Below are 132,251 nucleotides of genomic sequence, written 5' to 3' on the forward strand. Positions count from 1 at the left end.
TGTGAGGATCAAAGCAGGGTTGGAGAGATGTGCTTTGAAAATGGAGAAAGTGGGCACATGCTAAGGAATGCAGGTGGCCTCTAGAAGCTAGAGCAGTTGGAGGAATTCTCCCCTCAGAGCCTCGAGAAGGAACTAGTACTGCTACTCCCTTTTAGCCCCATAAGACTATTTTCAGATTTCCTACCTCCAAAATGGTAAAGGAATAAATTTATGTTGTTTTAAACCAGTAACTTTGCATCCTGTGTTACAATAGCAATGGAAACCAATACAAATGCCATAGCAAATTATGTTGGCTTCATCTTCAAAATGTAGCCAGGATCTGACCACTTTTCCCCAGTGCTGCTGTTAGCATTCAGGGCCGAGCCAGCTACATTCCTTGCCTAGGCTGTTGCAATGGCCTGCATACAGGTCTCCTTGTTTACCCTGACCACCCAGCCTTTTCTGCTCCCTGGATGCAGTATTTGCGTCTCTCGATATGCTGCCTAGGAGGCCCTCTGGCTTTCACATCTGACACTTTCTCCAGTGCTTTAGTAGCTCCCAGGCAATGGCCATCCAATTCCATTGTCTTTATGATGACTACTTGATAGTTCACACAGGCCTGGTACATTCCACCCACCAGGGCATTCCTTCCCTCCATATGCCATCCTAGTTCACCATGCACGACAGCTTTGACAATTGCACTACCTCAGTTTGCTGGGGCTACTTGTACTTTACCTACAATCAGCATTGCTTTCTTGGACCACTGCTGGTACAAGCTGTTGCAGGTCAGGTTCTCTGGATTCTGACTCAGAGATGCAGATTTGCATGCAGGCAGGTTTTTGGGGAGTGCTCATGAGATCAACACCTGTGGGAGAGGGATGGAAGCAGATGGACTCCCGTGGGGGGTGAGGTGGACTGTGGAAATGCCATGCAGCCACAACCAAGGTCACTGCTCGCAATCCCAGAGGGAGCTCTGGAGCTGGAGCAGTGCTTTGGAACTGTCTGCACAGGGTGCAAGAAGGCCAGACTTTTATGCCATACATTAGTGAGTCATTGAATGTGGGTTAATTTTAAGAAAGGAGTGCTACTTTTTTTGTGTTTGTTTGTTTTTGTTTTTTTCTAGAGACGGAGTCTTGCTCTGTCACCTAGGCTGGAGTGCAGTGGCGCAATCTCCACTCAATGCAACCTCCGCTTCCTGGGTTCAATCGATTTTCCTGCCTCAGCCTCCCAAGTAGCTGGGATTACAGGCACACACCACCATGCCTGGCTAATTTTTTGTATATTTAGTAGAGACGGAGTTTCTCCATATTGGCCAGGCTGGTCTCCAACTCTTGACCTCAGGTGATCCGCCCACCTTGGCCTCCCAAAGTGCTTGGATTACAGGCATGAGCCACCACGCCCGACCAGGAGTGCTACTTTGAACAAGGCAGCGCTCTTCAACCATGAGCAACCCTTGGAGAGGGACTCACCTGAGAGCTTTTGGCTGCCAACCTTCAGGATGAGTTCTGAAAGGGGTGGGAGAGTAGCATGTCTGAGTGCCAAACTGTAGCATCTATCACAGTGAACTTTAATAGAAGTTACATTAGATTTTACCACTATCCTCCTTAAATTCCTCCAGTGGCTTAAAATGAAATCTGTGGGTAACAGATGCTACACACTCTGGCCACTGATTACCTTCAGAAGTATCTTACCATTCTCCTCCTGGCTTATGTGCTGCAGCTATAAGCCTTCTCTCTTGCCATTTGCTCAACAAGTGTTTATTGAATATTGACTATGGATCAATGTTCTAGACCATAAGCTAAATTGTGGGACTGCTTTTGTAGATAAAGTTTTATTGGAACACAGCAACACTTATTTGTTTAAGTCTTTTCTATGGCTGCTTTTGTGTTACAACAACAGAGTTGAGTAGAGGCCATACAGCCCCAAAGCCTAAGATATTTACTACTTGATCCTTTACAGAAAAAGTTTACTGACATTTCTTTTAGATCAGTGCTGCCTGATACACACAGACACATACACACACACACATTGCAGATCACAATTTAAGTTTATTAAAAAAGAGAAATACATTTTAGTAATATATTTTATATAACCTAATATCTACCAAATATTTTAACATATAACCAGTATAATAAATTATCAGTGAGTTATTTTACATTTTTCTTTTAATACTAAACCCTTAAAATTCCGTGTATATTTTACACTTATGGTGTATTTTGAGGTGGGACAGCCATTTTTCAAGTGCTCACTACCCACACGTGGCTAGTAGCTACAATATTGGATGGTGTAGTTCTAGAAGTAACACAGCAGTGAGTAAAGCTGACCAAATTCCCTGCCGTCATGAAGCTCACATTCCTATGGGAGAGAGAGGCAATGCACAAATAGGTAAAGTGGATTTTATGCCCGCTGGTGATAAGCGGTGCCCATGACATCACAGAGAACAAATGGAAGCGTTATATTTAGACAGACTCTCCTGGACTCTGCCTTGGCTGATCTCATCCCTCCCCTTGGCAGATTTTAATCTGTATGGCTTCCCTGTAATAAAACACAACTATGAATACAACAGCTTTCTGTGAGTTCTGTGAGCCCTGCTAGCAAGTTATGTAACCTGAGGGTGGTTTTGGGTGGTTGTGCACCCCAAATTGCGGTTGGTGTCAGAAGCGAGGGTGGTCTCTTGTGGGGACTGTTCTCTCTAACTGCACAATTGGCTTAAACTCTTTGCAGAAGGTGATGTGTGAGTAAAGACCAGAAGAAAATGAGGGGACTGGCCAGGGGCTGTGGCCTGGGGCAGAGTGAGCAAAGGGGAGTGGAAGGAGATGCCTTCTTTACTCACTGCCTTAGATAAACCACTTTACGCATAGACCAAATACTCATGCTTTAAAATTCTAGCATCAGGATTAAGGTTTAGGTTAACATTGAGGTTAGGGCAAGGGGCTGAAGATTAAGGTGAGTTTTAGTGTTTTGTTTGGTCTAGGATTAGAGTCGGGATGTGGCCAGGGTTTAGGCTTTATTGTTTAATATTCGGTGTTCAGACGTTTCTAGTTAAGAGCAGTGCGGTGTGTTGGTCTGCAGCTGTGAAAAGAACACTCCACAGACTTGTGCCCGCCGGTGGCCTCCCCTGTGTCCCTGTGACCACAGCAGTAAAGATGGACCCAGGAACGCAAGTTGCTGATGAAGTATGTCACATTTTTCATGACATGAAAGTTCATAAATGCTCCACACCAGAAGAAATCAAGCAAAGAAAGAAGACTGTCATTTTTTGTCTCAGTGCAGACAAAAAGTGCATCATTGTAGAAGAGGGCAAAGAGATCTCAGCTGGAGTAACCATAACCGGTCCTTTCAAGCACTTTGTGGGAATGCTTCCTGAAAAAGATTGCTGCTGTGCTTTATATGATGCAAGCTTTGAAACAAAGAAATTCAGAAGAGTATTGTTTGTTTGTTTGTTTTTGTGGGCACCAGAACTACCACCTCTGAAAAGTAAAATGATCTACACAAACTCTAAGGATGGAATCAAAAAGAAATTTCAAGCAAATGAACCAGAAGATCTCAATTGGGTTTGTGTTAGATGGGTGGGTACTTGATTGCAGCTTTTGAAGGATCCTCTGTGTAGGCCATCATTCAGTGCCACAAATGGAAAGCTTCCATGTTTAATGTTATCCACTTCTAAATAAATAAAGCAACCATATATTTTTAAAGAAGAGAAAACAAGAGTAGTGCTCAGATAGAATGTGTAGCTCATGGAATTCAGTACTGGGGATCATGTTTACTTCCTGGTGTGTGCATTTGCTAAACAGAATTCTACTAAACAGCCAAGGATACATACCCTCTTTTAATTAAATAATAGAAGCCAATTGAGCATTGTCTTAGAGTTTGTGGAGAAAATGTGTAACCCTAGAAATTATGCCCATTCGTGTATTATCAATGTGTACAAGTCACAGAAAGACATTTTGGAAAGTATATTGCCCAGGAACTTTTTCTGGAAAGGGTAATATGGCTGAAAGGATTCAGCCAAAAGAAAACTAAATTCAAATAAAATAAATTAAAAATAAATTAAAATGAAGACAGCTTCTGTAATAAAGAGGCATTTTTATGTGAAGAGGCATTTTTATATGAAGAGGCATTTTATGTAACTATTGATAACAATGAAACCAGTTATAAATAGTTAAATCTAAATATTTCTGATAATACGAAAAAGAAAGAGGTTTGATGTGAAAAATTAGTAAGGAATTACGCTTATATATTTTTCCAACACTTTGAGTCATATGAGGGGAGAAGTTACAGTGTCCAGAATTTTGACGATCTGAGAGGTAAAAAGTGAAGTTATTTAAACAAAAATAGTTGTTAGGCTGGGCGCAGTGGCTCACTCCTGTAATCCCAGCACTTTGGGAGGTTGAGGTGGGAGGATCACTTGAGATCAGGAGTTCGAGACCAGCCTGGCCAACATGGTGAAACCTCGCCTCTACTAAAAACACAAAAATTAGCCAGACTTGGTGGTGCATGTAATCCCAGCTATTTCAGGTGGCTGAGGGATGAGAATCACTTGAATGCGGGAGGTGGAGGTTGCAGTGAGCAGAGATTGCGCCACCGCACTCCAGCCTGGGTGACAGAGCAAGACTCTATTTCAAAAGAAACAGTTGTGAAAGTGATAAATGCACAACGTAAAGACATTTGAACCTGAGGAAAGGCGTGCAACTAAGAGTGATGAAAGGTAAACCTTCATCCTGAGCTTTCCCTTCATTGCTCTTCTGAGATGGATTCACTCTTTCCTGCCCTTGTCTTTCTTTGATTTCCTTATTTTGTTGGAACACATCATAAGTACGATGAAAGGTATGTTTATTCTACCATTTTGCTGTATTGGTGATTGAGCTAGGTCTAGAATTCTAGAATTTTGAAGGCTTGCTTTTTATCTTCTAGCCCCTAGGATTGCTGATGGCATTCTGATACCTTATTATTTTTATTTTTGCAAGTGACAATTTTACTGCTGTTATCATTTTTGTGTGTGTACCTGAAGACTTTAGATTGCCTCTTCATTTTTGGTGTTCTGAAACTTGACCATGACATGTCTAGTTGTAGGTCTTTTTTTCATTCAGCCTATTTAGTAACTGGGGAGGGGAACTTTGAGTGTCTTCAGTCACCTACCTGAATTAACCTAGCCCTTTACTTCAAATATAAATGGGCCACCATGGACCACCAGACATTTCTGCAAAACCAACAGTAAAATTGAGAAGGACTAAGATGAACAAACAGGAAAAAAAAAAGAAACCCAGATAGCATTCAGGGAACTGAAAGTTGTAAAGTGCTGACTAGTCTCTCTCTCTGAATCCATGACCACTGAAACCTCAAGTAGCTCAGAGTGCTGCTCAGCAACTGTCCTTCTTTTCCCCATTCCATCCACTTCCCTAGGTGATGACTTTATAGCTTACCTCTTTCAGACCTCCAGTGCAGCCTCCCCATCCCACCTCAGCTGATTACCTTGCTCCTTACTTTCTTGAGAATTGGAAGTGTCAGAAGAGAATTTTCATGAGCTCCCATTGCCAGATCCAGCCAGTTTCCTGACACAGTACTCACATGCCTTGTCTTCCTTCCTATTAGTGTGCAGTAATTGTCTCTACTCTTAGGTCAGGCTGGCTCCTTCCCTGAAGCCTTAGATCCTATCCTCTCTCTGCCTCTTAAGGACATGGCTTTACCATTCTCTGCCTTCTCTCCTGAATCATCATTTCTCCCCTCTCTACTGTATTATTCCCATCTGCAAATATGCTGTTATTTTTCACAAAGAGCATTTCCACTTCTCCCTCCAGCTACTGCCTTTCATCTCCCATTCTCTTTCTCTTTTTTTTTTTTTTTTTGAGGCCGAGTCTCACTCTGTCACCCACTGTCACCCAGGCTGGAGTGCAGTGGCGTGACCTTGGCTCACTGCAATCTCTGCCCCCCGGGTTCAAGAGATTCTCTTCCCTCAGCCTCCTAAGTAGTTGGGACTACAGGCACGTGCCACCACGCTCAGTTAATTTTTGTATTTTTAGTAGAGACAGAGTTTCGCCATGTTGGCCAGGCTGGTCTTGAACTCCTGACCTCAAGTAATCTGCCCGCCTTGGCCTCCCAGAGTGCTGAGATTACACGCATGAGCCACAGCGCCCACCCCCATTCTCCCTTAATCAAGATTTTGTCCTCACCACTCTACCCAAACAAATCTTGTCAAGTTCAACAATGAGCTCCTTATAACTAAACCCAAAGGTCAATTTGCAGGCCCCAGATTCTACTGGATGCAGGGAATCATGCCACCTACATTGAAGCACCGTCTTTACTTGGCTTCCAGGACCCCTGCACTCTCCTGGTTTGCCTCTGAGCTCACTGGCAGCTCCTTCTCACTCTCTATTGGTGGTTCTCCCACTATTGTCCGCCCTTCTAATATTGGGATCTCCAGGACTCAGTTCTTGAGCTCTTCTCTTCTTTATCTACACTTCACGAATTTCTTTTTAAAGTCCATCTATATATAATATTTACAATCCTGACTTCTTTCCTCTGATCTCAAGGCTCATGTATTTCACTGCCTTGTAACATCTCCTTTTGGATCATAGGCATCTCATGCTTAGAAAGTCCAAAATTGAGCTCTTGACCTACCCCTCACCTCCAACATGGCTTCTTCCACAGTCCCCCTCATCCCTCAGTAAATGCTAATTGAGGTCTCCTAGTGCTCAATCTGAGAACACAGGAATCTTCTCTTTTCCTCACATGACACATCCCATGCATTATGTATTATATAAAACATACCCATTATATATCCAGAATCTGACATCTCATAATCATCTCCATTTAGCTGGTCCAACCTATCATCATTTCACACCAGAACCTTCTGAAATAGTCTCCTAACTAGAGTAGCCAGCTTGTCTCAGTTTGCCTGGTACTTTCACAGTTTTTGCACTGAAAGTCCAGTCTCAGGAAATCCCTCAGCCCTGCACAAACCAGGATTATTTGCCATCCTACTTATAACTGGAATCTTCTCTTCTTCTGTTGCCTCTTACGGTCCATTTTCAATACAGCTAGGGTGATTCTTTTAAAACGCAAATTTTATTATGTCACTTCTCTGTTCAAAACCCTTCAATGGCTCCCTACCCAACTTAGAAAGAAAGCTATTGCTTTCAGTGGCCCACAAGACTATAGGGTCCACAGGCTTGTAGGAAAAGATGGGAAGTTCAATTTTGATCAGGCTGATATTGCAGTACTGTGGAATGTTCAATTGGCAAGGTCCAAAATTGAATGGAGTATCAAGAATATCTTCTGTTTGTGAAACAAAAATAGATTACTATGGAAAAACTTGCAAGAAAGAATTCTAGGAAATTAGAAATATTTGTTAAAATGAAAAAAGTCAATGGTAAGCCTGAAAGACAAAATTATAGAAGCTCTGTCTTGCGATACTAATGATATATTCATAAGTAATGTGCATATGATATAGTTATATATTACATAAGATAAAAATATATAAAATAAAGACATATAAATACATACATTACAAAATACATTTGCAACATGATGCACCAAATTCCCAAAATCTTCAGTGTGCATCTTTCCAAACCAAGGACCCTCTTCTACATAACCACCATACAACTCTTCCAATCAAGAAGTAAAAAATCAGCTCTAACACTAACATCTAATCCAAAGAATGTATTCATATTTTGCCAGCTGTCCTAACAATGTCTCTTTCCTGTCCAGGCCAGGATCACACTTTGCACTTCATACTCAAGTCTCTTTAGTCTCCTTCAATCTGGAATAATTCCTTGGTCTCTCCCTGTTTTTCATGATCTCAATAGTTTGAAAGAGTGCAGACTTTTCAGTCTGCAGGACGAAGCTCAGCCTGGTTCCACCAATGTTTCCTCAGGACTGGATTCACATTTGTGCTCTGGGAGTGCCGAAGCTCAGCCTGGTTCCACCAGTGTTTCCGGGGTTCACACGTATGTTCTGGGAGTGCTATATGGAAGGGAGGTTGTCATCTTCTCACTGCGTCACACGAGGGGGCATACAATGTGGGCTCGTCCCCACACTGGGGATGGCCATCTTTAGCACCTGGTCAATTTGTGTCAGGTTTCTCCACATTAACTCATCATTTTTCTATTTGTAATTGATGAACATTTTGTGGGAAGATATTCTCAAACTATGCCAATATCCAGTATCCCATTAAATCTCCACTAACTCGATTTAGTAGTTATTGATTACTTTTGCCTGAATTAACCACTGTTATGGTGGTTGTAAATGGTGGTTTATCTATTATCATCATTCCTATGATATATATTAGCTGCTGTGCTACTATAAGGAAGACATTTCCCTTTTCCTCCACTTACTTTTTTCCTTTTTAAAAAAATTACTCATAGTCAATCCTCTACTTATTTTTATGGATGTAGGCTCATGGATTCCTATTTGATTCAGCAGATTTAATCCATTATCATCAGTATTTATTTTAATATCAAATCATTCCAGATTTGGCTAGATGATAACCTTTGACATTTGTACCCATGAGCTATAGACATGTCCCATTATTCTTTGAGTAATTCTTTACTTGCTGGCACAAGAAAATGTTTCAGGTTCATCTTGCAATTTCCCTGCCTTGGCCTTGGAATTACTTATTTCTGCAAGAAGTGCTAAAGTTGAGAATGATATTTGGAGACTATAATCTAGGTACTTGGTTGCTTATTGCTTTTGGGCCTTCCTGCCTCGTGTTGGCATAGGATGGGAAAGTCAGGAGCTGGGGACGTTCTCCCTCTCTCAAGAGCAAAGTAATTTCTCAACTTTCATAGGCCACAAGACTTACTCATCACTGCATCCGTCTGCATCTTCCTTCTTTTAATCAGCTTCTTTGCCTGCACATGGGTCTCTGTGCCCATCCGCCTTGAGTCTGACCTGACCGCTGAACTGCCCACCATTATCGGCTACAGAGTCTGAAATGCCCAAACTGTGAGAGCAATAACCTGCTTGTCTCTGTCCAGTCTATAGATTGGTTAATCTTGGGTTTGGGTTCTACCTCTAGTCTAATTACTTTTGGTCAGGGCAGTTAGTGATGTTACAATAGTGGCTGGGACAGCCCTGACAGGGCTGTAGAGAAGATGGTGCAGTTTCTCTAGGGAGGAATGAGTCCTGTGGAGGACCCTGACTCCATCTGCCACATTCTATAGTCGTACATTTGGTTCATATAGAGAAGTTTTTGGATTTTCAGAAGTGAGGACATTTGGTAAAGGTTCTGTGAATCTGAACATTAAGGATAATTTTGGGTTCGTGGATCAGTTACTGGGAAACACTGATCTAACTTCAGCACTTCAATTTCTCAGATGAGTAAACTGAGGCCCAGAGAGAACAAGAGACTTGTCCTCATGTACATGGCCTGTCAACAGCAGATCTGGGATTAGAACCAGGGCTGGCCATCCAGTGAGGCAAGAGAAACATCTAAGATGCAAAATATAAGGAAGCCCTCACCCTCAGGGTCATGCAAGTGCCCTAGGGGTTTCCTTGACTCACCCTAGGCCCAGCCTAGATTAGAACTCTAGGGTCCTGCTTGCCAGGAGGGAGAAATATCACATCTGGCTTGAAGTGTATGGATAAGAGGGACTGATGGGGAGTTTTCCTGTGTTGCCACCTTCAGGGAGAAGGAAGTTCTTGAGGAACGCTGGTTAAGCTAGTGTCCCTAAAGTGAAGGATCCAGTAGCTTGGGATGGCTGCTCACTGGAGAAGCTTGAATTATCCTGCATGCACAGAGCACTGAGGCCCCTTCAGTCTGGGTGCAGAGTTCCTGGCCTGGGATATCTTTAGCTGATTGCTGAGAGTTGCAGCATTTCTCAGCCCTGGTGATGGACACTTCTCTTTTCCCCTGTCTCGTAAAAATAGACCTTCCCTCCAACCAGACCTGCCTTGTTAGATCTGTTGTTACATAGACAGGACATGTAGGGTTTGTGCTTTTCTAGCCTCCAGTCTGGTGCCTGCTTCCTTCATGTGGAACTGCTTACTAAGAATTTAACCACAGGAGGATTTTAAGAAAGTAAATGTTGGCTTTGTTGTTGGTTGAGGTTAAAAACAAAACAAAACAACAACAACAACAAAAAACCATCAAGATAGTAAAAAATAATAAAGGAGAGAAGAACAAAAGAGAAACATCCGAACCGTTTTGTGACCCTTTTTCTGCTGCTGCCCTGGTGCAAGGCGCAATCCGTTCTCACTTGGATTCCTGCTGCACTCTCACCCGGATTTGGTGTATGCTCAACAAGGCAGCTGTTTGCTAATGTACAGATTAGGCAAGAAAATGGAAATGAAATAAAAGGCTTTCATGTTGGAAAGGAAGAAGTAAAACTACCTCTATTTACAGATTATATGATGATGTGTATCCACTAAATCCACTGAGAAACTATCAGAATTCATTAATGCGTTTAACAAGGTTGTAGGACATGCAGTCAATATGTAACAATCAATTTCTATACCTTTGCAATGAACAATCCAGAAATGAAATTAAGGAAACAATATTTATAGTAGCATCAACTAGAATAAAACACTTAGGAATAAGGTTAACAAAAGAAGTGCAAAACTCATACTCTAAAAACTACAAAACAGTCTTGAGAGAAATTAAAGAAAACAAATAAATGGGAAGACATCCCATGTTCATAATCAGAAGAAAATAAATATTGTCTCAAATAGTTAATAAATATTAAGCATTGAAATAGCAATATTCCCCAAATTGATCTATAGATTCAATGCAGTTCTTATCAGTATCCCAGCTGGCTTTTTAATAGAAATTGACAAGCTGATCCTAAAAATTATATGGAAACTCAAGGAACCCTGAAAAGCCAAAAACAATCATAAAAAAGAAGAAAAAATTAGGACTCATACTTCCTAATTGCAAAACAATAATCAAGACAATGTGGTACTTACTTAAGGATAGATACACAGACTAATAAAACAGAATTCAGAGTTCAGAAATAACCCCATTTATCTATAGTTAGGTGAATTTTGACAAGGAAGTCAAGACTATTTGATGGGGAAAAATGAGTCTTTTCAACAAATGGTGTTGGGATAACTGTATAGCCTCATACAAAAGGATGAAATTGGACTCTTACATTGTGTATAAAGATTAAACCAAAGTGCATCAAAAACCAAAATGTAAGAGCCAGAATTATAAATTCTTAAAAGAAAATATTGGTATAAGTTTTCATGACCTTGAATTTGGCAATGGATTCTTAGATATGACACCAAAGGCACAAGCAATAAAAGAAAAAAAAATTGGAGTTCATAAAAATTAAAAACTTTTGTGTTTCAAAGGATACTACCAAGAAAGCAAAAAGACAACTGATAGAATGGGAGAAAAGATTTGTAAATCTAGAAGATATAAAGACCACACACAACTCAATTTTAAAAGGATACACAACCCAATTATTGGGCAAAGGATCTGAATAGCCATTTCTCCTAAGACATGCAAGTGATCCCTAAGCACGTAAAAAGATGCTCAACATCAGTAGTCATCAGGAAAATGTAAACCAAAACCACTGTGAAATAATACTTCACACCCACCATGAGGACTACAGTAAAAATAATCAGATAAGTGTTAGCAAGGATGTGGAGAAAGAACCTTCAAGTACTGCTGGTAGAAGTGTAAAATGGTTTAGCCACTTTGGAAAACAGTGACAGTTCAGCAAAATTTACACATAGTTACTGTTTGATCCACCAATTCACTCCTACGTGTATACACAAGAGAAATGAAAATGTGCTTCCACTCAAAGATTTTTACATAAATGATCATAACAGCATTCATAAAAGCCCAAAAGTCCATTAACTGATACATAGATAGATGTAGTATATTCATACAATGAAATGTTATTTGGCCATAAAAAGGAATGCAGTACTAATACATACTACAACACGGATAAACCTTGAAAACACTATTCCAAGTGAAAGCAGACAGTCGCAGAAGATCACATATTATATGACTCCATTTGTAGGAAATGTCGAGAATAGGCAAATATATAGAAACAAACAGAAAGTAGACTCCTAGTTACTTAGACCTAGCAGGGGGAAGGGGTTGATGAGAATACTGTGAAGTGCTGGCTAAGGGGTAGGGTGTTTCTTTTTGAAGTGACGAAAATATTTAAAAATTCACTGTGATGATGATGCCAAGGCTGTGGAGAAATAGGAATGCTTTTACACTATTGGTGGGAGTATAAATTAATTCAACCATTGTGGAAGACAGTGTGGTGATTCCTCAAGGATCTAGAACCAGAAATACCATTTGACCCAGCAATCCCATTACTGGGTATATACCCAAAGGATTATAAATCGTTCTACTATGAAGATACATGCACACGTATGTTTATTACAGCACTGTTCACAATAGCAAAGACTTGGAACCAATCCAAATGCCTATCAATGATAGACTGGATAAAGCAAATGTGACACATATACACCATGGAATACTATGCAACCATAGAAAAGAATGAGTTCATGTCCTTCGCAAGGACATGGATGAAGCTGGAAACCATCATTATCAGCAAACTAACACAGGAACAGAAAAGGAAACACCCCATATTCCCACTTATAAGTGGGAGCTGAACAATGAGAACACATGGAACAGGGAGGGAAACATCACACACCGGGGCCTGTTGCAGGGGGGATGAGGAGCAAGGGGAGGAGGAGTATTAGGACAAACACCTAATGCAAGCAGGGCCTAAAACCTAGATGACAGGTTGAGAGGTGCAGCAAACCACCATGGCATATGTATACCTATGTAACAAACCTACATGTTCTGCACATACATCCCAGAACCTAAAGTAAAATAATAAAGGAAAAATCACTGTTGTGATGGTGGCACAATTCTGAGAATGTACAATTAAGCATGATATTATACTTTGTAAATGAGTGTATTGTATGGAATATAAATTCTATCTCATTAAAGTTGTCTGTAGCTATACAATTTGGATCATATCTTGCCTCTCCTGAGCATCCTCCAAGAGCTCTCCTTTCCTTTAGAAGAGTAATTTCCAAGTCCTCCTAATGTCCTACAAGGCCCCACAGGATCCAGAACCCTCATCACTACCTCCTGGTCTCATCTCCTATTCCTGTACTCTCTCTCTTTGCTATCCCACTAACTGGACTGCTTTCCTCCCTTATAACTGCATGGCTCATGCCCTTCCTTCTTCCAGCTCTTTATTCAAATGCCACTTTCTCAACTAATTGACTCTGACCATTCTATTTAAAATTGTAGTTCTGACCCTACTGCCTTGTTCCATTTTTCTTTTCCATAGCACTTATCATCTCAGCAGGTGTGATAGTCAAAATACTTAACAGTCCATCCAATAGGGTAGAGAACTATAGGGTGCGAAACAAGGTAGGGATTCTACAGACCCCTGCTGGGCTGAGCATGAAGCCTGTAGTTACTGGATCATAAAGAGATCAGGGTGGTGGTGTTCCTGGAAAGGGGCAAGGAAGCTAGGGGGCACTCAGGCCTTAGGGCAGAGGTACAGAAATATTTCCACTAGACTGGTAGACTGGCACCTGATAAATATCTGATCTACTTGTATTACATTACATAAGTTTCTTCTTATGCTTATTACCAGCTTCCCCTATTAGGACATAAGTGCCACAAAGGCAGGAGCTTTGTCTATTTTGTTTACAGTTATATTCCCAGCCCCAAGAGAAGCACATAGCAGGCTTTAAAAAACGTTTGTTGAGTTTAAGAAATAACAGCATGTGGATTTTGGAAAGAGACACCAAATCTATACAACCTGGACCTTTGATGTTAAGATTTTCCAGCTGCCACACATGTTGAGAAGGTCTGTGTGTTGATGGCCCAAGACAAGCACCCTGGTTTTATCAGTTACTGAAAATGCCATACAAAGAAGAAGGGGACTAAGTTCCTGGACATAGAGGTGGGGAGGGAGTGGATTAGTCAGGATTCTTGGTTGCAAGATACAGAAACTAAATTCATACTGTAAGGACAGGAAGGAGTTAATGGCTCACATAATTGAAAAGTTCAGGGTTTTATCTGGCTTCAGATGCAGCTTGATCCAGAAATTCCAACACTGTCATCAGAAAATTATCTCTTCATTCCTTTGCCCTGCTTTCTTCTAAATCACCTTCATTCACAGACCAGATCTCCCCAAGTTGTAGCAAAAACAATCACAGGCAGCTCTAGATTTAGTTCTAGCAGCTGAGTACATTTCTTTGAGAAGACAGGACCCTTTGCTGCATAGTTGGAACAGAAAACGAAACACCGCATATTCCCACTTATAAGTGGGAGCTGAACAAGGAGAACACATGGAACAGGGAGGGAAACATCACACACCGGGGCCTGTCGAGGGGAATGAGGAGCAAGGGGAGGAGGAGTTGGATGACAGGCAATCCAGAAGAGAATCTGCCTGTGATTCAGACAGACCCATGTCCAGGAGGATGGAAGTCCAGTTACCCACAAGGAGGAAGGAGGCCCACTGGGTTCACACCAAATCCTTTGTGGCTTTCAATTACTCTTGGCTAAGGGTCATGATATAGTATTGGATTCTTGACATATTTTGATGGTAGAGTGGACAAGATTTGCAGATGGATTAAATGTAAGGAGTTGGAGAGGAGTCCAGGATGATCCAAGATTATACATCTGGGCAACTAAATATATCAAAATGCCGTAAGCCAAGAGGGAACACTGAGAAGGAGATGTTTTGGGTGGAAGTCAGTAGGTCAGACTTACATAACTTTCAGACATTTATTAACACACAACTAGAGGAAGATGTTAGGGAAACCACTTGATGTGCAATCTATAGTTCAGGAAGGTGCCCAGGTGGGAAATATAAATTTCAGGGTCATCAGAAATGGATTATATTTAAATCCATGAGCCTGGCTGAGCATGTAGGGAGCAAATATAGACAGAACAATGGAAGGATAAAGAAGTGAGTCTTGAGATGCTAAAACATTAAGAGGTGGGGAGATGAACCAGAAAGGAAGACTGAGAAAGAGATCCAGCAAAGTAAGATGAAAACCAAAAGAGGAGGAAGAGGGAATTGACTAATTGTGCCAAATGTGTAAAATGCTGTTTATAACTCAAGAAAGATGAGAAATAGGATTGACTATACAAGTTAGCAATGTTATAAATGACCTTGGCCAGAGGTGACTTTGGCCAGAGCTATTACGGTGAAACAAAGTGGACAAAAGTTTGATTGGAGCACATTTAAGAAAGACTGGAAGGAGAGGAATTGGAGTCAGTAAGCAGAGAAGAAAACTCATTTTTTAAAGACTTGCTGTGAGGCCGGGCGCGGTGGCTCAAGCCTGTAATCCCAGCACTTTGGGAGGCCGAGACGGGCGGATCACGAGGTCAGGAGATCGAGACCATCCTGGCTGACACAGTGAAACCCCGTCTCTACTAAAAAATACAAAAAAACTAGCCGGGCGAGGTGGCGGGCGCCTGTAGTCCCAGCTACTCGGGAGGCTGAGGCAGGAGAATGGCGTGAACCCGGGAGGCGGAGCTTGCAGTGAGCTGAGATCCGGCCACTGCACTCCAGCCTGGGCGGCAGAGCGAGACTCTGTCTCAAAAAAAAAAAAAAAAAAAAAAAAGACTTGCTGTGTGAAGGAGAACAGAGAAATTGAGCTGTGGTATAAAAGGGGAAGTGGTGTTGAGAGGCATTTTAAAAGTTAATTCTTTATAATTTTTTGTGTAAGTTTTCTTTTTTATTATTTTTAATTAAAGTTTTTATTTGGATTAAAGTGTTTACTTGTGAGTAATAGTGGATTCACATTCAACTGTGAGAAATAACACGAAGACATTCCATGTTCCTTTTACCCTGTTTTCCCAAATTGTAACACCTTGTAAACTATGGCACAATACCACAACCAGGATATTGACATTGACAGTGTCAAAATACAAAACATTTTCACCACTGCAAGGATCTCTCACATTGCCCTTTAAGAGACACACCCCCCTCCCTAATCCCCAACAACTGCTAACCTCTTACTCATGTCTATAATTTTGTCATTTCAAGAATATTATATAAATAGAATCATAGAGTATGTACCATTTGGGATGGCTGTAAAAAAACTCAGCATAGGCCGGGCGCAGTGGCTCAAGCCTGTAATCCCAGCCCTTTGGGAGGCCGAGACGGGCCGATCACGGGGTCAGGAGATGGAGACCATCCTGGCTAACACGGTGAAACCCCGTCTCTACTAAAAAATACAAAAAACTAGCCGGGCGAGGTGGCGGGCGCCTGTAGTCCCAGTTACTGGAGAGGCTGAGGCAGGAGAATGGCGTAAACCCGGGAGGCGGAGCTTGCAGTGAGCCAAGATCCGGCCACTGCACTCCAGGCTGGGCGACAGAGCGAGACTCCGTCTCAAAACAAAACAAAACAAAACAAAAACAAAAACAAAAACAAAAACTCAGCATAATTCTCTGGAGATTCATCCAGGTTGCTCCATGTATCAATAGTTCATTTCTTTTTATTTATGAACAGTATTCCATGGTGCTGACATACCGCAGTTTGACCATTCATTTGTTGAAGAATATCTGAGTCATTTTTAGTTTTGGGTTATTATAAACAAAGCTGCTGTAAGTATTTGTGTACAGGTTTTCTTGTGTGAACACGAGCTTTCATTTCTCTGGGACAAATTTCCTGAAGTACAATTACTGAACCATATGGTAGTTGCAGGTTCAGTTTTAAAGAACCTGCAAACTGTTTTCCAGAGTGTCTGCAGCATCAGTAACGTATCAATGACCTAGTTTCTCTACATCCTCGCCAGCATTGGTGATGTCACTATATTTTTTAAGTTATTGATAGTTTTTTAGTTTATAGTTTAGATAGTTTTAGTTATAGTTTTTTAGTTATTGTGGTACCTCACTATGGTTTTAATTTGCATGTTCCTAATGGCTAACGATGTAGAATATTTTTTCATGTGCTTATTTGCCTTCTATACATCTCTTCGGTGAAATATTTCTTCATGTCTTTTACCCATTTTCTAATTGGATTGTTTGCTTTTTTAACTGTTTAGTTTTGAGAGTTTTAAGAAATATATTCTTGATATTACTCTTTTGCTGGATATATGGTTTGCAAATATTTTCTCGCTCTGTAACTTGTCTTTTTATCCTCCTAAAAGAGTCTTTTGCGTGGAAAACATGTTTTAACTTTGGTAATGTCAAGTTTATCAATTTTTTAATTTTATGGGTTGTAATTTTGATGTCGAGTCTCTTTGCCTAGTTCTAGTCATGAAGATATTTTACTAGGCTTTTTCCTTTTATTTATTTATTTATTTATTTTTATGTTTTTTTTTTCCCTAGAAGTTTTATAGTTTTACATTTTACAATTAGGTTTGTGATCATTTTAAGTTTGTGTAAGGCATGAGATTTAGGTTATATTTAAGGTGAGGTTTTTGTAGAGAGCTTATAATTTGGTTACGTTTTCAAATGTCTTCTGCCAAGCTTTATATTTTAATTCATGTATTTAGACCATCACATTTGAGGCAATTATACATATATCAGGACTTAAGTCTGCTATTTTATCTTCTGTTTTTCTTTTCTTCTTTATCTGTTTTCTTTTGCTGTCTCCTATGGGTTACTTGAACATTTTTCAGAGAGCAGTTTTGATTTATCCATAATGTTTTTGAGCTTATTTTTTGTATAGTATTTTTCAGTGATTGCTTTAGGTGTTACCTTAAATATATCTACCATCACAATCTACTGATGTTGACATTTTACGAGTTTGAATGAAATATAGAGACCTTGCTCCCTTTACATCTTTTTGCCTTCCCTCACTTATAATTTAATTTTCTTAAATATTTATTTTATATACATGTGGAATCACATGAGACAGTGTCATAATTTCGCTTCAATTATCAAACATAGTTTTAAAAACTTGAGAGGATAAGGAAAATGTATTATTTTCACCCATATTTTTCCTGCTATATTCTTTCTTCCATCCGGACATTCCAAAATTCTTCTTTTATTGTTTCTTTTCTGTTTAGAGAACTTCCTTTAGTCATTCTTCAAGGCAAGTCTGTAGGCAGTATATTCCCTTAGGTTACCCTTATTTGAGAATGTCTTGATTTCTCCTTCATTTCTGAAGGATACTTTCAATGGATATAGGATTCTAGATATGAGAGTTTCTGTTTTTCTCTGCACTTGAAAGAACTGAAAAAAGCACTTGAAAAATGCTGAAAGAACTTCCTTCAGGCCTTTCTGGTTTATGATGAGAAATCCACTGTTATTTGGATTATTTTCCCTTGCATGTATATTGTGATTTCTCTTTTGCTGCTTTTGAGATGTTCTCTTCGTTTTAGTTTTCAGAAGTTTTACTATTATATATTCAGGGGTGAATTTTGCTGAAATTTTAGATTTCAGCTTTACTTAGCTTCTTGAATCTGTAGAGTTATGTCTTTTGCAAAATTTGAGAAGTTTTCAACCATTATTTCTTTGAGTACTTTTTCAGGCTTGCCTTTTTTTTCCTTTCCTTCCAGGGTGCCAATGACATTAATGCAGGTTCTCTAATTATAATCCTGATATCCTTGAGATTCTGTTTATTATTTTTTTCTAGTCTATTTTCTCTCTGTTGTTCTATCTTCAAGTTCACTGATTCTTTCCTTTGTCCCCTCCATTCTGCTGTTGAGCCCATCCACTGAGTTTTAAAATTTTGGTTATTACATTTTTTAGTTCTAAAATTTCCCTTTAGTTCTTTTTAATATCTATTATCTATCTGATGAAACTTTGTATTTTCTTACTAAGACCTTCCATTTTTTCATTTGTTTTGAGCATGTTTGTAATTGCTGTTGAAGAATCTTTGTGATGGTTGTTCTGAAATCTTTGTCAGATAATTCTAACATTTTTGACATCTCAGTGCTATCATCTGTTGGTAGTCTTTTAAAATTCAATTCGAGATTTTCCTGGTTCTTGGTATAATGAATGATTTTCTATTGAAATCTGTATATTTTGGCTACTATATTATGAGACTCTGGTCTTATTTCAACTTGCTATTTTAGCTGGCTTTTTTTGACACCAGTCCAGTAGGGGGAGGGGTGCTGCTGCCTCATTACTGCAGGTGAAGGTAGAAGTCCAGGTTCTCCACTTGGCCTTTGTTTACATCTGAGGAGGGAAACTCCTTACTACTGTTGGGTGGGAATGGGAGTTCTGGTCCACTAGGCCTCCACTGATACCTCCTTGGCTGAAAGGGGTAGGGGTGCTTTGTTACTACTCTCCACGTGGCCTTCATTATCACTAAGCAGTGGTAAAAGTCCTGACTCGTCAGCAGGCCTCCTCTAATGTTACCGCAGTGGAGAGTTGGAGGGGTGTCTCATTATTGCCTGGCATGAGTGAAAGTTCAGGGCCTCATGGTGTCTCTACTAACACCATACAGGGTGGGAGTTGGAGGGGAGGGCTTGTTATAGCTGCAGGAAGGTCAAAGTGTGGAGTCCCCACCCTGCATTTGCTGGCATGAGTTGGGGTGAGACCTCTGTGTTTTCTGTGGTATTTGGCTGGAGTAGAGCAGTTGTCTAAAAGTTTTCTGTCTTGCTAGGCTGCCCCTTTACTGTTCCTTTGGCTGGAGACAAAAGTCTTTTATTGGGCTTAAAAATATTTTGTTTTGTCTGTGCCCATAGGTGTTTTTGGATTTTTAGCTTTTTCCACTCTGAGCCAGGATATATGAAGCAAAATGAAAAAGCCAGAGGACTCACTGCCATGTCCTGCCTTGGGTCCTGAGATTTCTAGCCAGTCTGCCTCATTGTCTCCAACTTCCAGAGTTTCTTATGCTTGTTTTATATGTCCAGGATTTACATAAAGATAATGCAAAGATGAAGTTTGCATGCTCATGGGAACAGTAGGAAAAATAATAATATAGGGAAGGAGGAGAGCAATGCTGGTCAGATGTCCTTGAGGAAGAGGCAAGAGGGGTGACATCAAGCACACAGTGTTAGCTATAAGTAGAAGAATGGACAATTCATCTAGTAATGTGTGTGAAGGCAGAGAATGCAATTAATTGAGTTCAGTGAAGAAAAATAAAAGAAGAAAAGAGAATAAAGAATGTGATAGAAGTTATTTTACACAGATGGTTTCTCTGAGCAGATAACCTTTGATCACAAACCTGTATGAAGCAAGGAGTAAACTAGGTAAATATGTGATGGGACTGTCAATTGGAAATGGGTTTATCATGTTCCAGAAACAGAAAGAGGACCTCCTCTTCTGTGCAGCTCTGCTAGACCACTCTGCCCCTCCCCCTACCTAGCCAACCTTCCTATGTGGACCATTCGGCTTACCTCTATTATTTACATTGGTGATTCTGTCTGTATTGCAATCAACTTCTTCCAGCTTTCTAATGTGTCTCCCATTAAGCCTTCTGAGGACAGGGACTACACCTGTTTTATCTTGGTAACTTTAGCACTTTGCACCATGCCTGACAGAGAGGAGGTGTTTTAAAACTGTCTTTCAATGGATTACCACAGAAAAAAGTTGCTCACCTCTAGAAGATGCTAGAACAGGTACAGTGGAAAGAGCATGGATTGGAGGGCAAAGACATGGACTTCATGTTGGACTGCGGGCTTGAGCCAAGGAATGGCAAGGTGTGTTTGGATGGGCTGCTTTCCTGCTTCTGCCAAAAGAATATGCACAGCATTGTGCATTTTTTATTTTGGATTTCCAGAGATGGAATGGAAACCATACAAAGTGGGAATTGTGCTCTTCATTTAATTTCTCCTGATCCCACTTGTCAGACCTTCATGTATTACTGAGACAGGCAGGCTGGTTGGTTCCCTATTTTAAGATGGTTTCAGTGGGGACGAAGAATAAAAGCCCTTCACTTAAGCTCTAGCTTATCTAACGTTTAGCCAATTAGTAACAAAAGACTCAAAAAGTTGTTAGGTGTCATGTTTCTATTTCAGGGGGCTGGCTGCTTCTTCAGAGCCCCATGTGTGCAGTTAGACTTAAACTCCAACCTATAGTTACCCTTCCTCATTTTAATGCTAAAAATCATGCCCAGGGATGGAGATTTAAAATGCTAATGCTACATACGATGTACAAAGAAGCGTGTTGAGCCACTGTGCAAGCACTAGAAAAACCCCTCCTATATGTGCCCTGACGTAAACCTTCCCTATAGAAAGACCCTGTAACACTAACCCACATGTTGCCCTTGGGGAACAGCCTATTCCTTTTCCTTTCTTAGTGCCAGCTCCCTTGTGCACAAGCCAATATAATTTTCTCTTTGCTGCTATACCTGCTAGTCTCTTCTCATGCAGGAGAAAATGAATAAAAATAAATGGAAAAACTGTCAACCTTTAGGAGGTACTGAGAGATAACTCAGTGGTACTACAAGGCAATGCCCTCTGTCTCGAAGTGTCTAGGTTTGCATTTCTTTGAAAAGGAGCTGAGAAAGGGAGTGGTTCTATTTCCTGCTAACGGCAGCAGATCTGCTGAGACCCCAGCAGCAAGTGGGTGTCTCCTTCAGCTTAGAGGTGAGAAGATCACACCCAGAGAGCTGCTGTTTGCCCCTCCCCTCCTGCATTAGTGTGGCGACCTGGGTGAGGCGTCCTTGCTTCTAGATGCAAAGACTCCTAGCTGGAAGTCTAGGAAAAATGACCTAGGAAAAAAGGCTTTAATTGTAACTGATAAATTAGAGAAAGTTGACATTTAAGGATTAGCTCCATAGATGACTTCAGGGCATTAAATTTGGAGCATTAAAAACATCACTTACCCTAGGGAAGAAATTAAGAACTGGCAAGAAGAGAGAGCCGGGGTCATAGTGAACACCAAATGGTGACGTAATTAATGAGCTTGCTATTAGCAATATGGCTGTCAATAGGGAAAGTGGGGCAGACCTTGGAATGGTGAGGAAGTGGCTGAAATGGTCACAGATCCTGGGAGAAAAGATAAGGAAATGTTTACAGAAAATCCATAATCATCTTCAAGGGTTAAGCAAGAGTATGAGGCCAGGAGTGGTGGCCAATGCCTGTGATCCCAGCACTTTGAGTGGCCAAGGGGACAGATCGCTTGAGCCCAGGAGTTTGAGACCAGCCTGGGCAACATAGTGAGACCTCATCTCTATTAATAATTTTTTTAAAAAAGAAAACACATTTTTAAAAAGGAAAAAGTATAAAGAGATTTTATATCAACTTTTGTGTGTTTTCAACAAAAGTGTGTTTTTGTGTGTTTGTGTTTTCGGCAAACATGAAGGAAGATAATAGAGTTACAATTGACATGTAATTAATTAAAATACACTGTGATGATGGTAAATTTTCCAAATGATTTTTAGCATTTCACTTAGAAAGGGTTCAAAAAATAGAGTGTCATTGCTATTAAAAAAGAACCCAGCTGGACACAGTTGCTCACACCCATAATCCCAGCACTTTGGTAGGCCAAGGCAGGAGAATTTCCCCCACCTAGGAGTTCGAGACCAATCTGGGCAACATAGGGAGACCGTGTCTCTTAAAAAAAGAGAAATTTTAAAAAATCAACTGAGTGTTGTGGCACACACCTATAATCCCAGCTACTGGGGAAGCTGAAGCAGGAGAATTGTTTGAGCCTGGGAGGTTGAGGCTGCAGTGAGCTGTGCTGGTGCCATTTGCACTCCAGCCTGGGCAACAGAGTGAGACCCCGTCACACACACACACACACACACACAAATCCTTCTGTTCCCATCTATTTATTTGTATAGTTAAAAAGACAGAAATAGAATTGATGCCAAATTCTGTCTTGTGCTGTCAATAAGTTACATTCACCTATGGAAACACGAACTAATTAGGAAAAAACACAAGTTTCATCTCAATGAGATGCACATTCATTGGAATTTTATTTTTTATGTTTGCTATTTATCAAAATATGTTATTTTGATTCAACGGTCACCAATAAATAATTATAATAATATTCAATCTAGAAGAAACTTTAACACTTAGAGTCCTACTGTTATAGAAAATTTTTTAAACCCCATTTCAAATAAATAGATGGTTTTCTTAATTTGTTTCTTTATTGAAAAGAAAATACATATTCATAATTAAAAATTCCAAAACTACAAAAAGAATCCAGGCTGAAAATTAATCCTCCTCCCCTCCCTGTCCCTAGCCACCCTGTGCTCTTGCCAGAGGTACCCTCTGAAACCAGTTTCTTGGTCGTCTGGCCATAGATTCTACGTGTGAACATTTGAGCAGATAGTTGGCGCTCAGTAGGTCTGTCACTGTTTTATTTTTTGTCTTCTTCATCCAGAAAAAGAACCTTTTATGACTCCACCATGACTCTCTGAGGTGGCTGGGCACAGCCTGAGATTAAGTCCTGCAGTAAAGAGAACCCCTTCCTTCTGCAGGCACCATTGTGGTGGTTTCTGCGTTGGAGAGGCTGGTGGAAATGTTGGGAAGCCCAGAGAGATCCTGCTGAGTGACACCCAGAAGTGTGAGGCCATAGGCCGCCTCTGCCATACTTCACATCACTACCCACTGGCTCTGTTCAGGGCTCTCGCAGCTCAGGAGTGTTGAGGGTTAAATTGTACTCCCCCTCAAAAATATATTCAAGTCCTAGCTCCTGGTACCTGTGAATGTGACTTTAGAAATAGAGTCTTTCCAGATACAATTAAGTTAAAGGAGGTCACACTGGATTAGCCTGGCACTACATCTGATGACTGATGTCCTTATAAAGACACATGTGAAGATACAGAAACACAGGCACACAGTGAGGACACCATGTGACAATGCAGGCAGAGACTGGAGTGACGTGTCTGCCAGCAAAGAAATGCCAAGGGTTGCCAGCATCCGCCAGATGCTAGGAGAGAGCTGTGGAACAGATCCTCTCTCCCTCAGAGCTCCAAGAAGGAACCAATCCTGCAGTTATCTTGATTTCAGATTTCCAGCCTCTGGGACTGTGAGAGAGTAAAGTTCTGTTATGTTAAGCCTACAGTTTGTGGTACTGTGTCACGGCAGCTGTAGGAAACCAATACAGGTGGTCTCAAAGGCCACTCCCGTGCTCATCTCTCAGTACCTGAAGGAGGGTTCCTTCCTGCAGCAGGGGCTACCCTGCCCCAACCCCTGATCTCCGTCTTAGCAGCTAGAGCTGCTGCCAAAGGCTCCTACCAGGGACTTCTCTGGAGGCTTGCTTTCTGGAGGATAGAGCACTGCCCCACCGGTGCCTGGGAGGTGTCCCCCCTGTGCCCATAACCAATGACATTCTGCTTCTAAGGAGCCTGATAAGACCTTTTCCAGGGCCCCACTCCTCTGTTCTTGGGTTTAGGGCTGTCCTGAGGTGCTGTGGTGTGGAATGTCCATGTGGTGAATTTAGACCAGGACTGAGTGAAGCCCTGGGGCTTTGCTGGGCATCAATGCTGTTGGGTGATCTGTAAGGGGCAGACACTAATGAAGTCCTTGTGAAGGCTGGTGGAGGAAACAGCTGGCAGTCCCTAGTGTTGGTGATAGTAGGACCTTCCCCCAATGGAACCCTGAGAGTCACAGAAAGTAACTGAGCACCCCAATAGCATTCCTGTGGCCGTTTGTCAGACTCACCCACCAGCTCATCCTGGATGACAGCTTCTTGGCCCCTTCTCCGAGGCTCTGAAGTCTCTCCTTTCTCAATCTCCTTCTTCCTCTCTCTTGCCTCCCCTCATATATTAATTCATTCAACAAATATTTATTATCAGCTTTGCATCAGGCACTATTCTGGGTGCTGGGGACAGAGCAGAGGATAAGAAAGACCAAGTCTGTCATCTCATGGAGCTCAGAGTCAGATGGGGAGACAGAAACACACGCAGATGTGTCAGATCAGGTCCAACCCTGGGAAGTCTCCTTAGAGGCAACGAAAGCATTTTCTTTGCTTGCCTTTGTCAAGATGCTGCAAGTAATTTCTCCTAAGGATTTAAACTAGAGTCTAATAATGGTAGTATTTATTTTTATTTTAATTTTTTATTATTATACTTTAAGTTCTAGGGTACATGTGCATAACGTGCAGGTTTGTTACATATGTATACTTGTGTCATGTTGCTGTGCTGCACCCATCAACTCGTCATTTAGATCAGGTATAACTCCCAATGCAATCCCTCCCCCCTCCCCCCTCCCCATGATAGGCCCCGGTGTGTGATGTTCCCCTTCCTGAGTCCAAGTGATCTCATTGTTCAGTTCCCACCTATGAGTGAGAACATGCAGTGTTTGGTTTTCTGTTCTTGCGATAGTTTGCTGAGAATGATGGTTTCCAGCTGCATCCATGTTCCTACAAAGGACACAAACTCATCCTTTTTTATGGCTGCATAGTATTCCATGGTGTACTGGATGTACACCATGGAAATGTGCCACATTTTCTTAATCCAGTCTGCCACTGATGGACATTTGGGTTGATTCCAAGTCTTTGCTATTGTGAATAGTGCCGCAATAAACATACGTGTGCATGTGTCTTTATAGCAGCATGATTTATAATCCTTTGGGTATATACCCAGTAATGGGATGGCTGGGTCATATGATACATCTAGTTCTAGATCCTTGAGGAATCGCCATACTGTTTTCCATAATGGTTGAACTAGTTTACAATCCCACCAACAGTGTAAAAGTGTTCCTATTTCTCCACATCCTCTCCAGCACCTGTTGTTTCCTGACTTTTGAATGATCGCCATTCTAACTGGTGTGAGATGGTATCTCATTGTGGTTTTGATTTGCATTTCTCTGATGGCCAGTGATGGTGAGCATTTTTTCATGTGTCTGTTGGCTGTATGAATGTCTTCTTTTGAGAACTGTCTGTTCATATCCTTTGCCCACTTTTTGATGGGGTTGTTTGTTTTTTTCTTGTAAATTTGTTTGAGTTCTTTGTAGGTTCTGGATATTAGCCCTTTGTCAGATGAGTAGATTGCAAAAATTTTCTCCCATTCTGTAGGTTGCCTGTTCACTCTGATGGTAGTTTCTTTTGCTGTGCAGAAGCTCTTTAGTTTAATGAGATCCCATTTGTCAATTTTGGCTTTTGCTGCCATTGCTTTTGGTGTTTTAGACATGAAGTCTTTGCCCATGCCTATGTCCTGAATGGTACTACGTAGGTTTTCCTCTAGGGTTTTTATGGTATTAGGTCTAACATTTAAGTCTCTAATCCATCTTGAATTAATTTTCATATAAGGAGTAAGGAAAGGATCCAGTTTCAGCTTTCTACTTATGGCTAGCCAATTTTCCCAGCACCATTTATTAAATAGGGAATCCTTTCCCCATTTCTTGTTTCTCTCAGGTTTGTCAAAGATCAGATGGCTGTAGATGTGTGGTATTATTTCTGAGGACTCTGTTCTGTTCCATTGGTCTATATCTCTGTTTTGGTACAATAGTAGTATTTATGAATATTATTATAGCAACCAGCCTTCTAGGATATTTCTTTTCTCTCCTGTCCATGCTACCTGCTCATATGGGGAGAGAAGAAGGAGAAAATACAGAAAGAAAGAAGTATACATTAATATCTCAAAATATTAACCTATATTTTGCTTGTTAAATCATATCATTAGGTGTCAGTTCATATATCCCATTAGAAAGGGGAGAGTTGAGGGACTATTTCTGGAACATTCCATCACTATCTTTAGGGGTTGGGGAAGGTTATAGGAAGACCTTGTGTGTGACTTTGGGTGAGTCCCTTAACCTCTCTGGGCCTTATTCTGGCAAAGGTTGTGTGTCACGGGGGTTTGTTATACAGATTATTTCATCACCCGGGTATGAAGCCTAGTACCCATTAGTTATTTTTCTTGATTCTCTCCCTCTTCCTAACTTTCTCCCTCCTAGAGGCCCCAGTGTGTGGGACTCTGATATTACTTTGAGAGTTTATTTATTTATTTTCCTTGGTTTGCTAGGAATAGATATCTCAACAAAGGAACTGCTCACATAAGCTGCTGAAGTTTTAAATGGAGAGCAGAGATAGCTGGAGTCCTGTGGGTACTTTAGGGGAGTTTCATGTATGTCCTCCAGTTCTCAGCTCTCTCTTAACTGCCCAGCTGCTAGGAGCTTTTATGAGTCAAGGGATGAGGGCAGGTGGGGTGCGAGGGGTTTCCAGAGTGGTTTGGGGTAGAAGAGCAGGAGATCTAATGGGGACGGTGAGCAGGTCCCTATTTTTTCTGCCTCTGAGTTTTCCAGAGACGATCATCCTCATATCTTGTACTCAAGGAATAGGCAAATGTAGCAATTCTTGTTTCCCTGATTTTTGGCTGGATTGATCATCTACGTGTCAAGCTAATCATGGAAAGCAGGTTTTATTTTCTCTCAAACATTGGGCAGGATTGTGTGAAAATGTGTGGGTTTTCTTTAGCCCTCATAATATTTTATTTCTTTACTTATTTATTTTTATTTAACTTTTATTTTAAGTTCAGAGGTATATGTGCAAGTTTGTCATATAAGTTCAGGGGTACATGTGTCATGGGGGTTTGTTGTACAGATTATTTCATCACTCAGGTATTAAGCCCAGTATCCATCAGCTATTTTTCCTGATCCTCTCCTTCCTCCCACCCTTCACCCTCAGGTGGCCCCAGTGCGTGTGGTTCCCCTCTGTGTATCCGTGTGTTCTCATCATTTCGCTGCCACTTATAAGTGAGAATGTGTGGTATTTGGTTTTCTGTTCCTGCATTGGTTTGCTAGGGATAATGATCTCCAACTCCATTCATGTTCCTGCAAAGGACATGCTCTCTTTATAGTTGCATAGTATTCCACGGCGTATATGCGCCACATTTTCTTTATCCAGTCTACCTTCGATGGACATTTAGGTTGATTCCATGTCTTTGCTATTGTGAATAGTGCTACCATGAACATATGCATGCATGTGTCTTCATGGTAGAATGATTTATATTCCTTTGGGTATATACCCAGTAATGGGATTGCTGGGTCAAATGGCATTTCTATTTTTAGCTCTGAGGAATCACCACATTGCTTTCCACAATGGTTGAACTAACTTATATTCCCACCAACAGTATATAAGCCTTCCTTTTTCTGTACAACCTTGCCAGCATCTGTTATTTTTTGACTTTATATAATAGCCATTCTGACTGGTGTGAGATGGTATCTCATTGTGGTTTTGATTTGCATTTCTCTAATGATCAGTGATATTGAGATTTTTTTCATACATTTGTGGGCCACATGTATATCTTCTTTTGAAAAGTGTCCATTCATGTCCTTTGCCCACTTTTTAATGGGGTTGTTTGTTTTCTTCTTTTAAATTTGTTTTTTACTTATAGATGCTGGGTATTAGACTAGCCCTCAGAGTATTTTAAGTAACACCTTGAACTGGTTGCCAATTAATATCAGGAGATTTCACTTTTAACATTCCTATTTTCAGAAGTTAAGAGATTCTAAAACACAGGTCCTGAGCCTCCCAAAGCCAGTGTCCCAGAGATGTGCTGCTGCTGCCGTCTTATAATTCAAGACTGCAATGTCAACTCTTCCTTGGATCGCCAGCCTCTCTGCAGATTTTGAACTTGCCATTTCCCATAATCTCATGAGCCAACTCCTTAAAGTCTCTCTGTCTCTCTCTTATACAAAGACACACCACGACCACCACCACCACCACCACCATCACCACCACGACCACCACCACCACCACCATCACCATCACCATCACCACCACGACCACCACCACCACCATCACCACCACCACCACCATCACCACCACCACCACAACCACCACCATCACCATCACCACCACCACCACGACCACCACCATCACCATCACCACCACCACCACCACCACCACCACCACCACCACCACCGCCACCATCACCACCACCACCACTACCACCACCAGTAGAGTATATGTCCTATTGGATCTTAGAGAACTCTGACTAATGTAGGTTCTAAGCTAAAGTATGTTTTTACATAACATAATTTACCTTATTTAATGCTCACTACATTCTTTCAGAAGTAGGTATTGTTGGCTCCGCTGTGCATTTGCTTTTGAGAGTGCTAAACGGACTGAGAGAGATATTCAGAGATTTCTCAGGTGGGAAAAACAGATACCTAAAGGCAGGTGTATCTGGATGGAGAGTCAGCACATTGAGTCAGAAGATGAAATAAGACCAAGGTGTGAATAGGAAAAATGGGCTTCTTCAACTCTTTCGGGTCTTTCTATTCTCCTTTGTCTGGCTATTTTTCTTGATCCCCCTTCAAGTGACAGTCACCAGAGACCTTCAAGGAGCCAAACTGAAGTAGGTATGAGAGTGCCTCAGGCAGGAAAAGGCAAAGCCTCTCTAGTGGGTGGGGGTGTGTGCAATTTAGACAAAGTTACTTCCAGTAAGAGATGTTTAGGGAAGTCCTAGTCTCTAAAATAACTATCTCAGGGTGAGATTCTCTTCCATGTTCTTCGTTGCCCAACACTTTAGGTTGCAAGTGATAAAAACTCAGATTAAATTGAAGTAAGTAAAAAAGGGACTTTACTGGCTTACATAATGAACAGGCCACAGCCTGGGTGTGTTGGGATCCAGGTCCTTGAGCTAGGTCATTGGGATTGCTTCTCTTTCACCATCTTTTTGTTCTGCTTTTGTCTCTAAAGGTAGCAAGATATTTATGAGATTTTATTTTTATCTCACCAGTTGAGGAACTCCAGTAGACAGAGAGAGAGAGAGAGAGAAAGAGAGCGAGCAAGCGAGACTGCTTCCCAACAGTTCCCACAAATGTCCTGAAGTTGAAATTGATTCTCTTTGGGTCATCTCAGGACATGTGCTTACCCATGACCAATCTCTGTGGTCAGAAGTGTGGAATATGATAGGCTCCCCACTGGGATCCATTCAAGCTCTGGACAGTTTAGAGCATATCAAAGTCCCTGATTTTAACATAAAAGAATTCATAAAGGAAGCAGTTAGTAGATTTGTCTAACTGAAAATTAAGAGCATTTAAATGTCAACATCCATCATAAACAATACGAAAGAGAAAACAGAAAATTGGACAGTAGTTTTATGTCTTTATATAAAAATGGCACACACCTTCATTTTAAAAATACTGACTCCATCTATGACTTAGAAAAATGCTCATGCATATGTATGTTCATTGCAGCACTATTCACAATAGCAAAGTCATGAAGTCAACCTAAATGCCCACCAATGATAGACTGGAAAAAGAAAATGTGGTACCCAGACAACACGAAATACTATGCAGTCATAAAAATGAGTGAGATCATGTCCCATGCAGCGACATGGATGGAGCTGGAGGCCATTATCCTCAGTAAACTAACACAGGAACAGAAAACCAAATATTGTGTGTTCTCACTTATAAGTGGGAGCTAAATGATGAGAACACATGGATACATAGAGGGGAACAGCACACCCTGGGGCCTATTGGAGGATGGAGGGTGGGAGGAGGAAAAGGATCAGGAAAAATAATGAATGGATACTAGGCTTAATACCTAGTTGATAAAATTTGTACAACAAATCCCCGTGACACACTTTTACCTATGTGACAAGCCTGCAATGTACCCCATAACCTAAAGTAAAAGTTTAAAAAGAAAAGAAAATGAACATTTGGCAGCACCACTTATATATCCCATAGGTACTTCAAAATCAGCTTGCAAGGTGGACCCCCCTTATTTATATCAGGTAGAATTCTCTCAGAAGTAAGTAACAGAAAATCTGACTCATACCAGCTCTAATCATAAAAACCAGAGGTATATTGGCCTCAGATATAGTTTGATCAGAATTCTAGTTCAATTTCTCTGAAATTTTCTTTCTTCCTTTCCCCCCACATTCAACCTCCTCCTGAGGCTGACTGCTCTCATGGAGATGAAGAGGCTACAGCAACTTCAGATTTCATGGACTCAACACCACACCGTCCAGAATGTGTGTCCCCAAATTCCAATCAATACACTTTACATTGCTTGGGTTATCCTTGAAGCCACACATAGACAGAAAAATGCCATAAGCTGATTGGCTTAGACTTCGTTCTTTAACTAGTCTCTTTGTAAAGAGAAATTATTCTGTTGCCTCTGAGTCTGTCAGAATCTACCCTATGAGCTGGGAGGGGTCAAACCTACCAAACTTCATGGCTACTATAAGATGAGATGGGGGAAGAATCATTGCTGGGGAAATAGTAACAGAGTCCATGATATCACTGTTGTTTCCAAAAATGCCTCTTCTTGCATGTTCCCCATCCTTCTGCATTGCAGTCAGAGAGTTTTCTAAATCTTGCATAACTCTTGCTTAATATCTTTTTAAATTTAACTTTTAAGTTCAGGGGTACTCGTGCAGTTTGTTACACAGGTAAACTTGTGTCATGGGGGTTTGCTGTACAGGTTATTTCATCACCCAGGTATTAAGCCTAGTACCCATTAGTCATTTTTCCTGATCCTCTTCCTCTTCCCACCCTCCATCCTCTGACAGGCCCCAGCATGTATTGCTATCCTCTATGTATTCATGTGTTCTCATCATTTAGCTCTCATTCTTAAGTGAAAACATGCTTTATATCTTTTAATGGTCCCACTCTACATGCACGACGAAGTCCAAATCCTTCACTATGACTTACAAAGTCCTCCAAGAACTGGCTGTTAAGATCCGAGACGTTTCTTTCCAGTCTCTCTAGATTCATCCCTTTTGCCCTGACCTTTCTCACCTCCTACCATCCAGGCACACTCATCTTCTTTTCTTCTTTCTTTTCTCTTTCTTCCAGAACTTTATACATACAGTTTCTTTGGCCAGTAACCCCCTTCTGCCACATCTTCCCCTAAACTAGTTTCTCCTTAACTCTTAATTCCTGGGTTAAGTGTGTCTTCCCCCGGAAAGACTATCCTGACCTCTGTCTACTCCCAGGCTAGGGGAAGGGTCTCTGTATTCTCATGTGTCCTCTTTCTGCCCCTCTCCCTTGTCAGCTCTGTGATGACAGAAATGAGTTTATTTTGTTCAATGCCGTTTCTCTGGTGTCTTCCCCTACTCCATCACACACAGAGTATGTCCAATAAATATTTGTTGAATAAATAAGTGAAATAACAAAGGAAACATAATAATTGAGAAATCTATGTAGAATATTTATCTCTGGGAAGTGAGATAAAGCTAATTTTCAAATAGCTTTCCATAATGTTCCAAATTTTCTTCAACAAGCCTTTATTATTTATGTAACAAACCCTGTGCAGAAGAAAGCAGGTTCTCCCTAATGTCAACTGGAAAATTGATTCCCAGTAACCTCCCGCAGTGATCCTGGCTCCATCCCTGGGCATTTGTGCCTTTTGGCCTGTCTTAAATTCTGTCTTCCCTGTTTTCTAATTCTCTATTTAACTGTATTTATTCTACTACTAAGTCTGTCTTTTGAGCTTTTAGTTCTATCATAATTTTTATTTCTAGGAGTTTTATTTGTTTTTCCTGAAGCTGTTTCCCTTTAACTAATATTTTCAAGCTTCTCTGTTACTTGTTGGAACAAATTAAATATTGTATTATCTTCTATTTCTTTAATTTCCAATATCTGAATTTATTTAGGACTAATTCTGTCAGTTTTTTTCCCTGCTAGCCTTTACTCATGGTGCTTTTTCTCCTTGTATGTTTTATTTATTTATTTTTAACTTTCAATACCTTTGAAATTTGTGGATATTCTTTCAGAATTGGGATAGAGTTTCCTCCAGAGATTTGAATTTACCTTTATCTGGTACTAGGGTTGCTATCTGTTCCAGGACCACCTTAACTTATTAGGTGAGCTTTTCTGACCACTGGGAAAGAGTGAATTGAGGCTTCAAATACATGTGAGGGAATGGCTCATGGTTACAATTGCCAGGGGAGATATTTCCTACTTCTGTTCAGCACAAAGGATCAAGACCTTTACTTCCCTGGGTTAGGATGTAGGCAGTTCATTGTTATCCTTAGCAAACTAACGCAGGAACAGAAAACCAAATACCACATGTTCTCACTTATAAGTGGGAGCTAAACATTGAGCACACATGGACACAAAGAAGGGAACAACAGACACTGGGGCCTACTTGAGGGTGGTGGGTGGCAGAAGGGTGAGTTCATTGTCTAGTTCATTGTTACAGTATGGATGCAGTCCTTTGGGGTTCCAGTTTTGGAGCATTATCCTCTTAGACTCTCTGCCTTGAGCAAGCCAAGAGTTTTTTTCTGTCTCTTTGGCTCCTTGAAGTAGAAAAAGTCATACTCAATTTCACAAAGTTTGTTAAGGTTAAAGCTGGCTTCAGAGCTCTACTTACACACACTAAATTAGTCCCTGCTGGAACATTCCTCTTTTCCCATATTAAATGTGCTTTCAAGAAGGTGGGTTTTGTATTTTTATTTATATATTTATTTATTTATTTGAGACAGAGTCTTGCTCTGTCACCTAGGATGCAGTGCAGTGGCATGATCTCAGCTCACTGCAACCTCCGCTTCCTGGGCTCAAGTAATTCTCCTGCCTTAGCCTCCTGAGTAGCTGGGATTACAGGTGCATGCCCCCACACCCAGCTAATTTTTTGTATTTTTGGTACAGACGGGGCTTCACCATGTTGGCCGGGCTGGTCTCGAACTTCTGACCTAAGTGATCCACCCACCTCAGCCTCCCAAAATCCTGAGATTACAGGTGTGAGTCACTATGCCTAGCCGAGAGTTTGATATTTTATTCAGCATTTTAAATTGTTTTTACTATGAGAGAAGAGAGCTACAAACACAGAATGGGGTATTTCCATTTTATTGTTGGATTAAAATCAGTATCAATATGGACTCATAATTAAAAAAAAAAGATAAGGCCGGGCGAGGTGGCTCAAGCCTGTAATCCCAGCACTTTGGGAGGCCGAGGTGGGCGGATCACAAGGTCAGGAGATCGAGACCACAGTGAAACCCCGTCTCTACTAAAAATACAAAAAATTAGCCGGGCGCGGTGGCGGGCGCCTGTAGTCCCAGCTACTCAGGAGGCTGAGGCAGGAGAATGGCGTGAACCCAGGAGGCGGAGCTTGCAGTGAGCCGAGATCGCGCCACTGCACTCCAGCCTGGGCAACAGCGTGAGACTCCGTCTCAAAAAAAAAAAAAAAAAGATAAGTGTGTAACTGTGTGTGTGTATCCTAACTCTATCCATAGAAAGAGATAAGAAATAATGACATCCAGTAACATGCAGGACACTTATTCCAGATGTTAGTGTTCTTTTTTGCTTCCAACTTTATTTTAGGTTCAGAGGATACACCTGCTGGTTTGTTACATGGGTAAATTGTGTGTCACTGGGGTTTGGTGTACAAATGATTTCATCACCCAGGTAGTGAGCATAGTACCTAATAGGTAACTTTTCTATCTTCACCCTCCTCCCACCCTCCACCCTCAAGTAAACCCTAGTGTCTGTTGTTCCCCTTTTTGTGTCCATGTGTGCTCAATATTTAGCTCCCACTTATAAGCGAGAACATGCAGTATTTGGTTTTTCTGTTCTTGCGTTAGTTTGCTAGGGATAATGGCCTCCAGCCATTATCAGTTGGGATGGCCCATTAAAGTTGTTCCAAGTTGGGGTGAGGGACCCACGTCTTTTTATTTCCTACCCATTCCCCCATATTGTCTAGCATGATGCCTGTAATCATTGGAGAAGGCAGCTCCTTCCCACGGAGGATAATTCCTGGGGACAGCCTTGGCTGAGAGCCCTCAGCAGACAACACTCTGAGCAGCTGGGGAGTGAGTGCCCTGGTCTGAAGAAGAATAGGGAAAGCAACCACAGCATCCACTACAATGCCAGATAATACATGTAGAAGGAATGATAGAATTAGGAAAACACAATTTTTCCAATTCCAGCCTAATAATGGATTCAAGCAAGGACCACCAATGATGCTAAAATCATTAGGTGAAAGGTTTCATGGGAACAAAGTATTCATATGATCTCAAAATTAGTCCTCAATTTTATTTATTATTTATTTTAATAAGGTGCAGTAGGCAAATCATTGTGTATATTTATGGTTTGCAATGTGATGTTTCGATATGTATGTATACATTGTGAAATAGTTAAAGCAAATGAATTAACACATTCATCATTTCACATACTTATTATCTGGCTGTGAGAACATTTAAGATCTACTCTTTTAGTAATTTTCAAGTATATAATACATTATTACTAAGTATAGTCACTATGCTGTACAATCTCCTCACTGTTTAATTACTTTAGTTACTTTTTAATTGCAAAAGGGAAAAGTGCCTTTACAGTGGAGAGATCTGACAGATACCATCTTAACCAAGAGATGAAACTTAACCTTATCAATAATGTGACAAACGAACTTCATATACCTCCTGATATATGCTCCATCTTGCATTTTTGCCTAATATTTTAACCTGATCTAATAAGGAGAAAACAATCAGACAAACCTAGTACATATATGGGATATTCTACAAGATAGTGTTGCCTGGATTTATCAAAAATGTAAATGTCTTAAAGACAAAAAAAAGACTTGGGGGAATGACTTACGTTTATTGTCAACCATGAATATTCATGGGTTGACAAACTATAGTCCATGGGCCAAATCTGGCCCTCTACCTACTTTCATAAATAAAATTTTATTGGAACACAGCTAGATCCTTTCATTTACTTATTGTCTATGGCTGCTTTCACACTGCAATGGCAGAGTTGAGTAGTAGAGACAGACCTATATAACTCTTCATAGAAAAAGTTTGCCTGACTTCTGCCTTGAAGATGACTAAAGAGGCATGACGATCAATTGTCAATGCAATGCTGAATCTTGATTGGATCCTAGGTTTTTTTAAAAAAGCAATAGGGGAAAATTTGGGTAAAATTGGATTGTACATTAAGTGATATTACTGAATCAATGTTACATTTCTTGGGTGTGATAATAATGTTGTGGTTATGTGGCAGGAGTCATTGTTCTTAGGACACATATGCTAATGTAATTAGGAGTAATATCATATCTGTCACTTACTCTTTGATAGTTTAGTCAAAGAAAAATCTCTTTCTGTCTCTTTTTCTTACTCTTTCTTTCTCCTCCTTTTCTCACACAGAGAGATCAAACACAGGTGGTAGAATGTTAAAGTTGCAGAATCCAGATAAAGGTTATATGGTGTTTGTTGTAGTGCTCATTTAACTTCTTAGCTTTACCATTTTTAAAATAAAAAGTTGGGGAAAACGGTAAAAGAAACTTTCTTAATTTAATTCTTCATCTAGTTAAATATTCCAGCAGTCAGTTTTCAGGCTATTTAAAGTGGTTTGTTTAATTTTTTCCAAATCTGAAAGTCAATCCTACTATTCCCATAGATAGAACAATAGTTCTGGTTCAAGAGGAAGAGAGCTGGGTGCTTTCAGCCTATGTGAGCCATCGGCAACACCCAACAGGCTGAAAGGAAAGCCTGCCGTGATGTAAAAACACCCAGTAATACCCAGTGAAGATGAATTCTCTACCTTTCAGTTCCTAATTTTTAGTTTTGAATCTTAAGGAATGGACATTTCCAAATTGAAAACATCTTCATGGAAAGAGTGTGGCTGGGTAGTAATGTGGTACTATGTTCAAATCCCAGCTGGACCACTTTCTACTGCTAGGTCATATGGAATAATGATCACCGTCACAACTACCACAGTGTTCATGGAATTTGGCCAATGTGCCAGGCCCAGGTCTAAGAACTTCTCAAATACTAATTCATTTAATTCTTACACTGTGAAGTTAGCCATTATCATCACTCTCATTCTACAGGGGAAGAAACTGAGACCAAAAAGTGTGAAGAGCTTGCCCAATGTCTCACAGCTGGCAGGTGGAATGACTGGGATTTGCACCAGGCAGCATCCTTGGGAGCTCCCACTTGTCCCCACGACACCACAGCCTCTTTCAGATGGACGTAGGCTGACCTTCCAGAACTGGAATCTTGTAACTTCGGTCTACTATTAAATTTCTGTCTGGATTCATCACACACCCAACTTAGCCATCATGGCCGTGCCGTCAGATGTGGCTTTTAAGGATAAGAGTTATGGTAAAGGCAACTGACTGGTGGTTGGGTTTTGAGGAGAGGCCGGTCCATGGACATGTTAATCTTTAATGCCCCCAAGCAGAGCATGTACATAGTTTACCAAGAGTGGTCACCCTTATGATTGGACCATTCCAGATATGGTATCTGTAAGGGCAACTTTTGAAGGAATCAATCCCAATCCACAAAATGAGAGATCCTTTATAAGGGATGAAATAAAGTTTCATCGAATTTAGTTCTGGGTGGCAAGTGGGTCAGCTAGCAAGTTCCAAAAGACCAGCCCTTTTCTTTGAGTATATGTGCCTGAAACTCCTCCTAGTAAACATCTGAGGCTCACTCACACCTCAGTTATGAACTGCCTCCCTCCTCCACTGAGAGCAGGAAGAGAGCACCCAGAGTGGATACCATGACAGCTCAGCCAGACAGGCTCTCTGCCAGGAGGTCTGAGGCAGGAACCAGTCACACAGACACTCTCCAGGAATGAACTCAGGAAAGATCACGCACTTGACTTGGTCAATCTGAAGTCACACCCCGCAAGTATACCCAGTAACCTTTGTTTCCCTCCTTCAGGTAACAGCCACCACAATGGTGTGACTCGAATGATGCTGTGACTAATTTCTCAGACTTTCAGGACTGCCCTGTGGTTAAGTACCTATCACCAAAAGCCATAAAGGGCTGCAGACCACCTTGCTAAGGTTACTTCAGCACAATGCCTGTATTCAGCAGACACACGCAGATGGTAGTTCCTTTCTTTGAGTCAGTTTGTGCTGAGATGCTGACATTTCCCCAGACGATGCCACCCTTTTGGGTATGCATAATTTCCTAGACTGTCTCACCCTGGGCCATGTTCCTTGAATTAGAAATTGAAGGGAGGGAGTCAGGTCATTCTTCAGGGTACATGACTCCTCTTGTGTCCCATCAAGGATAGCAGTGTCCCTACTGGAACAACACCTCTTAGTTCTCTCCTCTTAGAGCCTTGGAAACTTAATTTCAGGACAAGTCATAGCTTATTTTATTCATTTTTAGAAAGGTGCTATTTGGATTTTGCACATAGCTGTGAAAGTAAAAACAGGATTTATAATGCTGGAGATTGAGGAAGAGTTTTGCAACTCAAACCTCAAAGGAGAAGTATTGGCTTCCTCAGCTTCCCCCTGACAAGGGAGATTAATGTCATTCCACTCTGCTAGTGACTAGCCGACAGAGGGAATTAAAATAGATCTTTGTTGTGCCAGGCAGGAGGAATGAATGTTGGAAGCTCCCAGTGCTGCTCTCTTCTCAGCTCTCTTCTTAGCTCTCTTCTTAGCTCTCTTCTCTCTTTAGGAGCAGACAGGTGAAAGCTGGATGCTGATTAGCAAGGGTTTCCTAGCCTCCCGTGGGAAGTAAGCCAGGGTGGAGGCTCAGACACAGGTCCTCTAAGTAGGGGGTGTGGCTGTGATTCTGAGGAAGACTCCTGCTTGGCCCACACTTCCTGAAGGTTCAGTGTGGGGAGGCACAGGCATAAGAAGGCATCGGTCTTGGGCCTTCCCTCACTCACGTTTAGGGCTGCACACCGTGCCCCACACCACCCATCTCCCACACCCCCTGCCCAGTGCCATTTCTCCCCCTACCTACCCCTCTGTGGCCTTTCCCCTTCCTGGAAGGGGACTGCGGCTGGAGGGCAGATCTGAGAGGAGACCTAAAAAGAGAGAAAACAGGAAGAAGACGAAGGTAAAAGAATAAAACCAGGAGGCTTATTGAAGGAGGGAGGAGCAGGGGAGAGTGGAGGGCAGACAGATGGTTCCAGCAGGCTGGATGTTGGGAGGAACATGATGGGGGCTCAACACAGATAAGACTAGCTCTATTCTCAGCACTTCTATCAGAATTAGGCAAATCCTTAAATTTTGTGACAGCCCAGTGGCAGACATAAGAAAGTGCCCTCAGAGCTCTGACGGTCGGAAGAGAACTTGACCACTGTGCTCTGCAGTTGCTCCCCATCGAGGAACTCAGTATGGCAGATCCAATCCCGGGAGACATCACCTGGGCGCCATGACATCCCAGTGGCCTTGCCAAACTTTCCTTCCATCTCTTCAACACAGGGGGCAGACCTGTGTCGTGGTCTGAAGGCTTCTTGGCCTCTCACAGCCTCCCTTTTTTCCTTACAGGTGTTCTCCCTAACACCTCTCATACGTCCAATTCCTTCCCATCTTAGCATCTGCTTCTTGGAGAAGCCAAAACAGCAGACAACTCAACACTGGGCACCATTGTTATGTTTATTTTACAGAAGGGGAAATCAAGGCACAGAGACATTAAATGAATTGCCTCAAGTTTTGTAGTCAGTACATATATAGTGGAGCTGGGAGTTGAACCCACCTGCTTAAGCCTCATGCTGCTCTTACTACCATTTTTCACATGGAGAAGCTGAGACAAGCTCAGAAATAAATGCCCTGTCCCTAGGCTATTGTGGCTCAAATGCCCCAGGATACTGATGGGGCCCAATGAGCATGAAGCCTCCATCATCTTGAGTCTCCAGTCTTCCGAGTAAGGACAGCATCTCCTCACACCTTTCTGGAGTGAGTGGGCAGCTCACAGGTGTTCAAGGGACAAGTCCAGGCCCTCCAGTGGCATCCTACACATCTACCAGGCATCAGGCATCTCCCGTCTGCTATCACATCTCCTCCTGGCTCCCAGCAGAACTGCCTGTGGTACACTCCAGTGACTACAGAGTTCCTGAGACTCCAAAACTGCCATAGCCTTGTTGGCTTTCACTCAGTTCCAGGGAGTTCTCAGAGGGTCTGAAAAGTTCTGGGGCAGGTTTGGGGCCAGATACCTGCTGCTTCTTTTTCTCCACACTTTTCACATCGCTGATCCCAGATACCTTTGCACAGAAGTGGCTTCCTTAGCTACATGCCAGTTACCCCCAAGAAGACTACATTCTGCTAACCAGGGGACAGCTGCCTGGATTCAGGAGGGCTCAGATGAAACACTGCACAGCTGGGAAGTGTTGGACAGAGATGGAAGCCTGGGTCTGCCTCCGTGTGTAACAGCCCTGCTCTTCCTTATAGCAGAGGAGGAAAAACCTGAAAGAGAGGGAAGTCACAGAGTTAGTTAGGACACAAAGTGATGAATGGAGGTGGGGACAGTGATGCTCTTTGATGAGGAGAGATAAGGAGACCGGAGAGAGGGGGCATCTCTGCGGACATCAGGCTCCCCTCACAAATGGTCCTGTGGGTGGCCATGGGCCAGGAGGGCATTCGACTTGTCTGGCTGTGAGGGCTGTTTGGGGAAGGGTCTGTCTGAGAGCTGGGGGCTTTGCCCACATGTCAGTAGGACCTTTCCAAGTCTCCGGGATCACTGCTCTTTCAAGCAGTCACCAACCTTCTTAGCCTGGTCTCACCCACCCAGTGACTTGTGGCTTCTCCCAAAAGCTTCCTGGGTTCTCACAGGGCTTCCTTCTTATTCTCAACATTTCCACATCGTTAAGCCCAACTGCCACACCCTCCATGAAACCTGGCCCTTCTCTTGCTTCTAGGAAGGTGTGCACATGTGCGTGTGCATGTGTGTGTGTGTGTGCATGCACACAGACCTAGGGACTCTTCTAGCCAGGCCCATAGACTGCTGGCCAGCCCCCAGCACAATGGCGATGGAGGGATGAAGACCCCCAGCCAGTGCTGACAGTCTTTTAAGGAGGTGACAAGATAGAAAGGAGCTCCAGCAAAGGTGATCCCATTCCTCTCATGCTGTGGCCTTGGGCATGGAAGGCCTGGGGAGGAATGGCTAGGAGGATGCATGGTGAGAAACCGGGGCAGGAGACCCAGGTGTGCTGGCAGTGTTGGGGAGACCGGCCTTGGTGCTGGCGGTGGAGTTAGTGGTGATAGTAGTGTACAGAGTGAGGGCAGGGAGAGGCTATTGACAGAGGGTCTGGCTGAAGGACAACAGGGAGGGGTTGACTGTGAGGGCTGACTGTGTGAAGTGGAGGATGAAGAGGACTTGGGGGCTACTTTTGCCTGCTGCTTCCTGTGCCTCTGTGATTTCTTCTTTCATGCCCTGTCCCCAGTTAGCACAGCGTATCTGTGGGATTCTTCCAGTCTTGCCTGGTCTCTAAGGCTCCAACCACAGCACCTGCATCATCTAATTCTTCCACCTGAAACCTTCCTCTTTGACTTCCAATGTTCAGAGGCTCTGCCACGCCCTGTGGCACACTGGCCCTCCCTTTTATCCCTTCTTTCCAAATTCGTTCACATTTATCTGACACCTAGTCTTTACCATGCCCTGTAGAGCAGGACAATTCACGGATAATTTTAACCTATTTTTTTCTGGTTCTACCTTTTAAAGATCTAAATTCCTTAGGCAATGGTAAAGAGGAGGCTTTCCCCTTTCCTCTCTTTCTAAACTGTAAACAGATTTCCTGGGCAGGAGGAGGCAGGGGGTGGGCGGGGCAGCTACGAATGTATAGACTCAGGTGAGTCACAGAGAACAAGCCCTTCTCTGCCTCTTGGGCAAAGCCCTGCAGTCGCTGCAGCACCCATGATCATGTGTAAGATCCAGTGGCAACAGGACCTGTGCCCTGCTCCCTAGGCAGAGTCCTGGGAAGGAGCAGACCCTAGGGAGAGAATAGGTCTAGGCAGATGGCCATAACCAACGTTTTGGAGAGGCCCATGATGTGGTGTGGCATGGGTGCAGCAGAGTGACTCTGGCCTGCAGTGTGGCATGGGAAAGTGGCACAGTAGCTGGACCTGAGGGCCAAGGCAGACAGGAACAGGGGACCACCTATGTGGCTCAATGGCTGCGGTATAGGTGGGAAGGTGGATGTCTGGTGAACACCTGAGTGGCAAGCAGGGGATTCAGGGAAGGGTAGTTACCAGCTTATTGCAGGGGGCTGCAAGGAGCAGAAAACTCAACAGAAGGTGGTATGAACAAGTGGGAGGCTTTGTGGCTCTTGTGCTGGGAAGTCCTGAGTGGGCAGCCCAAAGTGGTTGCAGCACCATAACACTGTCACCTGGCACCCAGGCACCTTAGGCCTGTTTTCTTTACCATTTGCTATGGTTTGAATGTGTCCACTCTAAAATCCAGGTCTTATCAATGTGATGGTATTAAGATGTGGGGTTCTTTAAGAGGTAATTACGCCATGAGGGCTTCTCCCTTGTAAATGGGATTAAGTCTCTTATGAGGCTTCATGCAGCGTTTGGCTAGCTTGGTGGCTTGTCTTTCTGTCGTCTGCCATGTGAGGACATGGTAAGAAGGCCCTCATCAGACCAAACGTTCGTGCCTTGATCTTGGACCTCTCAGCCTCCAGAACTGTGAGAAATGAATTTTTGCTCTTTTAAAATATTTCAGTCTATGGTATTCTGTTATAGCAGCACAAATGGTCTAAGAAACTATTATTAGGAAAAAAATAGCAAATTGTGGTTTTAGATTTAAGAGATAAATTTAATTCATGCAAATGATTCATCCTATAAAGATGAGTCATAAATACCAAAGAAGTGCATCCTTTTTTATACATGTTTAAATATAGTCCACAAATATCAGTGCACTACTAACTATAGCTACTCCTACAATTTCAGGTTATCTCCTATTCAGCCAAATGTCAAGATTTTACCAGTGAAAACTTAATCACTATTTTTCTTGCTGCATTAATTTCACCCCAACAAGCCTTTAGTACTTTAGTAATATTTTGTGCCATCTGAATAGCAGCAGCACCAGCACATGCCACTAAAGCCAGAGTCATGTATTTCGAAGGGACCACTCAGGTTCATCACAGAGCAGAATGACACCTCTTGCCTCCTCATCTCTGCATCCTTCATATTCTGCTCCTGTGCAAAACTGTGTTTATGAAAAAGTACATGTAACTTTAGGTCCTACTTCAGCCCCAAGACAGGTTTAAATCTGCATATGCAGCTTAGGCTGCATACCTGGGGATACCTGTGTGCATGAGGTCTCAGGCTACAAATCTTCATCTCATTCTACTCCTAAAGAGGGAAGAGAAGTGAGGAGTCCATGGGCTTCTAGACACTAGAGTTAAGGCCACCATGCTGTTTCATGCACAAAAGATGGGAGACAAAGGCTGGAGGAGCATGAGCTCACCTCAAGGTAAAAGACAGGCCAGGGATATTGGGTTGCAGGCTATAGAAGGGTTAAAAATGGGGCAAGAAAAGCTTCCTGTAAAATCACCAAGAGCAAAGCTGACATTGTGGTGTATCAGGAAAGAATGTAAACAAGCTGGTCCAGTTGACTCTAGTAGAGGGAGCAGTAGGGCCTCGGGGAGGGCCCCTTAACTTTGGGGAAGCTGGCTGTGTCCTTTGGGGCAAAAAACAGAAGAAAAGGGAAGTGGGCCTATTCAAAGCCTCTGCTGTGGGCGATACACTGCGCTAGATGCTTTCACTGCACTCTCTCATTTTCTCCTCAAGCCTGAATATAGGCCTTGCCACCCCGTTTTTCTGAGTAACAAGACAGTTAAGTAATTTCCAAAGAGCAACACTCTCGGAGCGTGGACGTCTAATCTTCAAGTTCAGGCTCATCAGCTTCAGAGACAGGGTCTGAGCAGGGGCCAGGGCAGATCCTGGTGAAGTAGCAACATGGCCTCGGGGCCCTGTTGGTCTCACTGAAGGCGGTGCAGTCGGGGAGTCTGGACTCCACAGATGGCACCTGTAATAGTAGGAAGAAGAGAGTAGTCTGGGGCAGGGGTTCCCTTAGCCTGGGAGCGGCCAAAAGTGACCAGGCTAAAGGTTGAAAACCTGGGCTCCTTACTTCTCTCAATGTTGCTCTGGCAGTGTAGTTAGGATTTACACATGGTGTTTTCAATTCTTTTTTGCCAGTAAATGTACAGGAGATTGCAGAGATACTCTCAACTCTTAATTGCTGCAATTACACCATCCCTAGACCGAGCGTTAAAAAAAAAGCATTTTTTTTTCAACCTGGTATAAGGTTTTGGTACTGTCTTAGCGGTTCGCGCCACCACAGGTAAAAATACCTGGATGCCCTTATGAAGTAGCCAAATGGAGTGTGGTCAGTACTGCAAGCAGTTGGCATGGGCATTAATTGCTTATTATTTTCTCCAGCCTATATCTATCTGCCTGCACTTGGAGTACTGATGAATTAATGCAGTGTCGTCTCTGCTGCCTCTGATCAGTTTACATGAACGACCATGATAAATATGTTGTAAATAAAAGTCATTTTCTTGACTTTCAGGTTTAAATGGCATCTGGTAACAGCTTCTGGGCAGCCCTTTCCAATATTTTCTCGAAATGCTAATTAATACACAGGAAAAGATGAAAATGCTCAATAATGCCGCAGACTAAGACTGAAACAACCTGGTGAGAATCGGGGAGGAATCTGCATTCTACATGGTAGAGCTATTTTAAAAAAGAAACCACCGTGGGTTTTGCCCTACATGGAGTGCCAGGGAGAGTGGAGCATCTAGGATGACTCCGAGGTTTTTGACCAGAGCAACTGGAAGAATAAAGTTGTCATTTACTCAGACAGCACAGACTGCAGGGGAGCGGGTTTTGCCTTGAGTGCCAGGAGATGCTGATTCTATATCCAAGGGAAGTTGTTAGGGAATGGAATATACACATCTGGACCTCAGAGAAGTCTGGACTGGAGAAAAGGCTTGGACCTTGTCAGTGTGGAGAGACTGGCTGAGAGAGGACAGAAGAGAAGGGAGGGGAGAAGAAGAGGGAGACTGGAAGGGAAGAAGAGCGGATAAGTCTGGAGACTGAGCCTGAAGCCCTTGATGCATAGAGGTTAGGGAGGCAAGAAGGAACTAGGGAAGGAGACTGCAGAGGAGCACTCAGTGAGGTGGTTAGAGAACACAGAGTGGCATCTCCAAAGCTGAAAGGAAAAGGTGCTTCAAGAAAGAAGGAGCAATCACCTTTGCCTAATTCTGCTAATGGGTCAAGTAAGGGGAGGCCTGATTGTGGACCAGCGGATTTAGCAACATAGAGAACACTGGTGACTTCGACAAAAGTGTGTCTGGGGGAGGGGTGAGAAGAAAATTCGAGAATGGGAGACAGGGACCTGTCTGGAGAGAACTCTTTTGAGTGCCTCTGCCTGGACAGGAGCTGGGGGAGATGCGGCATCAAGAGGAGGCTCCTAAAAATGAGAAGTATTCTGGCCTGCTTGCATACCAAGTGAGAATTATCCAGCAGAGGGGAGAGACAGATAATGCAAGAGAGAGGGGATAAATGCAGGAGCGGAAGGTAGAAGGGGCTGGGATGTATCGTTCAGGTGGCAGGTTTGGCTTTAGATAAGCACAGGGACGATTCTTCCACGATACGAGGAGGGGCAGCAGAGTGCACTGGCACAGCTGCAGGGAGATGGGAAGATGTGGTTGGGGAAGGCTGTGGAAGTTCTTTTCTGGTTCTATTTCCTCAGTGAAATAATGTGCTTTCAAAGGGAAACACATATAGTAGTTCTGGAAGTGTAAATGAGCCTTTTGCTATTAGGCTTCCCAGTCTGGCAGCTGGGCATCCTCTTCCCCAAAGCAAGAGTACCTGGATATGCCAAGGAGTTCTTACAGCTGGAACTCATGGACTTCCCTGGCTGATTGGAGCATCACTGCTGCCAGTAAAGCCCAAGGTATACAGTATCCATAAAGTCACTATGGTTTGAACTTTTAATAAATTTTACTTCCATATAAAGTGTAGATAATTTGTGAAATGCAACCCAGAGATAACTTATGAAATATTTAAATAAAGTTGCTAATGTTCGATTTCGTTCTTTCTTTTATTTTACAGGTGTGAGCTCCACATTATGCTGAGATGGCTATGTACAAGTGTATCCAAAGTGACAGTAGATACATTGAAAGTCGAATCAACTGTGCTAAATCTTGAATCAATTCTCTGTTGCCTTTTGCAGGTTGTTTATGTTTTGTATAGAAGCGGATGGTTTAAACACTCAAACTGCACAACAGCTTTAGGGTTGCTCTGCTCACCTCTATTTCTTCTTCTCCTGCTAGGAAACCCCTCTATTCCCAGAACAAGTCTCTCCACCTCCCGCTCTTGCCTGATGCTGTATGGCTCTGATGGCCTCTCCTGTGTCCCCTTAGCCCAGGTGCTAAGTGGTCTCTGTTCCCTTAAAATAACTGTTTTGTGATGTTATTGGTCGCTTTTTAAAAATCCCCTCATCCCTCTTCTTTTCTCTCTGCTAAAGGGCAGCCTTACCATCTTTTAAGAACAGAAGTCTTTTCTTTCTGCCTGTTAAAGTCAGTAGCTGGTTTGTTACCCAATAACAAAAGCCCACAATATCCTGACCTCAAAGACTAGGAAGGTAGGTGGTACTAAGGTCAGGGATTGGGAGTCTTAGAGAGCAAGCAACACATTGTCATCTCTCTGAAAAGTAAATTTCCAGTAGCTAGCAAGAGATTTATAAATGCTGAAATCTATTAGTCTACTAATTCCTTTCATACAATCAAAGATCTGTGCAAAGATTTATGTTCATCATAGTGTCATTCCTTGTAGTGAAAAACATGGGAGTAGCACCCATGCCTGTCAGTAGGGCTTGGATGGACAAAGTCTATTATTGAGTCCTATGCAATCGTTCAAAATCATGTTTGATTATGATAGATGAGAAAATGATCATACTATAATGCTAATTGAAAAAAGAAGATATAAAACTGTATATATGTTCTGATCTCAAAGTTTTTAAAAATAAAATTTTTTTATATATATAAACACATATATATGTTTATATTTAAAAATAAAAATCTGTTTAGCTCTGAAATTTGTCTTTTTGACTTAAAGCTATATTATGGACATCCTTTTAGGATCATATTTATAGAATTGACTCATTCTTTAAAATTTTTTTTTAATTATACTTTAAGTTCTAGGGTACATGTGCACAACGTGCAGGTTTGTTACATATGTATACATGTGCCATGTTGGTGTGCTGCACCTATTAACTCGTCATTTACATTAGGTATATCTCCTAATGCTATCCCTACCCCCTCCCCGCTCCCAACAATAGGACCCAGTGTGTGATGTTCCCCTTCCTGTGTCCAAGTGATCTCATTGTTCAGTTCCCACCTATGAGTGAGAACATGCGGTGTTTGCTTTTCTGTTCTTGCGATAGTTTGCTGAGAATGATGGTTTCCAGCTGCATCCGTGTCCCTACAAAGGACACGAACTTATCCTTTTTTATGTCATTCTTTTAAATTATACAATATTTTATTGTATGGCTGAATTGAAATTTATTGAACCATTTTCTTATTGATGAAATTCAAGTGCTTTTAGGTTTTGTTCAGTTTTTTAAATTGTAAATGGACAATTTACAATTATATAGAACTATGGGGTAGAAAGCACTACTATGATTTATGAATACAATGTGAAATAATTAAATCAAGCTAGTTAACATACTCATCATCTCAAATAATTAACATATTTTGTGGTGAGACCATTTGAAATTTACTCTTAGCAATTTTGAAATGTGAATTACTCTATTATTAACTAGATTCACCATACTGTGTAATAAAACTCCGAAAAAGAAAAAAGCAACATATTCCTCCTATCTAACTGAAATTTTATTCCCTCTAACCATCAGCTCTCTCCTTTCTCCCCACCCCCTAGCATCTGTAACCACCATTCTACTCTCTGCTTCTACAAGTTTGATTGTTTTAGATTCCACATACATGTGAGAATATGCAGTATTTGTCTTTCTGTGCCTGTCTTATTTCACTTAGCATCATGTTCTCCAATTCCATCAATGTTGTCGCAGATAACAGAGTTTTCTTCTTCTTAAATGCTGAATAGTATTCTGTTGTGTATATATGCCACATTTCCCTTATTCACTCCTCTGTTGATGGACACTTAGGTTGATTCTATAACTTGGCTATTATGAATAGTGCTGCAATGAATATGGGGGTGCAGGCATCTCTTTAACAAACTGATTTCACATCTTTTGGGTAAATACTTAGAAGTGGTATTGCTGGATCATATAGTAATTCTATTTTTAGTTTTGGAGACACCTCTAAAATGTTGTCCATAATGGTTGTACTAATTCATATTTCTACCAATAGTGCACAATGATTCCCTTTTTGCCATGTTCTTGCTGACATTTATTCTCTTTGTCTTTTTGATAAAAGCCATTCTGGCAAATCTGAGATGTATCTCATTGTGATTTTAACTTGCATTTTCCTAATAATTAGAAATGTTGAACATTTTTCCACTTACCTGTTGGCCATTCATATGTCTTCTTTTGAGAAATGTCTACTCTTATGTATTTTTTTTAAAAAAGTATGCTCATGGCAGAAAATAACTTCAGTGTTAAACCACAGTTGTCTCTGGGAGGTTGAATATCGTGTAATTAAAACATTTTTAATTTTAAAAAGTGTATTTTTCATGTTTTCTATAATGAGTATCTTTCTTTTAGAATCAGAAAAATATACAAATAATTTAAAACAAATGCCTTGAAAAATGAACAATCTTACCTAGTATTCAAAGAAATGCAAATTAAAATGTTATTTTTGTTTCTATCTCAGTAAATAAGGAAATATGGAGTAAAAGAGTAATCTTCCTGCTGAGCATGTTTTGCGGTTGCTAGCACTGCCCCGCTGCCGCTGCCCCGGGTGTGTCTGGAGGAACTCTCCCTGTTGCCTAACAACTGCTGTAATGTAACAGAAATAGAAACATGATGCCTCATATCCCTCAGAAAACGACTTGGCCCTTGGCCCTCCTGTGGATGGAGAGTATATTGAAGAGAAACCGGATATTTCTAAATTTGCTAAAACTCGTTTTTCTCACTTGCTCTCAGATCACACTACTCTTGAGTAGCCCAAAATTTTGTTGCCAACTCAGCAGGTTAAGCAAACAATATTACAAGTCATGTTGAAACTGAAGTGGTCCCCGTGGGCCAGTGAGTACCGTGCAAGTGGAGAAAAAATTAGCTGCTGAGTTAAGAGAACTGCTCCAATTTTGAAGGCACAAATGGGCATCATCTTGGGCCCAAGTACTACCCAAGGTGGACCTCTCATTCAGGCTCTTATGCTCCCAGGTGTAGTTGTTGACCTTTGAGGCCAGAGGTGAACTCTCTCCCTGGATGCTTAGGGACAGCATCTCAGAGAGAGATGAATGGAAAAGCCATGAGACCCTGTACACACTCTAGGTACAATGGATTACAAGGGTTGATAGCTCTTCTTAGTAATAAAAGCATATATGCTCCACCTTTCTTGATAGCAAGGTCCCTGGGAAGGAGACACTCTCTTAGAATGTCATTAAATGACCATAGATAAGCATGAAGTGAGTGGAATTATGTGGAAGGGATTCAGCATTTTGCCCAAGCACTGGGCAGCCCCTGGGTATGGCTGTCCCTCCACCATGGCCAGTCTGTCTAAGGCTTGACCCACCCACCCAGATCCTCCTGGAAGCCACTGATAGCATTTGCCTCTGGGAATCCTGCAGCCTTTGCTGATGAGTCTCAGTTGACACCATCTGTCATTGCAGATACAGATGTCTCCAAACGGCAATTGCCAAAGGCTGTGCCACACAGCACACACCTGTCCATGTGCAGATTGATGCTGTTAAACTCTGCAGCTACCTTGCGGGCTGCTCCTCCCTGTCTCATTGTCTGCCTGCAGACCTTCCTTCTGTGTTCTCTGCTCTTAGAGGCCAGATTGATCTGTATTTTTATCAAGATGAGGAAGGAAATGGTAGACTGAATCTACCTCTCCCAGTAATTCACTGTGGTACCTTGGGCCACCTGCTGGCCTTCTCTGAGCCTCCATTTTCTTACCCACGAAATGTGGATTTGGACCCAGTTATCTCCAACCACCCAAGAGTCTGCGATTCTGCTACTAAGAAAAGCAAAAGGAAAGGACAAGACAGCATGTGTTTAGTTGCTGGGAAAAGCTCAGTCTAATAATAAAAATAATAAGTATAAAAATAATTGCCACCATTCATTCGAGCTTGCTTTGCCAGGTCTGCACTGTGATCTTTGCAGGGGTAATCTTACTGAATCCTCTGCTCCAACCCTACCAGGTGGGAACTACTTTTACCTTTATTTTTCTGATGAGGAGACTGAGCCTCAGAGATGTTAAATAACCTGCCAAAGCAGAGAGTTAATATGTTGGGATTCATCACAGACAGATCCTTCTGCTCTTGGGAAGCCCAGAGCTCAGAAGCAGAAGTGGGTCTGATTCAGGTGTGCTCTGAGGGCCAACTGTCCTTTCCAAAAATGCCTTCCTTTATTTAGACACCAACATCCTTGTTATTTTGGATTTTTCAATGAGCTTCCTTATTTTCTTCCTATTCTGTTCTATTCAGAAAAATGAATGAATGAGTAAATATAGGTTCCTAATGATACAAATTTAATTTTCTTCTAGAAATGAAAGTGTTTGTTTCTCTTCTTTTATTTCTCAAGCCAAAGTAATTATTTCCTCCTTCTTGGAAGTCCAGAAATAGTTTAAACTTTAATTAAAAGTCTTATGTTTCAACAGTTGGAATGAGGATCAGGTAATAATGAAGAAACTCCGTGAACACCCTGAGGAGAACCAGCACCCGCTCCATTGGTTATTTTAGCTCAGCCCACAGCTAACAGCTCAGCTCAGAAGGTTCCTACCACCCACTCCACTTCCAACACCTTTTAATATTCACACAGAGGTTTTTCACATTGCGAGATCCTCATGCTCTCACACACTTCCTTTACACATGCCGTTTCCTCAGCCTTGAATGCCACCTTTCTTTACCTGGAGAACACCTTTCCCTTAAAGACTCAGGTCAGAAGTCACACAGTACTCCTGTGCTACCACCTAATGCAAAGTGTGATTATTCCTCTACTTCTCTTCTGCATTTAAATGTTAAATTATTGAGGGAAGAGGCCTGGTCTCATCGTTTATGGAATAGCTCTGGATGTGCATTCACATTTTGTATATAATACAACTCAGTAAAGGTTGTGTAATATTGACTTTCATATGTGTGTATCCAAAGCTAACATATTCCCATGCCCTTTGACTCAGTTTTCCCCGTGGCAATGAATTTAACCACAGGAAATAATTGAATGGGAGAAAGAAAGTTATACAGATGGAAGTTCTATAAAATACGTATTTGCTAAACATTGGAAACAAGTTAAATGTTTATCAATAGAGTAATGGCAAGTAAATTGGGGTACATGATCTTGAAGGAGCATGACTTATTCTCTCATTCATTATACAAACATGAAGACTGCCAAAGAGCTATCAGATACACAGCAATTTATCAGATACCACATCGGCCTTCAATGAATACACAGTCTGGTAGAGTCTTCTAAAATGAGAATTACCAAACTACATAGAAAGCGAGCACTATTTGTGGTCTAATGTGAAGAAGAAAACAAATCAGATTATAAAACCATCTGTACATGACGACTGCAACTCTAAACATGTGAGAGTGTGAACAAAGTCTGGATGGGTGAATACAGGAATGACAATATTGATGTGGTTAGATTGGATGACATTTTCTTTAGCATTATTACAATTGGTTTTCAAGCTTTAAAGCGTTAGATTGTTTCAAACGTTTCTAGGGGGGGAAAGAAGCTACTCCCATGACCCTGGCTCCCCAGGTTGGCAGTGGCATGAATGACGGGGTATGTTTCCAGATGGGCAGGAGCTTGCCACAAAGTGATTGGGAGGGGATATTCAAGACAGTCCAGGAGAGTCGGCTTAGGGAAGGCTATCACTCTGTAGACTTGGGAGTGCTCACTGGGTGCCATTGTAAGAACCAGCCTCTTCTGTGTGCTATGCCACACAGCAGCACCTGCAGGCTTCCCTAAGTTTTGTCAGCACCACAACTTGGGCATAGCACAGCAGTGCCAGCTGTGGGGGAAGCAGAAGCCTAAAAAGCAGACAAAAGGGTTGAGACCTGCAGGAGTTGGTGGCTAGTTCCTTCTGCTGGAAAGGATGATCTCTATGTGAAAGCCTTATCCCTCTTCTATAGACAAGGAAACAGAAGCTCGATTAGTCCCAAGCTACCAGAATTGGGGTTGGAATCCATCCCTTCTTATTTGGGGGCAGGGTTTTTCTGTTTCCCATACTGACCTGGGAGCAGGTGGAGATGCATTAGGTCGTATGGAAGAGATAGGCTGATAGGATGGGTGGAGCCCTTTGGGAAGGAGGAGGCAATGGGGAATCTGTTGGTAGGATCCCATGATGGAGGTATGAGAAGCCAAGCATTTGAGTTTTGACTCAATGCAGTAGGCAGTGGGGAGCCCTTATAGGTTTGGGGATGTGATGGAGGAGGGCTTAATGGAAATGAGGCTGGTGTAATCAGGGGAGAGGCTGGGTCAGGCACATGGTAAGGGTGGTGTGTGGCATTTGTTCTGTGTAATCAGAACAGTACAAATTCAACTTCTTGGAAATATGTACTTCTGCTTATCTATCAGTGAGATTGGACTGGAAGCTTCCATCTTACATATCCCTTCCCCATGGATAACAGCACCTTCCAGGGATGGGCACCTGATACAAACTTGGCCTATCAGAGCACTTCCCTGGGAATTTTGCCCTTGGGACCAGAGAAGCATGGGTGTCAGCCCCTCTCTGGTGATAAAGCTGTGTCATGTAAGTCTAGGGGATCTATAATAACTAAAAGATTTGAGTGTCAGAGAGAGGCAATTCTAGCTAGGCTCAGGCCCTGGTTTCCCCTCACTTTGAGGGCTCAGACACCCTTTTGTTATGCCACAATATGAACAATATTCACCACCCCCTTTTAACTAAACTAGACTGAGTTGAATTTTTGTCAACTGCAAACCAAAAAGTTCTGATGACATTTGCAGTAAGGGAGTTCAATTTGTTCATTGTTCAAATTTTGAGCACAATTCTCAACAACACTCTAGGGTGGTTTTGTGTGCATTGGGTCCACCACTTTGTGCCTGTAAGAAGCAACAACAAAAATCTCTCCTCACTATTCAGCATCAGGTTCAGGCACTCCAGGTTCTCTGTAGACACAAGGCTTTGGGAGTCCCTTCAGAGAAGGAGGGACGCATCTCCATCACTCGTGTGGTAAGTAAAATTGCTACTCAGAACACTTCCCTGCCTGCTCCTTTGTGATTCAGATGGGGAGAAATCAACATGGACTGAGCGCCCACACAGGACAGCCAGGCATTTCCCATACAGGTGGTAAAGGTATCTTCTGAACTTCTCCCCAGCAAATGCATAGATGAGAGGATTCAGGCAACAATGGCTAAATGCAACTGTCTCGGTCACACTGAGGGCCAGCCTCAGATCCCTCCTCATGTCACAACTGGGAAAGAAGTCATAGAGCTTAAGCGTCTCCAGGAAAATCATAACGTTGTAGGGTGTCCAGAAGAGGAAAAACACGACGACCACCAGAAGGATCAGTTTGATGGCTTTGGCTTTTTTGTGGTTCTTGCAGGAAAACAGCGTCTGGATGATTCTGAAGTAGCAGTAACTCATAATGAGCAGGGGAAGTAGGAAGCCAAGAAAATTTGCTTCCACATTGCGAAGCACGGGCCAGATTTCCTGGAGGACCTCAGGGTAGTCACCAAGGCATTCGTTTTCTTTCTGCTTTGTGAACATGAACTGGGGTGCTGCCACCAAAATGGCTGCTGCCCAGACGCCTAGGCTGATGGTGACGCCATGCTGCACAGTCCGGTTGTTCATGGAGTTGGCGGCCAGGACGATGGCCAGGTACCTATCAATGCTGATGATGGTGATGAAGAATATGCTTCCAAAAAAGCCGATGAAGAAGAAGGCGGTAGTGAATTTGCACATGGCGTTCTGGAGGCCCTCTTCATTTATCACATAGTGAGTCCAGAAGGGCAAGGTGGCTACAAACAGCAGATCAGACAAGGCCAGGTTCAGGAGGTAAATGTCGGTGACACTCTTGGGCTTCTTGCTATTGGTGAGGGCAAACACTACCAACAAATTTCCCACCAGGCCAATGGCAAAGACAACGGAGTAGAATATGGACAGGAACACAGTCCCAAAGGCCACGATGTCCCCAATATAACAGGCTTCAGCTGAATCATCGTACTCAAAGTTTTCTGTAACTGATTCAGGGAACGGATCCATGGTGACAGCCTGGATCAGAAAGAAAAACAAGTAACTGCGTTAGTTCTCAGAGAAACAAAGTTGGAATTCTGTGTGGCCTCATATGTAGGCAGGCAGGAAGAAACAAATATTGGTTGGGTGCACACTACATTTCCCAGCTTCCCATTTGCCATGTTGTTTAATCCCCACAACAGTCTTGCGATGAAGACTGCAACAGACTCTTTTGACAGGATAGGCAGAGTCCTTTGACTTGCCCAAAGCCATGCAGTAAATGGCTCCGTGAGCATTTGGCTCTAGGAATTTTTTTTTTTTTTAGATGGAGTCTCGCTGTGTCACCCAGGCTGGAGTGCAGTGGTGCAATCTCAGCTCACAGAAACCTCTGCCCCCTGGGGTTCAAGCAATTCCTCTGCCTCAGCCTCCCAAATAGCTGGGATTACAGGCGTGCACTACCATGCCTGGTTAATTTTTGTATTTTTAGTAGAGATGGGGTTTCATCATGTTAGCCAGGCTGGTCTCAAACTCCTGACCTCAGATGATTCACCTGCCTCAGCCTCCCAAAATGCTAGGATTACAGGCGTGAGCCACAGCGCCCGGCCAGCTCTAGGCTTTTTGAAGCTTGAGACAGATCTGTTTTTCTTTGACTGTCCAAAGTCTCTCCAAAAGCTAGCTAGTTTGACCAATGTGTGGATGAGAAAGGGAGAGCCATGAGCAGGAGGCAGGGGTGAGATGGGGTGAATTGGGGGTGCAGCTGTAATTCACACTTCCAGTCCAAACTTCCCCAAAGCAATTCTCCATCCTCTTCCTTTATTTCCACTTTTTCCACTCTCTGGCTCCTTACTTTTCCATGAAGCTAGGCCTGGAGAGAGAAGCTTCAGACCCAGAGCCTTGGGCAGAACAGCACCGGGAAGCCCTCATCTTTGTTTTTTGAGAAACATTTCACTTTCTCTTCTCCTTATAACCAAGTCCTTCTCTTTCTTAGCAGGTATCAGACAGTCACTCTAGAGTGACTACCTTATTTTGGGTTGCCCAGGACTTTCCTGGTTTTAGCCCTGAAAGTCCCACCTATTGGGAACCCCCCACTCCCAGGCAAATCAGGACTGTTGGTCATCCTACAACCCTAAGTGAAGAGGAGGTGTTGCCATTATTCAGGGCTCTGCAGTCATAGAGGGGCTGGCTGATCCAAGATGGAGGATGGGGCTCCGATGTCTACTGGCCTAGGTTCCGAGTGACTAATTCCCCCTTACATTACCAGCCTTATACTTCACTTTGGTCTGGTCTTCCCCACTATTCTTATCTCCTGTTACTTTCTGAGCAGGAATTGAAAAAAGAAGACACTTCTGCAGGCTGCACTCCCCTTCTTTTCGCAGCCAGGACTTGGTCATTCACTCCAGAGCTGGCTGGGAGGCAGCCCCTTCACACTGCTCCTCTGGGTGTCTCCTCCTCCCTTCCTTATGATACCACAGATGCAGATGGGTCCCTCAGAAACCCTCAAAACAGGCCTCCTGGTTGTCACCGCCTCCCTCTTTACCACAACTTACAGCAAAGCCTCACGCTTTAACCGAGGGAGTTTCCACGCCCCACTATACCCTTTCCATGATGGTTTTACCCAGGCGGTGTCTCACCAAGATGAGGCCCACCCAGCCAGGGTGTCACTTCTCCCTTCCCAGCCTCTTCTTTGAGGACTGCATCTCACCCAGAATCTCCTGGGATAAGTGGGCCAGGGCTTTACGACCCAAGCTGTCTCAGGCTGTGATGAGTTCCCAACCCCAGGGAACGTGTATGCCTTCTCTGCTTCAGGCTGCAATGCCCTTTTCTCAGAGAATAATCTCTGGTTGTGACATTAATTAATAATATTTAAGTCGAATGGTATAAAATGGCTGACATGCAGCTATTTTTGAGCCACATCCATGTCAGTTTCATATGACTCAAGCTATATGTGGGGAAACAGAAATTGCTACTTAGTGCCTGTAGCTTGTCACAGAGCATGATCTTCCCAGACACGATGCTCTATGAGTAAAAATAGTCAAGTCCTTGGTGGTTCTATGTTAGGGACCCTGGAGCTAGCTACTTTCTCCCTCCCCTTCCCCCAGTGAGAAGAGCTGGCAAAGCTGACCTCAAATCCAATAAAAATTGTCCTGCATCTCTTCACATGCCTGTGGTCGGTCCTTTAGCCCAGGAACTTCTGTGGACTCGGGCGCTCCCGAGATTGAATCCTGCATCTGTCCTCTCTGGCTGAGTGATGGGTGAGCTTGAAACTTCTGAGTCTAACATTCTTTGTCTGTAAGATCGGGATTCATTCTCATGCCTGTACACAGAACTGTTTTAGGGGGAGCACCTGGCACAGTGTGTCGCATACAGCAAGCACTTAATACATGTTCAATTTGTTTCCTGCATTATGTGAGGAAGCAGAAGCCCTTTGGATCTTTGGAATCATCAAGGCTGCCTGTGGACTCCCATGTTCCACCTCTACCCTGGGTATCCTGGGAATTTGATCTTTAAAGGTCACTTTATTTTTTTTCCCCCTGAAATAAGACACGTTTTCTTTTCAGATTATTTTGGGGGAGGGGAACTAAGCCGCCCTTTATTGAGCTTTTACTAAACTGTCAGACTTATTGCTCTACTTGGATCATTATCAATCTAATCCTTTCTGCAATTCTGAAAAAAAAAAGGTTCTATATTTAATTCACTGCCCTGTTGAATGGCTCTGGGGATATTCATGATGAGAGGAAGGAATGGGACAAATGTGGAGAAGGCAGGGAAGTTAGAAATAAGCAACTGACTTTCTGGTTGAGTGGCAGACGGGTCCCAAATCCGGCCCTTTGCCTTACTGGGTGCCTGGGCTCAGGGCTGCCGGGTGCACAGGAACATCTCTAATGTGCACCAAGTCTCCATATAAGCCTCGGGTGGTCCTGGCTTGGCGGGGAGCTCATGAAAAGATCAGTCAAGCACAGTCTAAGCCAGGAAGGAGCTTGTCTTCTCAATGGGGAAAATTCACATAAAAGCTTTGGTTAAGGCAGAATGGAAGAAGTGGGTCAATGTATCCTCTGAAGATGGGATGCAAATTCAGGTCATGCTCTGGGCGGGATGGTGTTGCCTGACACGTGGTGGTATTATGTATTGAGAGCCAAATGGCTAGTTATGGGCACCCATCTGGCTTGGGACTGCTCCCTGCCATCCAAGGGGTCTGCTCAGTGCGGGCAGAAGAACACTCTGCAGCCCTCATCCTAGCTCCCTGCTGTCTCAGCGTCCCCAGTGAAGACCCTAGAATTGCCATGGCTCCCACAGGAGTCTCTCGGTGCTGGCACAGTGAGTGCATGCAGTGGGTGCTCACCCAGCATACTGTGGTCCCTGCTACGAGTCATCTGGACCATGCTACAGAGGAAAGAGTGGTACAGATACCGCTTTCTACGAGTTCCCACGTGATTCTGAGGATCAGCACTGGTCATTGAGGGACATTGTTGACCTTTATATTCACATTTCCATTTTGCACACATCATGCCTCACAGGAGGCACAGCTGGGTGAAGCACCTGGCCCATCCCACAGCTGGAAGCACAGGGAGCGGGACTGAGGCCAAGGCCTGTGCTCTTCCCACTCTCCCTTGAAGATGGAGGCGACTTGAAGATGGGCCCTGGGCTTAGGGTTCAAATCCTGGCAGGGGAGAAGAGTCAAGGACACAATGACTACCAAACAGTTGAGTCCCAAATCCAGTGGTAAAAAGGCATCAAAACAACAGCCTTAGCTTTCTCCTCTAAAAAATAACCTCTTAGGTTTTTTGAGAGCATAAGAATTAAATTAGTTTAAATTGCTTATTGGGATTTGTCATAGACACATAGATGCTCAAGAAGTGTGTACACTGTCACTGCAGCAAGCTTGAAATACAAATGAAGGGAAACAACCCCAATGTAGATCACTAGGGACAGATCAAATTACGATAAGTCCAATTAATGGAATACCAAGCAGCTGCTTAAAAACACAGTTTCCAGCTCTTGGAAACTTGGGAAAAACAACAAAAACAGGCAAATCTGTATGTTCTGTTATGGAACAATCTCTAAGATATACTGGTAAATGAAAAAAGCTAGGTGAGGTACCATGTACATAGTATGCTGTCATTTGTGGGAAATAATGATGTGTGCGTATTTTGTACAAGGTTTAAATATCTCTTAAGGAATACACTGGTGGTGGTAATAGTAATTATCCCTGGAGAGGGATTCTGAAGGCCTGAAGATGTGGGAAAGGAGACAGTCAGAAAACAACTTGGAAAACACAACCTCTCATTTCAACCATGCCTCTCACATGTGGCTTTTGAACATATGTGGTCATGAAATAGATATCAGCGTGGGTAACAGCAGCTCTGTTTTCTGTGCAAATCTCAAGAACAGCATGAGTCATGGGGCAACATAGGGTTTTGCCTGGTTCTGAAGGGACTTGTACTCTGTGTGCTGGAACTAGTTCAAACCCACCCTTGGTAGCCAAATGCCCCAGAGCATGTGAAGGCACCATTTACATCAGAAATCTGACATCAGTGAAGATGTGTCCTTCACAGAATTATTCCAGTGAACTTGATAGCTTTAGCAAGGTGCTTTTTAAGGAATACTGAGCCTGAGCTGAGTGCACCTCCTATTTGTGTATCCTCCAAGATGTTCAAGGTTTGGGAGCTGAGCCTAAAGATAGGGCCCCCTGGCAGCAGATGGGAGTGTGGCCATGCCTTGGGGGTGGCCTGCAGGGTGGTTAAAGGCCTGCCAGAGGTCTAAATAGCTTTCATCTTAGGCTGGACCATGGCTTTCCTTTGTCCCTGAGGGACAATAGAAACCAAATGGAAGAATCAAATGAGGTAAGACTTTGCAGTGTCTACCCAGCTGGGTTTCATATCCACAAGGGTTGTTAAGACACATGCATTCTGGGATGTTGCACTAATAAAAGAACCATCAACTAAGGCTGCACTTTACAACTTAGTGCAGTAGCCAGTAAGAATTTAAACCTTCTCTGGGCCATCCTCAGGCCTCCTTACCCACTATGCAGTTAAGCCAAGGTTTTACTAAACGGCCTTGAGCTGAGAGTTTCGGTGAACCTAGACAGAGCTTTGAGTGTACACGTTTCACACCCAAGTAGAAATTTGTAAATTCCCCACTCACATCCGCGGCTGATCCTGGTCTACTTCCTCTGGCCTACTTCCTTTTCTCATGCCTGCTTATTTATTTTTTAACTTTTTAGGGGAGGGACGCTCATCATTACCCATTGTTTCCAATCAGCTTCCCTTTTCTATACTTCCCTTCTTCTTTAGATGGCCCAAATCCATTTCTTCTTCTATCTGACATCCTTTTATGTTGCTTTCCCCTTCTCTTTTGGCTTCACATCCAGCTTACTGTTTTCTAGATCCAGTGTATCTTCTGGTTGTTTTTACTCTCCTGGTCTCTGTTTATGGCTTTTTAGTAAAAGCAAAGACTAGGTTTGAGGTTCAGTCTGGTGCCAAGAAAATTGTGAGGCTTAATTTTTTTCTTTGTACCAAATGAGAGTAGAGAATTGCTTGAGGAGCCCCAACCCAGACTTTCCTTATGAGGATATCATTGTGCTGTTGGCGTTGCAGAATCTGAAGTTACCCTCAGAAAGTCCCAGTTTAGAAGGAGAGGAGGCTGCCATTCCTGGGTGCCTGCTAAGTGTCATGCTCCACATACAAGATCCCACCATATTCTCTTCACAATCCCACTTGAGAAATGATGATCCCCATGGTATAAATTAACCAGCTGAGGCCCAGAGATTTGGTTAACTGGTTTTCAAGGAAGCAAAAGAGGCAGGATCTCAACCCCAGATGCCTCTTTCCACAAAGCCTGTGCTCCTTGCACTGCACAATGTTTTTCTCCCTGGAGGGGAAATCTGCAGGATATTGCAGGCCACTTCTCTCAAAGTAGAACTGAAAATAGCAGACCCAGGCCCCTTAAGAGAAACTGGTCCATGATGCATCTCTGAATTGGTTGGGGTTTTCCCCTCTAGGCTCATAACCCAGCAGGCTGGCCCTCAGGGATTGGTGAGTGGAAAATGGAAGGTGGGGTATTATTTGCTCCTACAGCCACCACTAGGTTGTCCACACTGCCAGAGCCCCAGGAATCTGGCTCCCATTAACGATGGTGAGGAAACTGGGGTCATTTTCTCTGGAGAGGAAAAGTCTGAAGGCTGAAGGGTTAGCCTATTTTCTGCTTTCAAATATATGATAGTGCTTTTAAGAGCCACATGTTTCACAGGAGCCCACACATTTCCGAAGATGAATGGCTGAGAGACCCTGGGCAGGTCACTCCGCTCTGCTTCAGTTTGTTGATGTATGAAATTAAAGCATTGGACCAGACCACCTCTAAGAGCCTTGCTAGCTCTGGCATGTTCAATTTTTCAGCAAGAATCAAACAGAAGGAAACTGCTTGTTTGTTTGTTTGAGATAGGATCTCTCTCTGTTCCCCAGGCTGGAGAGCAGTGGTGTGATCATAGCTCACTACAGCCTTGAACTCCTGGGATCTAGCAATCCTCCCACCTCAGCCTCCCAAGTAGCTGGGAGTATAGGTGTGCACCACCATGCCCAGCTATTTTTGGTAGATATGGGGTCTTACTATGTTGACCAGGCTGGTTTTGAACATCTGGCCTCGAGATCCTCCTGCCTGGGCCTCTCGAAGTGCCAGGATTACAGGTGTGAGCCATTATGCCTGGCCAAGGAAGCAGTCTTAAAGAGCAACATGAGTCCTAGGTCAGCAAAAGTGTGGTCTATTGCCAACAGAGAGGCTGCCCAGCAGCCTGCACAGGGAACATGACACCTCTGGGGCAAAGCCTCTGAGAATTCAGATGAGGTTCTGTTTGGAGACAGGGAGCTGGATCAGTTGATCAAGTCTTGGCAAATCTCGTTTACCTTGCAGTAGACAGAAAGGTTCTCAGTTGGCTGCCATGCCCAGACCCCTGACTGTTTGGGAAGCCAAGTTTTACCAGGTCCTGATGGTTTTCTCATTTATGATGGCAGCTATTTTTATAATACACATCCCTTGGGATGCAGAGAGAGCAAAGGCTGATGGGGAGAGGAGTGCTGAGTTCCATGTTAAGGAGCCATGAGGAAACATTTTATACCCCATCCCCTATGCAAGTAAATTCAGTGACTATCTATTCCCATAGCAATGAGCCCACCTAGAACAGCATGGCATTGTCTACCCACCGGGGTTTCACACTGGCCAAATGCACACCCAACCACCCCCTCCAGCCACCACCAAAAAAAAAAAAAAGCAAACAGGAGAATCCTGTTGGGTTTAGTGAACTGCCCCTTTACAAAACCTTATTTTGTGTTTGAAGCCCCGCCCTTCCCTTTCCTCTTCAAAATACTTTATGGTATTTATTTATTTATGTCAAAGTAAACTGCAAAATTTTGAAGGCAAATACTTCATAATTGAGAAAGATGGATTTGTTAATTGTTTAATTATTAATTAAGTCAATATTTTTGAGCATCTGTACCATATTCTAGTCTAAGGATAAGTAAAGATTAAAAATAAAAACCTTTAATTCTTCTTGTTAAAAATTAGGACAGAGATCACCTCACCTCCTTTTTTTCTCAGAGCATTTACTTTAGAAAACTTTTTTTTTTTTTTTTTTTTTGGACACGGAGTTTCACTCTTGTTGCCCAGGCTGGAGTGCAATGGTGCGATCTCGGCTCACTGTAACCTCCACCTCCTGGATTCAAGTGATTCTCCTGCCTCAGGCTCCTGAGTAGCTGGGATTACAGGCACCCACCACAGCACCCAGCTAATTTTTATATTTTTAGTAGAGCCATGTTGGCCAGGCTGATCTCGAATTCCTGAATTCAGGTGATCCACCCGCCACAGCCTCTCAAATTGCTAGGAATACAGGCATGAGCCACCGTGCCCGCCTAGAAAATTGTATGTATTTTCTCCTCTCTTTGAATGTATGTAAATCCTTTTGAAACTATATAGGCTTTTTGTCAGCTTTATGAGCTAGGCTAGTCTTTCCCAAGGACCTGGGCGTCATCTCTTTGAAATGTAAACAAGCCTAAGAGAGACAGTGCTTCTATCTCCTAGTTTCTGTGGGAAGGTAGGAGCCTAACTGAAGAACCTTGCTCTGCGCTGCAAAATTATCCCTTGTCTTAAAGATAAATTTGATTTTCCTCTGGGTAGAGCCAGTTAGCTAACACAGGTTGTTACCCTAATTACCAGGTAAATTTAGAGTGAACCATGTGTGGCAAACGGTGCTGGCAAGATCTTTTACTTGAGGAACGTTATTGTTTGTCTTGATAACACGTGTGTAACAGATTGTATCCACTTGGCTATACAAAAGGGGGAGATTTCTTTCTGTTCTTGCAACCTCTTAGTAGAAGGCCTATAATGCTCTGAACGTTTTGGTTTACTGCTTATTCCATAATAAAACTGTTCTTTCTCTACTCCTTTTGTGGAGAGAATCTCTGTGTTGAAAGAAGACTTTGTTAATTCTATTTCACCAATACTAAGCACTGTACTAAATTCTGTAGAGGCAAAAGTGTTTAAGATACAGTTCCTAGAAGTGTTTATTATTGTTTAGTAACAGAATGTAAGAAAAGTTATGGGAAGCCCAAGGATTGAACCTCTATATCTGTCTCCTTAAAAACTGGGGGAGGGTGATCAAGAGGATATTACCAAAAAAAAAAAAAAAAAAAAAAAAAAGCTGCCATTTGAGCTGATGTTTTAACGATGGGGAAAGTCTTCCGGGTTGGCCAAGATGGAGGTGGCAGTGAATAGCGGGTGGGCTTTGAAGACAAAGTCACAGAGGGTCTGAGCATAGGACGGTTTCCCAGGGCCAAGGCCAGGCAGAGGGAAATAGAAACAGAAGGCAGTGAAGATGGTGGAGCTGGGAGGGACCCACATGCTCCCGGAGTGTTCAGGAAAGTCAGTTTAGGCTGAGTGCAGGGCTTCGGGGAAGGATGCAGAGAAAGCCAAGGCCAAAAAGGGAGAAGAGGGACAAAGAGAGGGGTCTCAAATTCCACACTAAGTAACTACAAGGAAAAATGATGAAAGACTTTGAAAATAGACACACACTGAGTGATGAAAGGACTGGGAGTCCTTTCTAGCATACTCTTTGGGGCTACCTCCCCCTTTTATTGCCTGAGCTAATTTTACAGCACCGTAGGTTATAGCAGATAGCAGTGCAAATGACTCTTGCTCATGGAAATACAAATTGTGTCTGGTGGAGATGCACTAGATTTAATGCCCTGTGGATATGGACCAATTGTGCCTTTATCTCTAAATTCTTCTCAGTATTTCTGAAAGCATCTCACCCGTGCTGTTGGTGTGGCTGTAGACTGCTAGTTCTCATTGCTGCATAGGATTCCACTGTATGAATAGTCCGTGATTTATTGCCATTTCTGCTGCTAATGCACACATAGGTGGCTTTCAGTTTGTTGCTAGTTTGGACAATGTCGCTGTGAAAATTTTTGTGCATGTACATCTCCTACAACGTGGATGCATTTTAAAAGTTTAGTCTTCAGCCAAATCAAAAAATATGAATCCATATATGAAGATCAGAAATAAGCAAAGCTAAACTACATTGTTTAGGGATGATAGTTAGATTCAGTCAAACTATAGGGAAAAGCAAGGAAGTAATCACCATAAAAGTCAGACTTACGGTTCTTTATGGGAGAGGAAGAGGCTGTGGTCAGGAAGGGACATGAGAGAGGCTTCTGGGATTCTCTTTCTCAGCCCGGATGGTGGTAATGTGGGAAATTAAATCTAATACTTTGCTAACCCAGACAGTGTTCTTTCAGTGTGTTGTATTTTGCAATAAACAAAATACAACACACTGAAAGGAGACTTTGTTTTCTCCTTAAGCACACTTTAAGGGGAAAACAAAGGTGGTCTAGGAAGATGTTTAAAGACATATAATACAGCTTTTCTTCCCTACTCACAAGCTAAAATGCTGCATTTTGGCCAAACAAGATGAGGGGGCTGAAGCATCAGCTGTGGCCAGTGTGCCGTGACAATCCCACCTGTGTAGCAGCCAGCAGATTCCAAGCCCCTCAAGAGGGCAGGTAGGATCAAGGTTCAGCTAGAAGCCCCAACTTTCCCCTGGCTCTTCTGGGCAGAGTGAGTGATGCCAGAGAGCCCGACTTCTCGGAATGCCTGGGCTGTGCTGCTAGGAATCAGAACATGTCCTCGGGAAAGGCAGCCAAGATCTGGATTCTGCCATTCAGGTTCCACTCCCTCCTACAACCATGACCTGCTATGGAGCAGTAGAAGTTCCCTTCCTTGTTCAGCTCCTCCATTACAGGTGCTGGTTCCAAACGTCTCTGAACTCAGGACACTGGGTCAGAGGCTGGGGCTGGGGAGGAGCAGTTGGATGCCTGGATCCCAAGCAGGAGGTTTTTTGAGGCTAGGGTCTCTGGCTAGGGAGAACCATACCTGACATTGCCACTGTGCCATAGCTGCCCAGGGCCGGGCAGGGTTCCTCCTCGGCTGGGGTGGACTGGGTCAGCTCTAACACGTTCTTTGCTCTCCTCCCCCTATAGCTCTGGATTCTTCACAACCTCATTCAATAGTAGTCAGTGTTTTTCAGGTATCCAAACTTTCTGAGACTCGGTTTCCTCATGACAACAATATGTATTGTTTCTTGAGCACCAAAGACGGGTCAGGCAGTGTGTTTGGGACTTTCTATGTCATGCCTTTAATCCTTGCAGAAAGTCGACACATACCCATTATGTGGCTTCAAAGGCTGATGAACAATCTCCATTTTAAAAGTAGGCAGCAGACTTAGCAAGCGCTGTGCACAGTCACCAAGTGCAGAGCCAGGACTTCATTCCAAAGCCAAGCTGCCTATGTCCCCATCTGTGAAGCGGGGTCAGCTGAGGAGCAGGGCTCAGGGGCAGACTTTGTGGAGACTGGCACGTGGCTGATGGATAGTAGGTGCTCCCTTCCCAGAGGTGTGGCAAGTGCCAGGTCAGCCTGAGCACTAAGAAGAACCACACTGAATTTGGGCTGAGACTATTTCCTGCCCTGCTTTCCTTTGTGAAAATAAAGCCAAGCGAAGAGGAAGATGAAAGAATCCACCCTAACCTTCCTGAGCCCATTTCTCATTCCCAGGGGTTTTGAACCCCAATCCACTGCCCCCATTCCCAACCCACAGTGGTCCCCAAGGCTCTGCAGCACAGATCTGTTGCCCACCCTGCCTCTTCTCAGGAAACCTAGGTCCCTCCAAAGCGCCCTCGGGGCCTGGGACGAACTGTGCCCCAAGCAATGCAAGCTTTCTTGCCTGCTTTCACATGGTTCAATTTTCCTTTTTTTTGGGCTCAGTTTTTTTCTGCCTCAAGTTTTCTACCTCAAGTATTTCAAAAATTAATTTTTTAATTTTTATTTATTTATTTATTTATTTTTGTGGAGGGGTTGTTGAAAGAATCCTAAAATTGCTTAGCCGTTCTCTGGACTGAGCAATAAACTCACAAAGCAAGGATTGCAGGCTCTGTGAGGCTGTGATTGCCAGAGGCAAGGCAAGAGAAATAACAAGCCGTGGCCATTCCTCAGCTGGGGTCTCTGATGGATTTCCTCCTGTTCTGCACTCAGAATGTCTTTCTGAAGACCATGTTTTCCACCCACACAAACCTGAGCCTGAGTGTCCTCACAATGGTTGTAACAGCATATATCAAAATTGAACACTAAATTTGTGCCAGGAATTTATTAATTAAAATAGCTTTTCTAAAAAACTGTAGATGGGCCAGGCGTGGTGGCTCACACATGTAATCCCGGCACTTTGGGAGGCTGAGGTCGGTGGATCATCTGAGGTCGGGAGTTCCAGACCAGCCTGACCAACATGGAGAAACCCCAACTCTAATAAAAATACAAAGTTAGCCGGGTGGTGGTGCATGCCTGTGATGCCAGCTACTTGGGAGGCTGAGGCAGGAGAATTGCTTGAACCCAGGAGGCAGAGGTTGCAGTGAGCCAAGATTGTGCCATTGCACTCCAGCTTAGGCAACAAGAGCGAAACTCTGTCTCAAAAAACAAAAAACAAACAAACAAAACCCAAAAAACCAAAAAACCAAAAACCTGTATATGGCACAAAAAGTGGAAGAAAAAGGAAAAAAAACCCATGAATCTATCTGCAATGCAGTTTCCTAGAATCAACCACAGCAATCTTTTAGCTTTTCTCTATCTACATTTTATACATATTTTATATTTATATTAAGTGCATTTATATTTATATTAAAATGCAGATAACATTTTAAAAACTCTTTATTATGAAATTTTCAAATAAAAAGTAACTTTTCAAAAAAAGCAGCGAGAACCTCCTTGTACCCATCACCTGGCTTCAACAATTAGCAACCCATGGTCAATATTCCTCTATTCCCCACTTAATGTCTCTCCCGAATTTTTTAGTTTCACCCATAAACACTTGTGTGCATCTCTAAAAGATAAGCACTCTTTCTTAAAGAAGACTTTAATGCAATTTCTCATCTCAAAAAATTAGCAATAATTCCTCGACAGCATCCAGATGCAATTTTTCATGCTTTTTTCAGTTAGTATAAAATCATGAGCTTTTCTCCACGTCTCTAAAATGTAATTACTAATGTTTCTAATCTTATTCCACCAGGTTGAGTGTAATTATAAATTACACTGATCACTCCTTGCCTCCCCCACTCTTCCATCCCCTTGGACATATTTAGGCTACAACATCCCCAGGAAAGTGGTTTCCATTGTCTGCACGTAAGGCAAACAAACATTATTAACCTGTTAGCTGTCCACTGCTCCACCCCACCCACAGGTACCCAACTAGTCCTGTGCACCTACCTGGCGTGGACTGCCAAGGGAACCTCTGGATCTGCCAATCAGCCACCCTGTCCTGCGCAGACTCTACCAGAGACGAGTATTTCCCTTTCCTTCCCTCTAAGAGCATTTTATTTGCAGAGTTAGCCAATAGTATCTTGTTTCCTGTGAGGGAGACTATCTTTAGATGCTGCAACAGGCAAGCTCAGATACTCCAGGGTGGAGGCCAGCTGCCAACAGGAGGGCCTGACTTTGTAAACCTGGAAGACCTAAACCTCGGGGAAGACTGCAGAGCTGGAGGGAGAGAGGTGCCACTTACCCCAACCTGGAGGCAGGGGGCAGGGAGCAGGCCCTGCGGTCAGCAAAGCACAGCACAGTCAGCTCTCATCAATGGGGTGCCTTCAGGAAGCTGAGAGAGCTCATGGGGCCCTCAGCTTCCCTGCCCATGAAAGGGACCCCAGAGTACTCACTGGACCACATTGGGGCACACATAGCTCTTCTCCTCAAAGTGTGGTCCCAGGTGCTGGGAGCTTATTAAAGATGGCACCTCAAGCCCTGCCCTATATCTGCTGAATTAGAATTTGCATTTTAGTGAAATTCTTAGAAGATTGATACGCACACTGAGTTTGAGAAGCTCTGATATTGAAGGCATCTAGTGAGTATCTTGCACTGGTAGATGCTCAATCAATATTTTTTTCCTCACCTCTCTGCCCCAAGGCATTTAGTGGCTCCCTATACCCATCAGTCAAGCCTCAGGACACAGTCTTCACCCAGGACCTGGCCTAGGCTCCTTTCACAGTCTCTCCCCCTGCCACTCCTGCCCTGCAGTGGGGAACCTGGTGGGCTCCAGCATCCAGCCGTGCTTCTGCTCCCTGGCCTGGCCAGCTTGGGGCGACTGCAACATGAATCTCAATCGCTACTGCCTCACCACCTTCCATCACTTCATTACCTGCCTGACTCCTGGCACGTGCTATATAATTCCAATCCATCCCTAGCCAGGGTCTGGCCCCGCGGTAGGCCTTCAATACACCTTCATTAAATGGTCCTTGACTCCTTCGAGGCCCCTCTGGCCCCATGCTGCCCACATCCCAGTCACACCTGGTGTTCCCTTAGCTCTAGTCACTGTGGTATACTGAGGACAGGGAGTGCTCTGTGCGCTCCCCACCTTGCCCCTCCTCACCTCCCCCAACCCCAGGTCAGAGCTGGCGGCTGCAGTGCAGTGCTGTGGGCTTGGTGGCCCTCTCATGGTGGAGGAAGTCCACCAGCAGTTTTCTTTCTTTGTTCCTGGTCTCAGTGTTTGGCCACCTTTCCCTACCTTTGGCCAGAAGGTCGAAGGACAAAAGCAGAGTCAGGTCGCTCCCCGCCCACTTTCTGACACTGGCCTCTCCCCACCCCACCCCACCGCATGATACATCTCCTGGGGTCCACTCAGCAGGGCTGGCTGCCTCAGCCCCTTCCCTTCCTCTGACTCCCCTCCTCTTCTGAGGGCTCCTTTCTTGGATCTGGCCAAGACTCTCCCTCTCTTCCCGTCTCACACTCTTGAGGACAGTCTCATCCACCCCACATCAGCAATCCCCTCTGGGTTCATGAGCCCACATCTCTACCTCCATCCAGGGCCTGGATAATTTCTCAAGCCCATCCAACCTTCTCCGTTCTCTGTCTTTCCTCTCACCATTTACCCAATGGCCATTCTCCACCCGGAAGCCAGAGAGCTCTTCCTGAAATCCAAGTCTGCCAACTTAAACGCCTCCAGGGGTTCTCTCATTCCTAGTTTAAGTCCACAGCCTGGTAAGCACTGCCTGCCCCTTCTCACTTCCTACTGTGTTCTCACCACTTCCACTTCCCCCAACACACTTGTGCCCGTGGCGGGCTCTCTTCCCTTCCCAACTCACCTGGCTATCCTGTCCAGGACGCGACTTTACCAGCTTTTAAAGCTAACAGATATGTTCCACAGCTGCTAGCAGCACAGGGCTTCATGCTTGGCAGACATGGGCACCAGCGTCCAGTGTCAGTTGCCTTGCCCCCAAGCCCCACAGAGCGATGCCATGGCTTAGATAGATACCTGTGCATGTGTGAGGGATGGGGAGGTTATAGGAAGGGAACTCTGAGCTTGGGGAAACGTGCCATTTTATAGCAAGCAGTAAGCAAGTCGGTTATTTGGCCCTGAGTGAGATGTCAGCTCATCCCTCAAGGTTGCTCACTGCAAACTCAACCCCGCAAAATGGACCAAGTGAAGAGCATTAGCGCTTTGCATTCTTAACACACTCATGAAGATGGAAAGAGCCGCGGCAGCCTTCCCCCTCCCTCCACGCCTCCTTGGGCCTCTGTAAAGCAGTCTCTGGCTCTGCGCTGGGAACTCTCTCCTTCCTGAACTCTTGTTCACCCCTTCCCCCATGCTCCCACCCTGGTGCAGCCTTATTCCTTAGACCCCCGCCTTCCTCTCTCTGCCCAGCCCCTTTGGCTTAACTCTCTGCTGGAGCTGACCCTTGTTCACGAGTTCTTTGTCATTCTCCATTTCTCTTCCAGTTGAGACAGTAAATGCAGAGGACAGTTTGGTTTCTGCTGGGCAGAGAAATGAGAGTATGGTGGGCTGGCTCAAAGACAGGAGGCCAGACAGAGAGGCTGTGAGGATGGCAGGGGACATCCTGGACAGTGATGGGCTCACACAACGCAGGCAAGGACCGGATACTTGGTGTGAATAAAGCTTTGTGGGAATGTGGGGTACAGACGCAGAAACGGAGCATGAGAGTGTGATTCGCCTTCATTGCCAAGCCAAGATACTGCCATATTCTTCTGCGGGCCCTGGAGAACTTTGGGAATAATCGCATAAGCAATTGTGCAGCACTGGGTCTGCCTGAGGCAATGTCCTAAGTCCTTCAAGTACATGAACTCATGTAGTGCCCCCAGTGACCCCATGATGCAGGTGCTCATTTTTTTTTTCTTTTTTCTTTCAGACAGGGTCTGGCTCTGTTTTTCACGCTGGAGTGCAGCCACATGATCATAGCTCACTGCAGCCTTGACCTACTGGGCTCGAACGATCCTCTCCTCACCTCAGCCTCCTAAGTAGCTGGCACTACAGGCACACGTCACCACACCCAGCTAATTTTTGTATTTTTTGTAGAGACAGAGTTTCGCCATGGACCCAGGCTGCTCTTGAACTCCTGAGTTTGAGTAATCCTTCTGCCGCAGCCTCCCTAAGTGCTGGGATTACAGGCGTGAGCCACTGTATCTGGCCGCAGGTACTATTATTATCCTCACCTTACGTGTGAGGAGTCTGAGACAAGGAGGAGAAGTTATGTAACTTGCACAAGACCACACAGCTCATGTGCGGTAGGGCCAAGATTTGAACTTAGCATTGAGGTTGTAAGGTCTATGCTGTACATTCTCAGTGGAGGTGGTATTACTTCCAAGGCAGCGAAAATTGGTTCTGGAAGGTTCTTGTGTTTTATGTATAAAATACAGATATACATATAGTCGCTAAACCAATAGCATATCTGTGGAATAAAATTCCATGGTAAGAGGAGGTGAGTAAGAATGTAATGTGGGCCAGGCACGATGGCTCACACCTGTAATTCCAGCACTTTGGGAGGCCAAGGCGGGTGGATCATGAGGTCAGGGGTTCGAGACCAGCCTGGCAAAAATGGTGAAACCCTGTCTCTACTAAAAATACAAAATTTAGCCAGGCGTGGTGGCGGGAGCCTGTAATCCCAATTACTTGGGAGGCTGAGGCAGGAGAATCTCTTGAAACCAGAAGGCGGAGGTTGCAGTGAGCCGAGATAGCATCACTGCACTCTAGCCTGGGTGAAAGAGTGAAACTCCATCAAAAAAAAAAAAAAGAATATAATGTGGTTAATGGGTACAAAAAATACTTAGAATAAATAAGACCTAGTATTTGTAAGCACAACAGGGGCACTATAGCAAAAAAAATTTTTAATTTACATTTTAAAATAACAAAAAGAGTATAATTGGATTGTTTGTAATACAAAGGATAAATGCTTGAGGTGATGCATACCCCATTTCCCCTGATGTGATTATTACGAGTTGCATGCTTGTATCAAAACATTTCATGTAACCCACAAACATATACACATGCTATGTACCCTGCCACACACAAAAGAATATAATATCTAAAAGGACTTGTTGGGGAGTGATAAAGAAAAAAAGCCGAGAAACCATTGTCTACAATTTTTTTTTTTTTTTTTTTTTTTAGACAGGATTTCACTCCCATCACCCAGGCAAAAGTGCAGAGGTCCGCCTCCTGGGTTCAAGCGATTCTTTCACCTCAGCCTCCCGAGTAGCTGGGATTACAGGTGCCTGCCACCACACCTGGCTAATTTTTGTATTTTTAGTGGAGATGGGGTTTCACCATGTTGGCCAGGCTGGTCACCAACTCCTGACCTCAAGTGATCCGCCTGCCTTGGCCTCCCAAAGTGCTGGGATTACAGGCGTGAGCCACGGCACCCGGACAAGAAACCCTTGCCTAAGGTCTTAATCAGACCACTCTGCTACCTCCCAGTTTAAAGTCTGGGGATTAGAGGGTAACATGACAAAAGTAGTCTCTTCAGAAAAATCAATCAATGGGTGGGTGTGAGGGAAACTGCTGGATAAAAGGGAAGGAAAAGACGTACATCAAGGATTTCTCCGTGCCAGGCCCTGTGCGAGGCATATTGTCTATTATATCTCTTTTTGACTTTCACCTTCTAGTCAGGTATTATTTTTTCCATTTTCAGATGATGAAATGGGGAGAAAAGAGCAATGAGTCCTAGGCCACACAGCTGAAAAAAGGTCAAGTCAGGATTTGAACTTCCTGCCCAAATTCGGGCAGGGAACAGCAAGAGGGGAGCCAAAGCAGTGGGTGGTGGAAGACAGAGAAGGGATCTCACTAAAAGAAAATGCATAGAATTGTAAAGGACCAGACATGTTGAGGGTCAAGTGAGAATCCAAAGGCTGTGTTGCCATTGACAAGTCAAAAGCCGTATGCTGGGAGATTTCAGCAGCAGAAAAAAAGTCCCTTTCCGGGCCAGGCACAGTGGCTCACGCCTGTAATCCCAGCACTTTGGAAGGCCGAGGTGGGCGGATCACGAGGTCAGGAGATTGAGACTATCCTGGCGAACATGGTGAAACCCCGTCTCTACTAAAAATACAAAAAATTAGCCAGGCGAGGTCACGGGCACCTGTAGTCCCAGCTACTCGGGAGGCTGAGGCAGGAGAATGGCATGAACCCGGCCGGTAGAGCTTTCAGTGAGCTAAGATCGTGCCACTGCACTCCAGCCTGGGACAACAGAGTAAGACTCTGTCTCAAAACAAACAAACAAACACAAAACAAAACAAAAACCCAAAAATCTCTCTTTCCTCTTCTCCCCTAAGAGGACAAAAGATCTTCTCCCTCTAAGAGGAGAAAAGATGAGACTTAGAAAATTGGAGGCCAGTAGAAAATTGGAGGTGGCTCATGCCTGTAATTCTAGCACCATGGGAGGCCAAAGTAAGAAGATCACATGAGTCCAGGAGTTCGAGACCAGCCTGGGCAACATAGGGAGACCTCACTGGTACAGAAAATTAAAAAAAAAAAAAAATAGCTGGGCGTGGTGGTGCCGACCTGTAGTCCCAGCTATGGGAGGCTGAGATGGGAGGATTGCTTGAGCCCAGGATTCAACGGTGCAGTGAGCAGTGATCCTGCCACTGTACTCCAGCCTGGGTGAAAGAATGACTCCAACTCTTAAAAGAAAAGAAAAGAAAAATGGAAAGTTGGAGAGGAGTACATCTAGACAAAGTAAGTGCTATTTACTACCTCCTCTGTCCTAATGTTTACATTTAACATCATCTGTCGCTATTTTCAGGTTTGTTTCATAGATTCTGCTCAACGGTGATTAAAAGCACTTCCCCTTTGGAACCATAGAAAACAGGATCTGGCAAGGAACTCCAGGAGTAATTAGGATAAATTTGTTTTAGGCATCCTTCAACTTTTGCTTTGCAATACTTAAAAATATCTGTCTGCAGACAGTATATGTCATTTTTTTAAATTTAAAAATTAAAAAAATCTGCTCTCTCCCCAAATATGGCATGTGTTTCCATTAGAGTGGAACTTACCAATGGAAGAATAATGAAAAATGAATAAATGAACTATAATCTTGAATTTTAAAATATGCCCATTAGCCCTTTGAAATACACAGGTAATTCAAATTAATTGCTAAAATGTCTTTATATTGTTTGCTGATATTCTGGAGGATCTGCTTTAAAAAATAAGGAAAATAATAGTTGTCTCTCACAAACATCTTTAAAACAGCCTTTTCTGTCCTCACTGTACAGATAATATCATGTTAAATAACTAGCGCAATAAAGTATCAGAACTCATGAGTCTGAATCATTGGCCAGATATTGAAAAATAAGCTGTCAGATTAGCCAGCTGGCCAGGGTATAAGTGCACCTACAAGATAACCTTACATGTGGCATCGTGTGACTACAGAAGTGACAGGTAGATTTCCTAAACTGTTGCTTTCAGGATTTTACTTATTTCAAAGGGTCATTCCAACAACAAAAGCCAAGGGGCTTATAGTATAGTGCAGAGGTGAGGAACGCGTCCAGAGGCAGCCTTGCACTTGCTGACACAAATGCAGCAGGTTCACTGACACAAAGAGACTAATAACAGGTGATCTTATGGGGATTTGGGAGCTACAGTGGGTACTGTTTAATATAAGACTATAATTGGACCACAAATGAAGTTGGGGGGTGGCATTCTGGGTCCAGTGTGAGCCAAATTAGCTCCTGATAAACTCTCCCCGTTGGACAAACTCGAACCAAGAATTTTAGACACCTCAGCTACACTTTTTCATCATTTAGAGAATTAAGTAATCCTTTACCTGAACTGAAACTTGTTTCGAAAGTACATTACAAGATGCAAACATAGCAAAGGCTGTGAAAGAAACACTTGACCATCTACTTTCTTAGCATTCAGAATATTTGAAATAAGCAAATATTTGGCTGCTGTTGTCAATGAAAACTTGAATAGTATGAAATTGTAACTGTGGCTACAAGTGAATACAGGGAAGCCGGACTGGAGAGTGTTAGACAGCAGTCAGTCTGTGGTTATAGCAAGAAGCCCTTTCTTAGGTACTTTTATAGATCTCTATTCTTTTATAACAACAACAACAACAACAACAACAACAACAACAAATGGCTGTGCTAAGTAAAACAATCTGTATTTTATTCAGAGCCAGTTTCTAATCTACTCGACTCTAGAACAAAATATCAATATTTATTTCTGCTTGATCTAGCTGCCAAAAGACTCTTTTCTATGTAAATCACACTCACATTTTATCCATATTTAAGGTAATGCAGACCTAAGTCTGTATGTGGCTGTAGAAGGTATTTATTTGGCTGTTTACTGTCACGCAGATGTAGTTGGTAGGGCAGGTGATAGGTCCTCAAGTGACTGTTTGGCCAGGAGGGAGTGCTTGGTGTCCAGCAAGCAGTGCTGAGTCATTTCACTCGGTCAATACACTTGGTGATGAAACCTGCAGTAACGTTTCAGTTTAGAAAGAGCCACATGGAGATGTCATGCTCACTCCAAAGTTTCTGACACTCTGCTTGGTAAACAGACTTCAGATTATTTTAATGCCTTCAGCACATTTATTTTTGACAAAATTGGAATATCCTTGAAACTGAATTGGGCACAAAGAGGCGTATATTTCAGTAATTTGAAGGGGTTAAATGGACAGTTCACGTATTCTCCTTTCAAAAGTGTTTTAGATCAATGATCAAGATTTTGTAAATCTACAATTTCAAGTTAATGCAATTTCGCATGCAAAAGAGGCTGAGAGGTATATTTCCTTGAAGCCAGTACATATTCTATAGCTTAAGTGTATGCCTGGGTTCCAGGAAGAAGCTGATGTTTGCTGAAATCACACATTCAGCAACATGGCTATAATTCCTGGGTGGTGACATTTCACCAAAGGAAGCAACTTAGGACATGAATTAAGCAACAGTTGTCATATTCAAAAGCTCACATATGTGTGTGTGTGTGAGAGAGATGATTTTGTGTGTGTGTGTGTTTTAAAGTAAGTGAAATCCATCTGTGATTCATATGTGAAAATGTGTCTGTCATTCTCTGGGAACCTAGCTTGGGTTGAATTATTGTTAAACCTCAGTATGTTGAGGCAGAAGTCCTAAAAGGCGCATTGCAGACTAAAACAAAAGTGCCTCTTTATTCCCAAGCAAGCCATCACGTGCCCCATTAACTGTTTAATAGTTATTGGTAATTGCCACTATTATGTGTCACACTTTTGCACACAAGCCATGCATCACCAGCCTGACTCTTGCTCACTCACTTGCCAGGTATTTAGAAAGCACATGTTGCCTGCCTACCTTCTTCTCAGGGCTGTTTGTTGAGGATACAAAGATGAACAGGGCAGGGTCTTTCCTTAATGGTCTTTCTTCGTCTTCCACTCTTCTAGGTAGCTCAGGAAACTTAAGGTAATCTACAATCAGAAAGCTACAGGAGTGAGCGGCCTTGCCTCTATCCCCTGAGCTCTGTCTCCCCCTCCTGGTATCTCTGGCTCTCAGCAGCAACTCCGAGGTCCAGGAGCAGCAGGCGGAGCAGCCAGTCAGCAGAGATGGCCGCACCTGGTGGGCAGCCCTTTAGCTTCTGAGCTCCCCTCTGGTTCATTGGTTTTACTCAAAGCACCTGGCTTTGCTGACAGACATCTGTGGTAGCTGCATTTCCCCAGAGGAAGTGGTGTCTGCAGGCAAATCTGGCAAGCCTTTGGGTTACAGTTTTGTGATGAGCCAGCCGGCCCACAATTACCTGGAGTCCCACTCTTCTAGTTCAAATCCTGATCCTGCTACTCTAAAGCTGTGTGGCTTAGGGCAAGCTATTTCTCTAAGCCTGAATTTCCTTACTGTTAAAGTCAGAGTAGGCCGGGCATGGTGGCTCATGCCTGTAATCCCAGCCCTTTGGGAGGACGAGGCAGGAGGATCACCTGAGGTCAGGAGTTTGAGACCAGCCTGGTCAACACATCTCTACTAAAAGTACAAAAATTAGCTGGGCATGGTGGCGTGCGCCTGTAATCCCAGCTGCTCAGAAGGCTGAGGCAGGAGAATCGCTTGAATCCGAGAGGCGGAGGTTGCAGTGAGCCGAGATCACACCACTGCACTCCAACCTGAGCAACAAGAGTGAGACTTGGTCTAAAAAAAAATAATAATAATCAGGTAAACTTATATGGCAAAGTTGGCATGAGGATTAATGATGACACGTGTAAAGCACTTCATATGGTGCTCCAAGTAGGGTAATGAGGGTAATAGAAATCTGTGTTCCGGGGATACACAGAAGAAGGAGCAATCTCTTCCTAAGAATCTTGGTGGATGCAGTCACCTGGGCAGGACGTGCCAGGAGAGGGACCAAGTTGTACAAAGGGTCAAGAGGGTGAAAGAGCCTCACTCATTAGCGGAGCCACTCAGAGTAGCCTCCTTCTGGGCTCTCTGCGGCTTTGCTGAAGTGCAGCTGTCCCCTCAGAACTCATTGCACTGTCTCTGGTCCTGGTTCCCTCTTACTCCACTTGCTTGGCAAGAATTTCTGAGTGACAGCTCCCTTTTCTACTTGAACCTGGTGGGCAATCTTGTCCCTCTCCTCTCCTGAATGCCTTTTTACTATCCTTAGAAAAAAATTAAAATCCATGTATATGGACTGAATTATGTCCCATTCATATTTTGAAGCCCTAACCCACAATATGACTATATTTGGGGATAAGGCCTCTAAGGAGGTCATTAAGGTTAAGTGAGGTTATAAGAGTGGGACCCCAGTCCAATAGGACTGGTGTCCTTACCAGAAGAGAGAGACACCAGGGATGTGCGTGCACAGAGAAAGGACGCAGTGAGAGGCGGCATCTGCAAGCCAAGGAGCGAGGCCTCAGGAGAAATCAAGCCTGCTGACACCTTGATCTTAGACTTCCAGCTGAGAAATAGATTTCTACTGTTTAAGCCCCCCAGTCTGTGGTATTTTGTTATGAAAATCCAACCAGGCTGACCCCCAACTTTAATGTCAATTAATCAGGGTGAAATTATTTCTCATAGTTTGTGGGCATGAGGAACATCTAGAGCTTAAAAGTTAGATTTGTTTAGCTTACTGCAGCAAGGGAAGACACACGTCAAAGGAACCAGGGAGCATGTCCTTAATGGGGAGCTGGGGCTTGTGCTGGACACACCTAAGGGAGGGTTCAGGAAGCAGGGGCGGTTCTGGACCAGGCACTGTCAAAAAGCAGGGGCAGTTCAGTGACTGGGTGTCTTAGTGGATTTTATCTGGGGGGATTGAAGTGGGCTAGAGTCACCATTGCTAAAGCAGCAGCAATCCGGCCAAGCGCGGTGGCTCAAGCCTGTAATCCCAGCACTTTGGGAGGCCGAGACAGGCGGATCACAAGGTCAGGAGATGGAGACCATCCTGGCTAACATGGTGAAACCCCGTCTCTACTAAAAAAATACAAAAAACTAGCCGGGCGAGGTGGCGGGCGCCTGTAGTCCCAGCTACTTGGGAGGCTGAGGCAGGAGAATGGCGTAAACCCGGGAGGCGGAGCTTGCCGTGAGCTGAGATCCGGCCACTGCACTCCAGCCTGGGCGACAGAGCGAGACTCCGTCTCAAAGAAAACAAAACAAAAAGAAGCAGCAATCCCTCATGCCGATCAGAGGGGGATGTTTAGTTTTGTGGTTGTGGAGTGGTCTTGTTTGAGCCTTTTCCAAACATGGTCACAATGTGTGGGAATATCACAGTCTGGCAAGTTTTCACTTTCTTTTTTCATATTAGGGAATCCCACGTGGTACAATCTGCTAAATGTGAATGTAAAAGGAAAATAAAATTTCGGGACCTTCATTCACTATGCCAAAGGGAGAGATTAAGCTGGAAGCTGAGTCACACAAGAAACTGCCTTTCTTTTGTTCCTAAGCAGATAGCTACAGATAAAAGGTCAGATAGGGCCGGGAGCCATGGCTCATACCTGTAATCCCAGCACTTTGGGAGGCTGAGGTGGGCAGATCACGAGGTCAGGAGTTGAGACCAGCCTGGTCAACATAGTGAAACCTCGTCTCTAGTAAAAATACAAAAAATTAGCCGGGCATGGTGGCAGGCACCTGTAATCCCAGCTACTCAGGAGGCTGAGGCAGGAGAATTGCTTGAACCTGTCTCCATAGGTAGCTGCCCCATGCTTACTTTATCTTATGTAAACATTTGCTGAGTGCCAGACAAATAAATAATTGACTTTTCTTTTCTTTTTTTTTGAGACAGAGTTTCACTGTTGTTGCCCAGGCTGGAGTGCAATGGGGCAATTTCAGCTCACTGGAACCTCCGCCTCCCGGGTTCAAGCGATTCCCCTGCCTCAGCCTCCCAAGTAGCTGGGATTACAGGGGCCCACCATCACGTCCGGCTAGTTTTTGTATTTTTAGTAGAGATAGGGTTTCATCATGTTGGCTGGGCTGGTCTCGAACTCCTGACCTCAAGTGATCCACCAGCCTCCACCTCCCAAAATGCTGGGATTACAGCTGTAAGCCACTGTGCCCAGCCCATAATTGACAATTTTGATATTTCCCCCTTTTTCACGTGCAACACGTGGATTCAGTCGTGTGACCATACATGTGACCATACGCTTCCTCTTTCCCCTCCCACCTACTTGTCCTCTTCAAATATTGAAGCCCTCAAAATCCTCTTTGGAAAAAAAGCACAGATCACAGGTTGTTCTTGGGATTTGTGTTCCTTTTATGGGAGGCACGTCCTTAACCTTGGCAAAATAGATCTCTAAATTTATTGAGAGCTGTCTCAGATACTCTTTGGTTTACAGGAACAATGAAAAGGACAGGTATGAAACACATGTGCAGCTCACGCCGTGGTTTACAAAGCACTCCCACAGGCACCAGGAGTGATTATTTCCAACTCTTCCTTTCAGGTGACGAAACTGAGGCCCAAGAAAGTTAGAGAAGTAACTTGAAGACACTCAGCTGATAGCTTGGTGGGAGGGCCACCGCAGGTCACAAATTTACCTACGTGCAGTGTTCAAACCAGGGATGTTTCTCTAAGAGTCACTGAACCTAGAGCAGATGCCTTCAGGGTCTGCAGAGCTCCTTTCCAAAGGGCTTTCTCCTGGCCCTAGGATAGCAACAGGGGTGTGGAAGGGAGGACTGAATGACTGGTCCAATGAAATGGTTCCAATGAATGGAAAGCCTGGGGGCGCTCCCTTGTGGTAATCACATGAACTGCTGCTCCAGGTCTGGGCTGAGACAGGTGTGGGCAGCAAGGTCCCCTCTAAGGCAACAAGAACAAGTGCCAGGGATTGAGCACCTGCCTGGGGTCAGGCCCTGTGCACGTGATGGTCAGGGACTCATTTGACCCTCAGCCTGCCAGCCTGAGAGCTGGGTGTTCTCAGCCTGTGTGAGAGATGAGAAAATAGAGATGAAGGCAGAGTTTACCCATGAAAACAGTGGTGGAGCTAGGCTGGTAGACCCGGTCCAGTGGCAGAGCTGCTGTTGTCAGGCGGAAGCCCCTTCCCATTTCTAAGTTCCTTGTGACTTCCTAAAGTCAGACCCTCAACTAGACTGTAGCACTGAGGAGCTGCTTCTGACTTTGTAAAGGGCCTCCTGGTTCTACAAGGTGTTTTCACACTCCTCATCTCTCATAAGCCACACAGAATCCTGTAAAGCAAGGTTTTTTAGGTATGGTTATTTCCACTTGAAAACCAAGAAAACAGAGGCACAGCGATCATAACAGGTAAAACATAGTAATAGACACTGTTTATTAAATGTTTACCATGTGCCAGGCTCAGTGCTAAGTGCCTTCTATTTATTATCTTGTTTAATCCTCCAACAATGCTAGTACTGTCCTCATTTTACAGATGAGGATAAGGAGGCTCAGAAAAGCTGAATGTCTTTCCCAAATTACCCAGTTCAGGAACTGGAGCTGCAGCCTGACTCTGGAATCTGAACTCTTACTTACCACACCGTACTTACAAGTGTGACTCCCTCTAGGCACCAGTCTGGTAAAGGATGGGCACAAACTGGCATCTGTCTGCTTTGACACCCTAGATAATCTTCTTTCTACCACATCACACAGATTCAGGTGTCCTCTTTCAATATCTGGAGGTAATGATATAGCTAGAAACAAAACAAAACAAAAGACCAGTTATAGTCAGCTCTTCGGGGTAAAAATGTTGGAAAGACTAATGAGGGCAGACTCAGGGCCCCCAAGAGGGGGTGTGCACTTGCTGTACTATGAGAGTGAACTAAGGTCTAGGTCAAGCTCTAGGCCAAGCCTATGACCTAACCTGGCTGTAATTCACATGAAGCTGCTGTGTATGCCAGCTGCTTCTTGGAATATTGTTCTAAAGCAGCTCTGGCAGGTGTCTGAAGCCTGTGCCAGTGAACCAATCTTTCCTGGGAGTAGTGGTTGCAATATTATGATGTCCGGAGCTGTGCTGTCCAATATGATAGTCACTGGCCACATGTGGCTATTGAGTCCTTAAGATATGGCTAGTCTCAGTTGAAATGTGATATAAATGTAAAATATTTGCCAGATTCTTAAAGACTCAGTATTTAAAAATAAATGTAAAATATCTCATTAATAATTTTTATGTTAATGACATGATGAAACTATATAATATGCCTTACATTTAATAAAATACCTTATTAAAATTAACTTTACCTATTTCCCTTTGCTTTTTCAATCCCTACTAGGAAATTTTAAATTACCTACATGGGCCGGGCACGTGTAACCACTATGAACTCATTTCAGTTCTCCAACGCCCTAAGCTTCCTCCGGCCTTGATCCCTTCCCCTCCATCCTCACTACTTACGTAGCTCCTTAGGCAGCAAGTCTGTTCTACAGAGACCTCCTGTGACCCCCTAAGCTATATTAGGTCCCCCGCTCTGTCAGTTCTCTCAGTCTATTATTTCTTCTTTGTGAAACTGATGACACTTCATCACCACTCTCTTGTGTGTGGATGTGTTTAATGTCTGTCTCCCCCTCTAAACTGGAGCATCATGAGGGTAGGGATGGTGTCTGTGCAGCTGTGTCCTGGTGTTCACACAGTCAGTCTCACAAGGATTTGTCTATGACCACTTGCTTGCACAATTAGGAGAGAAGTTGCCACTGGCCGTCATCGTCGTCCAGTCTGAGCCGGGCACTCTGCATGCCTTATCCTCACTCCCCACAGCAACCTTCAGGGGCACGCCACTGCCACATTCCTGCTGTGGAGCAGCCCAGCGGCTTGGGAAGGGAAGCCACTTGCCCACAGTCTCCTTGTTGGGGAGTGCCCAGGCAGGACTCGACGCCAGGCCTGGCTGCTTCCCACTCTGTGTGCCTCCCTCCTTGCCAAGGGTGCCCCCATTTTCAGATCCCATCTGAGAGAGACTGCACTCATCCTGGCCAGCCTTGGCTCTGCTCTGTTTTTTGGGAGATCCCAGGGTCAGAAGACCAGGAGGCTAGGGGGGTGATGGGTGTAGATGCTGAGTGCATGGGCCGGGGCACTGAACCCCAAGTTTGCGGTTGGTTCCAGCCAGATGGGAGTGTAGGAGCTGACAGCAGGTCCGTGTGGCCTTGCTCCTCCCAGGTACAACCCTAGGGGCCCCACACAGTGTGCTGAGGCGCTTGCCCTTACCTTCCAATTCCTCACGGGAATGAGTCCATGAGAAGAGTATGGGGGGCTTGGATGACCAGGCTGGCAGAAAACAACTTTGACAGGCCAGATGTGAGCAACAGTAGAAAAAGTCAAGCGCCTCAATCGCAGAAGAGCAAGGGCCTGGCTTGAAAAGGCTTCTTTGAGAAGAGACTGAAAGGGATGCTCTGAGGACCTATTGACAAGAAGAGCTAACCACTTCACAGAGGTTAGGCTTCAGAGGAGGCCCCCGCCCTCCTCTCAGTGGGAGACCTACACAGTCCCACTCCGAATTCATGCACATCTTAGAACCCAATGAGCAGGCCCTGCAGTCCTGCTTTCCTAGTCCCCTGCCTGGTACAGAAACGCTCGAGGAGACAGTAACGTTGATTCAAGTTGTCCAAAAACAGCGCACGTTCTAAAAGCACAAGAATAACAAGGGATCTGCCGGATACTGAGGGGGGCAGAGATACTCCTGGAGGACACAGGAGTGGAGAGGTCAGAGGCCCTGGGCGGGGAAAGGATGAAGCCAGGAGGTCCACATGACAGGCTCCCCAGTGTCCTGGGACATGTCTGTGGGCCGTACTCATGTTCTGGGCAAGGGGTAAGGCAGCCAGACACAGGGGGCAATGTCTGACCCTGTGCTGTCTGGAGTTATCCCTGGAGGCCCAGAGGGAAAAACTGCATGAACCATCTTGAGGGTTCCTTGAATTCAGCTTTGCACATAAAACTCCTGTCCCGCTGGTAGGCTTTGGAGATCCCGCACTGTGAGTGACCAGGCCACAAAGGCATACCCACTCAGGTGACACCTAGGCTTCAGGACCGGCCAGAAAGGCCTTCAGAAAGCCCCTCCCATGCACAGCTGGCACACAGAGGCTTCATGAAACTCCATTTGCCCAGGGTCATTGATTCCTAACAATGGGCAATACTGGGGTTCAATGTATGACTTCATTTGGAGTTTCACTTTGAGTGAATAGTACATTGTATATGTTTTCTCTTCGTGGTGAATAAGAGCTGTGCATGGATTGACTGGGAGTAGAAATTGACGGTTATTTTAAAAACTGCTTTTTCGTCATTGTTTTAACCCTTCTCACAGCTGTATGTGAAAAGCAGGTTCTGGCTGACTGCAGTGCTGAGCCCTAACATGCCGTGCCTCAGTTTCCTGCTGTGTACAATAAGAGGAAGTGACCATGTTCTCCCTTAGAACCTCTCCAGCTCAACACTGCTGGTGTGCATGCCCTCTGTTTGCCAGATCACCCAGTTCTAGGAGACTTAGGGCATTCTCTTATAGATATACTGCATGAAGTATAGAGCTAGGCTGAGTGTGGGATGCAGAACTTTGAATTCAGAGAGTCAGTCTGGAAGCCTCTGAGACACACCAATGTTATATCCTGGGAGGGATGGAAGACTGAGGCCTGTGGAAAAGAAAGAGGGAGAGAGGGGATAAAAAGGAGAAAATAAGCAATTTCCAGATAATAGAGGTGCAAGAATGTCTAGAGGTCCCCCTCCTGGTATAGAATACCTATGATGCTGGATAATTACTCAAAAATACCTTTTTAAATAAATGGTTGATCTGGAAAAAAGCTAAAGAAAATCCTCAGACGCCAGAATGCAAATCTGGTGGGAGAAGGAAAGGCTGGAGCTCACATTCGCCCTGGGCCCTCTGTGGCTTCTTAAGGCCGGGAGCCTGGTCTTCATGGGCCATGTGCTTGCAACGTGGAAGACAAAGACAAGTTCTGGGCTAGGAAGGGTGAGATTCTATCTGAAGCCCACACAAAACCGTATCCCCAAAGGGGAGCTCCCTTTGTAAGTGAAGTAAGAGCCCCACCCCAGTCTCACTCCCACACAGAGGGGAAATTATATGACGATGCCTGTATTGGTTTTGGCTCCAGTGAGTAGAAAAAAAGAAAAGTCATCTCCAGAACTCTCAGCCACAAACCTGTGTTCATGCGTATTCGGGCTGAATTTCACACTTCCTGCGCGGCTAAAAAGCCAATCAAACACAGAGGTCCCAGGTTGGAAGTACCCCAGAACACTGGGTGAAATAAAGTCAAGTCCCCTCTGGAGAAATGGGCCTCAAGGAATAGCACCATTTCCATCAGGGATTGCTTGGCTCCTTCCCTAGACAACAGAGGCTCAGGCAAAGCCTGCATGGTGATGCCATATTGGAATGTGCAATTCAATGGGAACAAAGTGAAGGAAGAAGTGAAGTGAGGCAGGGAAAGAGGGAAAGCAAACACAGAGTGGTGCATTCCTGAGCTGGCCATAGCTACGGCAGGAAACGTAGCTGGTTATGCAGGCTCTCTGCAAAAGGAATGGAATGGCCCAGTGCAGTAACTCACACTTGTAATCCCAGTGCTTTGGGAGGCTGAGGTGGGAGGATCAAATGACATCAAGAGTTTGAGACCAGCCTAGACAACATAGTGAGACCCCATCTCTACAAAAAATTTAAAAAATTAGCCGGGTGTGGTGGCACATACCTGGAGCCCCAGCTACTCAGAAGGCTGAGGTGGGAGGATTACTTGAGCCCAAGAGTTCGAGGCTGCAGTTAGCAATTATCGTGCCACTGTACTCCAGCCTGGGTGACAGAGTGAGACCCTATTTCTAATAAGCTTAAAAAGCCCATGGAACCACTGCTTCTTGGAACTGTTGGCTGTGGAAACAAAGGACAATAATTTATTCCTCACCCCTTTCTCTTCTGTTAAGTCTCTTTGGTCAACATTTTCTTCTTCTTCTTTTTTTTTTTTTAGACAAAATCTCACCCTTGTCCCCCAGGCTAGAGTGCAATGGCACGATCTCGGCTCACTGCAACCTCTGCCTCCCAGGTTCAAGTGATTCTCCCGCCTGGGATTACAGGCATCTGCCACCACACCAGGCTAATTTTTGTATTTTTGGTAGAGATGGGGTTTCACCATGTTGGCCAGGCTGGTCTCCAACTCCTGACCTCAGGTGATCCACCCGCCTCAGCCTCCCAAAGTGCTGGGATTACAGTTGTGAGCCACTGCTCCAGGCCAGGTCAACATTTTCTGTATGGAGCATTAACTTCCTTGAACTTTCAGGTTGTGTCACCTAGGCTCTCTAGTTAGCCACTGGGGAAATCAGAGCCTCCATGGGTCCAGGCAGATCAGGCCTAGAAACCAGAGCTGTTGTGTCTCCCAGTGCTGTGGGCATGATGGAGGCTGTGCAAAAGCCCAGCCATCATCCCTGGGGAAATGAGTCAAAGAAGGTGGAGCCCTAGACTTGACAATCCTGGAGATTTCATAAGCCACCTGGGAATTCTGTCTGGAAACAAGCAAACAAGGTTCAGAAGGCGAGCAGGGTTGAGCAGTCCTGGGGAAGCACAATAGCTATGTCTAGTATGGATGTCAGCAAAAATAGATAACACACTTAGGAAAATTCAGGGATGGTTTATTTATAAAGGACTATTTATAAAGATATGGGCAAGTCGAGGAACCACAAGGACTAGTGCAGTAACCTAAACCTCACAGTAGTAACACAGTTACTACTGTGACACTGGTAGTAGCAGAACAATCTGTTGCCACCTTTAGACTTAAAAGGACAAAAGGGCACTGCTGGGTGCTGCTGCCAGGACCCAAGTGTAAGCCACTGGCAGTGACCCTACTGCCCCCAGCAGTGGAGCTGCTATGTGTTTACAGGTACCTGGAGGACAGGCTACCCTGACTGCAGCTGTCACTTGGAGGTGAAACATGCAGTCTCCAGCCACCTAACTATGGCTGCTGCCACTGAAAGCAACCCTGTCCATCCTATTAGCAGGGCCACAGTTCAGCCACTGCTGCCCCAATCTGAGCATTTCTCCAGGGATCTGGAATCACCCCATCCCTGCCTACCACAGCCAGCACCTGCAAACACCATCAGGGGCCTGAGAACCCACTGGCCTGGCCCAGCTCCATATGCCTGCAGTGCCCAAACATGCTGTCTGGGGGTCTGGGTATCATCCAGCACCATCCACCATCACTGGCACCTGAGCATGCCTCCTGGGAGGCAGAAGGCAGGCCATCCCAACTTGCTATCATCACCAGAGCTGATACCACCCCACGTACCACCTGTTGGCCTGGGCACTTTCCTGACAACCCATCTCGGCCACCACCAACAACAGTGCAAATTGCTTGGGAGCCTGAGGGTTGTCCTACCACTGCTACTGCAATGGCCTATAGTATGCTTGCTGCCAAGGAGCCTGAAGACCTGCCAACCTGCCCAGCCTGCCACTGCAGCTACTGGCTCCTAAGCAAGCCACCTGGAGTCCAAGAATCAGCCCACCTGGACCCACTAAAAACAGTGCTGGTGTATGTCACCCTGGGGCTCAAGGATAGGCACACTCAGCCTGCTACTGCCCCCACCAGGGCCTGAGGGCCCACCTGGTGTCCCCAACTCCAACAAAACTTCACCATAGCCTCCACTAATAACTGCACCCTAAGCCACTGAGGAAATCACAGACATCACGGATGATGTTTACAGCTGAAGAAATCATAGGTGACTACACTACTGCACATACTCAGAATCAAAGCCAAAGTGCCTTACCCAGCCAACACAATAGGTACATTTTCAGGAAAAATTTCTCCCCTATGAAAGGAAATTCAAAAAATTAGGGAAAGTGACTCCTACATCATATGCATCGATAACAATGTAAGGACACAAGGAACATGAAAAAGCAAGGAAAGAAGACACCTCCAAAGGAACACAATACTTTGGCAACACATTCCAATGAAAAAGAAATTTATGAAATCACAGAAAACAATTCAAAATGATAATATCAAAGAAACTCAGGGAGATGCAAGAGAACACAGATAAATAATACAAAGAAATCAGGAAAACAATTCAGAATATGAATGAGAAATTTGACAAAAAGATGTCATAAAAAAGAACCAAATGTAAATTCTGAAACTAAAGAATTCACTGAATGAAATAAAAAGTACATTCAAAAGCTTCAACAGTACACTAGATCAAGCAGAAGAAAGAATTTCACCTAGCTACAGCAATTAGGCAAGAGAAAAAAATAAAGTGCATTTAGATTGGAAAGGAAGAAGTCAAATTATCCTTATTTGCAGATGATATGATCTTATATTTGGAAAAACCTAAAGACTCCACCAAAAAAACTATTAGAACTAATAAACAAATTCAGTAAAGTTGCAGAATACAAAATCCACATAAAAAATCAGCAGCATTTCTATATGCCAACAGCAAACAACTTGAGAAAGAAATTTTTTAAATCCCATTTACAACATCACAAATAAAATTAAACACCTGGGAATTAACTCAGCCAAAGAAGTGAAAAGTCTCTACAATAAAACCTATAAAACATGATGAAAGAAAATGAAGAGGGCACCAAAAAATGGAAAGATATTCCATGTTCATGAACTAGAAGAATCAATATTGTTAAAATGTCCATGCTACCCCAAACAATCTATAGATTCAATGCAATCCCTATCAAAATACCAATGACATGCTTCACAGAAATAGAAAAGAGAATCCTGACATTTATATGGAACCACAAAAGACCTAGAAAAGCCAAAAGTATCCTGAGCAAAAAGAACATAACTGGAGGAATCATATTATCTGACTTCAGATTATACTACAGAGCAATGAAAACCAAAACAACATGGTACTGGAATAAAAACAGATACATAGACCAATGGAACAGAATAGAGAACCCAGAAACAAATCCACACACCTACAGTGAACTTGTTTTTGACAAAGATGCCAGGAACAGACACTGGGGAAAAGTCTCTTCAATAAATGGTACCGGGAAAACTAGATAAACAGATACAAAGGAATAAAACTAGACCCCTATCTCTCACCATATACAAAAATCAAATCAAAATGGATTAAAGACTAAGTCTAATACCTCAAACTATGAAACTACTATAAGAAAACATTGGAGAAACTCTCCAGAGCATTGGCCTGGACAAAATATTTCTTGAGTAATACTACCCCACAAGCATATGCAACCAAAGCAAAAATGGGCAAATGAGAAAAAACAAAAACAAACAAACCAAAAAAACACATCAAGTTAAAAAGCTTCTGCACAGGCCGGGCGCAGTGGCTCAAGCCTGTAATCCCAGCACTTTGGGAGGCCGAGGCGGGTGGATCACGAGGTCAGGAGATCGAGACCATCCTGGCTAACATGGTGAAACCCCGTCTCTACCAAAAATACAAAAAACTAGCCGGGCGTGGTGGCGGGCGCCTGTAGTCCCAGCTACTCGGAGGCTGAGGCGGGAGAATGGCGTGAACCCGGGAGGTGGAGCTTGCAGTGAGCCGAGATGGCGCCACTGCACTCCAGCCTGGGCGACAGAGCGAGACTCCGTCTCAAAAAAAAAAAAAAAGCTTCTGCACAGCAAAGGAAACAATCCACAAAGTGAAGACACAACCTACAAAATGGGAGAAAATATTCGCAAACTACCCATCTGACAAGGGATTAATAACACAAATGTGTAAGAACCTAAAAAAACTCTATGGGAAAAAATCTAATAATCCAATTAAAAATGGACAAAAGATTTGAATACATATTTCTTAAAATAAGACAAAAAATGGTAAACAGATATATGAAAAGGCACTCAACATCACTGATTATCAGAGAAATGCAAATCAAAACTACAATGAGATATCATCTCACCCTAGTTGAAATGGCTTTTATTCAAAAAACAGGTAACAATAAGTGCTGAAGAGGATGTAGGGAAAAGGGAACTCTTGTACACTCTTGGTTGGAATGTAAATTAGTATAACTACTATGGGGAACAGTTGGGAGAGTCCTCAGAAAGCTGAAAATAGAGCTACCAAATGATCCAGTAATCCCACTTCTGGGTATATACCCAAAAGAAAGGAAATCAGCATATAGAAGAGATATCTGCACTCCCATATTGTGGCACTGTTCACAATAGTCAAGACTTGGAAGCAACCTAAGTGTCCATTAATGGGTGAATGAATAAGGAAAATGTGATACATATACACAGTGGAGAACTATTCAACTATAAAACAGAATGAGATCCTATCATTTGCAGAAACATGGATGGAACTGAAGGTCATTATGTTAAGTGAAATAAGCCAGGCAGAGAAAGAAAAACATCACCTGTTCTCACTTATTTGTGTGATCTAAAAATCAAAACAATTGAATTCATGGAGATAAAGAGTAGGAGGATGGTTAACAGAGGGTGGGAAGGGTGTTGGGGGGTGGAGGAAGATGGGGATGGTTAATGAGTACACACACAAAAATAGAAAGAATGAATAATACATGGTATTTGATAGAGTGGCTATAGTCAAAATTAATTGTACATTTTAAAATAACTAAAAGAGCATAATTGGATTGTTTGTAACACAAAGGATAAATGCTTGAGGAGATGGATACCCTATTTTCCATAATGTTATTATTATGCATTGCAAGCCTCCATCAAAATATCTCATGTACCCCCATAAATAGATATGCCTACTATGTGCCCACAGAAATTAAAAAACAAAATTTTGGGCTGGGCACAATGGCTTATGCCTGTAATCCCAGCATTTTGGGAGGCCAAGGTGGGCAGATCAGCTAAGCCCAGGAGTTCAAGACCAGCCTGGGAAGCATGGAGAAACATTGTCTCTACAAAAAAATTCAAAAACTAGCCAAGCATGGTGGTGCATGCCTGTAATCTCAGCTACTTGGAAGGCTGAGGCATGAGGATCGCTTGAGCCCAGAGGCAGAGGTTGCAGTAAGCTGAGATTGCGCCATTGCACTCCAGCCTGGGTGAAAGAGCAAGACCCTGTCAAAAATAATAATAATAATGATAAATTTTAAAAAGACTTTCAGAATTTAAAGACAGGTTTTTTGAAATAATCCAGTCAGATTGAAATAAAAAAGAATGAACAAAACCTACATGACATATGGGACACCATAAAGCAACCAAATATTTAAATGTTTGGTGTCCCAGAAGGCAAAGAGAAAATAAAAGGGGTAGAAAACTTATTTAATCAATTAATAGCTGAACACTACTCAAACCTAGCAAGAGATTTAGACACCCAGATAATTTCCCAAATAGAAACATTCAAACATCCAGATACAGTCTCCTAAATAGAAACAAATCAAAAAGGTCTTTTCCAGAGCACATTATAGTCAAACTGTCAAAAGTCAAAGACAAAGAGAGAATTCTGAAAACAGATACAAGAGAAAAGTGTCTAGTCACTTATTAGGGAATCCCCATCAGACTAACTGTGGATTTCTCAGCAGAAACCTTACAGGCCAGGAGAGAATGGGATGATATATTCAAAGAGCTAAAAGAAAAAATAAATAAAACCAAGGATATTATACTCAGGAAAGTTATCCTTCATAAGTGAAGGAGAAATAAAGTCCCAGACCAGAAAAAGCTGAGGAAATTTATCACCACTAGATGGGTCCAATAAGAGAAATGCTTAACAGAATCCTATACCGGGAAGAGAAAAGAGAGTATCTACCAAGATGAAAACCCATGAAAATATAAAATGCTGCTAGAGAAAACAAGCAAATAAGGAAGAGAAAATGCAAATGTTACCACTACAGAAAACCAGCAAACTACAATGATAAGTAGAGAGAAAGACATGAACAAAGGATGTACAAAACAACCAGAAATAGATTAATAAAATGACAGGAATAAGCCTTCACATATCAATAATAATAAACCTTGGATGTAAATGGATTAAGCTTTCCACTTAAAAGAGAGAGACTTGGCCAGGTGTGGTGGATCACAACTGTAATCTCAGCACTTTGGGAGTCTAAGGTGGGAGCATCATTTCAGGTCAAGAGTTCAAGACCAGCCTGAGAACATAGCAATACCCTGTCTCTACAGATAAATATATACATATATATATATGTGTATATATATATATACACATATATATACACACACACATATATAAAAAAATAGATTGGCTGAATGGATAAAAAAAAAGATAAAACTATGTGCTGCCTAAAACAAACTAATCTCATCTGTAAAGACATGTATGGACAGAAAGTAAAGAGAGGAAAAAAGATATTCCATGTGAACAGAAACCAAGAGCAAGCAAGAGTAGCTATACTTATAACAGATAAAACGGAATTTAAGTCGGCTGGGCATGGTGGCTCACGCCTGTAATCCCAGCACTTTGGGAGGCTGAGGTGGGTGGATCACGAGGTCAGGAGATCGAGACCATCTTGGCTAACATAGTGAAACCCCGTCTCTACTAAAAATACAAAAAATTAGCAGGGCATGGTGGCGGGTGCCTGTAGTCCCAGTTACTGGGGAGGCTGAGGCAGGAAAATGGTATTAACCCAGGAGGTGGAGCTTGCAGTGAGCCGAGATGGCACCACTGCACTCCAGCCTAGGTGACAGATCAAGACTCCATCTCAAAAAACAAAACAAAACAAAACAAAAAAACCAACACTTTAAGTCAAAAACAGGAAAAAGGGACAAAAGAAGGTTACTATATAATAACAAAGGGAATAATTCAGCAAGAGGATATAATAATTCTAAACATATATACACCCACTCTGGAGAATCCAGATATATAATGCAAATATTATTAGATCTAAAGGGATATCTAAAGGGTACAGACCCCAGTACAATAATAGTTGGGGAAATTCAACATCCCACTCTCAGCGTTAGACAGATTATGTACATAGAAAATTAACAAATAAATGTTGTATTTAAACTACACTTTAGACTAAAGGGACCTAACAGATGTTTATAGAACATTTCACCCAACAGCTACAGAATATATGTCTCCTCAACAGCACATGGAACATTCTCCAGGATTGGCGATATGTTAGTACACACACACACACCCACACACACACACACATTCAAAACTCAAAAAGTTAAAAACTTGTAATCACATCAAGTATCTTCTCAGACCACAACAGAATAAAACTGGAAATCAATAACAATAGGAATTTTGGAAACTGCACAAATATATGGAAATTAAAGAATGTGATCTTGAATTACCATTAGGTCAAGAAAGAAATTAAGCAGGAAATAAAAAATAATTCAAGAAACAAATGAAAATCAAAACACAACATACCATAACCTATGAGATACAGCAAATGCAGTGCTAAGAGGAAAGTTTACAGCAATAAACACTTACATCAAAAAAGTAGGAAGGAGGTGGCTGGCAAGATGGCCGAATAGGAACAGCTCTGGTCTGCAGCTCCCAGTGAGATCAGTGCAGAAGGTGGGTGATTTCTGCATTTCCGACTGAGGTACCCGGCTCATCTCACTGGGACTAGTTAGACAGTGGCTGTAGCACATGGAGGGCAAGCTGAAGCAGGGTGCGGCATCACCTCACCCAGTAAGTGCAAGGGGTCAGGGAACTCCCTCCCCTAGCCAAGGGAAGCTGTGAGGGACTGTGCCCTCAGGAACAGTGCACTCTGGCCCAGATACTACACTTTTCCCATGGTCTTCTCAACCTGCAGACCAGAAGATTCCCTCAGATGCCTATGCCTCCAGGGCCCTGGGTTTCAAGCACAGAACTGGGCAGCCATTTGGACAGACACTGAGCTAGCTGCAGGAGATTTTTTTCATACCCCAGGGGTGCCTGGAATGTAAGAAAGACGGAACTTTTCACTCCCCTGGAAAGGGGGCTGAAACCAGAGAGCCAAGTGGTCTAGCTCAGTGGATTCCACCCCCATGGAGCCCAGCAAGCTAAGATCCACCAGCTTGAAATTCTCACTGCCAGCACAGCAGTCTGAAGTCAACCTGGGCCACTCCAGCTTCTTTTGGGGAGGGGTGTCCGTCATTACTGAGGTTTATGTAGGCGGTTTTCCCCTCACAGTGTAAACAAAGCCTCCAGGAAGTTTGGAGTGGGTGGAACCCACTGCAGCTCTGCAAAGCTGCTGCAGCCAGACTGCCTCTCTAGATTCCTCCTCACTGGACAGGGTAACTCTGAAAGAAAGGCAGCAGTCCCAGTCAGGGGCTTATAGACAAAACTCCCATCTCTGTGGGACAGAGCATCTAGGGGAAGCGGTGACTATAGGTGCAGCTTCAGCAGACATAAACATTCCTGCCTGCCAGCTTTGAAGAGAGCAGCAGATCTCCGAACACAGTGCATGAGCTCTGCTAAGGGACAAACTGGCTCCTCATGTGGGTCCCTGACCCCCGTGCCTCCTGACTGGGAGACACCTCCCAGCTGGGGTCGACAGACACCTCATACAGGAGAGCTCTGGCTGGCATCTGGCAGATGCCCCTCAGGGATGAAGCTTCTGGAGGAGGGAGCAGGCAGGAATCTTTGCTGTTCTGCAATCTCCACTGGTGATACCCCGGCAAACAGAGTCTGGAGCAAACCTCCAGCAAACTCCAGCAGACCTGCAACAGAGGGGCCTGACTGTTAGAGAGAAAACTAACAAACAAAATAGAATAGCATCAACATCAACAAAAAAGGATATCCACACAGAAACCCCATCCAAAGGTCACTAACATCAAAGACCAAAGGTAGATACATCCACAAAGATGAGGAAAAACCAGCACAAAAAAGGCTGAAATTTCCAAAAACCAGAATGCCTTTTCTCCTCCAAAGGATCACAACTCCTCGCCAGCAAGGGAAAAAACTGAACAGAGAATGAGTCTGCTGAATTGACAGAAGCAGGCTTCAGAAGGTGGGTAATAACAAACTCCTCCAAGCTAAAGAAGCATGTTCTAACTCAATGCAAGGAAGCTAAGAACCTTGATAAAAGGTTAGAGGAATTGCTAACTAGAATAATCAGTTTAGGGAAGACCATAAATGACCTGATGGAGCTGAAAAACACAGCACGAGAACTTCATGAAGCATACACAAGTATCCATAGCTGAATCAATCAAGCGGAAGAAAGCATATAAAGCGTGAAGACAGTATTAGAGAAAAAAGAATGAAAAAGGAACAAACAAAGCCTCCAAGAAATATGGGACTATGTGAAAAGACCAAACCTAAGTTTGATTGGTGTACCTCAAAGTGAAAGGGAGAATGGAACCAAGTTGGAAAACACACTTCGGGATATTATCCAGGAGAACTTCCCCAACCCAGCAATACAGGCCAACATCCAAATTCAGGAAATACAGAGAACATCCAAATATATTCCTTGAGAAAAGCAATCCCAAGACACACAATCGTCACATTCACCAAGGTCGAAATGAAGGAAAAAATGTTAAGGGCAGCCAGAGAGAAATGTCAGGATACCCACAAAGGGAAGCCCATCAGACTAATAGCAAATCTCTCTGCAGAAACCCTATAAGCCAGAAGAGAGTGGGAGCCAATATTCAACATTCTTAAAGAAAATAATTTTCAACCAAGAATTTTATATCCAGCCAAACTAAGCTTCATAAGTGAAGGAGAAATAAAAACCTTTACAGACAAGAAAATGCTGAGAGATTTTGTCACCACCAGGCCTGCCTTATAAGAGCTCCTGAAGGAAGTACTAAATATGGAAAGGAAAAATCAGTACCAGCCACTGCAAAAACATACCAAATTGTAAAGACCATTGACACTGTGAAGAAATTGCATCAACTAAAGGGCAAAATAACCAGCTAGCATCATAATGACAGGATCGAATTCACACATAACAATATTAATCATAAATGTAAATGAGTTAGTACCCCTATTAAAAGACACAAACTGGCAAATTGGATAGAGAGCAAAGACCCATTGGTATGCTGTATTCAGGAGACCCATTCTCATGTGCAAAGACATACATAGGCTCAAAATAAAGGGCTGGAGGAAGATTTACCAAGGAAAAAAAAAAAAAAAAAAAAAAAGCAGGGGTTGCAATTCTAGTCTCTGATAAAACAGACTTTCAATGAACAAAGATCAAAAAAGACAAAAAAGGGCATTACACAATAATATAGGGATCAATGTAACAAGAAGAGCTAACTATTCTAAATATATATGCACCCAATACAGGAGCATCCATTTTAATAAAGCAAGTTGTTAGAGACCTACAAAGAGACTGAGACTCCCATACAATAATAGTGGGAGACTTTAACACCCCACTGTCCATATTAGACAGATCAATGAGACAGAAAATTTACAAGGATATTCAGGACTTGAACTGAGCTCTGGACCAAGCAGATGTAATAGATATCTACAGAACTCTCCAACTCAAATCAATAGAATATACATTCTTCTCAGCATCACATTGCACTTATTCTAAAATTGACCACATAATTGGAAGTAAAACACACCTCAGCAAATGCAAAAGAAAGGAAATCATGACAAACAGTCTCTCAGACTACAATGCAACCAAATTAGAATTCAGAATTAAGACATTCACTCAAAACCACACATGGAAACTGAACAACCTGCTCCTGAATGATTACTGGGTAAATAATAAGGCAGAAATAAATAAGTTCTTTGAAACCAGTGAGAACAAAGACACAATATATCAGAATCTCTGGGACATAGCTAAAGCAGTGTTTAGAGAGAAATTTAGAACACTAAATGCCCATAGGAGAAAGCAGGAAAGATCTAAAATCGACACCCTAACATCACAATTAAAAGAACTAGAGGAGCAAGAGCAAACAAATTCAAAAGCTAGCAGAAGACAAGAAGTAACTAAGATCAGAGCAGAACTGAAGGAGATAGAGATGTGAAAACCCCTTCAAAAAAATCGATGAATCCTGGAGCTGTTTTTTTGAAAAGATTAATAAAATAGATAGACTGCTAGCCAGACTAATAAAGAAGAAAAGAAAGAAGAATCAAATAGACACAATAAAAAATGATTAAGGGGAGATCACTACTGATACCACAGAAATACATACTACCATCAGAGAATACTATAAACACCTCTACACAAATAAACTAGAAAATCTAGAAGAAATGGCAAAATTCGTAGACATATACACCCTCCCAATACTAAACCAGGAAGAAGTCAAATCCCTGAATAGATCAATAACAAGTTCTAAAATTGAGGCAGTAATTAATAGCCTACCAACCAAAAAAAGTCCAGGACCAGATGGATTCTCAGCCAAATTCTACCAGAGCTACAAAGACGAACTGGTACCATTCCTTCTGAAACTATTCCAATCAATAGAAAAAAAGGGAATCCTCCCTAACTCATTTTATGAGGCCAACATCATCCTGATCCCAAACTGACAGAGACAAAACAAAAAAAGAAAATTCCGGGCCTATATCCCTGATAAACATTGATGCAAAAATCCTCAATAAAATACTGGCAAACTGAATCCAGCAGCACATCAAAAAGCTTATCCACCACAATCAAGTTGGCTTCATCCCTGGGATGCAAGGCTTGTTCAACACACACAAATCAATAAACATAATCCATCACATAAACAGAACCAATGAAAAAAACCACATGATTATCTCAATAGATGCAGAAAAGGCCTTCGATAAAATTCAACACTCGTTCATGCTAAAAACTTTCAATAAACTAAATTTTGATGGAACTTATCTCAAAATAATAAAAGTTATTTATGACAAACCCACAGCCAATATTATACTGAATGAGCAAAAGCTGGAAGCTTTTCCTTTGAAAACTGGCACAAGACAAGGATGCTCTCTCTGACCACTCCTATTCAAATATATTGGAAGTTCTGGTAAGGGAAATCAGGCAGGAGAAAGAAATAAAGGGTATTCAAATAGGAAGAAAGGAAGTCAAATTGTCTCTGAAGATGACATGATTGTATATTTAGAAAACCCCATCGTCTCAGCCCTAAATCTCCTTAAGCTGATAAGCAACTTCAGCAAAGTCTCAGAATACAAAATCAATGTGCAAAAATTACAAGCATTCCTATACATCAATATTAAACAAAGAGTCAAATCATGAGTGAACTCCCATTCACAATTGCTACAAAGAGAATAAAATACCTAAGAATACAACTTACAAGGGATGTGAAGGACCTCTTCAAGGAGAACTAAAAATCATTGCTCAAGGAAGTAAGAGAGGATACAAACAAATGGAAAACATTCCATCCTCATGGATAGGAAGAATCAATATGAAAATGGCCATACTGCCCAAAGTAATTTATAGATTCAATGCTATTCCCATCAAGTTACCATTGACTTTCATCACAGAATTAGAAAAAACTACTTTAAATCTCATATGGAACCAAAAAAGAGCCCATATAGCCAAGACAATCCTAAGCAAAAAGAACAAAGCTGGAGGCATCATACAACCTGACCTCAAACTATACTACAAGGCTACAGTAACCAAAACAGTACAGTACTGGCACCAAAACAGATATATAGACCAGTGGAACAAAACAGAGGCCTCAGAAATAACACCACACATCTACAACCATCTGATCTTTGACAAACTTGACAAAAACAAGCAATGGGGAAAGGATTCCCTATTTAATAAATGATGTTGGGAAAACTGGCTAGCCATATGCAGGAAACTGAAACTGGACATATTCCTTACACCTTATACAAAAATTAACTCAAGATGGATTAAAGACTTAAACGTAAGATCTAAAAGCATAAAAACTCTAGAAGAAAACCTAGGCAATACCATTCAGGACGTAGGCATGGGTAAAGACTTCATGACTAAAACACCAAAAGCAATGGCAACAAAAGCCAAAATTGATAGATGGGATCTAATTAAACTAAAGAGCTTTTCACAATAAAAGAAACTTTCATCAGAGTGAGCAGCCAACCTACAGAATGGGAGAAAAGTTTTGCAATCTATCCATCTGACAAAGGGTTAATATCCAGAATCTGCAAAGAACTTAAACAAATTTCTGTGCATATTTTTAAATCAAAGTTCACAACATATTGTATCTAGACTTCCAAAAAATAGCTAAGGATATTTTAAAACTTAACTTTGCATTATGAATTTTTTTATGTCATTGGAAATTTTCTCATACATGCCATTTTAATGCATGATAGCTTATCATACAGAAGTCTCTAAATTTATTGAACTGTTTCCTTATTTTGGAATTTGGGTTGATTTTAATTTTTTTGCATTGTAAATAATATTGTAAAAATACAGTTGAATATGTATTTTTGAATATGTTTCAACAATTTCTTGAAATTCCTGGTTGTAAAATAATTTAATGGATCAAAGTAAGTTTGTGTTTCTAAGATATTTGATATGCCCTATCAAATTGCTTTCAGAGGCCAGGCACGGTGGTTCACGCCTGTAATCCCAGCACTTTGGGATGCCAAAGCGGAAGGATCACCTGAGGTCAGGAGTTCGAGACCAGACTGGCCAACACAGTGAAACCCCGTCCCTGTTAAGCATATAAAAATTTCGTTGAGCAGTGGTTTGTAGTTCTCCTTGAAGAGGTCCTTCACATCCTTTGTAAGTTGGATCCCTAGGTATTTTATTCTCTTTGAAGCAATTGTGAATGGGAGTTCACTCATGATTTGGCTCTCTGTTTGTCTGTTATTGGTGTATAGGAATGCTTGTGATTTTTTCACATTGATTTTGTATCCTGAGACTTTGCTGAAGTTGCTTAACAGCTTAAGGAGATTTAGGGCTGAGATGATGGGGTTTTCTTTTTTTTTTTTTTTTTTTTTTTTTTTGAGACGGAGTCTCGCTCTGTAGCCCAGGCTGGAGTGCAGTGGCCGGATCTCAGCTCACTGCAAGCTCCGCCTCCCGGGTTCACGCCATTCTCCGGCCTCAGCCTCCCGAGTAGCTGGGACTACAGACGCTGCCACCTCGCCCGGCTATTTTTTGTATTTCTTAGTAGAGACGGGGTTTCACCGTGTTAGCCAGGATGGTCTCGATCTCCTGACCTCGTGATCTGCCCATCTCGGCCTCCCAAAGTGCTGGGATTACAGGCTTGAGCCACCGCGCCCGGCCGCAATGATGGGGTTTTCTAAATATACAATCATGTCATCTGCAAACAGGGACAATTTGACTTCCTCTTTTCTTAATTGAATACCCTTTCTTTCTTTCTCCTGCCTGATTGCCCTGGCCGGAACTTCCAACACTATGTTGAATAGGAGTGGTGAGAGAGGGCATTACTGTCTTGTGCCAGTTCTCAAAAGGAATGTTTCCAATTTTTGCCCAATCAGTATGATATTGGCTGTGGGTTTGTCATAAATAGCTCTTATTATTTTGAGATATGTCCCATCAATACCTAGTTTATTGAGAGTTTTTAGCAAGAAGGGCTGTTGAATTTTGTCAAAGGCCTTTTCTGCATCTATTGAGATAATCATGTGGTTTTTGTCTTTGGTTCTGTTTATATGATGGATTACGTTTATTAATTTGCATATGTTGAACCAGCCTTGCATCCCAGGGAAGAAGCCAACTTGATCGTGGTGGATAAGCTTTTTGATGTGCTGCTGAATTCAATTTGCCAGTATTTTATTGAGGATTTTTGCATCAATGTTCATCAAGGATATTCATCTAAAATTCTCTTTTGTGTGTGTGTGTCTCTGCCAGGTTTTGGTATTAGGATGATGCTGGTCTCATAAAATGAGTTAGGGAGGATTCGCTCTTTTTCTATTGATTGGAATAGTTTCAGAAGGAATGGTACCAGTTCGTCTTTGTAGCTCTGGTAGAATTTGGCTGAGAATCCATCTGGTCCTGGACTTTTTTTGGTTGGTAGGCTATTAATTATTGCCTCAATTTCAGAGCCTGTTATTGGTCTATTCAGGGATTCAAATTCTTCCTGGTTTAGTCTGGGAAGGGTGTATGTGTCTAGGAATTTATCCATTTCTTCTAGATTTTCTAGTTTATTTGCATAGAGGTGTTTATAGTATTCTCTGATGGTAGTTTGTATTTCTGTGGAATCGATGGTGATATCCCCTTTATCATTTTTTATTGGGTCTATTTGATTCTTCTCTATTTTCTTCTTTTTTAGTCTTGCTAGTGGTCTATCAATTTTGTTGATCTTTTCAAAAAACTAGCTCCTGGATAAGCAAATGGAAGAACATTCCATGCTCATGGATAGGAAGAATCAACATCATGAAAATGGCCACACTGCCCAAGGTGATTTATAGATTCAATGCCATCCCCATTAAGCTACCAATGACTTTCTTCACAGAGCTGGAAAAAACTACTTTAAAGTTCATATGGAACCAAAAAAGAGCCCACACTGCCAAGACAATCCTAAGCCAACAGATCAAAGCTGGAGGCATCACTCTACCTGACTTCAAACTATACTACAAGGCTACAGTAACCAAAACAGCATGTTACTGGTACCAAAACAGAGATATAGACCAATGGAACAGAACAGAGCCCTCAGAAATAATACCACACGTCTGCAACCATCTGATCTGTGACAAACCTGACAAAAACAAGAAATGGGGAAAGGATTCCCTATTTAATAAATGGTGCTGGGAAAACTGGCTAGCCATATGTAGAAAGCTGAAACTGGATCCCTTCCTTACACCTTGTACAAAAATTAACTCAAGATGGATTAAAGACTTAAATGTTAGACGTAAAACCATAAAAACCCTAGAAGAAAACCTAGGCAATACCATTCAGGACATAGGCATGGGCAAAGACTTCATGACTAAAACACCAAAAGCAATGGCAACAAAAGTCAAAATTGACAAATGGGATCTAATTAAACTAAAGAGCTTCTGCACAGCAAAAGAAATTACCATCAGAGTGAACAGGCAACCTACAGAATGGGAAAAAATTTTTACAATCTACCCATCTGACAAAGGGCTATTATCCAGAATCTACAAAGAACTTAAACACATTTACAAGAAAAAATTTAAAAACCCCATCAAAAAGTGGGCAAAGGATATGAAGAGACACCTCTCAAAAGAAGACATTTATGCAGCCAACAGACACATGAAAAAATGCTCATCATCACCAGCCATCAGAGAAATGCAAATCAAAATCACAATGAGATATCATCTCACACCAGATAGAATGGTGATCATTAAAAAGTCAGGAAACAACAGGTACTGGAGAGGATGTGGAGAAATAGGAACACTTTTACACTGTTGGTGGGACTGTGAACTAGTTCAACCTTTGTGGAAGACAGTGTGGCAATTCCTCAATGATTTAGAACTAGAAATACCATTTGACCCAGCCATCCCATTACTGGGTATATACCCAAAGGATTATAAATCATGCTGCTATAAAGACACATGCACATGTATGTTTATTGTGGCACTATTCCCAATAACAAAGACTTGGAACCAATCCAAATGTCCATCAATGATAGACTGGATTAAGAAAATGTGGCACATATACACCATGGAATACTATGCAGCCATAAAAAGGATGAGTTCATGTCCTTTGTAGGGACATGGATGAAGCTGGAAACCATCATTCTGAGCAAACTATCACAAGGACAGAAAACCAAACACTGCATGTTCTCACTCATAGGCAGGAATTGAATGATGAGAACACTTGGACACAGGGTGGGGAACATCACACACTAGGGCCTGTCGTGGGGTAGGGGCAAGAGGGAGGGATAGCATTATGAGATATACCTAATGTAAATGATGAGTTAATGGGTGCAGCACACCAACAGGGCACATGTATACATATGTAAGAAACCTGCACATTGTGCACATGTACCCTAGAACTTAAAGTATAACAACAACAAAAAAATACAAAAATTAGCCAGGCGTGGTGGTGGGTGTTCGTAATCCCAGCTACTTAGGAGGCTGAGGCAGGAGAATCTCCTGAACCTTGGAAGCAGAGGTTGCAGTGAGCCCAGATTGTGCCAGCCTGGATGACAAAAAACAAAAAATAAAACACACACACACACTCAGACACACACACACACACACACAAATTGCTTTCAGAAATGCTGCAATAGTTTTTGCTCCCACTGGAAGATCTAAGACTTTGCCAGCACTGTGTATCATCAACCCAGGAGGTTCAACAGCTCACAAATAGGAGTTCCAGAAAGGAAAAAGAGAAAACAAAAGAAGAAAATTATCAGAGTACAGGTGCAGTGGCTCACGCCTATAATCCCAGCACTTTGGGAGGCCGAGGCAGGTGGATCACTTGAGGTCAGGAGTTCGAGACCAAACTGGCCAAAATGGTGAAACCCCATCTCTACTAAAAATACAAAACATTAGCCAGGCGTGATGGCAGGCACCTGTAGTTCCAGCTACTCAGGAGGCTGAGGCAGGAGAATTGCTTTAACCCAGGAGGCAGAGGTTGCAGTGAGCCAAGATCGTGCCACTGCACTCCAGCCTAGGCAAAAAGAGTGAAACTCCGTCTTAAATTAAAAAAAAAAAAGAAAAGAAAAGAAAGAAAATTATCAAGGACATTGGCATGAAAAATTTCAAGTTGCCATTTTTACAGGTTCAAAAAAGGTTAAATATCAGCACTTTCATGTATGTCAACCTATTATAGGAAAGATTTGTCAGAACCGAAGGTCATGAACCTCCAGCTTGAAAATGCCAACAGAATAAAAGACAATGAATAAAAGAAGAATCACACCAAGTTACAATATTATGACGTTTCAGAACACTAGGGATAAAGGAAAGATCCTGGAGGATGCATTGGCATCAGGGGGGTGAGGCAAGGAAAGACAGATAGGGAGAGAGTCACATTATATTTTTTATTTTATTTATTTATATATTTTTTGAGATGGAGTCTCACTCTGTCACCCAGGCTGGAGTGCAGTGGCGTGATCTCGTTCACTGCAAGTTCCACCTCCCGGGTTCACACCATTCTCCTGCCTCAGCCTCCCAAGTAGCTGGGACTACAGGCACCTGCCACCATGCCTGGCTAATTTTTTTTTTTTTTTTTTTTTTTTTGTATTTTTAGTGGAGACAAGGTTTCACCATGTTAGCCAGATGGTCTCCATCTCCTGACCTTGTGATCCGTCCACCTCGGACTCCCAAAGTGCTGGAATTACAGGCGTGAGCCACCACGCCCAACCAGGAGAGAGTCACTTGAAAAAGGTGAGGAATTCTAATGCATCAGACTTCTCAATAGCAAAACGCCAGTTAATGTTTGAAAGCAGTGAAGCAGTGTCTTTACAATTCCAGCGAACCTAGAAGTTGTCCAGAGAATTACCAGTCAAGTGCAATGGTAGAATAAAGATTTTTCAGACATGTAAGAACTAAATGACACTACCTCCCAGGTTTCCTTTTGTAGGAAGTTCCTGCAGGGTATGCTTCAGAGAAAAAGAGAGGAAACCAAACAAGGAGAAGATATGGGGTTTAAGGAACAGGAGCTCCAACCCAGGAGAGTAGAGAAAGGAAAAATAAGGATAATAACTGTTACTTAAAGAGCAGATTAGGGTGGAAGAAACGAGGGCAAGGAGAGGCTGATTCAGGGCAGGGGAGGAGGGGAGAAGAAACCAAAAGAACATTAGGCATTTAGAAAAATTATGAGTCACTGATTGGACAGACCTGCAGGAACATTTGGAAAAAATAATTGTAGACACAAAGGAGACTAGGCAAATAATTTAAAGAGAGATAATAAAGGGAGAACAAAAAAATAGCTTAAGAAAGGAAACAATACTTTTTGTATTATAATCATTTTGAGAGGTTGAAGAAGTGGGGAAGGATAAGAGAACTAAATCCTCAACCATCTCAATAGGAAATCAATAGAAAATAAAAGTTCTGAACTGAAAATTACATGATAAGCATACTATTTAGAAATTTTGATGGTAAATCCCAAAAGGAAAAAAAGAGCAAAAAGTGCTATTGGTGATCTTTTCTGGTGTGTGGAACTAGTGTGGGAATTGGGGATAAGAAACAGCTATATTTTGTTATAGAGTTTTAGTACTGTTTAATTTTTTGCATGTATTACTTAGGAAAAAATTAAAATTTAGTACAGTTTAAAAATCCCCTGCTTACCCCTTTTCCCCTACCCCAGAAAAAGCATATGAACTAACTTTATGTACTTCATAGGTTAGACAGTCATTTTTATTTCTGCTCTGATGTTTATCTGGAAGTAAAACCATTTTGGTGTTCTCAGAGAACTCTCTGACTCATACCTGGAGATATATCAGCACTTGTGACCTCAGAGATTTCTAGATCTGTCCCATTATTACAAGTAATAATGTAAAGGATTTTATAATTTTCCTCTCTCTTCTTTGAATTTTCTTTCTGGCATTTATCAGTGGCTGGAGAGAATGCCTGTTTCACACCAGAGGTGGGGCGTAGTGTTTTGGTAAAAGTGTTAGGATATAACAGCTATAAAAGGGTTGGCTAGATTGAGGGTTCTCATCTACAGCAAGTCTCCTAAACTCCCCTAAAACTGTAATTGCCCAATGGGCTCTTCCTGCCCACTGCACAAATACAACCAGTTCACTGAGACCATGGTCTTACAGTAAAGAAAGTAGGCTGAGCACACTGACTCAGCATTTTGGGAGGTCGAGGCAGGTGGATCACTTGCGGTCAGGAGTTCAAGACTGGTCTGGCCAACATGGCGAAACCCCATCTCTACTAAAAATACAAAAAAAAAAAAAATTAGCCAGGCGTGGTGGCACACACCTGTAGTATCAGCTACTTAGGAGGCTGAGGCAGGAGAATTCCTTGAATCTGGGAGGCAGAGGTTGCAGTGAGCTGAGATCACACCACTGCACTCCAGCCTGGGTGACAGAGCAAGACTCCATCTCAAAAAAAAAAAAAGAAGAAAACAAAAGAAAAGGAAAAAAAGAGTTTAATTGACTTGAGGCTGGCCACGCAGGAGATAGAGTTATTACGCAAATCAATCTCCTTGATGTCTCAGAGGTTAAAGTTTTTCAAAGATAGTTTGGTGGGTAGATGTAAACCAAAAATAGAATTCTAATCCCCCAAGCAACTGGATGGACTCTTCCTCTCGACCAAGGACATTCAAAAGTAAACCTGAAACACTAGTGCAGGCCATGATGGGAATGGGTGGTCGGACATGCCTCATTATACCTTACTTCCTTTGGAATTCAAGCACAGCTGACCAGCATTAACATTAAAACAGAGCCCTTAAGACTGACAAAGGTCCAGGCACAGTAGCTCACACCTGTAATCCCAGCACTTTGGGAGGCCAAGGCAGGAGGATCACTTGAGCCTAGGAGTCCGAGACCAGCCTAAGCAACATAGTGAGACCCAGTCTACAAAAAGTAAAAAATTAGCCAGCTGCGGTGGCTCACGCTTGTAGTCCCAGCTACCCGGGAGGCTGAGGCAGAAGGATCACTTGAGCCCAGGAGGTCAAGGCTGCAGTGAGAGCCCTGATCATGCCACAACACTTCAGCCTGAAAGATCAAGTGAGAACCTGTATGAATTTAAAAAACAAACAACAAGAAACCAATAACAACCAATCAGTTATGTTTCACATTTTTCTTATTTTTTTTGTAATAAAAAATTAAAAATTAAATAAAAAAAAAAAAGACTGGTAAAGCAGATTCTTTGTAACAAGAAGATACCAACATAACAGCAGGCTTTGACATATTTTGAAACGTCCCTGCAAAGCTGTCTCTTCTGGGGAAAAGCTACATTCTGTAGAGAATCCCTTTCCCTTTCCAGGGTCTTCTTCCTGATCCAGGAGAGAATTAACTAAAAGTTTGACACCTTTTTAGAATAAGAAACATTTACAATCTATTTCCTAGAAAGCCTGGTACCTGAAGATTTCATCTGCATAATAAGAACTTTGGTCTCCACAACCCCTCATCTTAACCCAGATACTCTGTTCTAGTGATTCCAGGTCTTTAGGTAAACTATTTCAACCAATTGCCAATCAGAACATCTTTGACTCCACCTAACCTGAAAGCCCCCACTTCAAGTTGCCTCCTTTCTGGACTGAACCAATGTACATCTTACATGTATTGATTGATGTCTTATGTCTCCCTATAACGTATGAAACTAAGCTGTAGCCCAACCACCTTGGGCACATGTTCTCAGGATCTCCTGGAGCTGTGTCACAGGCCATGGCCACTCATATTTGACTCAGAATAAATCTCTTCAAATATTTCAGAGAGTTTGACTCTTCATCAACATAGGGGACTAGGGAATCGGGAATGCTGCTTGGTTGTGGATGCCATTATTGGGATGTGGAAAATGGTCCTTATGCACTGAGTCCACCTCTAGGTGGAAGGACACAGGACTGGTTGAGTCATGAGTCATGATTTCAAAAGACCAGTCTTAGGTTATACAATAGTGATGTTATCTATAGGAGCAATTGGGGAAGTTACAAATCTTTTGACCTCTGGAACAATGGCTGGTTACTGTTTAACTATGCCTACCTCTTAGCAGAATTCAGACTCCTTTCATAATCCTAACCTTATTGACTTTCATTAGTTTTACAAAGGCAGTTCATTTTTAGGAAGGGCCATTATCATTTTTGCTTTAAGGTTAAACTATAAACTAAATTTCTGCCAAATTCACTTGGTCTATGCCCAGGAATGACCAAGGACAGCTTGGAGGTTAAAAGCAAGGTGGGGTCAAAATGTCAGATTTCTCTTATTGTCAAACTTTCGCAAAGGTGATTTCAAAACCAAACATTTTTATAAACTTTGTTGCCTCGGCAGCTGGATTTGAGCTGATCCTGCCATTTATTAACTTCCTTGACCTAACTTAACTGATCTAAGCTTCTATATTCTCATTTAGAAATAATAACCTCTCCTTAAAGTTTTGGTGAGGACTAAATGGAACAATATATGTGATAATATATATAGCATATTCATCTGGAGTGGTCAATAAATTAGCTATGATCGGTATTATTTTAAGAACAATGTTGACCTTATACAAATCACTTATATATACAGTTAGCATAAGTGGTACTGAAACTAATGTAGTACAGTAAAAAAAAAAATCATGGTGTTGGTATCAGACAGATTGAAGTTCAGATCTGGGCTCAGTTACGTGCCTTTTATATGATTCAAGTGAATGATCAAACAAAGGTGACGTAGTCAGTGCATCACACTAGGGGTCATGGCAGTCAGTGAGCTCACACAGCTGTGTCTAGGATAACTAAACCAAAACTTAGTTGCTAAGTTTTTAGAGTTTTGATGAATAGAATTTGAAAATCAGCCGTCATCTTAGAGCCATACAAATAACATATTCAATTCAGTAATGTTCATATATATAAAGAGTTCTCACATATCAATAAGAAAAAGATAACTAAATGGAAAAGTGGGCAAAAGATATGTCAGAAGAAATAGACCAGAATTATAGCTATATACACAGTTTTCCAATATGTAATATTCAAATAGATAGAAAATGAAACAATGATGTAACTGGTTGTTTCTGGTATATAGGAACCAAATAAATGTTGGCGTATTTGCTTATTTTTATTTTATTTTGAGATAATCATACATTCACATGGAGTTACAAGTAGTAATTCAAAGAGATCCCATGTATTCTTTACCTAATTTCCACCAATAGAAATCTTCTATAAAACTGTAGTACAATATCACAACCAGGATGTTGACATTGATATAGTCAAGATACAGAACAGTTCAATCACCACAATGATTGTATCATGTTGTCTTTTTATAGCCACATCCAAGAGTGTTACATAAATGAAATATGAGATTTTGAAATATGAACTTTTGAGACTGAATTTTTTTCACTCAGTCTAATTCTCTAGAAATTCATCTCACTTACTCAAGCTGAATGATGAGGAGCTCCCCTGGAAAAAAAAAAAAAAAGAAAAAGAAAGAAAAAAAGTAAAAAGAGAAAGAAAGAAAAACAAAAAGAGATTCATCCCTGTTGTGATCTGTCTCAAAAGTTTGTTCCTTTTTATCTCTTGATTACTGGATAATATTGGTTGGTATGGATGTACCATAGCCTGTTTAACCATTCACCCATTGAAGAATAATTAGGTTGTTTATAGTTTTTGACTATTACAAATACAGCCACTGTGAACATTCCCATTCAGGTTTTTGTGTGAATGTAAGTTTTTATTTCGCTGGAATAAATGCCCAGAGGAACAATTGCTGGGTTATATAGTAGTTGCACATTTAACTTTTTAAAAGAAACTACCAAATTATTTTTCAGAGTGGCTGTATCATTTTACATTTTTATCAGCAGCATATAAATGACCCAGTTTCTCTGTATCCTTGCCAGTATTTTAAAATTGTAGCCATTTTAACAGGCATTATAGTAGTATCTCATTGTGGTTTTAATTTGCATTTCTTAATGGCTAGTAATGTTGACCATATTTTCTTGTGCTTATTTGCTATTTATTTTCTTTGGTGACATGTATCTTCCTGTCTTTTGTCGACTTTCTAGTTGGCTGGTTGTTTTTTCACTGTTGAGTCTTGAGAGTTCTTTTTGATTTCTCGATACTATCCTTTTGTTGGATATAGGATTTGCAATCTTTTCATTCGTTCTGTAGCATATCGTTTTTTTTTCCTCTTAACAGTATCTTTCACAGAACAAAAGTTTCTTATTTGAATAAAGTCCTGTTTATCAATTTTTCCTTTTTTATATTGTGCTTTTGGTATCATGTCTAAAAACTTCTTGCCTAATCATTAAATACTGAAGTTTTTCTCTGTTGTTTTTCCCTAAAAGTATTATAATTTTGAGTTTTACATTTACATTTGTGATTCTTGAGTTAATTTTTCATAAAGTATGAGGTTTAGGTGGGGTTTACTTTTTGCTATGGATGCTCAATTGCTCCAGCCCTATTTGTTGAAAAGGTTACCCTTTCTCCATTGAATTATTTCTGCATCTGTGTAAAAAATCAGCTGTGTATATGTAAGTGGCTCTATTTCTTGGTTATCTAGTTTGTTCCATTGACCTATTTGTCTATTCCTCCTCAGTACCACACAGTTTTCATTACTGTAGCTCTATTATAAGCTTTCAAATCATGTAGAGTTATTCTTCCCATTTTATTCTCTTTTTAAAAATTGTTTTAATTATCCTTATTCCTTTGTTTATCCACATAAAGTTTAGAATATCAGAGTTATATAGGCTTCATAAAATGAATTGGGGAGTGTTTCCTCCCATAATCTGGAGGAGATTGTTTAGAATTGATGTAAATTCTTCTTTAAACATTTGGTAGAATTCTCCAGTGAAACCATCAGATTTCTTGAGAGTTTTTAAATTATTAATTTAATTTGCTTAATATTATATGACTATTTATTTTGGGTGACTAATATTGGGTGAGTTATGATAGTTTGTACTTTCTAGGAATTAGTCCATATCATCTAAACTGTCAAATTTATGTGTTTAGAATGGTTTGTAGTATTGTTATATTATCTTTTTGATGTCTTCAGTGTCTGTAGTGATATTCTCCATTTCATTTCTGATACTGGGAATTTGTGTACTCTCTTTTATGGTTAGCCTAAGTAGAGGGTTGTCAATTTCATTCATCTTTTGAAAGAACGAGATTTTCTCCTTGATTTTATCTACTGTTTTTCTGTTTTCAGTATCACTGATTTCTGTTCATATCTTTATTTTTTTCCTTCTGCTTGCTTTGGGTTTATTTTGCTTTATTTTTTCTAGGTTCCTGAGATGAGAACCTAGATTATTGACCTGAGACTTTTCCTCTTTTCTAACAAAAACATTTATTACTTTAAATTTTCCCGGCTGGGCACAATGGCTCATGCCTATAATCCTAGCACTTTGGGAGGCTGAGGCAGAGAGATTACTTGTATCCAGGAGTCTGAGACTGTAACTGCCCAGTGGGTTCCCCCTTCTCCACTGCTTGGACAGAGCTGATTTATCAGGACAGAGGAACTGCAAAAGAGAAAGAGTAATTCACACAGAGCTGGCTGTGCAGAACACTGGAGTTTTATCATTACTCAAATCAGTCTACTGAAGGATTCGAGAATCAGAGATTTTTTTTTTTTTTATTTTTTTTTTTTGAGACAAGAGTTTTGCTCTTTAGCCCAGGCTGGAATGCAGTGGTGTGATCACAGCTCACTGCAATTTCTGCTTTCCGGTTTTCAAGTGATTCTCCTGCCTCAGCTTCCTGAGTAGCTGGGATTACAGGCACCCACCACCACACCTGGCTAATTTTTGTATTTTTAGTAGACACGGGTTTCACCATGTTGGCCAGGCTGGTCTCAAACTCCTGACCTCATGATCTGCCCGCCTTGGCCTCCCAAAGGAGGATCAGAGTTTTTAAGGACAACTTGGTGGCCAGTGAGCCAGGAGTGCTGATTGGCTAGGTCGGAGATGAAATCATGGGAAGTTGAAACTGTCCTGTTGCGCTGAGTCAGTTCCTGGATAGGGGCCACAAGATCACATGAGCCAGTTTATCCACCTAGATGGTGCCAGCTAATCATCAAGTGCCGGTATGCAAAATATCTCAAGCACTGATCTTAGGAACAGTTTAGGGAGGATAAGAATCTTGTAGCCTCCAACTGCATGACTCCTAAACTATAATTTCTAATCTTGTGGCTAATTTGTTAGTCCTACAAAAGCAGTTTAGTCCCCAGGCAAGAAGAAGGTTTGCTTTGGGAAAGCACTATTATCGTCTTTGTTTTAAGCTATAAACTAAGTTCCTCCCAAAGTTACTTCAGCTTACATCCAGGAAGGAGCAAGAACAGTTTAAAGGTTAGAACCAAGATGGAGTCGGTGGGCCTGGTGGGTGGCTCATGCCTGTAATCCCAGCACTTTGGGAGGCCGAGGCGGGCAGATCACCTGAGGTCAGGAGTTCGATACTAGCCTGGCCAACATGGCAAAACCTCATCTCTACTAAAAATACAAAAATTAGCTGGGCGTGGTGGCAGGAGCCAGTAATCCCAGCTACTTAGGAGGCTGAGGCCGGAGGATCACTTGAACCTGGGAAGCAGAGGTTGCAGTGAGCCGAGATCATGCCACTGCACTCCAGCCTGGGCAACAGAGTGAGATTCTGTCTTAAAAAAAAAAAAAATGGAGTCTGTTAGGTTAGATTTATTTTACTGTTTCAGTCAGTCATAATTTTGCAAAGATGGTTTCAAGGCCAGCCTGGGCAACATGGACAACCTTGTCTCCATAAAAAGAATACAAAAAATTAGCCAGGTATTGTGGTACACAGCTGTAGTCCCAGTTACTAGGCTAAGGTGGGAGGATCACCTGAGCCTGAGAGGTCAAGGCTCCAGTGAACTGAGATCACACCACTGTACTTCAGTCTGGGTAACAGAGTAAGACCCTGTCACAAAAAAAAAATAATAGAAATAAAAAATATTTTCCTTTTGGCACTGCTTTAGTTGCATCCCACAAATTTTGACAGTTTGTACTTTCATCTTCAGCTCAGTTCAACTGTGTGTGTGTGTGTGTATTAAATTTCCTGTAAGGAGGAAAAATAATTTTCTTTCTATTCTTCATAGTTCTTAGTGGAAACAAACTCCTGTACAAAAGATAAATTAATAAGAGGAAAGCAAATAGAAGTTTTAATAATGTGTGTACCTCGTGAATACCTGGAGATACCTAGGGAAAATGAGTACATCTCAAAGAAGTGACTTTGAGTTCATGTTTAACTATGATCTTCAAGTGAAACAAATAAAGAAAGGTGTTGGGGAGGTCAGTAATAGGGAGTTGGCCAGCAAAAATATAGTAAACAAGGGTAAGGTTTGCTATGGAAATTTATGCTAGAGTCTTCTCCATTGATAAGACTGTAGTAATTTAGAGTCATCTTCTCTTCCTGGTACACAGAGCAGACACCCTTGCAAATGGAGATTTCCTTTATCTATTGAAACTTCTCTTGCAAAAAGAGCAATTTCTACTCTTGTTTTCAGAGCTTCTCCTGTTTGCCAAAATAATCATCTCAAAATTAATCTTTATGCCAAAAAAGGTACATTTGGAGTGGCATGTTCTGGTCTCCTTCAGTCATATTTTGGGGTGCCATGTCCCGACCTTCATCATTCCCTTGAGACCACCTCCTTGGGCCAAGACTGTACTACTGCACTCCAGCCTGGGCAACAGAATACGACTCCATCTCAAAAAATTTTTTTAAATTAAAAAGTGAAGAAAATTATCAGAAGAGCCCATCTCTGTATTTGGAAAGTGTGTGTGTCTTTGTTCTCTTGCAGGACTTCCTGTTTCTGCAGATTCTTCTTCCACCCCATGAGCTTTGGAAGCCACTGGACACTCATGCACATCTGTTAGCTATCACAGAGCATTCTTATTTTGTTCTCTTCTTCTCCAGAGAAGTTGCCTTTGAGACTGCTGTGTCCTGCTGGCACAGCTGACATTTCTCATAGGCTCAGCTGCGAAATTTTCTGGTGTGGCCATTGTCTTCAGGTATCAAGCAGTGGAGATATAGGGGATTCCCACTTTCATTTTATTGGACAGGCCTTCAAATATACCATCTCCACAGTAACAATTCATTATATTTTTAGGAGCAACACATTTTCCTAAGCATGTTTACACATATTATCTCATTAAATCACAATGTCCTCATGAAGGCTTCTTCTTTTTTTTGTTGTTGAGACAGGGTCTCACTCTGTTGCCCAGGCTGGAGTGCAGTGGTTCGATCATGGCTCACTGCAGCTTTGATCTCCCTGGGCTTAGGTGACTCCACGCCTCAGCCTCCCGAACACCTAGGACTACAGGTACATGCCACCATGCCCAACTAATTTTTTGTATTTTTTGTTGAGACAGAGTTTCACCATGTTGGCCAGGTTGGTCTCAAACTCCTGGGCTTAAGCAATTCTCCCACCTTGGCCTCCCAAAGTGCTGGGATTACAGGTGTGAGCCACTGTGCCCAACCCTCATGAAGGCTTTATTCCCGTTTTACACACGAAGATCCTAACGCCTTGTCAAAATGTGACCAGCCACACTGGCATCACCTGGGAGCTTGCTAGACTTGCAGAATCTCAGGCTCAGACCTGCTGAGTCACAATCTGCTGCTTAACACGAGTCCCAGGTGATTTGGATGCACAATAAAGTTTGAGAAGCACTGGACTAAAACTCAGAAAGATTTAGTGGCTTTCCCAGGTTTCCAGAGCAATATGGTAGCCAAGTTGGGACAAGGCTCTGGAGACTCAGAGAAATGCTTTTCTCAATGCTTCACTCCCGGCTGGAAGGCACATCCATTCTTTAGGGCCTGCTCCCTGATCTCCTCCACATTCTTACCCTGAAGACCCAGGAAGAAGAATCAGGAGTCCCTTTTACTCCTGAAGCCCTTCATGTATTCCCGTGTCACAGTAATGAATGCATTTGGCCTTGTTTCAAGACGGAGAATAAATGGGGGAATAAAACAATATTTCACAAACCCCTCTTCTATGCAGGGGAACAGGGTGAATATTATCAGGAGTGAAGAATTGACATTCTACTTTTACCCTTAACTTGGGAGCATTTTTCCTGGGCAGGGACAAACTCTTCCAAGTTTCCTCTTAAGAGTTTTTCATGTGGCCCAGGTATTGAACATAAGATAGACTTGGAGAGGCCATTAGTTCTGGAGGCTTCACACTACTTGGCCTCATAGGTTTTTTTTTCTTCTCCCCAACTTCATAATGATAAACTAAGGTTTCCTTTGTGTACCACTTTCGCAGTACAGGTGCTTTTTGCAAGTCAATGGGAGAGAATTACACGTGTGGCTTATTAAATTGATCTACAATTTAATCAATAAATCATTCACAACATGAAAATGTCTTTGCTTTGAATTTGTGCTTGATAGCAATTTTCTATTTCCTAAAAACTTGTAACTGAAATGACAGCATGTCTTTATTAAGGAGAAATTTAAGAATAAAAAGAAATAACCTAATATAAGATTGTTTTAATTTCTGCCTATTTCATTCTGGATGTACCCACACTCATCCATGCTTCGCAAAGAGACAGTCACAGTATACGTGCCACCTTAATCATAAAGATTTATCTGGGTTTCTACATGGTTTTCACAGTGATACTTTTTCCTTTCATTATTCATCATTCTTCAGAGAACCATCACCTCCTGGGACTCCTGTGATGCAAGTGCCATGATTGTTAAGCTCTTTAAGTGAGGAAATCATATAATTTCATTTTTTTATCCTTTCTATGGCAAAAGCAGTTCTGAGAATATGCTAGGCACTTTAGTGCTTGTAGCCTTGGAAAAAGGTGGTGAACGTTTTTGTAGAAGATACATTCTGGGAACAAAGCACCATCAAAAGGCTAAGAGATTTAGCTGGGCATGTGGCATGCACCTGTAGTCCCAGCCACTCTGGAGGCTGAGGCAGGAGAGTCGCTTGAACCTGGGAGGTGGAGGCTATAGTGAGTCGAGATCATGTCACTGCAGTCCAGCCTGGGCGACAGAGGAAGACTCTGTCTCAAAAAAAAAAAAAAAAAGGCTAGGCACAGTGGCTCAGGCCTGTAATCCCAGCACTTTGGGAGGCTGAGGTGGGTGGATTACCTGAGGTCAGAAGTTGGAGACCAGCCTGGCCAACACGGCAAAACCCCGTTTCTACTAAAAATACCAAAAATTAGCTGGGTGTAGTGGCGGGCGCCTATAAATCCCAGCTACTCGGGAGGCTGACATGGGAGAATCACTTGAACCCAGGAGGCAGAGGTTGCAGTGAGCCGAGATCGTACCATTTTACTCCAGCCTGGGCAACAAGAGCAAAACTCCGTCTCAAACAAAACAAAACAAACTGCTAAGAGATCTAATCAATTCTTCTGGCACACAAAGTAATATGAATTTCCTGAAAATGGAACTAAAAATATATTAACCACATTTCTCCATATTCAACCCTTCAAACCAAAATTGTGATGATACCTTTTTTGTATGCTGACAATTGTCATGATTACTCTTATGAAGGAAATAGTAGTAAAAAAAAATCTGTTTCTTGTTACTCTTTTTCTGTAATCCATATGGAAAATTAAATTATATAGATGGCAAAAACTTTCCTGATAAACTGGCTTTACCATTAATAACACACAAGCTTTTCTTAAACTCTGGCTTTGTCTAACACTTTTTGTTAAGCAAATGGGTTTTTACCCTCCAAACCACTGAGGGACTGATTTATAGTTGAAAACTACAGAAAATACAGAAAGACTTCCTCTAGTCTTATCCACAACTCTTTATAATGTTATTGCATGAGAATTTTTAATGCAGTGCAGTAAGAAAAGCACCCTCAGCTGTGCCTCGGAAGACCTAAGCTCTGGCTCTGGCTCTACTACCAAATTGCTGTGTGATTTTGGGAGAGTCACTTTGCCTCTCTGGACTTCAATATTACCACTTTGAAAGAAAGAGAGGGGGAGAGACATCAGCTGGATGACCTGAGGCCATTTTCTGCCCTAATACTCTATGACAAGTATCCGTAATAGAGGTAATTTCTACATTTACACTTAGGGTTTATTTAAATACAGTCTTTTCTTTCTCTTTATTTTGAGGGAAAGGAGGTCAAATATGCTGCTAGTCTGTTTTTCCTTCTGAAGTGAAATGCAGTCTTTTGAACTTTTGGAGGGACCCAGTGGAATTGAATTGAATCCCCAATGGATCTGATCCAGCATTTTCAGAACCCATTGAATGTGCAGCAGGAGGTAGACTTGGAGAGGCCATTGGCTCTGGAGGTGTCACACTACTTTGGCCTTGTAGTTTGGTTTTTGCTGCCTTCCCATAGAATGCCTGAATCCCTGCTGTAGGCCCAAAGGTGAGGAACCAAGGTTTGTCAGTTAACTATGTCAGTTTGCCTGTCTTCAGAGTCAGGATGTTGTGGGTTGAATAATGGTCAACCAAAGAGACAAAGTCTTAATTCCTAGAACTTGTAAACGTTACTTTACTTGGGAGAAGAGCTTCTGCAGATGTGATTAAGTCAAGGATTTTGAGATAGGGAGACTATCATGGATTACCTGGTTGGATCCTAAATCCAATCATGAGTGTCCGCATAAATTAGAAGTGGGTGAGATCTGATGCAGACACACAGTGTAGAAGGAGATGTGAAGATGGTGGAGATTAAAGTGATGTGGCCACAAGCCCCAGATTTGCTGGGGCAGCCACCAAGAGCCAGAAGTGGCAAGGAACAATTCACCCTTCAAGCACCCAGGAGGAGGCAGCCCTGCTGGATTATTGCCATCTGGCCTCCAGAACCAGGGGAGAATACACATCTGCTGCTCTAAGCCACTAAGTTGGTGGTAATTTGTTACAGCAGCCACAGAAAACAAATACACAGGTGACAGCAGGCGAGTGTCCAGTCCTGCAGGGGCCCACACCAGTCCCCAGATCTGGCCCCGGAAACACAGAAAGAGGAGCATCCTTCCATTCTGGCTGTTCAGTCCTTTCCTCCAACTCTTCACCAGACTCCCACATCTCCACCTTGCCTCATTTTGCCTGTTCAACTATTTATTAAGAAGTTGCTGTGCACCAAGCACTGTGCCAGGTATGGAGAAGCAGCTGATAAAACAATCCTCAGGAACTGAAAATAGAGACGGTTTGGGGTTTAGATCAGCTTGCACTAGAAACTGGGCTTGGGGGGAATTCCACCTTAGTCCCTCAGGCCTTGCTTAACTGGGCTTTGGAGGGGAAGGTGGCTTCCCCCACACCTGCCCACACTGATGAGGCAGTCCCATAGTTCCCACCATCATGACATGGACTAGTCATACCTGAGGGCCCTGAGTTCTCCATTGGCTCACCATTGATCTTTGCTTATCACATACAAAACTCATAAAGGAACTGGGTTTTCCCCAAACTGTGTCAAAACGTGAATGATGGTGAGGTGAATTTCCGAGGTATGAATTCAGGTACCAGCAGATATTTCCTTTTATTTCTTCTTTAGAGACAGGTCAGTGGCTGAATCATAGCTCACCTCAAACTGCTGGACTCAAGTGATCCTCCCACTTTAGCTTCCCAAGTAGCTAGGACTACAAGCGCATGCCACCACGCCTGGCTAATTTTATTTAAACAATTTGTAGAGATGATGTATTAGTCTGTTGTCACACTGCTATAAAGAAAGACCGAGATTGGATAATTTATAAAGGAAAGAGGTTCAATTGACTCACAGTTCTGCATTGGTGGGGAGGCCTCAAGAAACTTACAATCATGGTGGAAGGTAAAGGAGAAGCAGGCACATTTTTCACAGGTCGGCAGGATGGAGTGAGTGCAAGCAGGGAAAATGCCAGGTGTTTATAAAACCATCAGATCAGATCTGTTGAGACTCACTCACTATCAGGAGAACAGCATGGGGGAAACTGCCCAATGATGCAATTAACGCCACCTGGTCCCGCCCTTGACACATGTGGATTATGAGGATTATAATTCAAGATGAGATTTGGTTAGGAACACAGAGCCAAATCATGAGCTGGGGTCTTGCTATGTTGACCAGTCTGGTCTTGGACTCCTAGGCTCATGCAATCCTCTTGCCTCAGCCTCCCAAAGTGCTGGAATTATAGATGTGAGCCACCGTACCTGGCATCCAGCAGATATTTCTACTGCATTTCTCCAGGAATGAGTGGGTTGGAGATGAGGAGATTCTGGAACTTCTGTTGTTTCCTCCCAACAATTCTGGGACTCATGTTCACTCTCCTGGGATAGGGGAAATTGACTTAAAGTCATTTTCAAAGGGCATTCCTGTTGAAATAGTTAATATATGTACATGCTATGTACATGCATACCAAATACACACACATTTGTGTACGCTACATACCATGGAGGAAAGCCAGTCTTGGTATAAATTTTACAACTTCAAAATAATAATGGAATTATGATTTCATTTTAATACCATTTTCAATTAAAAATTTTAATAGACTTTTTTAGAGGTTTTAAGTTTACAGAAAATCTAGGTAGACAACACAGAAAATTCCCATTAACCCCTGTATTCGTCTGCTAGGACTTCCATAGCAAAATACTACAGGCTGAGCAGCTTAAACAACAGAAATTTGTTTTCCCACAGTTCTGGAGGCTAGAAGACCAAGGTGCCCACAAGTTTGGTTTCTGGTGATGCCTATTTACCTTACTTGCAGACGGCCACCTTCTCCCTGTGTCCTCACATGGCCTTTCCTCTGAGCACTTGGAGGCCAGAGAGTGAGCTCTGGTGTGTATTCCTCTACCGAGGAGACACCAGTCTTACTGAATTAGGGCCTCAGCCTTATGATCTCATTTAACCCTCACTGCCTCCCTAAAGCCTTTAGGTGACTAGATGTGAGGGTGGAGCCCTCAAGAGACTGCATTGCCTTCTTTCTGTCTGCTCTTGTAGTGGGAGGACACCTCCAGAGGAGCTGCTGTTCACTGAGCTGCACTCACACATGAAGATACAGACTTTGTGAAGAAGGAATTGGCAACGCTGAAACCTCCAGAACAAAGGCTATCACTAAGGTATGTGCTATAAGCATCCTTGGGGAAGAAGGGCATGAGTAGGCAGGGGCATTTTTATATCTTTAGAGGATAGGCAAAGGGAAGACCATAATTTCAGAGGTCTAGCACAAGAGGTAAATTTTTTTTTTTAATCTTTGCATTTCCTCAGAGCCCACAAACATGCATGTGTATTAGTGGCTGCCCATGCTCTGGCTGAGGGGAGCAAGCCATGCCATTTTCTCTGCAGGCCTTTAGGAGAGAGTGAAAACTCCTAGAAGAGTGGGAAGGTAGATAAGAAAAGATCCTTTAGAATACCGGGCATCTGGGAAGATCTGTCCTTGTGCTGGGTACAGGGCTTCTATCAGGTAACTGAAGGACACCTGGGTGCTGTTCTTAAGGAAGGAAGCCAGCAAGCAAACTTTCATATAACTAAAGATGTTGCTGGTGGGTGCCTGTAGTCCCAGCTACTCAAGAGCCTGGGGCAGAAGGACTGATTGCGCCCAGGAGTTAGGGGCTGCAGTACACTGTGATCACACCTGTGTATAACCACTGCACTCCAGCTTGGGCAACTTAGTGAGACCCTGTCTCTATAAAAAATAAATAAGTTGCTGCTTGCTTGTGCTTTCAAATCATAGAAAGGTAGCAGAGTGGATAGGGATGTCTGAATGTAACGCAAACAAATTCCTTGGAAAAATATGTCTGGATTGAAATTGTATTGAATGTATATATCAATTTGAGAAGAATTGTCAAGTTTTATAATTTTTATGTAACTGAATTGCATTTTTATTAGGTTTATTCCTAGAAATGCTAGTAATTTTCATTGCTAGTATAATTGGGATCATTTTTCTATTGCATTTATAAAATTATTTTTTTTTGGTGCTTAGGAAAGCAATTAAAAGAATAAACTGATGAATATCATGCAGATATATCTCTAAAACAGTAAGGAAAATACAAAATGAGAAACAATATATCATTTATGTAAGTTAAAAGTAAACACACAAAAATATATATTGTTTATGGATGTATATAAATATGTAAAAGTACAGGGGGAATTTGTTTCCAATGACACATACCAAATTGGTTTTAGTTGTTTATGTTATGGGGATAAGTTGTGTAGTTAAAGGGAACATTAGCTTCATCTCTATTGCATCAAAAATAAAAAAAAGAAGAGGGATGGAAGGAAGAGAGGGTATGAGGGAGGGAGAAAATAAGGGAGAAAAAAAGGAGGAAGGAAGGAAAAAAAAAGAATCCAAAGTATTGTGAGAATATGTTAACAGCTGCTAATTCTAGGTGATGGAACTACAGGTATTTACATTTTCATTGTAAGTTTTGGCTTTTCTCATCTCGGCTGACTCCCCTGTACTAGCTTGGGTTTAGATAACAAAATACAATAGACTGAGTGGCTTAAACAACAGAGAGTGTTGTTTAACATACTTCTAAAGGCTGGAAGTCCAAGATCAAACTGCCAATGCGGTTGATTTCTGGTGAGGCTTCTCTACCTGGCTTGCTGATTTCAGCCTTCTTGCTGTGTCCTCACATGGTCTTTACTCCATGCACAAGAGCAGCGAAATTTCTTGTGTCTCTTTCTCTTCTATTAAGGACACTAGTTCTATCAGATTAGGGCCCTGCCTTTTTTGGTTTCGTTTCTGTTTTCTTTCTTTTTTTTTTGAGACAGAGTCTCACTTTGTCACCCAGGCTGGAGTACAGTGGTGTGATCTTGACCCATTGCAATCCCCATTTCCTGGGTTCAAGCAATTCTCGTGCCTCAGCCTCCAAGCTAGCTTGGATTACAGGCGTGTGGCACCATACCCGGCTAATTTTTGTAATTTTAGTAGAGACAGGGTTCTGCAGTGTTGGCCAGGCTTGTCTCAAACTCTTGGCCTCAAGCAATCCGCCTACCTCGGCCTTCCATAGTGCTGGGATAAAGGTGTGAGGCACTGTGAGAGCCAGGGCCCTGCCTTTATAACCTCATTTAACCTGTTTTTGTTTTTGTTTTTTTTTTGAGACAGAGTCTTACTCTGTCACCCAGGCTGGAGTACAGTGGTGCGATCTCGGCTCACGGCAACCTCCGCCTCTTGGGTTCAAGTGATTCTCCTGCCTCAGCCTCCTGAGTAGCTAGGATTACAGGCATGCACCCGCTGCACCTGGCTAATTTTTGTATTTTTTAGTAGAGACATGGTTTCGCCATGTTTGTCAGGCTGGTCTTGAACCCCTGGCCTCAGGTGATCCGCCCACCTCGGTCTCCCAAAGTACAAGGATTACAGGCATGAGCCACAGCTCCCAGCCTATCATTTAACCTTAATTACCTCTTTAAATACCCTATCTCTAAATAGTCACACCCACACCAGGGGTTGAGCACTTCAACGTGTGAATTTGTGCAGGACACAATTCAGTCCATAACATCCCCCTAATTTTTAAAAAATAAAAATGTTTTTAAGGAGTGTCTTTTATGTGTCTCTGTGACCAGGTCCCGCTGCCTTGATGGATTATACACTTGACCCCAGCATGACAACAATGACCGACTACTACTACCCTGATAGCCTCTCAAGCCCCTGTGATGGAGAACTTATCCAGAGAAACGACAAGTTGCTCCTTGCTGTCTTTTATTGCCTCCTGTTTGTATTCAGTCTTCTGGGAAACAGCCTGGTCATCCTGGTCCTTGTGGTCTGCAAGAAGCTGAGGAACATCACAGACATATACCTCTTGAACCTGGCCCTGTCTGACCTGCTTTTTGTCTTCTCCTTCCCCTTTCAGACCTACTATCAGCTGGATCAGTGGGTGTTTGGGACTGTAATGTGCAAAGTGGTGTCTGGCTTTTATTACATTGGCTTCTACAGCAGCATGTTTTTCATCACCCTCATGAGTGTGGACAGGTACCTGGCTGTTGTCCATGCCGTGTATGCCATAAAAGTGAGGACGATCAGGATGGGCACAACCCTGAGCCTGGTAGTATGGCTAACCGCCATTATGGCTACCATCCCATTGCTAGTGTTTTACCAAGTGGCCTCTGAAGATGGTGTTCTACAGTGTTATTCATTTTACAATCAACAGACTTTGAAGTGGAAGATCTTCACCAACTTTGAAATGAACATTTTAGGCTTGTTGATCCCATTCACCATCTTTATGTTCTGCTACATTAAAATCCTGCACCAGCTGAAGAGGTGTCAAAACCACAACAAGACCAAGGCCATCAGGTTGGTGCTCATTGTGGTCATTGCATCTTTACTTTTCTGGGTCCCATTCAACGTGGTTCTTTTCCTCACTTCCTTGCACAGTATGCACATCTTGGATGGATGTAGCATAAGTCAACAACTGAATTATGCCACCCATGTCACAGAAATCATTTCCTTTACTCACTGCTGTGTGAACCCTGTTATCTATGCTTTTGTAGGGGAGAAGTTCAAGAAACACCTCTCAGAAATATTTCAGAAAAGTTGCAGCCATATCTTCATCTACCTAGGAAGACAAATGCCTAGGGAGAGCTGTGAAAAGTCATCATCCTGCCAGCAGCACTCCTTCCGTTCCTCCAGCATAGACTACATTTTGTGAGGATCAATGAAGACTAAATATAAACACATTTTCTTGAATGGCATGCTAGTAGCAGTGAGCAGAGGTGTGGGTGTGAAAGGTTTCCAAAAAAAGTTCAGCATGAAGAATGCCATATATGTTGTTGCCAACACTTGGAACACAATGACTAAAGACATAGTTGTGCATGCCTGGCACAACCTCAAGCCTGTGATTGTGTTTATTGATGATGCTGAACAAGTGGTAACTTTAAAGGATTCTGTGTGCCAAGTGAAAAGAAAAGATGTCTGACCTCCTTACATATGCAAAAATATACCTCCAGAGCCTGTCGGTAGGCTGGAAGAAGTGGATATTGAAGTTTCCAGTTGTCTATTCATTGACTGATGGTGAAACAGCTGAAGTGATTCTGAATCAAGGTGATTGTGATTATAGTGACAATGAAGATGATGCTGTTAATACTGCATAAAAAGTGCCTGTCGATGACATGGTGAAAATATTTGACAGGCTTATGGAAGGACTAGAGCAGCATACATTCATAACAGAACAAGAAATTATGTCAGCTTATAAAATCAAACAGAGACTTCTAGACAAAAACCATTGTTGATGATGCCTCTAGAGGAGACGTTTAAAAGCCATCAAACAGAATGCCTTCCCTGGAGGACCCACTTCCTCATTCCTAAACTGTGTCTGATGTTTCTTCTCATGTAAGAAATAAAAAATAAAAATAAAATAAAATATATTGGTATGTAACTACAGGAAAAAAATAAAAAATATATAGTGGATGGTAACCTTTCAATAAAAACTCAGTATCATAAGTAGAGACTGAAAGCTTACCGTTGTTGCTATTGTTTAACAGCTGATACAGGTATTCTGCTGATGCTACTGCTGCTTAGTTACCACGAACACATTGTTTTTTCACTATTAATGGTGTGTCATATTTTTTACTTTTAAGTACTTATGTGTGAGTAAGTGTAAGAAAATGATTGCTTATCAGTAGTATCAACGATTTACTCAATATCTGAATCACCTTGATTCAGAACCATTTCAGCTGTTTCACCATCAGTCAATGAATATCAGTCTCATTATTGATGTCAAAAACTTCAATATCCATTTCTTTCAGCCTACTGCAGACTCTGGAAGTATATTTTTTTGCATATGTAAGGAGGTCAGACTTTTTTTTTTCACTTGACATACAGAATCCTTCAAAGTTACCACTAGTTCAACATCATCAGTAGACACAATCACAGGGCAGAGGTTGTGCCAGGCATGCACAACTACGTCTTTAGATTTTGTGTTCCAAGTGTTGGCAACAACATATATGGCATACTTCAGATAAGTTCAGAGTCAGGAAAGATGATGGTGCCAAACCGCCACAAATATTCTATTTGTGGGTGGCTGAGACAGTGACATCTTTGCTTTCTGATGATTCAACATACACAAACTTTGTTGCATGCACAAAAATTATTAAAAATTTTGGCTGGGCATGGTGGCTCACCCCTGTAATCCCAGCACTTTGGGAGACCAAGGCGGGTAGATCACTTGAGGTCAGGAGTTCAAGACCAACCTGGCCAATATGGTGAAATTCCATCTCTACTAAAAATACAAAAATTAGCCTTTCTGCCTGTAAATGCCACCGAAGAAGCACCGTTAGAGTCTCTCTTCTCACTGCCATCATGTCTAAGTCAGAGTCTCCTAAAGAACCTGAACAGCTGAGGAAGATCTTCATTGGAGGGTTGAGCTTTGAAACAACCAATGAGAGCCTGAGGAGCCATTTTGAGCAACGGGGAACGCTCACGGACTGTGTGGTAATGAGAGATCCAAACACCAAGTGCTCCAGGGGCTTTGGGTTTGTCACATATGCCACTGTGGAGGAGGTGGATGCAGCCATGAATGCAAGGCCACGCAAGGTAGATGGAAGAACTGTGAAACCAAAGAGAGCTGTCTCAAGAGAAGATTCTCAAAGATCAGGTGCACACTTAACTGTGAAAAAGAACTTTGTTCGTGGCATTAAAGAAGACACAGAAGAACATCACCTAAGAGATTATTTTGAACAGTATGGGAAAATTGAAGTGATTGAAATAATGACTGACCGAGGCAGTGGCAAGAAAAGGGACTTTGCCTTTATAACCTTTGACAACCATGACTCCGTGGATAAGACTGTCATTCAGAAATACCACACTGTGAATGGCCATAACTATGAAGCTAGGAAAGCTTTGTCAAAGCAAGAGATGGCTAGTGCTTCATCCAGCCAAAGAGGTCGAAGTGGTTCTGGAAACTTTGGTGGTGGTTGTGGAGGTGATTTTGGTGGGAATGGCAACTTTAGTGGTGGAGGAAACTTCAGTGGTTATGGTGGGGCAGCCATGGTGGTGGTGGATATGGTGGCAGTGGGGATGGCCATAATGGATTTGGTAATGATGGAAGCAATTTTGGAGGTGGTGGAAGCTACAATGATTTTGTCAATTATGACAATCAGTCTTCACATTTTGGACCCATGAAGGGAGGAAACTTTGGAGGCGGAAGCTCTGGCCCCTATGGTGGTGGAGGCCAATACTTGGCCAAACTACGAAACCAAGGTGGCTATGACAGTTCCAGCAGCAGCAGTAGCTATGGCAGTGGCAGAAGATTTTAATTAGGAAACAAAGCTTAGCAGGAGAGGAGAGCCAGAGAAGTGATAGGGAAGCTACAGGTTACAACAGATTTGTGAACTCAACCAAGCACAGTGGTGGCAGGGCCTAGCTGCTACAAAGAAGATATGTTTTAGACAAATACTCATGTTTATGAGCAAAAAATCTCGAGGACTGTATTTGTGACTAATTGTATAATGGTTATTTTAGTTTCTGTTCTGTGGAAAGTGTAAAGCATTCCAACAAAGGGTCTTAATGTAGAATTTTTTTCTTTTTTTTTTTGCGCACCCATGCTGTTGATTGCTAAATGTAATAGTCTGATCATGACGCTGGATAAATGTCTTTTATTTTTCTAATGTGCTGTGTAAAGTTAGTCTACTCTGAAACCATCTTGGTAAATTTCCCCCAGCAGTGTGAAGTTAGAATTCTTTCAGGGTGATGCCAGGTTCTATTTGGAATTTATATACAACCTGCTTGGGTGGAGAAGCCATTGTCTTCAGAAACTCTAGTAACTGACAGTTACTAAACCATAATAACTGACAGTTATTATGACCTGAAGCTCACCATTGAAAGGGATTACCCAAGCAAAATCATGGAATTATTGGTTATAAAAATGATTGTTGGCACATCCTATGCAATATATCTAAATTGAATAATGGTACCAGGTAAAATTATAGATGGGAATGAAGCTTGTGTATCATCCATTATCATGTGTAATCAATAAATGATTTAATTATTTTGAAAAATAAAAATACAAATACAAAAATTAGCAAGGTGTGGTGGCTTGTGCCTATAGTCCTGGCTACTTGGGAGGCTGAGGCAGGAGAATCACTTGAACCTGGGAGGCAGAGGTTGCAGTGAGCAGAGATCGTGCCCCTGCTCTTCAGCCTGGGCAACAGAATGAGACTCCGTCTCAATAAATAAATAAATAAAATGAAATTCATAAAACTACTGTGATGATTAATACTGAGTATCAACTTGATTGGATTGAAGGATACAAAGTATTGATCCTGGGTGTGTCTGTGAGGGTGTTGCCAAAAGATATTAACATTTGAGTCCGTGGGCTGGGAAAGGCAGACCCACCCTTAACCTGGATGGGAACCATCTAACCAGCTGCCAGCATGGCCAGAATATAAGCAGGCAGAAAAATGTGAAAAGAGAGACTGGCCTAACCTTCCAGCTGACATCTTTCTTCCGTGCTGGATGCTACCCGCCCTTGAACATCAGACTCAAGTTCTTCAGTTTTGGAACTCGGACTGGCTCTCCTTGCTCCTCAGCCTGCAGATGGCCTACTGTGGGACCTTGGGATCATGTGAGTTAATATATATATATATATATATATATATATATATATATATATTCCATTAGTTCTGTTCCTCTAGAGAACCCTGACTAATACAACTACCTTCAGGCTATGTGTATAAGGTATATATAAAACATAAATGAATTCTGTGTTTAGACCTGGGTCCCATCCCCAAAATATCTCATTATGTATACACAAATATTCCAAAATCTAAAAAAAAAAAAAAACCAAAATCTGAAACACTTCTGATCCCAAGCATTTAGGATAAGGGATATTCAACATGTATGTTAAAATATTTAACTATGATTGGAAGTTTGTCTATTTTTCATTTTAATTATTTTAATTTTTGCAGTATATATCTTGAAGCTATGCTATTAGGTGAATGCATAAATAGTTTTGTTATGACTTTTTATTGAATTGACTCTTTTAGCATTATGAAATGCCTCTTTCTCTCCGGTAATACTTCTTGTCTTAATATCTACTATGCTTAGCATTAATATAGCCACACTGGTTTTTCTTTTGATTAGGGCATATGTTGTATAAGGACTTTATTTAAGTTAATAAATGGAATCCAACCTCTCTAGAACCCATATAGGATAGGCCCCATATTGTAATCATGTCTACTCCCACTGCCGTTAAAGATGCAGGCGTCACACTTTCAATTCACTATAGCTGGCTGAAACCAGCGGCAGCAGTAACTCCTAACGACGACCAGTGGATTAACAAAAAATACCCAGATCGCTCCACCCGCATAGTCCTATGGCAAAATCCAACCACTGGTAAGAAGGACAACTGCCCTACACTGACCACACCGGAAGCTGGTCAGTCTACACATGGCTAAAGCTTGAGGATCCCGCAAGCTCTGCTCTAGTCACATCCCAGAAGCTGACTAGTCTATGACAGTCAAAGCTAAGAGGACCATCTCTGGAAAAGTAAATATAAATACAATTTATAAGCCTAGTTATAATTCTGTCAATACTGATTGTTCTGTTGTCATGTTATTACTGCAAATGCTGCAAATGTCTATGCCCAGAGGAAGGTTTGCCATGCCCATGTGTAGTGTAAGCATTTTTCTATTACATACACTAATGTTCTTACCATTTCTGCCTATAGTAAAAAAGGAGAAATCTTTAGAAAGATGCCCACATTGTGTACACACTACCTGGGTAAGAAATACCATAGTTAAAACTCTACTGTACCATACCTACTATAAATGTACAGAAACCAAGTTAGGAACCTGCACATACAACCAGGCCACCTATTCAGTCTGTGACCCAGGAAATAATCAGCTATATGTATGTTATAACCCTAAACTCTTACCCTATGAATTCTGGTTTGAGGTACCCATTAAATCAGAGGAAAAAAAAAAAAAGGAGAGGTTATAGCTTGAACCAAAGAAGCCCCTCCCTCCTATAAAAGACCTATTTACTTGTATTTGGATGCCTGCCATGCCGCATATGTTCATAATCTTAAAAAAACCAGAAGCAGTCTGCAATGGTTTAACACAAGAGAGGCTTAGCAGCAACAGTCCTAAACATCTGTACAGAAAACCACAAATCAGATGCCCACACTGTAACATTCAGTGGTCTATGCTAACACAGCTCCAACATTTATATTCACGAAGGACTGCTCTACTAAGGAGTATGTCAACCAAACCAAATTGTAAGACAAGGACATGCAATCCTTTAAATTTTACTATCTTAAAGCTAGAGCTACCTTTTTGGTCTACAGGACAGACAGCACTATTACGAGTTGATAGACAAGAAGCAGGCCTTGAAGTTCCACTACCGATTGTCAAAAAGACTAGGAGGACTCAAATGTATCCAACCCTGCAATTGCAGGTCCACAAGTCATTCTACAAGCATTTTGATCAGCCAGTGCCTGAGCTTCCCCCATTAACCAAAAACTTATTTGCTCAACTAGCTGAAAACACAGCTGGCAGCTGAAGAATTTCCTCATGCTATGTATGTAAAAAAACTAATATGGGGAACCAGTGGCCATGGGAGGCAAAGGAATTAAAGCCATGAGATAACTTCACTTTGCCTAACCCTGCCAGTAAACCAACAGCCTCAGCCAGTGTTTGATTGTTAAAAACCTCCATAATTAAAAAGTACCGTATCGCCCAACGGGGAAAGGCTTTCACAGAAGCAATAAGAGAAACAACCTGCCCAGGGCAACAGTATTATGATAAGACCAAAAACAAAACTCTATAGAGAAATGCCCAGAATGACTCCTACTTACCAGATCCAAACCCTTTCTCTCAATTCTCTACTCTAAACCACTCTTGATATCAGCTAGAGGCTCCAAATGCTTGGAAAGCACCCTCTGGCCTATATTGAATCTGTACAACATGGGCATATCAGCAACTGCTAGCTAAATGGACAGTGGCAAGTGTGTTAGGAACAATCAAGCCATCCTTTCTAATTCCTCCAAAGCAAGGGGAACTCTTAAGATATTCAGTTTATGATAAAAATTTTTAAAAACTAGAAGCATAATCACAAAAATAGATACAGATGTTAAAAAGATGTGGACATAGAAGACTGAAAAGATAATGAATGGCCTCCTGAAAGAATCATTAAATATTATAGGCCAGCTACCTAGGTACAAGATGGGTCATGGAGATACCACACCCCAATCTATATGCTCAACCACATCATAAAGTTGCAGGTAGTCCTTGAAATTATAACCAATGAAAGATCAAGGGCATTAGATTTATTGGCAATACAAGCAACACAAATAAGAAATGCTATATATCAAAATAGATTAGCTTTAGATTAACTCTTAGCTTCAAAAAGAAGAGTATGCGGAAAATTTAATTTAACCAACTGTTGCCTAGAAATCGATGGTATAATGGCCAAGCTATCATGGAAATACAGCTAGAATGCGTGAGTTGGCCCATGTTCCAGTTCAGACTTAGTGCAGGTGCTCCCCAGATTCCTTGTTAGGAAAATGGTTCTCAACTTTTAAAAGATTCAAAACCCTCATTGGTAGGTTGTTGCTTATTCTTGGCATCTGCCTCATCCTTCCTTGCCTTTTACCTCTGTTTATCAAGAGTATTCAATCAACTATAAACACAATAGTAACCTGACACACTACGGCATAGTCAATGACATTAACCAAACATCAGCCGCTGCCAGCAAAAGAAAAACTCAGCTCCACAAAGAGGTGGCAAAAAGTGGTGCTTTCTATTAACACTTTTGTTATAAAAAGCACCAAAGAGGGGAATGGAGCAGGAATTAAAAGAAATTAAAGAAATTGTAAGCAGAAACTCAGTTGTATGTAGGAAAACCCAATTCCCCCTGAGAAAAAGAAAAAACTGGAGTCCTTTAAAAATTAACTGCCTGTTTTTCTGTGGCTAGTGAGCCTTATCTCTCCTCCTTCACCAGGCATTATGAAGACCCTGTTTCTCTAGCTGTGCAGCTGCAAGGTCACTAGACAGATAAACTCAAGTCGTAAAACACGTTTTTCCTTGAAAAGAAAGAAATGATATAATGCATGGCTCAATTAATTGAATAATTGTCTCTGTTTCTCACTTCTGTAATATGCTTCCCCCTGCACAGATCTCTCCCCACCCCATTAAATGCTTAAAAGGTAACTTAACTCTTTGTTCACAGCTCAGTCCTTTGGATGTTAATCCAACTGGGCTGGTGCACCCAAATAATAAATACCCTCCTGAACTCCATCAGTCTCTCTGATTCCTTATCAATCCCACTACAGTAGGACCTCCATCTGATATCAACAAAATTAGAGTAAGGTGTCAGAAATGTGGGGAGAAAAGGGAGCTGACAGAATTTAGAACACCTAAAAATCTTAATTCAGTCCTGGATCCTCTCCTACATTCCCTCAAGATCACATCAGATGCTGGTGTGTGGGAGTTGTTGTCTCAGTGGCTCCAGAATATGCAGACCTCTTGTCTTCACTAGTTCCTTCTCCCCCTCCACAGAGGGCATTCTCATTGTAGACTGGAAAAATCATTCCTACTGTCCATTTCTTTAAGATTCTTCCCGCGTAAGTTTGGAGTTGTATAAAACAAAACTCAGAAATATTTTTAGGGTCTATTTTTCTGCTCTGCAATATTCTCATGATACAGCATAAAAAGATAAAGAGTGAATTTCACTGTGTGTAAATTATAACTTAATTTTAAAATGCAACCCTTCTTACAGATCACTTGAGGTCAGGAGTTCAAGGCCAGTCTGGCCAACACGGTGAAACCCTGTCTTCACCAAAAAATAACAAAAATTAGGCAGGTGTAGTGGCACATGCCTGTAGTCCCAGCTACTGGAGAGGCTGAGGCAGGACAATCACTTGAACCCAGGAGTCAGAGGTTGCAGTGAGCCAAGATCGCACCACTGCACTCCAGCCTGGGTGACGGAGTGAGACCCTGTCTCAAAAAATAAATAAATAAATAAATAAATAGAAACAAACAAAAAAAATAAAATGCGATCCTCCTCTAGAAACAAAAATAAACATAAAAGCTCTTCAACACAGAATATAAAACCATACAGAGCCAGCTCTGTACACCATTCCTCTTCACATTATCCCACTCCTCTCATTACCTGCATTACTTGTGACATTCCAGCCACTCTGGCTTTTCTTTAACCCTGAGAGATCTCCATTCTTTATTCAAATAGTTCTTCCTTTCCATTTCTTTCTCTCTCTGTCTCTCTCTCTCTCTTTTCCCTTGAACTTTAGTTATCTGGGTGTTAGCACTTTTACTCTCTCAACTTAAATAATAAACAGAGAGGCTCTCTAAAGGAAGATATTTATTCAGAAATAGAGCATTGCAATAGAAATACATGTGTCATAGTAAACTATGTGCATGTGCATATTCAGGGAAGTAAAGAAAGACAAAGGTTTTTAAAGGAAACATGAGGAGGATTATATAACTGTTTTGAGATAATTATCCTTGGCTACAATAATCAATAACAAGGTGATGCTAGTTTGAGGTTAAACAGGCAGTTGCTGTGCAGATATACTCAAAGACATATTTTTTTTGTGTAAAGATGTGATGGCCTTGGTGCAAGCTTGTGGTTTCTGCAGAATCTTTTGTGATAGTTTGTGATAGTTCTTTTTATCAGGGATTTATGCATGAGAACCCTCCCTTCATATTTGGCATTATTTTTCAGGGTTTTTTTTTTTTTTTTTTTTTCTAACACAAGTGACTGCATTTTGATTCTGACAACTTTTACATTTCCCTCTTTTGATCAAGGTCTTTCTTTAAAACCATCATTGATCAATCATCCTGTAGTTAGGTTTTGATTGCCCCTTGATCCTGGAATGGATGTATCTTGGTTTGGACTGGTCTAGTGCAGTAAGCAAAGATTGCATCACTGCTCTCCAGCTTGGGTGACAGAATGAGACTCTGTCTCAAAAAAGTAAAATAAATAAATAAATAAAAATAGCGAACTGAATTCAACAATACACTAAAAAGATCATTCACCAGGATCAAGTGGTGTTTATTCCAGGGATGCAAGAATGTTTCAATGTATGTAAATAAATAAATGTGATACACCAAATTTACAGAACCAAGAACAAAAACCATATGATCATTTCAATAGATGCTGAAAAAGCATTTGCTAGAATTCAACATCCCTTTATGATAAAAACCCTCAGCAAACTGGGTATAGGAGGAACATACCTGAAACTAAAGAAGACCATATGACAAGCCCACAGCCAACATTGAACTGAACATGAGAAAATTGAAAGCCTTTCCTTTAAAATCTGGAACAGGACAAGGATGGCCACTTTCACCACTTTTATTCAACATAATACTTGAAGTCCTGGCCAGAGCTTTCAGGAAAGAGAGAGAAATAAAAGGCATCCAAATTGGAAAGGAAGATGTCAAATTAGCCTTGTACTCAGAGGGCATGATCTTATATTTAGAAAAACATAAAGACTCCAAAATTTTTTAGAACTAATACATGAATTCAGTAAAGTTGCAAAATACAAAATCATAAAATGCAGTATGAGGTGGGGTGCTGAATTTCCTACAATTACTGTATTGCAGCCTATCTCTCCCTTTAGGTCTATTAATATTTGCTTTATATATATAGGTACTCCAGTTTTGGTTGCATACATATTTATAATTGTTACATTCTCTTGCTGAATTTACCTCATTATCATTATAGCATTTATATATGGCAACAGCAATCTGAAAAAAAAATCAAGAAAGCAATCCCATTTATAATAGCTATAAAGAATAAAGCATACTATGGCCGGGCGCAGTGGCTTAAGCCGTAATCCCAGCACTTTAGGAGGCCGAGGCGGGCGGATCACAAGGTCAGGAGATCGAGACCATCCTGGCTAACACGGTGAAACCCCGTCTCTACTAAAAATACAAAAAAATTAGCTGGGCGTGGCGGCGGGCGCCTGTAGTCCCAGCTACTGGGGAGGCTGAGGCAGGAGAATGGCGTGAACCCGGGAGGCGGAGCTTGCAGTGAGCAGAGATCATGCCACTGCACTCCAGCCTGGGTGACAGAGCAAGACTCCGTCTCAAAAAAAAAAAAAAAAAAAAAAAAAAAAAAAGAGTAAAGCATACTTATAAATCAATTTAACCAAAAAAATGAAAGAAAATTTTTTGCTCAGGATTGCTTTGGTGATTTGGCATCTTTTGTGGTTCCATACAAATTTTAGCACTGTTTTTTCTATTTCTGTGAAGAATATCACTGGTAATTTGATAGGGATAGCATTGAATGTGTGAATTTTCTTCTATATAAACAATTATAAAATGCTGATGAAAGAAATTGAAGAAGACACAAAAAATGAAAGGATATTCCATGTTCATGAATTGGAGGAAGAATTCATATTGTTAAAATGACAATTCTACCCCAAATGATTTACAGATTAAATGCTACCCATATCAAAATACCAGTGATTTTCTTCACAGAAAGAGAAAAAACATTGCTAAAATTTATATGGAACCACAAAAGATGTCAAATAGCCAAAGCAATCCTGAACAAAAAGAACAAAGCTGGAAGCATCACACTATCTGACTTTAAAATACACAACAACACTGTATCAGCAAGATGCTGGCTAAAAACAGATGCATAGGCCAATGGAAAAGAATGGAGAATCCAGATATAAAACCACACACTTACAGCCAACTCATTTTTGACAAAGGCACCAAAAACATACAATGGGAAAAGGACAGTCTCTTCAATAAATGGTGCTGGGAAAACTGAATGTGCAGAAGAATGAAACTGGACCCTTATCTCTTACCATATACTGAAATCAACTCCAGATGGATTGAAAACTTAAATGTAAGACCTGAAATTATAAACCCACTAGAGGGAAATATAAGAGAAACACTTGAGGACAGTTGTGTAGGCAGAGATTTTATAGTTAAGACCTCAAAAGCACCGCCAACAAAAACAAAAACAGATAAATGGAACTATATTAAACTAAAAAGTTTCTGCGCAGCAAAGGAAACCATCAACAAACTGAAGGGACAACCCACAGAATGGGAGAAAATATATGTGAACTATCCCTCAGACAAGGAATTAATAACCAAAATATATAACAAGCTCAAACAACTTCATAGGAAAAAAGCAAATAATTACATTTTAAAATGGGCAATAATCCTAGCACTTTGGGATTCTGAAGCAGAGGGATCATTTGTGCCCAGGATTTCAAGGTTATGGTGAACTATGATCATGCCACTGCCCTCAAGCCTGGGCAACAGAGTGAGACCCCCATCTCTCAAAAAAAGGGGAGGAAGGCAAAAGATCTGAATAGACATTTCTCAAAAGAAGACATACAAATGGCCAAGAGGTATAGTTTTAAAATGCTGAGCATCACTA

The 132,251-nt window shown here is 42.4% G+C and overlaps 3 protein-coding genes, 1 long non-coding RNA gene and 1 pseudogene across 7 annotated transcripts; 4 read left to right on the forward strand and 1 right to left on the reverse strand.

Annotated features, from left to right (window-relative positions):
- The first annotated feature begins 3,041 nt into the window (after positions 1–3,041).
- On the forward strand, positions 3,042–3,561 carry LOC107128858 (destrin). Its single transcript, XM_045385260.2, has one exon. It carries the CDS (start codon positions 3,126–3,128, stop codon positions 3,558–3,560), a length of 435 nt encoding a protein of 144 aa, XP_045241195.2. The 5' UTR covers positions 3,042–3,125; the 3' UTR covers position 3,561.
- Positions 3,562–4,630: 1,069 nt separating this feature from the next.
- Positions 4,631–46,434, forward strand: LOC123571844 (uncharacterized). 3 transcript variants are annotated; one of them, XR_012430996.1, is made up of 5 exons: positions 4,631–4,806; positions 7,785–7,925; positions 43,920–44,044; positions 45,176–45,308; positions 45,467–46,434. It is a non-coding gene; the product is annotated as an uncharacterized lncRNA (long non-coding RNA). The 3 variants fall into 3 exon arrangements; XR_006696127.2 differs by having other exon boundaries at positions 4,631–4,687; positions 45,467–46,433; XR_012430997.1 differs by lacking the exon at positions 7,785–7,925 and having other exon boundaries at positions 4,631–4,687.
- A 4,309-nt stretch (positions 46,435–50,743) lies between these two features.
- Positions 50,744–66,569, reverse strand: CX3CR1 (C-X3-C motif chemokine receptor 1). Of its 2 annotated transcripts, none has more exons than XM_015445322.4 (2): positions 66,487–66,569; positions 50,744–53,733 (listed from the first exon to the last, which is right to left on the reverse strand). In XM_015445322.4, exon 2 carries the CDS (start codon positions 53,722–53,724, stop codon positions 52,657–52,659), a length of 1,068 nt encoding a protein of 355 aa, XP_015300808.2. In that variant the 5' UTR covers positions 53,725–53,733; positions 66,487–66,569; the 3' UTR covers positions 50,744–52,656. The 2 variants fall into 2 exon arrangements, with proteins under 2 accessions (XP_015300808.2, XP_065396447.1); XM_065540375.2 differs by lacking the exon at positions 66,487–66,569 and adding an exon at positions 55,817–57,046.
- A 52,898-nt stretch (positions 66,570–119,467) lies between these two features.
- On the forward strand, positions 119,468–121,770 carry CCR8 (C-C motif chemokine receptor 8). The gene has a single exon (XM_015445353.3). It carries the CDS (start codon positions 119,482–119,484, stop codon positions 120,547–120,549), a length of 1,068 nt encoding a protein of 355 aa, XP_015300839.1. The 5' UTR covers positions 119,468–119,481; the 3' UTR covers positions 120,550–121,770.
- Positions 121,771–121,963: 193 nt separating this feature from the next.
- Positions 121,964–124,395, forward strand: LOC107128915 (heterogeneous nuclear ribonucleoprotein A1-like; annotated as a pseudogene).
- Positions 124,396–132,251: the final 7,856 nt, after the last annotated feature.

The sequence above is a fragment of the Macaca fascicularis genome, chromosome 2 (genome assembly GCF_037993035.2).
Source record: "Macaca fascicularis isolate 582-1 chromosome 2, T2T-MFA8v1.1".
Taxonomy (NCBI): Eukaryota; Metazoa; Chordata; class Mammalia; order Primates; family Cercopithecidae; genus Macaca; species Macaca fascicularis.

Bases quoted from the DNA above. Each gene is read 5' to 3' on its own strand.
- LOC107128858 (XM_045385260.2), top strand. From the start codon at position 3,126: ATGGACCCAGGAACGCAAGTTGCTGATGAAGTATGTCACATTTTTCAT.
- CCR8 (XM_015445353.3), top strand. From the start codon at position 119,482: ATGGATTATACACTTGACCCCAGCATGACAACAATGACCGACTACTAC.
- CX3CR1 (XM_015445322.4), bottom strand. From the start codon at position 53,724: ATGGATCCGTTCCCTGAATCAGTTACAGAAAACTTTGAGTACGATGAT.